We start from the raw sequence: 121,896 nt of genomic DNA on the forward strand, positions 1-121,896 counted from the left end.
TAATATTTTGCCTTCACTCTGAGGCAGCTGTTTCTCCATCCATCTTAATATGTAGCCAATGGTTTCACCGGGATAGAAGCCCTGTGTTGTTTTATCCAACCATCGACCCCTACCTCCACCTCAAACTGAATCTTTCAGTCTTTATTCCCTAACAGGTAGTGGGCGTCTAATTTAGCTGTAAATGGGTTTAGATAACAGTTAAAGGGAACCTTGTGCATGTGTATGAAACACTGTGGGCCTTGGCACAGCGTTGCCATTTTTGCATCTTGTTTAGACATTAGCAGCATTTGACTGGGCGGTCGCCAAATAGTGAATAACTAATATGCAAAACAAGCTTTTTTTTTAAGGTGTATGAGAATATGTGTGCTGCGAATGACACACTCCCAACTTCTCTCCACAACTTCCATCACGGTGCTCCTCCTGACCAAAGCAATACAGCGCGGCTGCAGTGAGTAGCAACAGGCCTGTATCTGTGTGAGCCGAGGGCTGCATGTTGCAGGAAAAAGAGCAGCTCAGTAAAAACCCTCCCTGGGTAAATAGAGGTTGAAAGGAATATACTTTCATTACCCAGAGTTCTGCACTGCAGCTCCTCTTCTCCAGACAGCTAGGCCAAAAGGTTAGGAAGGCCTGGTGGGGTGGCGGTAATTAGAGATCCAGGGCAACCCGCTTAAAGAAATCAATGTGTATCAGGAAGCAGGGCCAGAGAGGAAGGAGTTTTATTCTTAAACTGCCACAATTAAAATGTTATTTTACTTGTCTCCTCGTCGACGGCTTTGGATTAATCATCCAATTTGCCACAGCTGAAAATCTCATCAGACGTTTGAAGTCTTTACCCAGATTTGCTTGCGTTGCTCGTAGCGTCTTAAAAGGGTTGTTCAGAGGTTATGTTTGCTGTGTAGATTGTGCGATTCCTAGGAAGTGTGTACAGCTGTTGGGTTCAGACGGCTCTTTCTAAAGACTGCTCCTCATTTTTAAAAGCTTAACAGATGTTGAAAATGTGGGAGATCCCATACTTCATGGGGAATAATGATAGATTTTAGAACAGTTCTTATAGTGCTTGGAGTCCTGCCTCTCAAAACTGGAATCCAACAAACATGTCTGACGATGGGCAGGAAGATTTGGCGATATTTTTTTGGTCTACTTTTTACTGAAAAAATGGATGCAGTTATGGAGACGGCTTAAGCTCAGGCTGGATATGAGTGAGAAAATGATTCGCTGTAATTGTTGTGCTTCCTTCCTTCTTCAGTCAGCTTGCTTCCCAGTTGGCTATCGTTTAGTTCCACGTGTTCGTCTGTCCTCAGGGTTCCTCCACACAACATGAGATCACATCATAAATATTTGACATGTTTGATATGAAATCGGTTCGACCCTGACGTTCTTCCAAGATGATCGGATCACTCTTAACAATCACTTAACACCGCAGGAAAATCTGCCAAGATATTCTTCAGAACCGTCAAAAAATCTGGACTTTACTAAAGATCGTTGGGAGGGCGGCATCGGGCCGTTGTTGTATCTTAAGTTTTTAATAGACAGGAAACTTGATACGTTAAGCTCTGGGGGGTCAGTATGTAAACTGGAGTCTTGTGATTAAAGATGAAAGTAAAGGGACAAAGGGCAGGAAGATGTGTGAAGACAAACTCACTAAGTGTGTGTGTGTTTGGCCGTCTTCCAAGTTGCAACCTTAGCTTTACTGAGATTCCTGAGGCGATATGTGCTCCGGGATCAATTTGGGAATCAATAAGTGCAAACATCATTGACCTGTTCATTGCAGGTTTGAGTGTTTCTGTCCTGGAGCCAGGGAGCTACAAGGTGGCGTGTGATCAGCCGTCAATCCTCTCGTTGTCAAAAACCGGCATCTTTGATCACTCTTAAACGTAGAGTCTATATTTGGTACGGCAAAGCTGTCCTCCAATCTGTCTCGAGCCGCAGATCTGTAAGTGTAATTCCCCCTGCAAACACCCAGCTGTCCGACAGCACAGATGTGACTACAAAGCAGCCCCGGGAGCTGCCGTCCACAGCTGCGGAGAGAAGTTTAAAAAAGACGTGGTTCATCTGTCGACGCCTGGTTTCCAGCCAGAAGGGGCGTTCAGGTCCCACTCTCACTGGTTGTGAGAACAGTCTCACAGTTTCTTTTTTTTTTTTTAAATCTCTCTTTTTTTGTGCTAAAGCATCAGTCTTTCCCCTTAACGCTAATTAACTTGGATATTGATTCTGAGTTGGACAAGTGACACGGAAATTGAGGTTGAAGTGGGGAACCCTGAATTAATGAGGGCTCAGGCTTTGAATGTGATTTAAAAAGAGAAACGCGGAGACTTTTACACTCACACACACACACACTTTGGTAACTTCTTTTGTGGTCGTGCAGTCAAAGAAAATCAAATAATACAGCTGCATAAAAAAAAAGTTGAAGGTTTCAGCAACTGCTTTGGCTCTCTGTTTGAGATTCTTTTGGTTTTCTGTCGGATTGTTCCTGTTCCTCCTTGAGATCAAACGTGATTAACTTAGCTAATATGATGTCTTTGTCCTTGAAATGTTCTTTCTCAGTGATTGCCTTCACTCTATTCCCAATCTATTGCTCATTTTTAAATTAAAAACAACTTGATGTTGATACTGCCAGAATGTTTTCCTCCATAAATTTGGCAGCTGTGACTTCCAAATCATGTATAAAATAATGATGGTGATCAGTTAATGGGATTTTTTCCCTCCGAATAAGACAGACTATTTTGGATGATCCTGTCATTTTAAATGTACTTTTTCTTTTCCTGGGGTTGGATGTGATTTTTTCCTTCATTTGGTGCTGATATCAAGTCTAAATCCGGGCTCAGGGGCTCAGACACAGAACACCGGAGGGTCAACACAAATAAACGACTGCAGTGAAAAGACTGACACTCAATCTTCCTATTTTTTTTCTTCAGGATGCCAAACACAAGTGCGAGCACTAATTAGAGGCTGTGAGAAATCATTGAGGGGTGGGGTAGGCATTGTAACCCGAGGAGGAGCCGTTGTGTGGTGACGAGTTTCAGTCCCCGTGCTGGACAGGCCGAAGCCTGAGGGGGTTCAAAGAGTTCACTTCAGCTCGGCTGCTGTGTTCACATATGCTGAGAGTGCCTTCACTGTCATTAACAGCCCACAGCTGTGGCTTTATAAAGCCTTATCACAATCTGTAATCATTTCTCAGATAACACTTTGTGCGCTGCACTGCCTTGTATAGTTCTGGAAGTTTAATCCGTCTTGGCTTGGGGGCTTCTCGTTTCACCTCGTGCTATTTTTAAGCCAACTGGTTGTTTATGTTTTACCTGTTTTCTAGTAACTGCTGAGATAAGTTCAAATAGATTTCACCTGGTTTGACACATCTTAACACTGATCTGTTTCCTGTTGCTCAACCCTCCAACACATTAACACTATATCCTATTACCATACAGTTTAGAATATGCTTCTATATCTTCATGTGTCAGTAGATGATATAGAACAAGGGGTGGGCGACTGGCGGCCCGGGGGCCACATGCTGCCCCCATCAACCCTCAACCTGGCTCTCAGGTCAATTTGTACATATCAATTCATTGGAAACATGAAGAAAACATGACAAAATCTGCCATTAAATCATGAAAACCAGAAATATGTCCATAATAATATTTGAACAAGTTAAAATTGAGACATAATTGACTGTAATCGTTTTTTGTATTCTACAATTTGGCCCCCTGACAGTGAGAATTAAATGAATGTGGCCCTTGCTGTGACCAAAGTTACCCATCCCTGAAATAGAAGCATAGAACATGAACATTTTTAAAGAGGAGTTTTGAAGCCTAACAATGGCGGTCGCCATGTTGGAAATGCTTTCTCAAGCTACAGCCTAAACTCCTGAAGGTTTCAGGGTGAGCTGCATGTGTGAGTGCAAACAGACAAATGTTTCACTCTGACAATACCTGAGTTTCTCCTCCAGCCTCCTCGTATTTATTCTGCAGAATTCAGAGTGAGCTGATGTGAGAACGCAGCAGGATATAATCAGGAGAATTCACCTCGAGCGAGTGGGAGGGGGTGGTGACATTTATTCCCTGTGATCATTGCACAACCATTGACTGTCTGTATGCAACCAGTGTGATCTCGTTGCATGTAATTAAACGGCTGCATTATGTTTTCTGTTCTCCAGGATGTTCTTCTCCACTCTTTTTTTGATAGTGTGATTCAGTTGAACCATACATAGCATCGATATACAGTAAAGGCAAATATATTCATTATAGCGTCGTACAGCAGACTCTGTTGCTTTGGCCGCCACTTTCACGGTGGAAACAGGAACGAGGCCTCCTGCCACCTCAGCTGGCAAACAGCTAGAACACTTCCACCTGTCAGTCATCTCAGACACGCCCCTTATTATGCAAATGTATGAATAACCCTTAGCCTTAATACAACCAAAAAGGATGAGTTTTCACAGAATTCATGCGGGATGAATTCTGTTGATGAGGGTTTTAACCAGGCTGTAAACAATCCTGCTTTTAATATGGGCTCTTCCCCAGCTTTCTTAGCCTTAGCCTCAAGTGGACACTGGAGGAACTGCAGTTTTTAGCAAAAAATTGAAGATACTCTTTCCTTTTTGTTTGTGCGCCAGGACTTTAAAGGGCCCATATTATGCTTTTTCTGGTTTTATCTGCTCTTCAGTGTGTTTTCCAAGTGTCCTGTGCATGTTTAGGGACATCTATTTAGCAGTATCAGGTTGGGCCATCTGTCATGATGTGCAGATGTTTTGCTCTGCCTCTGCAGCAGGTGTCAACAGATGTCCCACCTGCACACTTGGCCAGGTTGACCTCATGCTTAGAGAGAGAGAGAGAGAGAGAGAGAGAGAGAGAGAGAGAGACCGACCACCCTTCAGTTAGCTGACCTCTGAGCTCCATTCTCCTGCTGGAAACGATCTGCCCCGCTAAAGTGTTCCTGTGCAGGTCATTAAAGCCCTGCCCCCTCCAGGGTCGCCGCTTGTCCAGCCCCCCTGCAGACGGTGGAGGGGGGGGGGGGGGGGGGGTGCATGAAAATGGAGCATGTCATAGCAGGGATCAATAAAGTAACATTATTAAGTCACAACTCAGCGAAACCAGCAGGTTCACTCTTTCAAGTGCTGGGACTGATTACATTTCTTGTGACCCCTGACCCCTTCACTTAAAGGGCTTTCACGGGTCATAATCGTCCACCTGTCGAAGACGAGGCTTGAAGTTTTCAGATGTTTTGAAAGTGAAGTCGACAGAAGGAGGAGCTCTGCGGTTCAGAAACAGATGCAGGGGTTATTAGTGTGATGTTTGCATTTTCTGTTTTACTCTCTCAAAACATGGAGAGGAAACAGCCTGTCAGAGAGCCCTGCCACTGTTTGTGTTAATCATCACATGTTTCAGGAAGTGTTCAGGCATGCTCACATGTCCTGTATAACCATCGGTGTAACCTTCTGGTAATGGATATCATCACATGCAGACAGACTTTCCCTTTTCCATCACATTTTTGCTCTAGTTAGACGGGAAGAACGACAGAAAACCTCAGCCCTTTAACACTAAAAACATCTTTTATAAAAGTGTTGGGAAACCCCCAGATTATTTTGAATTAACATTAAAGGTTAAATGTACTGAATGGACAGCACTTACTGTACATGGTGTCTTTACATTTTGTGTTTCTATGGCAGCATAATAGGACAGTAAGTCTCTGTGAGCCCCCTAGAGGCTTGGAGCCTAATTGCATCTGCACACTGCACATGTAAACACTACATATACTATATATGATGGCTGCACAGTCATAACCAAAGCAGCCAAAAGGGAAAGAGAGGGAGCACAGTTTGGCAATGGCAACATTGCGGTACCAAAATATGGCCAACATGTTTTTGCAATTAAGCCAGTGTGCAGGAGTTTGTCTGAATCTTTTGGGAATATAAAAAACAAGAAATCACCAAAACAATAAATGCCTTGGACTTCATTTTTTGTTGCCATGGTATCAAAATAGTTAATAATATTGTTTTATATCTTGTACAATCATGAATAAGTTGTGAAATTCTGATATCATCCCCAAATAACCCTAACTTTTCATACACAGCAGCCTACACGCACATGATATATAGATACAAATACCTAACATTGGATATTACTGAATATACATTATATTTCCTTCACAAGGACACAACATCGAGTCCAAGTGTCAATGTTTGTGTGGAATAATTGTGTATACTCTCATCACAATCATCAGGATTAGTCATTTAACAACCCCTGCAGGAGTCTGGGTGTCAATCCTGCTTCCTCCTCAGCCTGACACACAGGAGCACATGCCTGGCAGATTAAACCGCTACAGAAGGGTCCCACGCAGCCAAATTATATATGTATAATGGCATAAAAGATTCCCATGGCATGTTCCTGCTCTCTTCTCTCCCGGCCGACTGTAAACCCAAAAGGCAATAAATATCCTAAGCATGGGTCGGGGAATTTACTGCACCTGTAGTAACCACTACAGTGTCTTAATAAGCAGCAGATGTCCGGGGGTGATTGCATCGAGCCTGAAGCACATGCGTGGAAAAAAAGGGAATTCTTTGTTCGGTACAGTTTCATCACCTGACCAAAAAAAAACTGTTTTCAGCCCGGGTTCCTCTGGGCCTCTCATTTATTCTAAACAGCAAGGTAACGGGGCTGGAATTAAAAACAATTTGGATTTAGTGTCACGGTGACTCGGCTGTCGATTACCGGTCAGGAAATAGCTGTCGTGAACGGTTATACATGATGCATGAGGCTGCAGGGAGAACACAGTGTGGTATTGGACCAATCTGTAGCCCATAATGTGTGAAAATAACAATTTAGTCAATTTACAGCACAAACACAGCCCCCATGGCAGCGTAACCAATACTAATTTGATTCTTGCCTTGGCAGTGAGAGAATTCAAACACGTTTCTTGCGTGTTTAAATGGCATCAGGACTGATGGAAAGGCTAAAAAAAAATGGCATCACCTCTTTTAAAGAATCTCATCTGACCTCATATTGGAGGCAGGTAGACATGTTTTATTGCTTTCTCTGGGCTGAACGGCGGTGTGGCCTTAATATTCCCAGTCGTCTTGAGAAGAGAGGCAAAGTTATGTCTACTATATCATGCAGTCTGACCACCGGATAAACTCCAAAGCCGAGAGCCGATGTAGTGAGTAATGATATCATGTGAAGAAAGATGGATTTAGTGCAGCTAACAGGAGCCAGAATGAATGGTTCTCATTCCTCCCGCTCTGTTTTTTTTTTTTAATGAGAAACATGCAGCAGTCTGGATAAAGGGGGGCCGCTCTCGTTAGTTAATCTCCGCTCGGAGGCATCTAACATTCATTAATGCATCTGGGTATGCATGCACAAATGTCAGTGTGTGTGAAAGCATAGTCGTGTGTACATTTGAAAATGCACAGTGCTGCGTTACCCTTGTAATCCTATTATCATTTTTTGTTTTACGATAACAAGTTGTCATAGCAGTTCTATTAATAATTGTTTAATGCTCGTGTGCACGCGTCCATGTCTCTCTGCATGTGTGCACCACTTCTGTTCTGGCGGGGGGGAAAGGTTAATGTTTAACAGCATGAATGCTTCAGCCACCAACGTGTGAACAAAGCACAATGGCTGCACTGTATAGGCTCTTATTTATTCAGAGTCACTTCCTCCCTTAATAGTCGGCTCTACTTTCCTCACACAAGGAAAATAAGTAGGTCAAGGAAAAGTCATGTTTGAGGTAATTCACTCTGGGGGACCTGCTTCTCTGATCATTAGATGACATTGGTTAACCCCGAGAGTGAGGTCATTTTCAAGTCAGAGAGTTACGCCCAGAATCCGGCCCGGCATGGTAGCGTGTCTTTGCATTTTACTGTACTCCGAGGGTAAATGAGAGAGGGAGGACAATCAATGGGGGAGGTTGAAAAGGACGAAGCATGAAAAGACAGTATTGTTGATATAAAAAAGCTTCAGGGAGAAAAAAAGAAAAGAGTCTGGTTGATGACCTCGTGGATCTCACTCTAATCAAATATTGTTTTTTTCAGCAGACGTCCTCTGCACAGTTGAAGAGTTTCTGCTTTGATGCAAGTGAACAAAAGAGCCACAGCGTAGACTCCCTCCGATTGGTTCGTTCTTGATCTTCATGCATAAAGACCTGAACCGAGCAGGAATGCAAACACAATGTTCTCCCCCACCTTCTGCAATTACTTGTGATGAGTGTCTGAGGATTAAGACGGATATTTGCAGACTTTCTGGATTTAGTATGATTTCATCCGTGCAGATCTTTGGAATACCTTTTCATCAGGAACTAATGCTCTCATGTCAAGGCCTTTTTCTTTTTTTTCCCCACTCGTCCGTTTCCCCTTTCTCTGCATAAACAAGCTTCCTTTCACGTTTTCCCCTCAATGATAGTTTTAATAAAGAAGCATTCCTGTTATTGTATCCTGAAATTCTTCACAGAGACAATCTTAAAAGTCCATCTCCAGTCGTACAGGTAGATCTTTTGCTGTTTTCTGGCCTCTTCTATTAATACCATATGTACGCCTACATCTGGACCCATTCGTTAAAGAATCAAATTTTTTCACATAATTCATTACACACTTTATGAGCCCGTATGTAAGGAGCCCACAGTAATGGGGATGTAATTAAAAACACGTCATTGTGATGGAGGGCCGAGCTTTAATAGCATGAAAGCTATCGGCTTGTTTCCTCCTGAGCGTGCAGATGGATATAAAAACAGTCAATCAAACCTGCTGTGTTGCCGCTTCTTGCACAAAAGCTTAAGAGAGAGAGAGACATTTTAATCTCGTATTATAAAGACTTCTTGGCCGCAAACACTCAGGGTTACTTATTATGATATGAACGTGCCAAAACAATGACAAGATTGTCTTAACCCGGCTCATGGGGCCATGACCAAAGACGAGAGGAGTTTGCTGAAATAAATGAACGATTTATTACAAAATTAACCAAATTAATCAAAGATAACAATGGTTACGATATCTGTCTTCAACATAAGTAGAGAGTGTGTGTGGGTGTGTGTGTGCATGCTGTGTTAAAGAGCACACCAACACAAAGAAATGCAAAACTAAACACAATGGTGGAAACACTGTTCTGTTTAAAAGAGAAGGAGAGATAGAGAGAGAGCGAGTGTGGCACAGGAAGTTGGCTTTTTATATCCTTGGGGGAGCAATGTGCCCAGCAGAGTGGCATGTGCTGTTTTGGGCAGGTTGAAGACCAGTTGCACTGCAGTGTTTTGGATAATTGGCACAGGTTTGAGTGTGCATGCAGGAGAGCCTGCCAGTAAGGAGTTGTTGTAAAGTCAATGCATGATATCACAAGAGTCTGTACCAGGAGTTATGTTGCATATGACATACAACATATAAATGTCTTTTTTTTTCTCCTTTTGGCCTAAAGGGGTGCATGAATTAATTTGTAAAAAAGTCTGACTTGCAAGAAGAAGGAGGCCCTTTATGTTCTAAGACAGTTTGTACTTGAGGCCAAACTCTTCACACAGTAATGAAAGAGCCTCTTCATGGAGAAGTCATGCCCGGGCCTTGTTTTTCTTTGCATCTGGCACTCTGTCATTCAATCTGTTCCCACCTGGCTCCCCAACAAACCCAAATGAAAACATCAAAGCGATATCTGCAATCTGAAGTTATTGTTTTCTTAAAAAGTGTCATTGTTGGTCTATCCACTTAACTCCATTTGATGGAAAGCTGCAGTGGGGATGCCAAGAGAGAAAGTGGGGATGATATCAAGTTACATCTTGATAAGAATGCTGTTTGTTATTGGATTAGGGAAGGATTGTATGCCTTTCTATAAACTACAAAAAAGAAAACAAGTAAATTCAAAGTAAATTTACTGCTGCCAGAACACTTTGGGGAGGCTTAGTGGTTGATTTAATGTACCAGAAATTATTTGAATGTTCTGAAAAAAATCAGATTTTATTAAAAAAATTAATAAGTAAATGCTCGACTACTTTAAAGGGCCATGTGAAGTATTCATTGAGCATTAAAAAAAAACACTACCGCTACTGTGAGAAACTGCATTCCGAATTGTGTTGTTGATTTTGTCGCCCCCTGTGGACAAAGTGGTGCCTCTTATTTCTCTGCTAATAATGTCCTTTATACGTATACATCAGTCAAATGTACATCAATTGTTATTTCAGTGTGTTTCACAAGATATGAAACTCTAAACAAGAGCTTTAAACGAGCAGTATGTAACTCTGACACCTAGTGTTTAAAATGGGTACTGCAGTCCAAATTGTAAACATCATAGAGAGCTGTCCTCCCCCCCCCCCCCCCTCCTCTCTAGAGTGGATGCTCACACAGGTCACCATGTGGTGGACTCTGAAGCTTCAGTGTTTATCCAGCTCTGCATGGGTCTGTAAACCTTTCTGTGTTCTAACCTCTCCATTTTTCAAAAGCATCTCCAATATTGATCCTAGTTTGAGCACGTTTCTGCTCGTGCAGCTTATTAGAAACATGCAGAGGCTTTTTAGGTCGGGTACACTCACTTCTTTTTTTTGGGGGGGGGGGGCTTTTTGTGCCTTTAATTGAGAGATAGGACAGTGGATAGAGTGGGAAACCAGGGAGACTGGACTTCAACCCGGGCCACCCGCTTGAGACCACAGCCTCCATACATGGGGCGCACACCCTAACCACTGCGCCACCAGCGCCCCAACAATCAATTCTATCTGAACCACTTCTCTTGCACGCTTCCATCGCTGCAACACCTGTTGACCTGATAACTGCTCTCATATCTGGCAAACCGAGGGGCGTCCAAAACGGCCGTGTGGGGGTGCCTTAAAACCACCTACCTCTTCTGGTCCAAACAAATCCAGAGCATTCAGGAGCAGAATCTAAAGTTAGAAGGAGGACATACTGGCTGCTGCATTGTTGTCAGAGATGCCAGCACTTCAACATAGCATGTTTCCTTAATGTCTGATCAGATAGTAAGATACCTTTATCATCTCACTCAGTAGATATCTTACAGATTGGTATTTAATTTATTAAAGCAATTGTTCAAACAAGGCACAGCTTGATTGTTTGGAACTTTGGATTCCTCCAAATGTTAACTTGGTGGCATTGGTTCATCGAAAGAGCAATGTTTGTCATTTAAGGACTTAGGAGGGTCCTTTATCTTTTTTTTTATCGCATTCGGATAAAATAAAACAAAAATTTGAGCATCTCTGTCTTTTTCCCATCTGAAGTGGAGGAATGTAACCAGCCAATTGTCTGGTTATATAACACACTGGTAAATCCTCGTCTCAAAAGCCTTTTCTTCGATAACATTCAGAATCAAAACACAGACTGTTTGAACAATAAAGCATTCCTTTTTATAGCTTTGTTGCTTAGCCAAGTACATAAGCTAAGCAATCTAATGAGCTCAATTTGGAATAATACATGAGTCTGATCCTTTATTGTTTCCTTCCACACTTTAATGCAAGAACTATAACTCTATTCTGCAATACAAACATATGTCTTATTTATTTTTTGTCTGCGAGTGATGTTGTTTCCAATAAAAGCATCAGCCTATAATGCTCAGTAAATAAGCTAGCTACAGTACCTAGCTTCTCAAATCTGCCAGCAATGATTGATATTTTCATCCTGCGTTTGATTTTGTCATCCATTAAAAATTTTGGAATACATTGTGTCAAAAGTTTAGAAGAATTCTGAGCAGTATATCTGCATTGTAAACCATATTGTGCTAACCTTAGACTGTATAAAGACTGGACAGAGCAACATCCTACCTGGAGTGAAGCTAAAATATTAAGAGACGCCCCTACAGACTGGCTGCAGCATATATAAAGAGCGACTCTTGTAAACAGATGGGAAATAGGTTACACTATATATTCAAAATACAAGTCAAATATGTGTTTTTTCTCAGACCAGGTATAGTTATTGTAGTTTGCTATTGTCCTACTATAGAAACCCGAGGGATCTAGAGGTAAGTTAAATGTTTTCTTTGTTAGCAAAGAGGTGTGGCGTCAATTATATCGAAGTTCTTCCAGGCAATCCCAACTGCGCAGACTATGGCTCCAAATGCACAATATGTCAGCACCCTTCATAGGGTTGTTGTGGCCTCTTATTTGTACAATGGGGGGAGGTTGCGGTGTGCTGTCCATATGTCTACTCTATGGTATGAACGATGGTGTGAACGTAAAGGTTGACAGGCTTAGCAGCATTTGGGTGAACTGCCAGATTTCTTCGACTTGTTTCTGACTTTGAATAATCAGAAAATGTTTCCCTCACTTCAGTAACCACTCCTTTAGACAAATTAGTTATCCTTGGAACCATTGCGAGAAATTAAGCGTTGCTGTGGAACTTTTTGACAGTTTACAGGGTGGGCACAGGGCACGAACGTAACCTGTCTGTGTTTGTGTTTCTATTACAAGCTAACAACCTTTGAATGAATCACACTGCTGGGCATGAATCACATCCTTAAATCAAATTTATGGCAAAACAAAGACTAATCAAGCCCAAAATGTGTTTCAAATATAAATATGATATAAATTGCACTGGGGAAATGTTTACTCATCCGTTTAATGGACCGACAGACTTCCAGCAGTACGCTCCTCCTAATGAGCACATTAAACCCCTGCCGGTTCTTGTGACAGCTAGACATATTGGATCAGTGTATGAATACTGAATGATCTATAAATATAGATTGAGCTTTAAAAAGTTGAGAAAAGTCAGGGGATGGGATATATAGTGTAATCTGTGTGAAAATCAAAACATTTTCAAACAGCATGTAAATAGTAACACCAGCGTTAAATTATGTTGTTGTATTAGCTTCTGTTGTGTGAAACATTCCTTGTGGAAGTGTTGATTAATGCTACATATTAAATTTTAACACCTCTGCTATCATCTTTGTTGCACCATTTGGGACTCAAATGTCATTAGCATTTCATTCTCTTTTTGCTTTTCTCTAGAAATACTGTTCTTTTGCGTGACAAACAATGTTCTTTCCTCTCAAATATAGCTTCAGCATGTCAACATGGTGTGAAAACTTGTTTGTTTTTTCAGCAGGACAACTGTTTTTTTCATTTCAAAGTTAAAAGGAGGATTAAGCTAGTTTAGGTTTAAGATTGGAGGTTGCTAGCATGTTAACTAACACCATAAATTGATTTAAACAAGATGCTGAGATGCATACTTTGTCCTTGTGATAAAGACTACTTTCCTTCTTCAATCTGTGTTTGAGCTTTAGAGGCTACAGGCTAAACACTGTGTAGAAAATGAATTCTATTGCGTGAAGTTTCAAGTATTTTTTAGAGTATGTTGCAATCAGGGTGGGAAATTCACTTTCTGGCTTACTGGCAAAAGTGGCGAGTAGATGAAAAAATCCACCAGCCAAGCATATTTTTCTTCCTTGCTAAACATAATCTTTTGGAAGGTTGCCTGATTCCTTGTAAATTTCGCCTCACACGGGGCACCAGTAGTCCAGTGGTTAGTGAACCCAGTGAATGGAGGCATAGTCCTCTAAGAAGGTAGCCTGGGTTCAAATCTGACCTGTGGCTCTATTCCTGCATGTCATTCCCCACTCCCTCGCTCCACAATTTTCACCAATTAAAAAGAATAGTAATCTGTAAATCTGTAATACTAGCTTAACACTAAGGCTAGCTAGCAGCACACCAGTTGCAGCTGGTTAGCTGATGTCCTATTTAGTTAACAGTGGTGAGTGATGGCTTGTGTTCTTGTGTTTTAATTTGTGTCCATCAGTTTGTGTTTGAGTGTGCTTGTGCCAGCCCACCCACCCCTATGATACCCCGACATACAGACATGGCTCTTGGCAGGTGTTAATTAAGACCCAGGTTGCCATGGTTATTAAGATATTTTAAGCATGGAAATGTTCTAGCCTGTGCACTTATGTAGCTTATATATACTCATAAGTAGGGTAGGGTTAGTTATGTATCTTTTTTTTTTACCTGAAGTATTGAATCTACACTATAAGCTTGGCTTCGGGATGGTTGTGGGGCTCAGGTGGAATCTGAAGTCCTCTGCATTGAGCAAATGTTTCAGATTAATGGAGTTATGATGACAACACACATATATAACCAAGACCATAAGGCATGGTCCATGTGGACTTATTTTCTCAGGGAAGACTAATTTTCATGCTTGCAGGTTTTTGGGGAATTCTCACTACTCAGATTAGCTTGTTCACTTCATTGCTTTCAGACTGTCACAAGTTTCCTACCATCTTTAGGCTGACATTTCTTTTATACCTCCCTTATACATGCCTTGTGTTTTTAAGTGCAATGACCTGAATGGGGCTCATATACAGGTCCAAGTTCTTTTTCACTGGCCATAATGAGACTGCTTACCTCTTATGCAATTTATAAAATGCAATAATAAGATGAAAAAAATAATACAAATATCTTTAGATTTTCCTTATTGATGCTTAAAAAGGTTGTAAAAAGTCCATCAGAAAATGTACTGTTGGGACATAACGTTGAGTTAATATGTAAGCATGGGTAACAACCTTAATATTTATTAATTTATTATTATTTAGCTCAGCTGGGGATCAAACCCTCGACCTTCTGATTTCCTTTGAACTAATCAAACTTTTATAATTCACACAATCACGTTTTTTAAAACAATCTCTTTTTTGTTTTTTTAGGAGTACAAAATTCTAATCAGGAGAAGATCATAACAGTGTCTGGAGAGGGAATGGTCCAAAGCCCAGACTTCCCAAACACTTATCCCAGGAACACTGAGCTGGTCTGGAGACTTGTGGCAAACAGTAACATGAGGATCCAGCTCACCTTCGATGAGAGGTTTGGTCTGGAGGACCCTGAAGACGGCATATGCAAGTAAGCTGCACAATTACCAACCCTATCAAAGTAGATATCTGTTCATCATAAGTCTGGTTCTGCTCAAGGTTTCTGCCTCTTAAATAGTAAAGTAACTTTCCTAAATGTTCCTTAGTGCTGTGGATAAGGTTGGGTCTTTCTAAATAATATTAATAATAACAATATAATGCTATACTATATAAAATATCAAAGAGTATAGTCTATACCTGCTGTTTTTGTAATGTGTCTTGAGATAATATTTGTTATGAATTGGTCAAAGTGAGTATAATATATCTCCTTTAACTGTTATATAAAACTTTTTGAACTCCCCTTGCTCATGAGTTTGTTTTATATATTTGAACATCATTTTAACAGTGTCAAAAAAAAAGAAATCCCTGTAAAATGGTCTGCACGTCCCTGTTACTCTCCTGCTTCTTGTTTGTGCCCTCTAACTCATACACTGGCTTTCTGGGCCACTGTAATGTGTGCGAAAGGGATTATTTTTCTGTCAGGATGTTCTACTCTGACTTGACAAAGTGCCCGCCATCTGAAAAACTCTTAAAATAGTTCATAAATTAAATGTTGAGCGATAAGAAAAAGTAGTTCTTAATGGCCCAATGAAATATCTATTACACTTGATGAGGAATGATAACCTCCTTCAGCAGATAGCTGTAACTGACTTTCTATTAAGCGTTTCCTGCTCTCTTGGCCAGATCCCATCAAACAGGGGCTTCCCCTTGTTGGCAGGCCTGATGTGTGTTGGTCTGTGGTGAAGACATGGTCCTGTCTTGGGCTGTTATTCCATCTTTAAAGATTCAGAGTCACAGTGTTGCCATTTGTGAAATTGCCTTTGGTCTGGCATGGCAGCTTGTGAATATTGAAAACCCAACATCAGAGTGATTTGTTTCACCCAGGACACCATGATGACGTGGTTTAGACCGACGTGTTTTACTTGATGTGGTCGATATTTTTAGACGCTTACGTGATTGTTCAAAAGACACATGCCTCCCCCCTCTGACTGAAACACATGAATTGAAACACACACACACACACACACACACACACATATATATACAGTACATCTTCTCCTTTTATTGAGGAGCACACTTTCAATTACTGCTGGGGTTTGCTTCTGTTGCCTTTCAATTTAAAGAGGGATCCCGAGCTTCGACGATCGATTCATCCTCTGTGCATTATGCTCAGTGCCCTGCTGTCAATACATCACAACTGTCTGGTTAGCATGGAGGAGCCCAATAAATGGAAGGAGAGGAAGAGCTGGGGGAGGGTGACCTCCCTGGTCATTCCTGGAGAGCCCCCTAATGGATGACAAGGTGAATGACGGGTTTAAAACAGAACCGGCCTTATTCGATTCCTTTGCAGCAGTGCCAGGTTTGAACAAAAGATAAGAACCAGGGAGCCGGCATTCTGAGTTTCTCTGTCTGACCGGCAAAGCCAGGAGTTTAAATAATTATCAATGTGCCTCTTTAGACTCAGAAGAGAACAGCAATGTTACATGTTAAATCTGATTTTAAAGAATTTGACCCTCCTTAAATCCCCCTGCTGACACAGCATGGGTAAAAACTAACAACTTGAATTATCTAAATTGAGCAATGATTCAATTATTGTCAATTTATATCATAAATGCACAGACATATGAAGTGACGTTAGCTCTGGACTGCTTTAACAAATTATGTATGATGTGATACTGGAAGATAATGTGTTATTAAGATACATTTGAAACACTTAATTCATATTTTATAGTTCTTGATAAATGATTAAAGGCCTGATTGAGGTCTTTAAGGGATTCAGCCTACAGCATGCCAATATATAAATCTACTTTAAGTGAGAGACATGAAAGTAATAGATGTACCTTCTTACAAATTAATGGTTTCAGGAAAGAAGAGGATATGTCAGTGACTCAACCTGCTTCCCTTCCAGTGAAAGTATGATCAATCTCAGTTTTAAAAAAGATATTTGTGATTCTGACTCAGAGACTCGTCGCAGAGTCTTGTTAAAGATGTGTTTGTCTTGATTCAGCTGTCGAATCTCTTGCCATCCAAGGACTATTCTTGCACAATTTACTTCCTGCAGCCTGTCTTTGTCGGCTGTTGCCTCTGAGAAAAACAGAAAAACGGTCTGTTATTGCAAGTAATTCAAGTCCCCCCCCCCCCCCCCCCCCCCACTCTGAACACCTCTGTGGTGGGCCGGGTCGGGTGCACATTGACGAATGAGGTTAGTGTTGCTGTTGAAACCCTGTGAGGCGAAAGTTCCAGTGCGGGGCAGGGTGCAGATTGACATCCTTTGTGCCGTCCCGCCTTTAACAAGACTGCACTAGTCAGCGTCCTCGGGGAGAGGGGCGAGAGACAATAACAACATCCTTTTTTTTCTGGGGTCATGCAAGTCATCGCCACGTCTCTCACATTTTTTCGTTTCCCCCCAGCCCCAGAAGAAAAAAAAAACACCCCCACTGAGGCCTTACAGGTTTTGATTCAATCCCAAGATACACACTCTTGGCAGTGCATGGTAGACTGCTGAATGCAGCATGCAATCACAAGCAGAAGAAGACACACATTGACGTCTCTCTGCTTGTCATTACTCTCACCCTCTCCTTTATTCTCTCTCAAACACACACACTCTCTCTCTTTCTCTCTCTCTCTCTCTCTCTCTCTTTGTCCCACATACACACTCACATTGCCAGGCCTCTAGCCAGGTCTTGGTATCTACTTTATCTGTCATCGCTGCTTACAAATGCATTCACAATCTTTGACCTCCCTTCTGCTGGTATACCTTTCATACACAGCATTACTGATAGCTGCTCTTACCCTCTTGTCACTGCACAATGTGACGCAAATAAACACGGCTGTAATCTCCTGTCCACCGATTCACCACAGTGGCGGGGGTGGGGGGGGGGGAAGCAAACAACAGAGGGGGGAGAAGTGTTCGGCTCTGGTATAGGAAGCCTGCAGCGAGAAGTCTTTGCTGAGATGAGAGCGAGCGAGCAAGCGAGGCTGAGCAGTCGAGATGCTCATCAGATATTCTGTTTGTCTGTGGCGTGATGAAAAGCATTCTCGCCAAATCCACTGGAGGAGAAGCACGTTGTTGGAGAGGGATCGGTGTTGCAGCTGGTTGGCATGGCAGCGGAGTCGTGCTTGACGGCTCACAGACAGGGCTGCTCTCAGAAAAGCTTTATATTCCCCTTTTTCTTTTTCTTTTTAGACAAGATAACTACAAAAAACAGTGCTAGTGTTGCTAATCTGCATCGTGCCAGTGCTTCATACAAAGTGTCTGGTAATGTGAAAAGAAAAACACACATCCAGAGAAGGCTTTGTGATCATAAAACACTGTTGTGTGCAGAGGAGGTAATCCTCTATATGAGCCTCCTCTGGTGCTCTGATCCTGTTCAGTGTGACTGGACGTACAGTTCGGTATGTATGTCAGTGCGTTTGTAAATCGTAGAAACCGCTGTTCGACATGCTGTTTCCGAACACATGGTGATGTGTAATGATCAGGGCGCTCTGAATTATTGATGAGCCATCTGTCAAAGCTTTGGAGCCGTCTGAGGGCTGATTTTTCAGAGAAGGAAAGCTTCTCTTTTCTTTGCTGACCTCCGTCGAGAAGAGGCTTAAAGTGTTACTTTATCCTTTTCCAGAATCATTTCATACCACGCTGGTTTGCGTTTATATGAATGAATGTTTCATACTGCATGCAGTTGTCTTACATTTCTTCGCAGGCTTTTCCCTGTGTGTTTGTTTGTGCACATTATAAACTTCATGTCTGACTTTCCAAATCAAAGGCTGGAGAGTGAGTGAATGCATCGACCCCTCCTCCCCTCCCCTTCAGTTTATTTAACATCACAGAAAATCCATTTTTAGTCTCGCTCATGTCGCCCTATGTTGTTTTATTCAAACCAGCTTGAACTGAATCTGTCAGGCCTGTGCAAAATGTAAACAATGTCCCTGAAATCCAAATATCCGAATTGGCAGACCTGAATGAGAGGTTAGCATGCCTGTTGACGCAAATGGCAGAGTGATTAATCCCAGACTGTGAAGAGTCAGAGAAACAAGGCGGTATTGAACACACCGCAGCCACTGGTTAAACACACACACACACACACACACACACACACACACACACACACACACACACACACACACACACACACACACACACACACACACACACACAGGTATAAATAATGAAGGCTGAACTCCTGAACTGCATGTTTTAAGTGCTGAGGTTGGTTGATGTTAGCCTTGGCACACCAAAAAGGAGTCTGGAGCTCGGCCATATGCTCCTGCACTGCACACTGTTTACTGGGCTTATGTGTTGGCAGGGTGGCCGGTCGAGAGAGAGAGAGAGAGAGAGAGAGAGAGAGAGAGAGAGAGACTGTCATGTAATTACAGGGTCACAAAGTTTGCTCCCCACAACAAGGAGTTGTGCTTTTTTGTACTTTCCTCAGTTGTTATGTTTATTTTTATCTTCTCTCCTGAAATTCTTGAAAATGAATATTTGAACTGTTCATCTGTCATTTTCAAAATATATTTTAAGTTTGCATTGGATTTTCTCAGATATCCACATTTTTGTTTTCAGCCAGAAAAAGTTTCTGCAGTTTTCAGGGATGTTTTGTTTATAGCCAGAAAATACTGTTATTTAAACTCTTCTGGAGACCAATTACATGGCTTATTATGTCGATTTTCAAAGGAGAAGCAGACAATGAAAATGGAAACACTCAATATTATAATGGTTAAAGGAGCAATATTTAACTCTGACACCTGGTGTTTTAAATAGGTACTGCAATCCAAAATCTTAGCATTGTAGAGAGCTGTCTCTCTCTCCCCCCCCCCCCCCCCCCCCCCCTCCTCTCTAGAGTCCATGCTCACTCAGGTCACCATGTGGTGGACTCTGAAGCTTCAGTGTTTATCCAGCTCTGCATGGGTCTGTAAACCTTTCTGTGTTCTAACCTCTCTCCATTTTTCAAAAGCATCTCCAATATTGATCCTAGTTTGAGCACGTTTCTGCTCGTGGAGCTTATTAGAAACATGCAGAGGCTTTTCAGGTCGGGTACAATCACTTCTATCTGAACCACTTCTCTTGCCCGCTTCCATCGCTGCAACACCTGTTGACCTGATAACTGCTCTCATATCTGACAAACCGAGGGGCGTCCAAAACGGCCGTGTGGGGGTCGCCTTAAAACCGCCGACCTTCTCTGGTCCAAACAAATCCAGAGCATTCAGGAGCAGAATCTAAACTTAGTTCAATAGATATCTTACAGCTATCAAGAGATAAAATACATCATTTAAAACTTTCTGAAAAAGCTTCCAAATCCAGATCAGCAATCCCATTAATGTAATAAATCATAAAGTGAGTCAAAACTGAGCATTAAGAGAGCCCTGCAGCTCATCACTCTGCTCTGTACAGTTCAACAAGCTCCAGGTTTAATTAAAATAATATGTCAGAGATAACATGTAGCATCAGTGTAAAATGCCTGTCAGCGGGCTGCAGCTGCTTGTGTCGACCAACCTGAGATTTGTCCTCAATACACTCGCAGTTTATTTTTAATCATTTAATTCAGGCAGTAGATAACACTAGTCTGTCTGAGATATAACCCGCTATTAAAGATATTTATTTTCATTTTCAAAAAATGAGGTTAAATCTTTATTTCCCCGAGCAGCTTGATTGATATTAACTATCTCACCTTTAGAAGGGCAGCGCAGGAAGCAGCACCAGAGCAAACATTAGAGCTGCTGATAACAACATAACGGCCAAAAGAAAAGACCTCAGCTGACTCACAGGTGGTCTACAAACTTTAAAGCTTAGACATGTTATCTGCAGCTAGATGTGTTACCAAGTATTAGATACCTCCATTACTAATACTGCCAAAAAGGATGCAGTTTTGGTAGCTTGTTTTTTTAAAGATATGTTTTGGTCCATGTCTTGTCCTTATAGTTTGAACAGAAGAGAATGACAGGAACTGTTGGGAGCAGAGAGGGAGGAGTCGGATTCAAACCCAGGACAGCCATGAGGACTGTAGCGTCTGTACAGTGGGCGTACAATGTAAAGTTTAAAGTAACGGGAGTGGGAAACTTAAACGCCTCCCCAGTTCAGTTCAGACTTTTGAGACAGAAAGCAAGAAAAGGTCCTGAGATCTGTTAATAGATTTGAGTTCTGAAGAGGTCATGATGACTCTAAAGACTCTAAATCACACACATCTTCTTTTTATCACCGTCATTTAAACAACTGCTGTTCTGTGTACATCACTCCAGCAGCCACAATCTACACATCTGTCAGACCACCGACAAAAAAACAGATCTTTGTGATTCATGTTTTCATGGAGGGTCGACTGTTCTCTTCAGGTCATAATTATCCAACGAAAACGGTCCTGCTGCATCAGTAACAACCCAAATCCAGTGAAGATTGAATCCAAACACATTACATCCACAAAGATCCACAGATTGCTTCAAAATGTCCCCAGCTGTTCTCTGTTCTAATTCATGAACTCTGACCTTTTGATTGACCCCTCATATAACCAATGAGGACCTTCCATTCACTGGTCCTATGCTATTGAACCTGGGTTTATCCAATGTTCAGATTTCTCAGCTGGAAATGTATGCAAATCAGCACATATTTAATTAGATAATGCCTTATTTGCATATTTAAACATAAAATTTAAAAAAACTTAAAAAATATGAAAAATATTTGCCTTGATATAAGTAATAAACTGGAGAAGTTTCATGTTGATATCTGTGAGTTATTTTTTTTACCCTATTCACCTGTAGTGTCTCACCTTAAACCAATGAACGCCCAAGTAGAAACAGAATTTTCTTTCTCTCCCCTCCGTGGTCGCATTATTCACGATACAGATGTTGTCAGTGGAACAAAGGGTTAGCAACAGGGTCGGCGGTCTCGTCTCTTCGGAGAGTCAGGAGTGAATGAGGTCAGCTGACTTGAAGTTGTGAAGTTTAATGGGCCGATAATCATTTTTCAAATTAGCTCTGTTCATTACCATTTTAAGACTTAAAAAAATATATATTTCCTGAAACATAGTTGTGGAGTAAGTCCTCAGACACTTAAATCCTGTGATTTTCTTTTGTTCTCTGTCTCACTCCATCAGGTACGACTTTGTGGAGATAGAGGATCCGACTGAGAAGACCATCGCGGGTCGCTGGTGCGGCTCACAGTCGGCGCCGGCCGGTCACACTTCCAAAGGCAGTCAGCTCCGCATCCGCTTCATCTCTGACGAGTACTTCCCCTCTGCGCCGGGATTCTGCATCCGCTACTCCCTCCTGCCTGTGGTGCGTACAAACAAACAAACAAAACAACGGGTCATGTGTTTTAAAAAAATGATGCATTGTGATGAGTTCAGCTGTCTTTGCGTTTTTCTCTCTCCCCCCGTCTCAAACTTCAGGGAGTTCACACAGCAGAGGGACATGCCTCTTCATGTGAGCACAATTAAAATCATTTGCTTGCATAACACAGTGTTTTCATTTGCAATCATCCATTTCAGTTTATGTGTACCCGAGGATTTAAGCATTGTCGGGGAGAAATTATGCTTAAGCGCTTTGGAACATCTGGCACCTGTACTGTCATTTACTTTAGGATGAGACACACACACACACTTCTACAGCTCACACACACTTCTACAGCGCACACACACACTTCTACACGTCTGCAAAACGACAACAAAACCAGAGTTTTCCTTCCATGTTTCAGGAGGATTGTTTTTGGTAATAGACCCTGGAATAGGTCTATAATGCTAGAGAGCACACACCAACCAATATAACCTCACTAAGAATGGTTTGAAACTCTGTAATTTTCTCATTTTCTGGGGCTCGAACAGTTTCACCGTTTAAATAATCAAGCCGTTGTGTTCTCGATTTGTTCCATATAAAACCGTATATACCCTCTGAACCTGCGCTGTAACTACACATCCAGGACGATGGATCTACCAAACGAGGTGCCTCACGGTCACTGATGGTGTTCCCTTGACACTGAGATGGAGAAAATAAGTGGCTTCAGGTTCACAAAGAGGTCCTCTGACCCTCGTGGGGGTGGTGGGGGATCATTCAAGCCCCTGAAATGAAAGCAGGAATTAAGAGATAGAAGTGCTTTCTGTGAGGAAAATTGTCAAGCTGCCGTCGGTCGGTTTCATTTTCTGTTTCAGGATCTGTCATCCCAAACGGCGATTCAAAAGTAATATGCCTTTTTATGTCTTCTCAGTACCCCACTTCACAAAGACACTTTGACTCTATACTTAAAGCTGACAGCAGACAACACAACCCTTTCTCTGCTCTATCCTGGTATACTTCCTGTTATTTATCTTTTCCTGTGACACAGACTTTAATCACCAGTTCTACCCCTCGTCCAAACGTCTGTTTACCTTTAAATGCTTGGCAGATTATTCTATATGACTGCTTCTTGAGCGACAAACATGACTCAGTGCAGCTCTGAGGTTAAGGTCATGAGTGTGATATTTTTCTAATTGGGATGAACAATGTTTGCACTGAAAATCATGTGGAGGAGGCTGTTTTTGTAAACGTTTATTGCCACCTGGAGTCGTGTTTATAAGCAACAACCTCCACAGGTTGAAATGAGAATCTAATGAAAAATGAAATCTAGAGGTAACATAAACAGCGTTAAAGTCTTTTCAGAGGGGCCGTCAGAAATGATCGACGGGTAAAACAAATGCAGAACCTTCAACCAGGAGGTTGGATATCGATTGCTGAAGAAAACCAAACGGTAATATTGACGTTAACGTCATGTTTGTAAAGTCACCTTCATATGCTCTTATCTGACACAACATAAATAACGTCTTGTAACAAACCTCAGGTGCCTAATGTCATCTACGCTGCTCACATCAGAGTGTTACATAACTAGAGTCCTTCTTAAAGGTCACATATTATGAATAATACACTTCACCATGTTTCTCAGTAGCCCCTCCCCCAGGTGGGTGACACTCCCACAGCTAGGTGTTTGTTCTGCCCTCTGAGTCTGCCTTCTCACTGTAAACAACAGGACATGGAAAGGGGGCGTGGTCAAACACAGCTCATGATCAGCGATGAGTTGAAGCATTTCTGCACCGGACAGATGCTCACATAACTTCTGTGAAAAAAAATCTCATAACAGACTTCTGTGTCTGGATACTTTGAACCGTCTTTGTCTTGATCCATCCTCTTCCAGTATTCTCTTTCGCTTCACTGAGACCACACACACACACACACACACACACACACACACACACACACACACAAAGGCCCAGAGATAAAGTGACGAGATGACTGCCATGTTTGAACCTGTCATGTTTGACTTCTGTTCTCTTGCTTTAAGTAAACAGCTCAGCCGGTCTTCACTCTGACGAGCACACACGTGCCCCAGAGGTCGCTGATGGAATTTTTTCATTCTCTCTGTAACGTTTTCTTTGTTGTATTTCAAGTGTCTTTGCTACTTTAACACCGAGTCAATCGTTTCCTGTTAGAGTGTCGTAACAGCGTAAAACAGAGTGACCCGATGTTTTAACCTCCAATGCCCCCGTTTCTGTTTTCCTCTCTGTCACTTGCAAAGGCATGGACGAGTGACGAGGAGGGGGGCTCTACAGGGCGCTGTAGCTGACTGTTCTCACTCAGCAGAGCTCGTTAGCTTGTTGTACAAAGTGGAAATAACGATTCATTAATATTATCTACACCTGTGATTGAAATGATGAGCTTCGACTTGTGTCAACACCGGAAAAAATGTATTCAGCTCACCGCAATCCGTTTATTGACGAGTCTTTGAGTGTTGGGAATTGAGTCAATTAAGTGCACATTTTTTATTTGATTTAACCAGGAAAGAAAATGTAGTACCGGCGTCCTGTAGACTGTTCACCACAGACTTAAAAAGGTCAGCATATCGATACGTTCTCCCATCAAAACTTCCAAATATATATTACGGCCGCCACCATGTTTGTTTTGCTGATGCGTCACTTGGCTGAGGCCGCGCCTGCGCAGGAAGTCTGCAGCTGTCAGAAAACCGGGGTGAAGTTTATACATGTCACAGGATCCCGTTTTCTTTCAGAGTTCTCCAGGTAGCAAAATCAGGTTTCGGAAATCAGGATGTGTTTACATGCACGATTACAAAAATGAGATACTTGAAAAGCTCGATCAAAACTCAAGTTCATGTTACAACACACAAGGGGAAACTAAAATTCACAGAGCAAGTCATTTTTAACAGATGCAGTGTGGACAGTGCACGTCGAGTCGTGCTCGATGAGACATGATATCTAACCCTCAGTCCTTGTAAACTTTATTCTCACATTTTTCCTCAACTTTAAAACATACTTTTTGTTAGCAGAGCATCCCAGTGTGCACGCTGAGCATCAAAGCTGTGTTTCTACTTTCAGAAATGAAAGTGGAAAGTCAGTCATGATGTGTTCTAGCCCCCGGTGGTAACACTTATGTATTTTGTTGAGTTATTGAGGTGATTGAAAAAGTCAATCTCAAGACATTCAGTGAATTGTGAGTGTGAGGCCTTGCTCTATCTAATGGAGAAGGATTAATCCAATAAGACACAATTACAAGAAGTGAATCGATCCCAGGATGCCTTAAGGGGAGGGAAGCGTTTCCTAAACATCCATTTTTCTACGCAAACTTACCGTTGATTTTTATTCCTGCAGCCGTCTGTGTGAGATAAGAGTCTGCACATTTATCATAGAAATGATTAGATTGTTCATAATAAACAAAGCATGACAAATAAAGGAGATTAAAGGTTAGATGTGTGTGTGACTAAAATCTCATCGTCAATCAGAAATAAAAACAGGTGTCAGCAAAGATCAGGATAAAGATACTAAAAAAGGATGATTTACATAAAAGCCTTTTTTTATAAAAGTGTTTTTTTATGAGTCTAAAACTTTCAAAAATGTTGGTGTTTTATATTTCATGAAAGTTGAAAGTTTTAAAAACAAAATCTGTGGCTGTGTTGGAATTGAAAAGTCACATTGAATTATGTTGCAGTTAAATAAACTGTTCTGCAGCTGAGACGTCTGCCGCAGACTTTGTGATGGAACATGAAGCCAAGTTTATCTTTCATAAAGTCATTCTGGAAAGTGTGGAAACCATGAAGGGGGCTGGGGGAGTTTGGGAAGGAAGCTATGGCCTCCGCACGTTCACTCGGTCTTCCCTTTGAACTTTTCCTCTGACAGAGGAGCAGCACGCTGGAACAGCAGCGCTCTGTTTCCTCTGTGGTCGACCAGCAGCCCGGTGGAACCTCGTGCCATGCAGGGGCCGGCACTTTAGTTTATATTTAAACAAGCAATGATTCCTCCACACCACTTCCACGCAAAGGAAAAGGAGGGGAGGGGAGGGGGAGGAGGGGGAGAAAATAAGAGCGGGTCTGTAATTCACAGGAAGAGATTTGAGGATGAGTGGAAGGGCCGAGGCGAAGAGGTTGTTAAAACATAGAAGAGAAGGAGTCCGTTGAAGGGAGTGGGGGAGAGTCGAGGGGTTCAGAAGAGCAAACAAAACATACATCATTGTCTCTGTTAGGGAGCTATTCCTAATTAAACCCCTCAGCTCGTTAGATATGAACACCGCTCCTCCATCTTTGTTTATTTTGTACCGATTAAATAAAGTGCGACTCCCTCAGAAAATGAAAAAAAGAAGGGGATACGAGAGCGGGAGTAAGGAATGAAATGCTCGTTAAAGCAGATGGTTAGACCGTGCAGGAGGTTTTTACTGCTGGCATGATGAAACTGAGGTCTGTTTTTACACCGACCTAAATTGCAGTGTGTGGCGTGTAGTGAGAGAAACAAACACTATACATTCACGCACAGAAGTCCTCGTTGTGTACTGAGGAGCTTGCGTGCAAAGGAAGTGGTTTTGCAGCTCCACGTTGAAGCAAAGATATTGTGTTTTTTTTTTTTTTTTCTCGGAGCTCTCCCAGGATATGCTATTTCAGAATTCTCATCTCAACACAGTTAGCTGAACCTGTCATTTCACTTACCAGAAATAAGAGCGTGCTGTGGTTTGCGCTGTGGAAGAACAAAGAGCTGGAAACGAGGTAATCACAGCTTGAAAAACGAGGTTTCTCTAAAAGGGCATGAGGCGTCAGAGAGAGAGAGAGCGATAAGAGGGACGTCACAAGCTCGCACTTTGATTCAGATCATCAAGAAGAACCAAAATGGTTTGAATCTTATAATTTTCCAAACATGCAATCATATCAGAAGATTTGTACACTGCATCCCTGTGTTAAACTCCCCCCTGCTGCCTGTGTATATATGCATCTGATTATATCATTATGTTCACAATTGCATCTCTTTTGTAACCCTGGTTCAACCACTTAGTCTCTATTTTCTACACCGAGCATTCCTCGGCCTGCTGACTCGGCATTTTTTTTAATTAAAGACTGACAAAATTGAAGCTGACAGAGAACTCTGTTCATCAAGGCAGCTCAAAAGCAATAACTCTGGTTGACTTCAATACTTTAAAGTTGAATTCTGAAATGCACTTTGGTCTAAAGGTTGAATAGTAAACATTGCATCAGGTCATGTCGGGATAATTTGAGCCTGTTAGGTGCAGACATATGCAGGAAAATTTAAAATTTTGACTGAGATAGATTTCCTCATGTTCTGTTTGATACTTTTTTAATACTCAATGGACTTGAGCTTGTAGATTTCTTTTCTAGTCTTCTGACTTCTCAAAGCGCTTTGACACCGCAGGTCACACCTACACATTCACACCCTGATGGTACAGGCCATTCATACACATTTATGCACCGCTGACAAAGCAGCAGGAGCAACTTGGGGTTAAGTGTCTTGCCCAACGTCACATGGGCTGCATGAGCTGGGGATCGAACCCCCTGACCTTCAGGTTGAGAGACAACCAACTCTACCACTGATCCACAGCCGCTCCAGCCATTGCCTTTATTAGTAGATAGAATCCCAGTCCACCTCTCTTGTGAATACCAGCTTTTAGGAGACAATCAAATTACTGCAGATGTTTTGTATTCCTCAAGTGTCCTGATGTCAAATATATCAATGCAAAGAAAATACCTGCAACTGGTCCTGGACTGACCTGGTGCCCTACAGCTGGATTGAAACTTGTGCCTGAATCCAAACAGTGCAAAGTATGATGCCCACACATATATACTCATGCACTGCTGCATTTGTTTATTTCTGCAATTTAGTTGCCTAACAATGATCTGACAGTGCAGCTTTTAAGACACTGTGCTGAGCTGTTTTTTTTTTTCGAGTTTACTTCAAAACAGCAGAGAAAAGGAGCACACTCAAACAGTAATAAATCTTCAGGTGCACAACCACAAAAAGACTACAAGAAAACAGAAAAGTCAGCACACTCAATGTCCTTTTAAAGCTCATATTATCTGAGTGGAGCAGCAGCGTACGGATCAACAGCGCAAAGCCTTCATCAGCGTTCTGAAGCTGATCAGGTTGATGTGCTGACTTCGCTGTTTTCTTGACTTTACTTCAAACAGTGTGACTCAAACTGAGCATGATGTTGGCATTGGTGCTGTTAAAGGTTAAGTGAACAACAGTGTTTTTTTACTCAAATCACTGAATCACTGCAGCATGAAAAACAATATATAGCCTCCTAAGTGCTAAGAGTTACTCCTTGTGACAAAACTCTAAGAAAATTCTTAGAATCAAGACATTTTATAAGAATTTTATTTTAAAGTCAGGACAAGATTCACAAAACTGTTTAGCCCTTAAGAGAGCTCCTCAGGTGTAAAACCGTGAGGAGGACTTTCAACAGGAAACAAGAGTTTCTCAAGCTGAGGAGAAAACAGAGAAAAAGTTCTGCAAACACAACATGAAGAATATTATTGACTCATAGTAGGGCGGGACAGACACAAATTATTTGTGCAGACAATTCAATCCATCTGTGACTTTTTTCTGTGCAAAGTGAGACATGCACGTTGAGTTTCTTTACAGGTGCATCCAATCACTAATTAAATCTCTTTATATAACTATCAGCATGTGCAGAAGCTGCTGCGTCTGCATTAATCACTCCAAGGCTAAAAATCCTTCTTAGGATTTTTGAAGCAAAGTTAGGCGCTCTCTGAGAATTGTGAATACGGGCCGTGGAGTTTAAACTTCATTCAGAGGCCGGTAAGCATCTCGTTACAAACTACCATAAGTACAATGTTCTTCCTGGTGCAAAGCTAAGTTAACTTCTTTGAAAACAAGGCATCTGTGTGATACTTGACATACTGTACACGGCCAACATGCCGGTTAGAGGTTGGTGGTCTATTTACGTTCTTTTGTTCTTGAAATTCTTAAATGGGAGCTCTCATCTGCTACTTAAAGCTCTATTCACACCATCCCGACGTGTCTCTGACAGATTGCTCGGCGTTCTCTATCTGAAGCTGAGCTCCACAGAGCGCCGGTAATTGGGGGAGTGTTGCACCATCGACATTCACAAGCTGTTAATGGCTTCCAGTCTGCGCTGTTAGCTACTGCCAGAGCTTCGAATAATAGGACTCTCAGCTGTCTGGAAATTCAGTTCAGGGAAGGGACTGCTCAGTTTCCTCTTATTTTTTTACTCCTACGACGTTATAACAGCAGCCATTTCTCCACAAATATTCCCATCCAGTTTGCGTCTATTTATCCCAGTGGGTGCCAAATAAACCAAAGATATGATAAGTGGTTATGAAGGCGGCCTCATTAGAATGAGTCAAATCTGTGGCACGAGCACAGCTGCTCATCAGCTGGGTTTTTTAAGCCTGTGGTGCAGCCATGTAAACCACTGGCATCTTACTTTAAAAACCTATACCAACAGGCCTGTAGATGCTGGAATAACACAGAATCAAATCTTCTATTTGTTTTCTGCACCTAATATTCAGTATGCAAATGCTCGTTTGATTTAAACCACTTAATGGCTTTTCAGTGCCGTGAAAACTGCCGTGAGTTTTTTAGTATGAGTTGTAAATAACAAGCAGATCCTAAATCCTCCTGTGGAAAGTTCTCCGGCCTCTGACTAAAGGGAACGTTTATTCTTCCAGAAGCCCCCCATTCCTCACTGGCTTTCTCTCTAAATCACCCCGATAAGTCATCAAAGAGAAGATACTGGTTCCTGGAAACCATCTCTTTTTTTTTTTTTTTTCTGCTTCTGCAAAAAGCTTAAAGACCCAGCTGCCAGCAACCGATGTTTTCAATGCTCCACAAGCTGCATTCTTTTTTGTAACTGTCACAACGTTGTCTTCTACCTGTCAGTCACGTAAGATTAGAGGGACCGGCGAGCTGACATGTTGGACAAACGCGGCGTCACAGGACTGAAAGGTTTAACAGATTAGCCTCTTCTCTCGTTGGGACGGCCGACACCCCGGGTATCAATCTTTAGTCTGAGACTGCACGCTGCAGCCTGCAGGCCCGGGGAAAGTGGGAACAAAAAATACATTGCCGCCTGCACGAGTTAAAGGGACAAGCACTGTGATGCAAAGTGGGAGATCACAGCGTTGAAATAAAGTGCTGTCATTCACATTTACCTCTGAGCTGCTGTGCATTCAACACATTCATATAGTGTCATTTTGAAACTTGTATTCAAGTTACAGTTCAACTCACTTTTTCAGCTGGTTTTAGGGTTTTAAATCAAAGACTTCTCTTCCTCACATCACAAACCCTGACACATAGATGCTTTCATTGGGCCTCTGTTGGCTTGGATAGTCCTGGATTCTGATTCACACAACTTAAATCCAAACCACTGTGGCATTTAATGAACATGAACCCAATTTCTAGCCATGACATCAAATGTGCCATGGAGTAAAAATCCCCTTCTTTTTATAGCTTAAGATTTATTTTAACTTTGTAGAATTAAAACACATGTCCTCACTGCTGACAAAGTCGTAACTAACCCTACATCAAACTCCCAAACTCTTAAATCAGAGAAAGGGTCTGACCTTAAAACATCGTGGGGCAGATGAGGTTTTGAGCTGGTTTTGGGTGTGGGGGCGACAGAAAGCAGGACCCTAACATCTAATACCTTATCCTGTTTCAACTGAAAACTGTGACTAAATGACCTCTCTTTTATCCTGTCTGCTTTGTTCTCCTGCAGAGCGAATCAGAACCCGAGGTCCCCGCGGCTCTCCCTTCATCCCAGCAGGGTATCGAGGAGCTGTCAGACGCTGTTGCAGGACTTGGCTCCGTGGAGGAGGTCATGAAGTACCTGGAGCCGGAGCGATGGCAGGTGGACATGGACGAGTTGTACAAACCTACATGGCATGTGCTGGGGAAGTCCTTCGTCCTCAATAAGAAAGCCAAAGGTAGGACATTGGGTTCGGGTTAGGGTAGGACATTTTCACAAATCCAGTAGTTTGAGGAGTCATGCATGATAACATTTAATCTGTAAGAATAAATTGGATGATTTGTGCCTTTGAAGTATTGGAGTAACTTTTGACAGGTCGTGATTCTGATCATGATCCTCTCTGTCTCTTTTGAGGAGGAGCCGATCTCAATCTGTTGCGGGAGGAAGTTCGGATGTACAGCTGCACTCCCCGTAATTTTTCTGCACCCTTGCGTGAAGAGCTGAAGAGGACAGATGCCATTTTCTGGCCGAGCTGCCTCCTGGTGAAGCGCTGTGGTGGGAACTGTGCCTGCTGCTCTCACCACTGCTACGACTGCCAGTGTGTTCCCACCAGGATCACAAAGAAATACCACGAGGTAAAAAACATCCTGCTAGTTAAGAGTCAGACATATAGGGAGGTTAGATTATAACATCAGTGATTGTGAACTGTACTACATTATTTCCAACTAATAATAACAAACTAAAAGACCTTTTTTTTTAATTTATTTGGCATGAAAATGAAATTGGGCCTCACATTAAAATCTATTTATTTTGAGAACCCAGTGTTTGGTAAATGTTTCACAAATTGAACAAATTAGCTGCTACAGCGTATCTGGAACAACAAGGAATGTGTTAATTTACCTGTCGCCTAGTCTTTCCTCTGAGAAAACAGAGAAAATATCACACTGTAGTAATACATAATTACAAATAGGGGGGCGCAGGAAAGCCCATAGTGCTTATTTTGCGCGCCCCATGTACAGAGTCCTTCAAAGGACATAGGATCTGAACGGGTTGACTGCCGGATCTTAAAGTGGACATATTATGAAAAATCCTCTTCTACAGTGTTTTTGAACATATATGTGTGTAACCTGAGAGTCTACTGACACACAAAGTGGGAAATACATCCATCCAGTCCTTTGTTTGTGGTCTGCATAAGTCTTACAACACAAAGAAAAATGCTCTGTTTCAAATGTGCTCTCCTTGTGATGTCACAGTGGGATTCTGGTAAAAAGAAAATCCCCTCACCTTCCCTGGTTTCTCACCCATGGAGAAACCAGGGAACAAAACTTTTGCACAGGTCCGCCATTTTTATTCTCGCTAGCGAAGGAGGGATGTCTATCAGGAAATCTTGGGGGGGGGGGGGGGGGGTCTCATTGAATTTAAAGAGACACACACACACCAAAACGGAGCGTTCTGAGAGCGCTGGTTTATACAGGGTCACAAACCTCCTCTGGTGCTTGATTCATGTTATATTTTGACCAAAGCACAGCACAGATGTTTCATTTAGACCACAGGGGGCTGTTTGAAAAGGTGGAGAAGGGGGGATAATATGTCCTCTTTAAGTAGCCTTTACCTGAAAGACGGGCCAGGTCCGCTCAGGTGCATCGGAAACCCCGCCCTACAGCGACCTGAAGGCAAACACACAGACAGAAGGGACAAAGCACCACAGCAGGCCCTGCTGGCGGGAGGGTCGCCACATGTCAGTAGCAAACTCTGCATGAAATTAGGTAGAATGCTATTATTACATGTTTCAAGCTAACCCCCTTGTTTGTGATGGGTCAGTATGATTCATGTCCTTTTGCATGTTTCACTTGGACTATGTGCGTCTACCTGTGAACTACAGCTTCCTGCTTTTTTTGACAGGTGCTACTGCTCAAACACAGAAGCGGCAGCAGAGGCCTGCAGAAGTCGTTGACCGACGTGCCCTTGGAGCACCACGAGGAGTGCGCCTGCGTGTGTAAAGACGACTCGGACTGACCTCGAACATGTGTGATAGCTGCCACTGGAGCAACACAGGACGTTAAGAAAATGAACCTCCGCCGCCGCTGTTGCAGAGCTCTGCGTCTCATCTGTTTTTCCACCGGGAGTTAACAAGATTCTCCCTTTTATCCTGTTGTCCTTTTGCTAAGTGGATTAAGCAGAGCAGACTGGAATCTAATAAATCTCCTGAATGGATTTGACTGCTGATGTGGAATACCAATCGTGTTTTCTGTGGGTGAATTTAAAAGTGAAGCAGCTCTGGACTGTTACCTGTGAGGTCAGGAGAAGACTATATTCTCCAGCTGCTCTGAGATAAGAACACTGGGGCGGCTTTTTCTTCTTCTTGAGGTCTTTTATTTTTTTAAAGTTCAGCTGGCGTGGGCTGATACTGTCATAGAAAATGGGAGCTTCTTTGTTCAAGTACTTTTTTTATGTCTATAAATGAGCTGGCTGCAGCTTGCCTTACTCCCCCAGCCCCTCTATTATTACCATCAAGGCGCAAAAAAGGTGCTTATCCACGAGCCGTATTCCTTTGCTCCCCTCATTGTTGTCGCCACAGATTTAATCTGAAGCACAGTCTTAGCCTCACTGAAAAGCCTTTCTAATAAGATTGTTCTGTGTAAATATGTCTTTTACATCGCTTTTCTATACTGTCGTGCCTTTTCTACCAAAGACTCTCTCTCGAGGAGGAGATCAGGGTTGCACACAGAATCAGTTTCTTTCAACCCATCTTTGCATCATCACTTCAGCCTTCTTTAAGAATGCCTAGCGTTAAGCACGTCTTACTGCGTTTGAGATTGTTTGTGTTAAATATTTATTTGCTAAAAGAAAGGGAAAGTTAGGTCCGAACGTCTTCTTTGCTCCATGTGTCACTGTACAGTAGTTTTAGAGTTTTTCATTGTTAGTCATTTTTACATCGTCATGGATAATGGATGTGTTTTTTTTCATTTTCTGTATGCCAAAGTTATTTATCTTTACTTTTTGCAATAATTGTTTGTGTATTTCTTTTTTTTTTCTGAAAGTCAAAAATAAATTCTTCCATTTCTTACTGCAGGTGAATTACTCTGAGCAGGTAAACAGTGAACGAACTCAACCCACATAGTAGAGAGGGTGGTCTAAAAAAACAAAAAACAGTGCTTTTTCCAAAGTGAACTTCTGGCCGTGCAGAACTAAACCGTCGACTGCTACATGCTCATGTCGGGAGAATACATCTCACATGGACGTAAAAGGAAAAAATCACAAGCTTTACATTCAAATGCAAGTGGGAAGGATATAAAGGTTGTTTGCATGTGATAGTTTATTGTCATTTATAAATCAGATTTTTCTTTGAAGACAAAAAAACCCTTTTGACTGAATGAAAGATTTTAATTTGAACCAAAAATTTAAATAAGATATTAAAAAAACAAATACAAACAAAAAGTAACAGTGTCCAAAAAGGAGTAGGCAGAAGTAAAACATATAAATCCCTACCCTTACCTCACGTTTTGTCTATTAATTCATATATTATTCCATTCATAGCAGCATAGATAGCATCCATCTAACCTAATTATTATCTTATGTGCACAGTTTGGGCAGAACGTTTTATTGTGGCCGTTAGCGTGGTGTCATCTGCAAAGAAACATTTTTCAAGACACAAATTATTCCAAAAGGAGCAAGCGATCTGCCCAACTGTAACTCATGAAGGACTCTGTAGTGTTAAATTCATCTTAAATCCTCTCCTTAAAGCTCCTCTGAGGAGCTTTTGTATTCTGTCGATGATTTTAACACCCCCTGTGGACAAAGTCGTGCGCCTTATCTCGTCTCTCTCTCTCTCTCTCTCTCTCTCTCTCTCTCTCTCTCTCTCTCTCTCTCTCTCTCTCTCTCTCTCTCTCTCTCTCTATTGAGTCTGTAAGATGAACATGTGTGAGACGAAGAGAAACAGGAGACGCCGTTGGAACTATGTACTTGGGATTTTATACTTGAGTTTTGTTTTTTCCACATGTAAAATTACAAGCAGAGCTTAAAAGCCCAAACACTTATCACTTCTCCCTGAAGCCTCATCCGTTTTTCAGCCTTCCTGTGAACTCCTTATCAGACACGGAGCTGCACTGCTGTTCCCTCTCCCTGTTGGCCATCAGGTCACTCAGGAGGAGGTTCTCATTTGTCCGTCTCACGCTGCTGTCCTAGCCAATTATTCTGATCTAATGTGCATCCTGGCAGGCATATGTGGTGACGCCAGATGCTCCTGCAAAAAACCCGCCAGCTCCCGGTGTGGGTTTTTATAATATTAAACAGACTGCCTCTCTCGGTCGGTGCAGAGGAAAACCTCACTACTCTGGCACAAGATGTGACACAGCATGGGCAGTTGGTCTAAGTGTTTGTGTTTGAGTGGGTGTGTGTGGACTTGTGCGACTACAATCCAGCACTTGACGCTTCCACCCTTTACCCACATGCCCCACTTGCTCATTGCTCCTTCACTGTGAAACCAAAGCTTCAGTCAGAGTAGACCACAGCATCATGGGGCAATTTATGTGGCCTTACTTAATGCAATAAACTTATTTTGTCTCCAAGGAGAAACAGACTCTCACACCGAACCCAACTCAGAAGATTTGCTTTGATTGGCATGAATGGGAACAGCTTCTGATCAGACAAAGAAGAGAGTACAGCGAACACTGGAGTGCCTTTCCCAAGGTAGTGCAGACACTACATCAGTGGTTGCTAGGCACCGCAAGTGTTACCAAATAAGCACAGGCCCCTAAGACACTTGCTCTGACCGAGAGCTGAGGCATAATGACAGCCTCTCTCTGCCTCCTCCTTAAATGAATCATTTCTAGAGAAGTCACAGCGGACTCAGCTGAGACCTCTCCTCCTACAAAGACTCACATAATAAAATCACTGCACGAACCTCTTCTGAATTACAGGTTTGACCCTTTCTCTGCATAACCGAATAACTAAATAAAAGGAGCCTCCTACACTTAAAAACACATCATACTAAATGGTGCATGTGCTTTCACAGATGTTGGATTTGTCCCTGAATTTCTCTGTCAATGAAAAGTGTGGAGGCTGTTTTAACATCGTTCTTTGACAGTCATCGTAGTCCATTTAGATTTATGAGATTTTATGATGCAAGTGCAACAACATGCACAAAGCAGGAGGTCCTGGCCAAACGCACTGTGTGGGTGCTGTAGGTTCATATGGACAGAAGTGAAAAGGTTGGGGGCCAATCAGTATCAAATGATTGTGAGGTGATTAAAAGTTACTCTTTGCATGAAGCTTCACTTGTCAAATGTACCTCTGAAACCAAGAGGGAAGCATGATAGATCTAAATCTTGAAAGACACTTCTTAATAAGGAAACTTTATTACTGTTTGGAAGGTGCCACAATGGCTTGATGTAAAAAACACTGCACCAAAAACATGCATTATATGTACAACTAATAACTGCAAGTCTATCAAGACCACAGCACTCTGGTGCAGCACGTTTCAAGTCAGAGTATGAAGCTATCAAAATGTGCAAATCGATCAGGTCTGCAGCAGATTGGCATGTTTAGACATTGTAACCCATGTGCAGCAAACCAAAATGATTTATTGTTTGTTTGGTATCAAGAAAAAGTTCCAACACAAAAAAAAAAATGATCACAAGAAGACACGAGGAAACACTAAGAAGAAAGTAACACATGGAGGATGACGTGATGAACTGACACAGTAAATATACTGTTGAACGCATTATGCAGTATGTACTCCATACTATGTTCGACAGTAGTATGTTATATGACTGCCAGTCGTTGTTTGTTTTTTTGCAGTATTCAAGGTCTGGGTAATGCAGACGTAAACAACAGTCCAGCTGACGTCAAATATCGCTACAGTGAAGCATCCAGACAAGACATGGGGATAGAAAAATGCACGCAGAGGGAAATTCAGAAAGACGAGAAAGGAAAAGATAAAAACTTTCCGTTCGTCGTTACACTGCTACAAAAATAGGAACAAGAAAATGTAGCTAAACAAGGATACATCTCACATTGAACCTGAGCCAGAGTTTTAATTTCTATTTTGGTACAAAACAAACAGTCCACTTGTCGTTGCACTGCTACAGAAATAGGGCCCTAAACGGGAAAGGTTGTTCTGTCCCCTCACACTGATCCCCTGTGATACTTGAAATGCTTTTAGTCGGGTTATTCTAAGAAATGGTTGGATGTTTTTGGAATAAGCTAGTATTCTTTTGGCTTAGCAAAACGTCTGGAAACTGGGATACAACTAGCCTTTCTCTGCAAAACAAGGCCTACTGATCGCAACAGCTCAACAAGTCTTCAAGTTTGAATGGTTACCTTGAAGCCTAAATATGACCAAGTAGTGGTAAAAACCAGTAGTTCCTTTTTTTATGCGTCTGTTTTTGTGTTTATGACAAAACGTATGTTGATAAGTTGAAGGCCAGGTTAGCGGTCTTCCTCTGTTTCATTTCTCAAAGCTCAGCTGAGCTAACTGGCTGGTGGCTGTAGCTACACTCAGAATCAGTGGTGATTATGGAGTCTGTTGGGGCCCTAGACAAACATTTACAGGGGGCCCCTCATACCAGCGTTTGTCCCCATTATATTATAAATAATCTGACACCAACACTTTTTTTTAGGCAAGGTTATGTTATAAAAGTGTCTCCACCCCATATATTTTCAGGGCTATAGACAAGCATCATTCAGTCATATATGAATGAGTGCTATCCGATGGGGCCATTTAGGGGGCTTTCTACTGTCATTGCAAACTTTGCAAATTTAGTTTATCAGCCCTTGGGGGGCGCCTACTGGCCTGGGGCCCCCAAGCTGTTACCTGCGTTGCCTGTTGACAAGCAGCGCCCCTGCTCAGCATATGGACGGTTGAGTGGAATTGATCTAAAACACATTACCTATAAGCCAACCAGAAGAGTTTTTACATAATGTTCAGTTTAAGTTAAAGCCCTCCCAGCAGTCTGTCTGCATTCTGTCTTTAATTCAGTTACATAATGTTGTCTGAGTCTTCACTGGTTTTTGACAGGGAACTGGTAAAAGGACCTAAGGATGGTATCCTCCTTTAAATTCAAGCTTGTGTGTGTGCTCACTTGACTCCACTTCTGCTTGTTTTGCAGAATATAAAAATATAAACTCCATCTGCCACACGTCGCTCTTCCCAGGGGCTTAAACCCCCACTGGCCCTGTTTCAAATCTCAACCAGCAGCACTTTAGCTGAGGCAGAAGTGGTGTTTTATTCTCCACCAATCTCCGCCATTTCACGTCACTGCAAGATATTCCTAGACAATACTTTTGACAAGTGTATATGCTCTATCTGGCAAACATTAATCCCTGTCGACCTTCTCAGAAAACAAATGTTTTATTTCCAACACACCCAACAATCAAGGTGTGTTTTGACATTTCTATGTATTATCTGTCCTCCTAGTGGTTTCCCCTTTAAGTGGCTTTCAAGTGCTGTTAGCAGACCCTCGGTAAAAGCTGGGGTTGCATCTCGCTGGAAGCACATATTCAGCAGTGTCTGTATTTAGAATGCTAATGATGCCAGCGAGTCATTTAAGGAACCATAAAGCACAGATAGAGATGCTTTCTTGTCCCAGAATGTGACAGGAAAATGAAGAACTGCTTTTTTAAAATGTCAAAGTATCCCTGAAAAGATACTCGAAATAACATATTCAGTATGAAAGTTCATCATCGTGCTGCAGGAAAATGAAAGCATATGAGATCCAGTGAAAGAAAGTGTTCTTCCATTGTCCTATTTTCTATCAAGTTATTGTGTACACAAGCTGAAAACTTGCAAGATTCACTGCAGCCTTAGCAGAGCTCTCACGTTTGCAACCATCCATCACCTTTTACTGGCAACTGACTGTAAATTTTCGACATGCAGCCTGGGAATCGATCTCAACTTGTGGTCATTTATAACCATGCTGGCTCTTTGAGCACCGACCGATGGGGGGAAAATATGGTAGCCCTGTCCAGATGACATCTGCAGCATCCTTAATTGGTTCCCCTGTATAAACGGATGGAAAGGCCAAATTGACGGGTGCATGTTATGTTTTGATAATTATAGGGTGCTGCAGTAGCGGTTTCGGGAGAACGGGCTGTTGTTGCTGGGAATGTAAGGTCTTCGACTCTGGTGTAGTATTAATCATGGAACAGGAAATCATTTAGAGAGCGGCCCTGCACAATGGAGCTCCATGTTAAATATACTGTAAGTTGAATCATTTGACAGATGTCTCCTATTTCAGCCTTCATCTCCTCATTACATCGAACGTGCAACCACTCCACCATACCACAACAAAATGAAAGGTTTTAACGTCGACTCAGAACTCTACAACACACTTAGTCCTTAAACAGTCAGCCATAAATCAAGCGCATACATGTACAGTATAAACACACTTTTACCAAACTGAGAAACCACAGGCGGGAAGTAGAGTAATATACCTGAATGTACTCAAAGTATGAGAAAGTGTAACATAACACAACATCTTTAAGATCCCAACCAAAGTCAGTCCATGTGAGATGTACTTGTGCAAACCTCAATTGTTTCCATAGACCAAATATAAAAAGTGAACCAAGCCAACGGGTCCTGATCATTTATAATAAGTGCCTTAAACTTTCATTATTCTAAAGACCAGTGGACGACTAAACCACTAAAATGAGCCTACGTCTCTCTTAGTATAATATCTAAATTGATATTGTCCAAATGATGTTATGGTCTTTACTGAGATTTGTTTGGGAAATGATGGTCAAATTCAGAACTGTATTAAACATGGACGTCACCTAATGACGTCAGACATTGGTTTCTGAAGAGGCGTGATGAAGCCGAGCAATGGCAGTCACCAGGTTATAAATGTTATCGACATCTAATTTTGAATCAATCAATAGAAACAGGAAACAATTCAGATTTAAGGCAGGTTCTTAATCCTCCTGGCAAACAGCTACAACGCGCCCGCCTGTCAATCACGCCCCTAATAATGCAAATGCATGCATACATTTTCAGCTTAATACAATCAACCCCCAACCAAGCTTTTTTATCTGATGTTAAAATCTGCATTTCTTGTCCATTTAACATGGATAATACTGGTTTGCATGCAGTTTGTGCACAACTCTTTTGTATTTATATATTAAACAACACATAATGCCAGGCAGTTTAATTAGAAAATGGTTGTACTGTAGGGTGTGCTAACCCTCGACAGACAAGTCATGCCCATGGCTACTTAAAAACAGCCATTCTAAAAAGACAACATAAGTTATAATATCACAATCACCATAGTATACAGATGCACCATGCTAATGAATGATGCGCTATGGTTAGCGTTTGCTTGGTTCATTTTATTTTTTCTAAATATGGTAACTCATGGCCCCCAAAAATCGGCAAAACATCAACTCGAGCCTTTGTAACTGTAGGCTACAAACCAATGGCTGATGTCACAGTGGCAACATTGGCTTTACACAGTCTAATATTGCACGGTGTGACTTTCAAATGTTTAGCAAATACCATGAGACACATGAGTGGCCTCTTTTGTCCCCCGAGCACATCTGAGTCAGTATGTGAGCCACATCATGTGTCATAGTAAAACTCCTACAGGACACACACACACAACATGGTGGCAGTGCTGTAGATATACAGAGGGTCCAGCACTGATGAGCTCTGACAAGCCTCTGAAAGCTGACGCCATTACTCACAAACACACTACCCTGCCGACGGCCTTACGAGAAATGCATCCTTAGTAGAGAGCGAGGTCAGAAGCCACTGATTCCTGTGTCATCCTGTTAATTGGCAGTGAGTTTTGTTAACCCTGGAGCCACACTTTGTGGGTGTCTAATGGGGAATTCAAACTAAGCAGAAAGCAGCTGTCTCTTTTTTTAAAAAGTGTGCTGTTGTATTATACTGAAGGGCAAAAATACACAGAAATATTGCGCTTAATTCCAGGGAATAGAATACCTTTTTATCCCCAATTTCTCTGAGTAAAACTAAAACTGCTTGAGCTCCAAGCCAAAACAGTCCAACTGAATGTAAAAGGAGAAACATGAATTGGTTAAAGAGTACAAGATAACTAAAATTCTGAAGGCCTTTGGTGATGAAAAGGGGCTCAGTAGAGTTAAAGCCTTTGCACACTGAGTCAGTTTTTTGTTATCTGTAATCCAAACAAAAACGTTGCACACTGAGTTCACTGCGTTTATTTTTCTATTAATTGCAAAAACGTGCAGTGATCGAGCAGTGAAAATTATTTAGCGGTTATTTCACTCCTCGAAAAAAAAACAACTGTGTCTGTCCACATGAGAACAAGACAAGATCGAGAGTAGAGTTTCACCTGTGAATAAAGACAAGTTTTTGTCTTGTTGATAAGGAGCTGCAGAATTATCCCAGTTGCTTCAAGGTGTATTTCAGGATGTCAGTGGTCCAGTTTGATACGTTGCTCTCTATACTGGAACCACACATTAAAAAGAACACCACCAATTTCTAAGCAAAGGATCACCCGCAATTCACACATACTCCGTGCACGCCGCGGTCCATCAGCGCCACGGTTTTGTTCTGTCGGACGGCTCGCGCCCATTCACACTGGATCCGTTTCTGGGACGTCAGCGCAGCGGAGCGCACCCATGACACATCGCAGGAGAACTACAAGATCCCGCGGGAATAAAAAGAAAAACATGCAAACAACATGTTGCCTTGTCTTTCTGAGGATGCATTATTGTTAATTCGGTTCCTGTTTTGACGTAATGTTGATAAAGTGATGAAAAATACGATCGCTAGTCCGTATATTGTGTTTTATTTTGAAATTGACCGGATGCTCTGTGCGTTTCCTTGTCTGACTTCCTGTCCGGGCTGTCATATCCTGTCCAGCTTGACGCGAAGTTGCAGCGTACTCCGGCGAAAATAGACTCGCTGCGTATTTGAAACGGAGCAGAGCGCAGTGGTGTCGGTGGCTCGCGCCGGAGACGGACCGCAGCGCGCGCTGTGTGAACACAATGATTGACTAGAGTGAAGGCTAAGTACAACGTAGTGCGCTGCGCTGACGGACCGCGGCGTGCACGGAGTATGTGTGAATTGGGCTTTATGAACAGCGGCTGACAGTTTGAGGTAGGGACGGTATAGACACACACAAAAAGAGATGGATGCCAACAAACGCAGAAAATCAAACCTGACTCTGAATAACTGAAATTTAACAGGAGATCTTCATGTCTGGTTATTCAGCTGAATCAACCATGCCTGAACCACAGTAGATGTTTTAAATGTCATAAGCAGAAAATGTGCAGGTGTAACTAACAAGATCATTTTCTTTCATGAAGAAGTATCAGTTCCAGGACAATCCATTTGCATGCTTCCTCATTGACATGGCTTGCTCGGTATAGCTTATGAAGCTTCCTCGCATCTAATGTTGTTAGTTACAGCTGTGGTTTTCTTGGTGAGACAGATTATCTTCAATAACACCTGCTGTTTATCCCGCATTGATTAAGGTAACTCCCTTATCTTTGCTCGCCATCTCAAGTCCATCCAAACATCATCGTCTCCAGATCTCTGCAGCTCGCATCATCTCCAGGACCCCCTCCATTAATCACATCACTCCAGCAGCTTCATTGGCTCCCGGGTAAACATCCCATTGATCCTCTGTACCTCTCTGAACTCCTGCACATCAACACACTCACCAATACTCTTCTTCTTCTATTCAAGTTCCTGAACCACCCACTCGCCTAACCACCATGGGGTCCAGAAACTTCAGCCGCTCTGCCCCCCCCCCCCCCCCCGCCTCTGGAACTCCCTCCAACCAGAAATCCATTATATTGACTCTCCATCTTTAAAATCCCGTCTCAAAACACATTTTACGGCATTCTCTGTTTAATCATTATTCATCGTGTCTCACCAATACGGCTCCTCGCTGATTGGCTGCTGCTGCTTTGACTAAATGGAGTCTAGAGGTATAAATCTGAATATGTCAGGGAAGGTGACTGATTATTTGCAGGTACAGTGGTGACACATGCATGTCCAATATGACCCTAGAGGCGGTAAAGGTCACATGATCTCCCAGGGGTCTGTAGGTAATCATTAAGTTGGAGCTCCCCCATTGGCTGCTATGGGACCATCACTACTCTGACCGATATACCAGCAGACTCTGCCTGACCCGTCATGACATACAGGGATGTATATGTGTTTGGATCACATGTTTTGTGTTACCACACTCCCCAAAGTGGCTCGATTGCATTGCTTATATTGATTTAGTGTACAGCAATCAAAAACAGGACCCTCTGATTAGGCTTTTTTATAAAACAATACAATTAAGATGTTTTAGATGTTTATGAGAGACACTTGGATCTTGGAATTCATAAAACACAAAGGACAGCTGAAATGTGCAAGCTGATTTGATTCAGTTTGATTTTAGTTTCCACTTTTGAATCACTTGATTTATTTTGTCCATTTTAGATGAAACATTTATATCTTCTCATGAAATCATTTTCTTACCCGCCCTGTGAACCAACATTCTTCTTCATCTTCTTCACTGAATATTACTAATTCAACTCAACATTTTACTTTCCTTTTAACACAGCAAGAGATGTTGCAATTAGAAACAGTTCCTCTAAATATAACAATGTGTGTTTTTCCTTTTGTCGAGTAAATTTTCAAGCCAAAGTTTTCTCTCTCGGGGATTTGTCACTTCAGAGAACTTTGCAGATAGCAGCAGAGATTAGTCCAGCTAATCCTTTTAATGCTTTGTAATATCCGTTTAAAGATCTCATGCTTGAATCAGCATCTTGTGGTGTTCTGCACTTTTTGATGCTGTCTTTTCCTCCTTAAACTCTAGAAATCCTCCCAGGTTTGCATGCACAGGCAGTGCAGTAAATGTAACCCCACCTGGTAATGTGTAGTTTACATAGTGAACCATGTCATCCTTTCACCTACAGAAGGAAACATAAAGCCGCATTAGAAGCACTTCAACATAGCATGTTTCCTTAAAGTCTGATGATATAGTAAAGTCCTTTTATGATTTAATTCAGTAGATATCTTGCAGATTGGACCTTTAATTTTTGGGAGCTAACGTGATAAATATACTAGGGTTACAGTCTGAATTGCACTGAAAGAGCTGAGCATGTGTGCAGCAGGCTGAGGAGACTGTGACCATCAGTGAATGATTTTCTTTCCAACAAGCCCGGACTTGCCCCGCTGCCTCACTTTTAGTCACACGCACAAATGGGCCGAGTCAAACGCTGAACGCATCCTGTTTTCTTTTCCTGACACTGTTTGAAACGAGGGTCACAGACCACATGTGAGGAACAACACAGGTCCCAGTCAGCAGTCCTCTAAATGTCCCATTCATGTCTAGGAACCACTGAGGCAGTTCTCTTTAAAATCCACTCGACTGATGTGGTCACGGGAGGAGGAAAAAAGAAACACAACAGCCGGGGTCAGTTTACACTCGAGCGGTGAAGGTGTACAAATTTAGGAATCTGGCCTCGTCTGATGACATGGGGCGTCTTCTTCCCTCTAGACTTTCCAGTCATTCAGCTTCTGGAAAATCGCTTATAATTAAACAAGGTACCAGTGAACACCCCACATCAGCGCATTCAGTGCTGATAGCATCAGCGCAGCACTAATCTGAAGCAAATGTTTTCTTAACTTAAACCAGTGGAGCACACAGCACTAACCCAAAGTTACAGGCATTCCTTTAAATATCCTGTTTTATGTAATGAGACGCACACCAAGGAAGGCTCCCTGAATAAGTCAGCCTTTTCTGTGTTTCCACTCCTCGCTAACAACGTGGACAAGTATTTCAAATTAAGTCCAGAGTGAAGCTAAAACAAACTCTCCCATCACATAGGCCTTATAAACATAGAGCGGCTGGCCTCCTTTTAAGGAAGAAGGGACAATGTTTGAACATAACCCCGTTTCTGAAACATTATGGTGGGCAGCATTTACCTTGAAGGGAGGCCAAAGACTACATTCAGTAAGATGCCAAGCGTTTGTCTCTGCCCCTAAACCTCTGCCGGCCTCTTTTATTGTTTCTTTCTTTTTTACATTTTCAAGCTCGACTTGTACTCTTAAAGAGGAAACAGGTGATATAGTAGTGAGAGGGGAATGTAGAAAACACACTTAAGACTGTCGCCTCCACTTATCTGTATTGAGTGGCATTACTGTGATAAACAAATGTATACATTTCACAGTATAAGCACATTCAGTGACACTCAGTTCAGGACCACAGGACTCACTAATATATTGCACCACATGAACAGGGGTGTGTCCAAGACTTTTAGGACTGGGGTGGCCCAACGAGTGCACTGACTTGCGCTGGGTTGGCCTGAAGTTTGTATGCACACACATGAATAAAGAGGGTTTATTTCCCCCCTTCTGTCTGCACCAATCACATCGACTTTGAGTAACACAAGATAACAGCAACATGTACATCTTCTAAGCGTCATTCTTCAAGGACTCAAAACAATATGTTCGTCCAAAGTCACAATTTAAAGTCTTTTAAAAATTGCACACAAAAAAAAATCTGCATACTGAAAACTATGAGCTGCCTGTTGCAACTGAGCCTGAATAATGGATTTTAACACATGTCCCACCTCTGGAAAGGCAAAGAACCAATAATTGTCAATGATTTTTGGGATGGCACCTGGGGTGGCCAAGAAGATTTCAAGGGGGGCCCATGCCACCCAACCCCTCTGGACACGCCCCTGCACATGAATTATTCATTGTCTTTTTAGCTCAATATCTTATAAAATAGAAAAAGCCTTCGCACATCTACTTCACCAAACAGATGCGTAGGAGAGCAATGTGTCAATCAAGAACTTAAGAGATAAACTCCCGCACACTGTCTAACTTGCAAACAAACATTTATTGGCAATGTTTTGGTACTAGACCTTCATCAGGCAATCTGAAGAAGAGGAGCGTGGCTTTTAGGGAGCAGTGCCTCTCTGTCTCTCCTTTACCCTGTCTCCAAACATTGAAGGAGTCAGAGTTGCTCTTATGGACTGGGAACACTGGGCCCAGGTGTTTTCAATCCATGATAACCCAGCCACACCTACCAGCACCCGAGAGCCAGGAACCCACAGCAAGCACAGCCTACAACTAGCAGGGTGGTCACAATGTGAGATGGCAAAAGAGATTCTCTGTCAATATCATACTCAACAATTCTACTTCAATCAGCTTGATACAAAGTACAGAACTTATATGTCCTTGTTATCTAGCAGGACTCCATATCACTTTTAGTTGTATTTTATTTTTTTGTTGTGTTCTGTATGTCCAGATATCTTGGGAGCAATTTGGCCCCGAACATGGTTTGCCCCTTTCCAAAATCCATTATCGGGGAGTGTCTGCAGACAATTACTAAAACAATGGCCAACACTTTCAGCAGCAGTCTCAGCTGCATTTGATGAGGAAAAAAGTGTTAAGTCAAACAATAGATGAGTCCCAGTTCAGGGACTGGATCCTTAACAGTCTGCTATTCAAGGCTGTGGACATCAAAACAGGTCAATAAGGCAAAGTACCCTTCATTGTTCCAACTTGGAGCATACAGTAATGACTGCATTCAATCATTTTAGTATTTAAGTGTCTAGCTTCTAGTGGAAAGTAGAAGTGAAATCAGAACATTTATTATTAATCTCTATAAAATGATATCGGCATATGATCACACTGTCTCAGGCGAGGCACAACATTTATGCCTTGCAGCTTTCTGGTTTCTGTATTCAGCTCATTTGTTGTCATTGACTTTTCGATTATGAGCAAGCTTTGGTTGAAAGCAGGAAAACAGCCAGCGAGTGGAGCAAGAGGCAGAATGCATTAGCTGAAAAGCTAGCCTGGACACATCAGTTAGCCAATGGTCAAATGGGGGGCAAAGGATAAACCATTAAAAAACCACAATCCCTTTGAAGACACAGTTCTGATGTGATAGCTTTCCAAGATCTTCAAAAAGCTGAATTAAAAATGTGACATGAATTGAATCATGGTAGACACCCCGCAAAATCCTTCAGGTAACCACAGCTGAAGATGCAACCGCGTGCAGAAGATATCTGCGAGCTCGGCTCCCCTGACGGCTGCTTACAGGAACACAGCTGCTGATCAAAGTCAAGGGGACCCCTCAGGACCAGACCGGGTATTAGTGACTGAAAAAGCTACCAAAGAACATAAACTAGTTGGGGAAAATGTAAGCAGGAAGAAAAAAAAAAGTACTGAGTGTGACAGGTTGTCGGACAAATGTATTGTATTGCATTCATCCTTATGCTAGGATGCTATGATGAGAATATTTGTCTTTATATCATTGCTATCTGAAGCTCAACCCTGAACATACTGGAGAACAGAAAACATAATGCAGCAGATTCATTACATGCACGGAGATCAGACCGGCGCGTGCAGACAGTCTATGGTCGTGCATTGATCACAGAGAATAAATGTCACTACCCCCTCCCACTCACTCAGGGTGAATTCTCCTGATTATATCCTGCTGTGTTCTCACATCAGCTCACTCTGACTCTGAGGTGCGGGCAGGAGAATCTCTGGATAGAGTCAGAGTTAAAAGCTTAGCTGTTTGCGTTCAGGCATCAGGAGCTTTTCAGGAGTTATGTACAAGTGTGAACAAGGCTTAGCATTCAGTGAACTGCACGGTGTGTTACATATTTCAATGTTCTGAAGACGTCTCTGACGTCTGACTCAGATAAGATCAAACGTTCTCATTTAAAATCGTTACAGAATTATTAAAAAAACGCTGCAAAACCTGTCCAAAAAAATAACCGAGCTGCTCTTTGTCTGAGAAAACATCAAAGCCTCCAGCCTCCCCCGGGTGTTGGCTTGCAAAGATTAAAGTGTTAGCATGATAGGACTTGAGCATCTCAGTGGTTTAACAAAAGTAAAACATTTAAGTAAACTTTTCACAAACAGGAAAACTGTTGGCAGTGTGGCTGTGTAATTTTCATATGTAATCATTTAACAACTGTGTGGTTAATTAATGCCATAAAAGTTCAGTCCAGCAATCTGTTCAAGTAAACAAACAAAACTAGTTTTCCTGTTTTTGTAGCAGCCGCTTTCTTTGCTCTCCAAACCACCAAATGAAAACATGTAACAAAGAATAAAGATCATCATGAAGCTCTGGTTAATGGCACGGAAAGTAAAAGAGGTTTTCTGCAAAGTAGGAGTCTTTTATTTTTTATTTTTGTTTGTGATCAATTCACTGTTTAGATCAATAACAGGCAAGGCAAGTTTATTTATCTCGCACATTTCAGCGGTCAGGCAATTCAAATTATAAGTCAAAAATATCCTGACAAAGGGAATAAGAAACACATTGAATGAGGGAATTTAAAAATCGTTAAAATCACTAAAATCAAAGAGAAGGGGGCGCCGGTAGCCTAGTGGCTAGTGCATGCAGCCCATATACAGAGCTTACATACCGCTAAGGGGGCGGCCAAGGTTCTAACCTGAGTCCATCCTGCTAACTGGATGTTTTTGTTATTTCTGAGACGCCGACAACAACCCTCTTCCTACTCCCACATGTACCTTGCCGTTTGGAGGATGAAACAGGACCTTGCTGTACAGATAGGGCAGTTTTTGAAGCAATTTAGCCATTTAGAATGACGTCTTATAGTGGTCCACTTCCTTGTTTGAGCCCAGTTGCGTTCATAACACCCACGGACCATAAGCGAGTACACATGGATTATGCCCGAGAACACGTCTTCGAGAGGACTCAGGACCTGTTCCCGAGTACAGTACGCTTGTGTACACACTGATCACATGAACTGCACTTTGGGGTCATGTGTACTCAGATCCGGGCCCGGGTCCCTCATGTCGATGTCACCCTTACCCTACAATTTTTCTGGGAGATTATTCCAGATACAAAGAGAACAAGACAACTTTGGAATTGGAAATCAAAGTCTAGGCCTGTACTGTAAATCGACTGTTCATAAAACAAGCACGACTTCACTTTCCATCCAACTATGTTTTTCACCCTGCTTGCACACTGTTAATGCACGGCACTGCACGAAGCTGACGGGGCATAGAGGCTGTTTTCATCCGACATTCAGTGTGCCAACTAGCTGCAGCTTAAATGAGGCGGTTTTTATTGGCTCCTCGCTTGCTTGGCTCGCGGAGAGTTTAGCTTGAGCAGGCATAACCCGCGGCGTCTTAAATAGCTTGTGAGGTCCCGTCTTTGCTTTCAACTACGGCGAGTGAGTCACTTTTTAATTATTATAACCACCAAACAATTATTTACATTCCATCTAACTGATAAAAAAGCTTCACCTCCACATGTGTTTTGAGGTTTTTTATAACACAACATGATGCACGAGGTGCTACTAGCTCCCCTGAGTAATAGATCTGCTGGAAATTACAGTGGCTAGAGTGATGGGATTCTGCATTTAATAGGGGCCTAGGCTTAGCTCATTTACAAGTTAATGCATCTGTGGTAGGAGCTTGTATTTAATGAGGAAATAACTTTAGGGTAGTGTAAGTCAGATGCTTTATGTGTACAAGATGTTAACGGTGCATTTGCCATGCAGCCCTTTCATCTCACAACACTTAACGTGCAGAAAGCCCTGAAGAAGGAAAAAAAACCTTGTAGACATATCCAGTGTGAAATTGCCCACAGGCAAAGAACCTGAAATCTTTTCACCTCGTCAATGCATGACACATGGGTCTATCTGACGAACATCGCTGAACAAGGCAGATAAAGTCTAGATACTTTTTGTTGATATCTAAGATGGGAAAAGATGATATATGCACTCAAAGGTCTGTTTGGCGAGGTTGGCATCGTAGTTCTGTCAGCCTTTATCATGCAAACTGATCCTGAATTGTTTGAACATAAAAAAGTTTTACTCTCCTTATTATAGAAGTGCTGGAGGTTTCATGTCACTTTAAATCAATAGATTCATCTTAAGTAACAAAGATAAAATAATGAAATACAAAACTAAAATATATAACTGCTTGTTTTTTGGTTTGCACATTTCTACACATTAAGATGTATCATGTATGAGAAGTTTGAGGTGAAATTCGGCTTGGCATTTTTTGGTATTGAGAGAATACACACATGCACAAACATGATCCTGTGGACATGCATTAATGGAGAGATGTCAAAGTGAAGGGCTGCACACAGGGGGTGCCCTTGAGCTGTTGACGGTTTGCTCAAGGGCATCGCATCAGCAGCCAGCTCAGTTTCCATACTGTGGACCTTAGCATGATGTGAATCAGCAACTCTCTGGTTCCCAACCCAAGTCCCTATACGAGCTGAGCTACTGCCGCCCCAGCAGCTCGGTCAGGATTGGTGACTAAAGAGTCCATTAAAAGTCAAGATAATCTGAAATCATCTTAAACTTTACAAACAATTTATAGTTTCAGATTGTCATTTTAGTTCTTACATCAAGTTCAGTCTTTTAGTTTTTGTAACATTTTACAACAACAAAAATAAAAAAAATGAATTATCAAACATAAATAGAAAGGTGGAGGGGGTGCTTTGCAGATTAAAATTTGAATTATTGTTCGCTTGCAGAGCCTCAGCATCAGCAAAACCAATCAATCAATCACTATTTGTATAGCACCAATTCATAAAAAATGTCATCTCGCGACGCTTTACAAAAATGCAGGTTAAAGACCTTACTCATTGTTATGTTACAAAAGAAAAATGGGAGATGGGATAAGATGCAGGAAGGATTTCTTCTTTTGTATTCCTCACGTTTCTGTTGACCACACTTCCTTGCCGCTGATGTGGAGGTCGGATCAGGCCATCTGTGTTTTTCGGGGCAACGCAGTCCTATGGTGGTGGCTGGGCGTCAGGGACGTCGGGTGGTAGATCACCTCGCTGAGGGTTGGGGGAGCTCCGTCTACTCGAGAGCCCGGCTTCTGCTGCCGGGACAAGGCCTCCAGGGCCATGCAGAGCTGCGCTTTTTAACTCCTATTGCAGAACATTGAGTGCAGCAGTTTTATTGTTTATCAGCCGACATATATCATCCATAATTAGCTGCTTTTTAACTATTTTTATTACATGCAGTATGCCAGCTATTACTGTTGTACATTTAAGTGTTATATGTAATAATGATGCGATGATTGTGCCAAACATTAACATTTATACTGTTCACTTGGACTCGAATGTAAACACGTGGTACAAGAAGGCCTGCTACACATCCCAGCCAAACCACATATTTTCTGAATGACTTTAACAATGATGTTGTAGGATATGGATATAAAGGCTTTTATTACTTACTTCCTTGTAAACGTCAAACAGCCATAAATACAAGTGTCAGTTTGAGATGTAGCCACATCCAGGAACAATGACATTAATGGTAAACACATAGAGGGATTATTCACTCTAAGGAAACTGCTATGCTGTCCAAGTCTTTTTACATCTAGCGTTTCTGTATTGTACATTTATTAGCCTGGATATCGGATTTTGACTCAGCTGTACCCCTAACTGTTTGCCTGCCTGGTTTATATCCTTGTATTTTTCATTGTAAATAAAGACTGCTGTTTCTGAACTGAGTTGTGCTATACTGGGTTTATTTCACCTTGGAACTGTGAAGGGAGACACTGAGTTTGCTGCCATGGTGGTACTGTATTTAAACCAGGGATAAATACTTTTTCCTGTCAAAGACATTTTATTTGACAAATGTCTATCCATGGATCTTGATGTTCATTTTAAAGTTGATTTTAAACTGTTTTCTCTTAATAAAAAGTGTGTACTACGCCTGAGCATGGTCCTAAATAAAGCCTCTGAAATGTTGAAAAATGGTGTACCACAAGGCTCAATATTGGGTCCCCGAACATTTTCATACAAATTGTAGAACAAGTGTTGCTCAGTTTGCGATCTTCTTTTGTTTTTTTCTTTGTTCATTTGGTTAGAAATACACTCTGCAACAGGATAGCTACTTTATAGTCGCATGTACAAAGAGTACAATTTGAATTTCTTTCCCAGAACTACTTACAACTAATGGTATAAACATCCGCGTAATTTAAATATATACTTTTGTCTCTTTCCGCCTGTTTTCAGACAATTCAAAAATATGTAGGAATGTTTTTGTCCATTGATTATTTTCTGTGCCAAATTTTAAAATCCATATTTTTTTATGTGACTTCATGAATAATGAAACAACCATGGCATGCTGAAGCAGTAGGAAAAATATCAAAATAAATTGAAACAAATAAAGAACGACCACCATACACCACTTCACAAACAGGAAAAATTATACAACCATTATATAGTGCTCACAAAAAATTGAAAATAAACGACACTGCCCTCTTCAACAAGAACAGATTCCAGTTTTTAAACTGTCAGAGAAAAAGTGAAATACATTTTAATATCATGGTGCTTTATAAATCTGATTATGATAGGGTTTTCTGCCTTCAAGGGAAAATAAAGTTTCCTACCCTGCTGTCAAAACATGAACCTGAAAACTGATGCAAGAAATTGTTTTCTGAGATAACCTAATAAATAAGAGTCTGTGATTGGGCCAGGGGGGACTGTGGGGAGACAGAGCTGTGAGTGAGTAGTCAAAGAGAACTTATAGAAACTCTGCAGAGGAGAAGAATAACAGGGCTCATTCGCCTGCAAAGGGACCAGTCCTTGATAGAGCTTTACTCAGGTCAGTCAGACAGTAAAATAAATATATGAGGCGCTTAATAACTACAGTAAAATTTTGCTTAAACACTTAGCTTAGCCTCCAGTATTTATAAGCAGTACAATACAATTAAGTGCATGACTGTAATACACTACAATGAAAGAGGATGTATGTGTTTAACATAACCCCTCCTGGGGGCACCTCTAAATGAAGGCTGCACAAAAAGGTGATGAATGAATTTTAGTGTACAAATGTCCTCAATGAGAAGTTATATTTCTTCAAATTCACAATAAAAACCGAAACAATGGTTTAAAGTCATTTTCAACTACATTGTATTGTGCAATAAAGAATGTGTTGAATGTAGCTCTGGTGAACGTTCAGTCAGGAACGCTATATCCTGCACGACCATTTTATTATCTATTCTCATATTGTGTTACATCGCTTCTCCGCGCATGATCACTCCTTTCTTCGTAATCATCAGCTGGTCACATCTATCCAATAGCCGCTCCAATACTATTTGTATTGTATTACTAAAAACAAGTACATAAAGCAATGTATCATCATAACAACACACAGTAGCCTTGATCCAGGTGCATGCTTTCTCTCTTTTGTTTGATGGTATTTGGCATCACTGCAGGGTTAGCAACACCTTGATTAGGCATTTGCATTTGTAGATCTAGCAAATTAAAGGCAATCACTTATCCTCTTTGTGAATTTTATATTTGCCCTGTCATAGCCAACAGGATCAGAGACATTGCCCTTTTCTCTGTTGTAAATCTACTGTTGTTTGTTTTATTGTTTCACTTGTCTGTAGTCAAAGGAGCATCCTGCATGTGGTGAAACTACACGCTGATGATAGAGCAGAGTTGATATAAAAATGGACCCTGTGGGCGGAAGTATGCAGACACTGGTGGTCTGCCACTGCTGGCACACACTCGCTGTGTTTCCACTGGAGATGCCAAATGGTTGGAGGATGTGCCAAGAGAGAGATGGATCAAGGCGACGGGCCGCGGTATTCCCAGGTCTCTGATCACAGAAGGTAACTCTGCAGGGAAACCTGGGAAAATCCGGAGATGGGAACACTCTGTGCAGAGCTTCGGCTCGGCTGTGCTGCAAACCTCTGCGGTGCATTTTCATTTAGATCAAAGGGCCCAACCCCAATTCCAAGCATGCAAACACAGTGAAACATCTGCAGCAGAATCCATGATATTTCCCCTGAGGATTTTCTGACTACACATATTAAAACAAACTCCTCTGTGCTGTCTGCCACACCCCTGACCACTGGAGCTCTGACCACTCTGTGTGTCCACATCTGTGACAGTTTGAGTGGAAAATAACTAAGAATGGCTTTCTTATCGTGAGAAAATGAGCACTTAGATTTTGAGTGTGTGTGTGTGTGTGTTTGTTTTAGCTCCACTTTTCTAAAACATTTGTATAGTTTTGATTCTTGAATTTTATTGTACTTTTATTCCCCTTAGCTCTTAATTTGTTTCTGGTTAATGCATAAACAAACAAGAGAAAATGATGGAAAGAGTCGGCAATACATCACATTTTAGAACCACAAAAGATTCAAAAACTGCATCTCAATAGTTATTTCAAAGTAATGGCAAACTGGAGAATAAGTCATATTTTACAGTAAGAGGCATAAACATGTGTTTCTCATGCACAAGTGGTAATTCTTCCACATACTTTAGGGGTAATATCATAACGCTTCTAACTGTCAAATTATAAACCAGACAGTGAAACCACCAAATCTGAACACAAAACATCTGCAATTATCTCACCCTCCTGGCAAATTTCATTCCTTATATAATCACAAAAAAGATGATTAAACCAGAAATTAAGAATAAATCATTTTTAATAGACATTTCTGCTGTGTGTAACTTTGTTAAATACACAGTTTTAACCGCCGTCTGTTTACAAGACTGAGGAGTCTGTGATGGTTTGAAGGATAAAGTGCTTAAAGCTCCTGGGGGGAACTGGTGTTGTGTCGATTTGGCGCCCCCTGTGGACAAAGCTGCATGATTTAAATCTTTGCTGAGTTTGTCCTGTTTATGTGTGAGCTGAGAAAGAGTCTCATCATTATTTTTTTTAATGTCTAAAATGCATACCTTTACAGAAATAACCAATCTCCTCTGTCATGCACTTGTTTGCTTTTATAGGTCATAAAGAAGCATCAGTATAATCTTCAGTATCAGCTTTAAACTCTCAGTTGCAGGAGCAATCTAGTACCAGTTTTGCAGAAATGAATAGTGCGTGTTTATGTTTATGAGTCTGCAGCTCCAGTCTGAGACTACAAAACCGGTTGCTAGGCAACCACATTTGCCAGCGTTACTGTCACTGAAGTCTGTAGAGCTCGACGGTCCAACACTGTGGGTTTCAACATGGAGGCCTTCCAAACACGAGTCAGACATTTCATCTAAAACACCCTCAGTCAAACATGTGTCAATGTCTGCACATTTAAAAAGCCATTAAGCACACACACACACACACACACACACACACACACACACACACACACACACACACACACACACAGACACACACACACACACACACACACACAGACACACACAGACACACACACACAGACACACACACACACACACACACACACACACACACACACACACACACACACACACACACATATTATAGGAAGCTATTGCATTGTCTTTTGTACATCAGCTTTATATAATAGAAAAATAAAGGCAGAAGTACTTCTGTGTGTTCAGTTCTGACACACACACACGGTTTCAGAGGCTGTGGAATAATTGCGAATAAAGTTAATGAAAAGAAAGAGTAGAGACAAAAATGCCCTTGGTGGCACTTACACAAAAGTTTTTGACTCGACTCCAAAACACAAGAAGAAGAAAAAAAAGAAACTGTAGAAGAACAACAACAGAACAAATGAAAGTTCAGTGGAACACAAAGTGAAACTGAAATGAAAAACTTCTGAACACAACTTCGGTAACACTCCTGTGAGCTATACAGACCCAGACAATGTATAATAGAGACTATATAATATTCAGAGAAGATGCTGTCTTCATATAAATAAAGAAAAGGAGTCACAGAGACAGTTTAAAGTCAGACTGACACTGAAGGAAGGAAGGAACACAGACTCAGGCTGTTTCACTTCACTAGCAAGGACCAGGCCACAACCATATGTGTTTTGTATATTTATGAATGATGAGACAGATTAATGTACGTTAAGGTTGTGATCATGATGGAAGAGGATGTTGTCAGTTTGCTGGTCCTGAAGGACTGACTGCAGGGCCGAGGGAGACTCAGGAAGGGGGTTCCATCTCAGGCATAATTCGGCCGGAGCTAGTTGCGGCCCAGACTGTGCCTAGACGAAGGAGATGAAGGGATGAGGAAGAAGGAGCCGTGTGTTTGTTAAAGCATGTTTTCTCTGACGGCTGTGGTTCAGATGGTAGTCGGTTGTCTCTCAACCGGAAGTTCAGGGGTTTGATCCCGAGCTCCTGCAGCCTCATGCAGATTATCTAATACTAAAGGACACTTTACACAGCAGCTTCTACCATCAGTGTGTGAATGTGTAGGTGTGACCTGCGGTGTAAAAGCACCTAAAAAAAGAATCTGTATTTCACCTGCACAGCACCAAACTATAAAAACACTTATATAAAAAAAATAATAAAAAAAATCAATCTGGTGAACTCCTCAAGAACCGAATATTTCCCACAGGAATTATTTCACAAATACAGAACTTTAAGTGAATGAATGTTGTCATTGTCATTCAACAGGTGGCTTAGAGGGCAACTACAGCTGCATTATAACATCTCTCCCACATGCTGCATGTATTAATAAACACCTGCTTTGCTATCCAGTTCACCGTGTTAACTTTCAAAGTGATGGCATGTCAGTCTTTTGTTCACATGCTGTTTACCCGGCCTGCAAGTGTTCTAAAAAAAGTATGTTATTGATGGATTAAATATGAATTTAAAAAAAGTTCCCTCTCTTTATTGCATGTTTGTCTTTAATTGACAGCATGAATCAAAAGCCAGGCAGTAACAGAGGGAGAGAAAGAGGAGAAATAACTGGATTGACGACACTGTATGCCCAATATTTAACATATAATCAATACTTTTTTACACTTATTTCTTCTACTAAGGCAGCTGAGAGAGGGAGGACAAGGTGAACAGGTGCCGTTTGTTGAAGTGTTGCTGTGTACCTATTTGTTTTATATGTGTGCACCTCTGTTTGTCTGCAAATATTAGAATCAGTGATAGACTGAAAAGCTGTTCAGGTTGTCCTCATTTTTCCTCCAACAAGTGCAGAAATATTCCTCAGCTCGGCCGTGACTCTGTGGGAGTCGGTGTCAGTATGGCTTTATGGAAACACAGTCAAACTTCTACGTTCATTTAAAAAAGAATAACAACTTCTTCTTGCAGAGTAAGCACAAGACGTTCCTGTGCTTAGTGGATATTGCCTACTTCCATATGAAAAAACAAAATTATAACAAATAAGAAAGAGGCTATGCTTGAAATTAAGAGAGAAGTGTAATTAGGTGAAGTTCCACAAATGGCCAGTTTCTGAGTGCGTGCTGTGATGCCAGATGCATGCGGACATAATGACTCTCCTCTGTGTGCAGTAGTAATGACTGAGGTGAAGAGCGTAAACAAGTCCTGTGGTGTGCTGACAAAGACTAACGACAGACTCCCAGTCCTCCCTGTAACCATCCTTCTTTGTCTGTGCATGCGTCCAGCTAGACCCGCGGTGCACACAGTGATAGTGTCTCATGCTGCAGCTTCTGATTTCTTGTCCTGTCTGGAGATAGAGGAAGAAGCAGGGGGGGGGGGGGGGACACGGAGGAAAAGGATGCTCTAATTACCTAATTGGCCTCCGTCTCACACAGGTGCTTTCCCAGCGCCAAGCCAGATGGAGGGTCTTCATCTTTGTCTTCCTCCTGCGGTCATTTGACATTTCTCTTTTCTTTTTTCTTTCCCTGCTTTCAAATGAGCCATTCAGAAACTTCATCAACAGGTTCCATTTTTTCTGTCGATGACTTCTTCCTCAAAATGAAGCTGAACCTTGTTGGACAGCTGATAGTATTTTGATAGATCATAGATGTAGCACCTTGGTTTGGATGGAGTTTCAACATATGATAAAGCTATTGCTTATTAACTTTATTTAAACTTTATTTAAAATTCAACCTGGACCCCTGAATGGTTGCAGACATGTTAAAGCTGAACTTATTCTTCTCATTTCATCCAAATGGACACTGAGAGATGTTACCCTGACGCTCACTGAAACACACCAATTAATAGCCACACTGACACTAAGACCACTAGCTCGCCCGTCTGTCTGTTGAGAATAAACGAGGTGTATCAAAGAGTAATAGCAGATGAGACTTGTTTTCCCTCGCCTTTTTCCTTTTCCCCCGCCCGGACCCTGTGACACTCGGTGATAAATAATAGAACTTAAATGCAGCCCGAGGCGGCCGAGAACACAGCGGCTCCCTAAGAAATCAAGGCTCAGATCAAAGGATGTGCTGTGGAAATCTATGCACCGGGAGAAGTAATGACCGTGTGCTCGGGTTGTGCATGTGTGTGTGTGTGTGTGGGTGTTTGTTTATCTCAAAACTGTAAAAGTGAGAGATAGATGAAGACAAGAGAAAGCGACAGACACCAGAGTTTATCTGGCAGAGTGTAGGTGTACTTAAGTCAGAGTTGTATTGGTGTTTTCAGCTTGTTAACATATTCATCTTCTCATGGGGGAGTTTGTTTGTGTTGGTGCTATAAGGCGTATGATGTTGGTTTCTCTTCCGTTTGGTTTCATTGTCCGACGCTGTCACTTTTGTTGAAATGAGATGATATATTTTTGAATTATGAGATCAGAGCAATGGAAGGTGTAACCAAACAAGTGCTGTCGTTAAGCATGCTCACACATAAATACACATTTACTCTCACTGAACTGACGAGACGAGTGAAAAACTTTGTCAATTAAGTTTGCAGTAAGAACATCGTTTTTGACTTGGCATGCTAATGACAGCTGCGTTTTGCATTTTCATGTGGACGAAGATGTTTAGCGTGTGTGGACAGGAATATTTTTTTAAATGTAAGAGGACGACCTAAATACCCGCCTACGTTTGGACTAGGCCTAACATTCACAAATTCAAACCATGAGTAAAACTTTACATTAGTCAAAGAAGATGATTCTACACTCAAGGCTCCCTGTGGCTGTACTTACGAGCAGTGATGCCTTGAGCTAAGGGCTATCGTAGCATGCTAACATGTTCATAACGACAACAGTAATGCTGATGCTTATCAGGTCAATTTAAGCATTGCATGCTGTCAGATCAATTTGAGTTTTGCTTTCAGTGTTTGAAATAAATCCAGGCGTCATCAACGATTGCAGATCAGATCAGGGATGTTAAGATAGGATCTTTATATGACTCACACTACAGAATAATCTGGGCGGATGATCGGTTTCCGAGCAGCCTTGAGTCAGGAACGACCCCGCGATTCTCAGGAAGGAATCGGAAAGCGGACTTGAATATCCTGCAGTGTGACCAGGCTGAAGCTTCACAGGAAAACACTGGATTTTCTAAACTCAGAGTTTAAGGTCATGTTTGCTGTCATGATCAGAGAGGACCACAGGAAGAGAAGCAGCTGGACTCACTCCTGTTCCTAACTGCCACTCCTGACTCTCCTCCTCGTCGTTTGCAGTTTGTCTGGATTTCAGTTTATTTCTCCACTTGAGTGGGAGGTTGATGTTTTTTGTTTTTTTACCTCACAGGTTTCAGGCCTTAGGTGGGCTTGCCAAGGTACAGACTGCACTGAGTCATCCCGGTGCTAAGCAGACAAACAGGATGGTATAAAACATGTGCAAGGATATCGGTGAGTGGGAGGTTCTTCAGCTTGTGACTCATGCAGCATTGACTGACAGCTGCAAGTTTAAGCCTCTTTTAAAGCAAATCTTAGCTTTACCTGAGCCTAAAGCAGATAAAATAATCTTAACATTGTTACCTGTAAACTGGTCAGTTGATTCTACTCGGACATCAGACTTTACATTTATTAATTAGAAGTTTTCAAGGACTGAGGAGTGAGACATTTGAATCACCAGAGCTGTTTATGGAGGATTCAGGATGGATGATGAAGCAGAGTAAAAAATGCCAATTCAGAATGAATGTCAGCCAAATGTAAGTGCAGTAGGAGTTCAGAGAAAGTGTCCTGCAATATGCAATAATAAATTCCTCTGGAAGATTCCTTTTGTAGTACCAGCTTTAAAAGGAATATTTCAAAGAGCACGTTGGGTGCCACAAACTTCACAAAATGCTGATTCAGGGTGCTAAATCAAATATGCACGATTGATCAAATCGATATCAAATGCCATGTCAGTCGTCTTTTAAGCAACCGGTTTTGATTGGATGTTGAGAAGGACTCCTCAGAAGAACGTTTCTGCTGTTCTATAAAATGTTCCAATCCGATGACCTGAGCTCCTGCAAGAACTACACAAGAGTTCTGTTTTATCAAAGTAATGAGAAAACAGATATGAGCAGCACTTCAAGTTGTACTTCAGCCAAAAGCAGCAAGAAGAAGAAGAAGCAACCATGGCAACCACTCGCAGGCTGAGTCCATCCTGCTAGCTTAGGCGGCAACAACGACCCTCTTCCTACTTCCAGGATGAAATGGGCCCGTTCTGTGCGGATATGAGGGTTTTTGAAGCGTTAGAATTTTATCATATAGCGCTCCACTTCCTTGTTTGAGCGTGGATGCGTTCACATCTCCCATGGACAGTTCTCGAGTACACATGAAACGTTCCATAGACCTCTTCAAGAGGACTCGGGCACAGTACGGTACGTTTGTGTTCACACTGAAGTAATTAAGGCTGAACTGGATCAAGCGTACTCTGATCCAGACGTGGTTCCCTAGTAATGAAACCACCCTAATGCTAAGTATCATTTAACTCAGAACTCAGATCTCGGTGCTGGAAATGACGCCACACCAGAGTTGATCCTGTTCCAGTAGTGAGTTGGCAGCAAGTCGGACAAGCAACCTGGACGTCTCCAGGAGTACCTACATTTTTTTTAGCTAATACCTGCTGATAATAACACACTACAGGACAGTTTGCGTGTGCAAAATAACACAAAAATATGTCATCAGAAATAACTCACACGATAGTGATTCTTCAACTTTTTATATGATGTACCAGGATGCATTGCTTCCTGAAACACTGTCAGAAATCTGCTAATTGTATCCTCATTCATCACTACATTTTTATTGGCTGTCGCATTAAGTTTCCAGTTTGAAAAGTCACAGACGAGAAATCCACGCTGGGATAGTCCATACTTTCTTGAACACCAACAACATCACTGGACGATACCTGAAAACTTTTTTTTGCAGCTGTGAACATCTGCAACAACTTCAGAGACATCTACTACTACAGTACATCCTTAACTACGATTGATGATCAACAAAATGAATCCCTTTAACAATAACAACATGTCTTCTTCCCTGCTTAATGTCTTTAAAATTGAGTGTTAGAAATGTGTTAACTATAGATTAGACTCCTGTTGCTTGGACTTCCTGCTTCCCGTAGAGATCCATCCAATAACTTTGATTCATTTTTGATTTTTTTTTAACAGCCTCCTCGATTTGAGAGAGACAGAAAGGGCTTAAAACTGTCAAGAGAGGGGAAGTTAAATCCCTCAAATCATCTCCGCAGCCTCACAGAAAATGTTCGGTTAATCATTTAGTGTTTTTTGGCAGGGCCCGGTTTGTTTGGAATTAATAAACAGGGAGCTCTGCGAAATTATCTGTGAGACAAGATGTTTTTAAGGTGAGTATTTTCCCAAACATCAAGAAGGAGGGATGTTCAGGATTTTGCTTGCAGAGAAAATTACATTATTCATCTCCTGCCCCTCCTCATTTCATTTTTTGATCGTTTTAAGAGGTTTAGATGTGAATTCTGCTAATTTATTTGCAATCTAATCTTTGGCAACATTTAGTGTTTATAGTCGATATAGATGCGCTTACTTTAGCTGCAGAGTGTAATGAATATAAAGGAATTTAATTTGGCACAACACAGTGCAAGAGATCTAACCCCGCTAATCCTCAGTCACATGAGGTCAGAAGAACAACAGAAGGAAAATTAAAATGAGGACCACAGAAGAGAATAAATAAAAGTAGTGATTTTGTATGAGTATGGAATATCATTTTTTGACCTCTGGGTAAAAATCTCAAGACGCATATTGCACAGAGAGTTGTCCTGATGTCGATCAGTGTACGCCCGGCTGCTAAAGTTTCATTTATAGATAGGCTACAAGATTAAACCTGAGCCCGTCACACTTACTGAAACACAGTCCAAGAAGCAGATAACAGCTCTAATAGCTTCTTCTTCTCTTTCTTCAGATGAGTTTTATGGTGCTGAGCATCCATAATCGTTACCCCAATAACTGGATTTAAACAGTTTTACAGAGCAAAATATCTACATAGACTTGTCTTCATGACTACATGACTTCTCCTGTTTTATAACCACAAACCATTGTCTGGGTTTGAAATAGAAAGTGTACTTTATTTTAAGTTTAGCACCTTCATTTGCATCTAGAGCAAGGTCAAATGTCTGTTTCTACGGCCTCTTGTGCATCTTTCTTTGTCATTACAGTTTCTAAATTCAACACTTGCACTAGCTGGTAAGTGGACGTTATTTTTTAATTTCCTGCCCTTACTTGCATCTAAAGCGGGTTCAGATGTCTGTTTCTGCAGCTTAGTGTGCATCTTTTTCTGCAATTCAGGTTCAAATTTCAAGACAATTAGTTTCATTTCATTCATTTCAAATGATCACATGAAAGAGTGGTGCTCAAAATAATAATGATATCAACCCTTAAAGGCAGGGTTGGTCATTTTCTTAAACTAGCATGATTTTGAATGTAGCATTCCCTCAGTGCTCCGTCTGCACCCACCCCCTCCCCTCTGAGCTCCCTCAAAAGCCACGCCCCCTCACTGACATGCACGAGCGCCGTTGCTCCAGAGGCAGAGTTCAGCTCAGCTCGCAAGAGGTAGAGAGCGAGCTGGGAGACAGGGAGGCTTGTGATTGGTTCATCAGATTGGTACCTCGTGGTAGACATTGGTCAAAGGTTTTACAGACTTACAACCTGATACAGATGACAGATTTTCTTTGTTCCTTTTTCAGAGAACATGAGTTATTAATGTCTGTCAGGACCTAAAGACAATTTCATGGAGGATTGTGTGACAACATGAAACCTGCTCACAGAGATAGCTTCTTACTGCTTAGTGGCTTCATTTACATGTGATTAAATGAGCCATTATCAAATTAGTCTAACAGTAGGATGTGCACTGTATGGGGTTAATAGAGATTACAGTGATGATGCCAACATACAAGTGTTCCTCTTTGATAGCAGAATGTTGAAGTCCTCTTTTTTTTAAAGCAGTGATGGTGATGCCTGATGTTGCAGACATAGAATTACATAAAGACCTTATATGCTTTGTGCAAAGTATCCTTACATATCCTGGTCTGTTTCTGCACAGGTATGTATCACAGTTGTGTCAGGTCCTGTATGCATATGAAGGTTTATTGATATTTAATGTTCCCTGTGAGTTTAGGCATGACACTCATGCTTTAACTGTGCATCTTATGGATGTCTGTGAGGGTATTCTATGTTGAGTTTCTCTTTATGCTAGTATGCCACTAATGTATTTTTCTACATTTATTTTGTACCTGATTAGGAAATGATGAAGTTCAGCTGTGTGGGGTCACATGTATGTCTTTGTTTAATTAAGATGACGACTCACAAACACACTCTCAAGTCTAAGGCTTGAAGCGTCATTTATTTAATAAATCCTTCATCGGAGCTCCTCGGTGTGCAGATCCTTTTTGCTTCTTGTTGCCTGATGTTGCACCAGTTCTCCCAGTGACAAGTGCAGCCTGGTGAGATTTGCGGCCCAAGGTGGAGTCGCTGATGAAGAAGGAAACACTGCCATCTAGTGGAGAAATGTAGATTTTTTTTCCTCTCAGCCATTTTGTTCTGAATGAATTGATCACCAAAATGTCAAAAAGCCTGCCTTTAACTCTGCCGTTGTAAATCGCTACTGGCAAAGCATCTGGTTTCATTTTTTCATTTTCAGCCCTTTTGTCAACATTCATCGTCTCGGACCGCCTCCACACGGGTGTTTGATTTCCGTTCTGTGATGTTTGTGTTCTTCGGTTGCAGCAGCTGACTTCACATTACATCTAAAAGAAGGGTTGGCTGTTTTTCCTGTTTTTCCAGGTCATTCAATGTTGGACTCAGTACACGACTTCACCCGCTGTGCAGCTGACCTCTCGCTCTCCCAGCAGGGCCTTCCAGTCTGAAAGTGCCGTGTGTAAGCTGAGGGCTGGGAGGGGTTTTGATGTGGTGAACTGGACCGTGGATGCCATGGGGAAGCGGCTCACTGCTAGAAATGTCCGTCTCAGCAGGTTTTCTTGACAAAAAAAAAAAACAGCAACAGTCAAAGATTCTTCATCTTTGGAAATCATTTTTTCATGATTCCAAAGTAGTTTATTTTATGTCATACATCTTTTGTTATAACATCGAGTTTTTCTTGCAGCCTTCATAACAAGGGACGGTTGCTTTGTCAATAAGTGCATCAATAACCAGTCAGATGAATCCCCCCCCCCCCCCCCCCCCTGTATTTATTTATTTATTCATGATGAAATAAGCCAAAGCTGATGACAGATAAAAGCATAAAAGTTCAGATATGAGATGTAAAGACAAACAGTGAGTAGTGTCACCACTGTCCTTCACATCAGTGGTGATTCTAGACTCTGTTGGGGCCCTAGACAAAAACCAATTGGGGGGCCCTGCAACCAGAGTTCATCACCATTATTAGTCTGCTAGCCAACACTTACTCCTCGTCCTCTTTTTTTCCTGTGACTTTTTTCTCTCCTATAGACGGATAACTCCTCTTCATTCTTCTTTGTTGACTTCAAATGTGAACTTTGGTTTCCTCAGCAATAATGCTGCAACGCTTAGCAGGCCAAAGAAGAGTGAGAGATGTCAGATGAGGAACCCCCTTATGGAGGATTTCCAACTGCCATTGCAGCATTTTAAACTTTTGGGCCACTTCTTTGGTTTAAGTCTGTAAGGGGGCGCTGGTGGCATAGTGGTTAGTGCGCACGCTTCATGTATGGAGGTTGTGGTCCTCCAGGCGGACGGCCCAGGTTCGGGTCCGATCTGCATGTCATCCCACTCTCTCTCTCCCTGATGTTCGACTCTATCCAGTAAGGCAGGAAAAGCCCCACAAAAAAGAGGCTGTAAGTAATGTCTGTTATGAGAAATCTTTGCTACAAAAGTCAGTGAAAGTTTAAATTATGAAAAAAGATAAAGAGTCCATCATGAGGCATTCAGTGATTGTGCTCGATGTTTAATCCATCACATTTCTGATTTTGTTTTCAGAAGACACTTTGTTTCTTTCTGCTGACAGGAACAATATTATTACTCACTGCTAGGTGGGGCTGTTTCTGCTGTAAATGTCCAATGAGGAAATCGTGAGACAGACTGTGGATTATTTTAGATTCCTTCGGCCGAGGTTGGACGACAGCGACAGAACACACATGGCTGACAAACCTTTCATGTTACCAGTCTTTGCTTTTATTCTGTTAGCAGGTACAGCCTACAGATTCCTTTCTATTTGGATACTCTCCTAATAGGCTAGAAAGAAGACATTACCTTCACTTGAATCTGTCAGACACCAACAGACACTCGGCTCCTCTCCTGACACACATCTGCTGCTATGAGGCGTCTTAAACATCTGTATTACAGCCACACTGACCTAAAGAAGAGTTACCCTACAATGGGAGACAGATTGAAAATAATATATCCACAAACGTACCAGGATGAATGAATTCATGAAACCTCGTACTAACTTTCACATTCAGTAAAAAGCAGTATGAATGTGTGCAGAGTGTATGTAACTGATATGAGAAAGTATGATTGCAAGAAATAAACCAGACAGAAAGAGCAGAAGTCATATTGTCCTGAATAATTTGCAGAAACAGTCTCAGCACATTCTTTATGTTTTAGGCGCCTCGTGTTTAGAGGATTGCATATGAGATGCTTTAAAAATAGCGTTATTAGCAGTCATCAGTTCCTGCCAAGCTCATGGAGACAGACGTTGAAATGTGACCCTGGCGCTTGCTGCGAGTACTTTTGAAATCCCAGTTGCATAGCAACGCATCTCCATCTGCAGTTAGGCTTCTCCCCACCCAAGAAACAACTGTCACTTTTGCTTTACAGGCAGTTTTTTTCTTTTATATATACTATGAAACTTTTTCCAGAGAAATACATAAACACCATTCTGTTTGAAGGGAGTATTTTTCTACACTCTTAAAAAGACTGTGGAGTTTTTAAATGTCTTTATACTGCAAGATTGGGTGGAATCACATGCATTCTTGAATTTCCAATGAATTATTATTATTATTATGATAAGCAATAAAGACGCTCTGATCTGTCAAAGTTAAGGCATATCTGTATGAATGAATGAATGAAACCTTTATTGCTCCTTGCACTGAGACTGTAAAAACAAAAGCCGTTGAAACCACATCGATCAATCATTAATCATTATTTGTATAGCGCCAATTCATAAGACAACGCTTTACAAAAGAGCATCTGGATAATATGCAGGAAGGATTTCTCCTTTGTATTCCTCGCCTTCCTGTTGTTCACACTTCCTTGCCTCTGAGGTGGAGATCCTGAACTATGATTGGCTGTTTGCATTGTCAGGGTTTTCAACGTAGCCCATTTCATTTGGTTAGTAATTTGAATTGTTGACTTTGGACATGGGGTGTCCAGTGGGGGTGTGCATTTTGAATATTTGTTTTGGTCCATTTCTTTGTTCTGTCACATTTTGCACCATCTGAGGTCCAAACTGCACATTTTTTTTATCTGATCGGTTGAATTTCTTTTTAAATTTGGGCCTTCATTCTTCATGAGGAGTTGGTGGAGGGTGCTGAGGCTTTCATTAGTGTGAATGTGTTCGTCCTAACACTTCCAGTAAGCCCTGCAGAAGTCCGTAGCCCAGCCAGTGGTTCAGCCCCCGAAGTCCAAAAAGTCTGACTACAGTGGACCATCGTTCTGATTTTAAGCCATTATTTCCTGCATACAGAAGTTCCAAGGTAAAGAGTTATTGTTATATAATATCACTTCAGGTCCATCAGGTGCTGTATGTAAATGTTAAAATGTCTCTCAGTCGAGTAAAAGGCTGACTTAAATTAACCTGGTGCTTCTGACCCTCACAGCTCTGATTCAGTGCACAGTATGCTGGAAAAATAATGCAAATGAAGGTGGAGAAACAGTTAACAAATTCCAACTTCAGCTGCACAATCAAAATGAAATAAAAGAAAGTTTCCTTTTCCAATACACCTCATAAAACAAGCTGCATTAAACACCTCACGCATCAGCAATTTTGAGGCTATAATTATTCAATCCCATAAAACAACATGTCAGAAGCTGTACATAATTGTTGATGTAAATCTATTAAATTCAGTGACTCATATGCTAAGTGCTGGCCAAGTAGTGGTACAGAAGAATAAATTATTTCAGGTGTAAAATAATGCATTCAGCAGGTATCACACACATACAATGTACACACGCACACACATACGCACACACACACACCCCTGTGTTTGTACATGACGAGGTTCTCCAAATCCACATTCTGAGGCTCCACTTTGGCTTTCCTCTTCTTGCCACACCTCACAGAACGGTGCATTTACGCTGACACACCTCGACACTTTCTCCCCCGGTGCTCATCAGTTTCCTCGGCCACGCCTGGATGATTATCTAGATCCTTGAACGCCGTGCGGCTGCAGTCTTTTGTATTTCAGCTGACAAACTCCAGGGCCTGTGTCGCTCGCTCCACTGAGTCTGTGTTGGGTTTAGTCTCAGAGGTGTTGACTGAACAAAAACCCCTTTAAGGATGTTTAAGAGACTACAGTACGACCTCTCGTTGTGCTCAGTCGAAGCAGCTGTCACTGTCTTGATTGTGCAGAAAAAACTGAATGAAGATGAGGTTAACAGTAACAGTCTGCCAGTGCAAAGGGAAAGTGATGAACATGCAAGAGGCAGGAGGGTCAAAATGTCACAATACAGATAATCAATCAATCACTGTTTACGCTCAGAACAAAATGGCAAACAGTGCAGTTGCCATATTATGTTACATAACGTTCCTGGCCTCTACTGGCTTGGTTTGGAGGAGAGGATGGAGGACACATGCCTGAGGGTAATGTTGGGGGTGTGGCTTGATCAGGTGAGGCAGTTCATGGAGGGATGCAGAGTTAAAAAAAAAAACATGGTCCGTCCTTATTGAAGGCAATAACAACAACACATTTTATTTCACACTTTGTTATGTGCAAACTTGACATTCTTTTGTTTTCTTTGTTCCTCAGCTAGTGATCTGCTGCACCTGTGGGCTGTCTACAAAAGCCTGAGTCAGGCTCCTCCCCTTTCTCTCTCAAGCCACTGCCAGGACAAGAAGCACGGCCCCAGCTACCATTTCCCCCTTCCTCTGAGTTTCTGTTAACCTTTATAGAAATAAAGATTATATTTGCTGATGACACGTTTTTGACTCCTTTATGTTGCTTCCCCTGAGCCAGGGTCGTAACAACTTAAATACTCACCATCACCTCTTCAAGAAACCAAAACACACATTTCATTTATTGTTGCATCAGTAAATTGTAGCCTGCTTCAAGATATAAACCCCTTGTTCTTAAAATGATATGAAACTCTTATATTACTGATGTAAGTGGGCCCAGTGACCTTAACTGTTATGCCAGTTCTGTTGTGAAGAGTAAAGCCATTCCAGGTCCTGCACAAAGTCAGGATGCCAGATTAGAAAGAAGGAAAGGAAGGCAATGGCTCGGGCACTTGACCCCAACAAGAACTTGTTAACAAACTTATTTCAGTCAGCTCCAAAGGCTGACGGGAGCCAGGCAGAGGCTCTGTGCAGCGAAGAGTGCTCCTGATCTATTTTAATGTTGTTACAAGGATCATTGTTTCAAGATTTTTATTTTTATTTTACTTTTTTAAATATTAAAAGGATTCACAACAAACATGAAGCAGATTGTACAACTTAAACAAACTTAAATATTTAATTTAGGATGCTAAATATTCAGTTTAGTAAAGTGAAGTAAAGATTTTAGGGTTTTTATTGGTCACATGCTCATACAAGATGTGCAGCGATTACAATGAGACTACTGTCAACTGGTAAGTTAAATACACAAGCTGGCTCACTTTTTTAAATTTAAGTTCACAATTTAAGTCCTGTTGCATAAACTATTCTGTCCTAAAGAGGTCAGAAGACATTCTGAATGTGAACTATCTGAGATTATTCAGACAACACGGCATTGTTCCTGTGCTTTCATCTTTAATATCTGCAGAGACTCAGAGGCCAAGTTTTGCTTTAATCCTGGGACACTGTCGGCCCTGAGGTAGGACGGAGGAATGTAAGAGGGCACAATCCAGTTTTCAACAACCTGGATTGAATTACGTTATAATTTTTTGGGTGCGATCCAGCTTCAAGTGCTCCACTTCCCTTGCAGCCAGTGAGAGAGAGAGAGAGAGAAAGAGCAGCTTCAGATTCTAATATGCGTTATTGCTGAGTGCTGCCTTTTTTTGAAGGAGGGCAGGTCTGTACACTTGGCCGGAGAACATGGTGTCTCTCTATTTTTATCTCTTGGCCAACAGAAGGCTTCCTGGATGGAAAAACTGCAGAGCAAACAAGTTGCTGCAATTACCGAGGCTAGCCATGCAGAAAATCTTTTTGACAATAATGCAAATTATAACTCCTTTGACTTTTTTTTTTTCAAGCAGATGGAGCACCTGGAATGAACGTTGTAGAGATGTGTGAAGGTAGAGAGGTAGACCTGGCTATAAGGCTCACATCTGGCACTTACATTTAACCTTGGACACTTGTTTAATGAAAAAAGTTAGGGAGACTTTTGAGGAACTTAAACGCACAGTGTAATTTTTCATGAATGTCTAAATGGTCTCTCTAAAGTTCAAAGTGATCTTTATTGTACATTTTTGCAGTACATTCTGAACATAAAGGGGAAAATTCTTCAAAACCTCCTGGGCGTCCAGGGGAAAACAACCTATCTCAAACACCTGGTGCAGAGAGGGTAATAATATATAAATACAAAAATGCAAAAATACAAATACAAAAAAGTGACAATATGCAAAAAGTTGTTCAGGGAGAGAGACAGGGACAACCAAGAACAGATTAGCAGCTCTTTGTCAGCACAAATAAAATACAGAAAAATAAATTAAATTAAGTAGAAAAAACACAGATAAAATAAAAAAAAACATTTTTAAATAGCTATCCATCCATCCATCTTTTTTTTAAGTTTCTATCATAGAAATATCTGTACAGCCTGCTAGAGCAACAGTAATACTCTGGCGCCCTCTAGTGGAAAGTAACAGAAATTACACACTCGTGAAAATGCTGAATGACAATGGGTGAAAGCACCTTATAGAGGGTTTATAGTTATATATCGTTTGTAATGATGTGCCTACATTACGTAATAATGATAATACACATCAACAAATAGCATTTACAATTAATCTATACAAATCCAGGCATGTAAACGAATTAAAATATTGTATAAAAATCACACATCTTCTGTAGTACAGCATAAAAATTCGAAATAACTTAACTGTATGAAAAATATATTTATTATTATTAAATCAGAGAAAAAACAATCAAGAAAGACAAAACAGGAGGGGTGTGAGGGGTCTGGAGGAAATAAATTAAAATAAATAAATACAATTATTGTTTTTGTCAGTTTCTTATATGTGAGGTTTAGATTTTCAATAGTGGATAAATATATTTTAATTAAACCTTAAAAGTTGGGTAATTTTCGGAGACAATCATTTTATTTTTGAAAGCATCCTGTCCATGCACCGCCCACTTCCGGATACAAACCCTAGCACGCATGCGCGCAGTCGAATTTAGCGGCGGGGAATCGAGACGACAACAACAAACTTTTTTTCCGCTGCAGGTTGAGAGTCTCACCGAGGAGTAACATTTCAAACAGACAACCTGAGGATGGTTGAAGGTCCAGGATGTACTCTGAACGGAGAGAAGATCCGAGCTAAAGTCCAGAAAGGACAGAAGGTGAAAGAGCTGAGGGGCAGCTTGATCATGTCCGCGGTATGTTAATGTTTCCTCATGTTTACTCATGTTTACTCATGTTTACTCATGTTTACTCATGTTTACTCATGTTCAGTGAGTGACTTTGAGCTGGAGAAACAAATGCATTTTGCTTCTGCATGTTAATATTTGTATTTGTTTTACTGGCAGAAGAAAGAGGGGTCTGCCCTGCAGCGCTTTCACGGTCAGTACACCGGGGTGGAAACTCTGGGCAAAGAGCTCTTCATGTACTTTGGTCCAAGAGCTCTGAGGTAATGAACACTGCACCATCATAGACTTTTTATACTCATTTATAATATCAGTTTTTTATTATAATATTGTACCTCCAGGCCAAGGACGTGCAGAGGATTTTAGAGGAGCGGGGCTACAAATTTAAAAAAGAGCATCTTGAAACTGTTAAAGGAGCAATATGTAAATCTGATCAGAAGCTTTTAAAATGCTCCTAATTCAGTTAGTAATTAGTGAATTAAAGGCAGGGTTGGTCATTTTTGAAAACCTAGCATTATTTTGAAAGTAGCATCCCCCCCCCCACCTCCAGAAGTGGACCTCAGCTCATCTCTTTGAGTGTGGGCTAGTGCAGTGATTCTCAAAGTGGGACCCCCAGGGGTCCGCGAACCATAGCTTGGGGCTCCGCAGAATAATTTACAAACAATTGTTAAAGTTGTATCTACAAACTGGGACCTCTTGCACCAATAAAATCAGTTACTTTGTCCAGTACTCCCGCCCACTTTAGCTTTGTGCCATAAGCTCAATCCTGATATGATCGTGACATGTCCGTCACTTCATACTGCGCACCTCGGAGCCAACGTTTCTCAAAGTTTCTCAAATGAATTACATGGAAAGTATGAATGTATGTAACCTAATTCTATCATTGCAAAGTACTACATAGTACATTATTACATAGTATTAATAAATGCTTATCAACATTATGATAATGAGGGGGGGGGGGGGTCCTCATCAAAATGTCTCATCTGAAAGGGGTCCATGGTCTAAAAAGGTTTGAGAACCTCTGGGCTAGAGCACGCAAGAGGTAGAGAGCGAGCAGGGAGGCGTGTGATTGGTTCATCAGGTTGGTACCTCGTGGCAGACATTGGTTGTTTTTACAGACTTACAAACTGATACAGATGATGGATTCTCTTTGTTCCTTTTTCAGAGAACATGAGTTATTAATGTCTGTCAGGACCTAAAGACAATTTACACCAGAATCTAAAAAAGTGGATCTGGAGGAAATTGCCAACCCTGCCTTTAAGCCAATGCCAATAAAATAAGATAAATAGTACCACATTACCCGAAACAACCTCAACACACGAGTGCAGCTCTTGATTGACACGCTTACTGTAGTCTGAGTGGAGATTTCCACTGCAGCCTGTGAACTATTCTAACGGCGCCTCCGACTTCAAGGCCACATTCCTGTGTCCTTTTGTTGTCGAGCCTCGTACAGATTGCGGCACGCTGTCTTTAAATGGAATTTTTCTTTCCTCCTGTCTTTCATGCCTCTTTGTCAGAGTCCACTTTGGTATGAATGGATCAATGCGTATAAACCCCGCAGTGAGGAAGGAGAGGACCGGCTCCGCGCCAGTGCTGGAAATACACCTGACTAACGACACTGTGTGCTTCTTTGACAGCACTGTGGAAATAAGGTAACGGGGACGCCAAGCAGAGCCTGGATAGATTGAGGTGACAGGAGTTCACCTTGGGGGGGGGGGGGGGGGGGTATGTGAGTCTCATTCAGCGAGTGTGTCCTACATTAACACGGTGGCAATTGTTGCATGAAAAAACACAGTCGACGTTCGTCCTGTTCATTGACTGCAAGGTCCCGGCGTTGCTGTTCAGGAGCCAGACAGACATTAATTTCCCTCTGTCTGAAAAATCTCACCCACGCTGCCCTGTCCCACAACAAACAAACTGGAAAAAGAATAAACGAAAAGAAACAATTTTTTGAAATCCCCAAGAATGCACCAGTTGACCTTGTGGCGCACGGTAACAGCAAGCCATATATATTTCTCAGACAACTGTGTGCTTGCTTGCAGGTTAACGGAGGACTGCGAGCAAAGGGTGAAGGCTATGGAGCGTCTGGACGTCTGCTCGCCCAAGTTCAGCTTCTTGCGCTCTGAGGAGGCGGTGCGGCGCCAGAGAAGCAGGATGCTGTGCGACGTTCTCCTGGATCAGGCCGTCATGCCGGGAGTCGGCAACATCATTAAAAACGAAGCCCTGTTTGACTCAGGCCTCCATCCGGCCGTGAAGGTATGGAGAAAGATGATAGATTGTGTTCAGCGGAGGAACAAAGGCGGGGGGGGGGAGAGAGTGGGTAAAAAATGCAAGACAACTCCCGCAGAAAAAGTCGAAGCCCCTTTGTATTATTGAGCGGGGGGGGGGGGGAAGAGACAAAGACAAACAAGCGCACTGCAGCACAGCTAGCCTCCCTCTCTGTGCGCTTTTTGGAAAAAAAATTCATTCACTGTTATGATTGTTTTTCGTCTAGATCGGGGAAATCGCATCACAGGAAAATGGGGAAAACCCGACGCTCCACATAGCTCTTAAGGAACATTTGTCATTAAACAAACCGCTGAAGAAAAAGCGTGATTTCTTTTTTTTTAAAGTGACCTATCCACTGCCAGTGAGAAACACTTTGCAGAATGAATACTTCTATTACTCAACTATTACCAGAGGCTCTTTAGAGGGAAGTGTCAGACGGGCTCTCACAATATATCGCACTGAACCCCCCGAACATTAATCTGGGACTTCTGGCTCTTTCTTCTGCTGAATCTTTATGAGCTTCTCCTCAGATTATCGAGCCCCTGAAAGGTATCCTGAAAGAGCTACAAGTGTTTGTGTGCTTTCCATCCTTCTCATTCAAACCGTGCTCGCTGGAGTCAGGGGGCCCCCCTCGCTTCCTCGGCTGCTGCATCATTTTAAATCTCGTTCCTCATTCGTGTCTGGTGCTTTTTTTTTTTTTTTTGGGATATGCTTTTATCATTGATTGTGCAGCAGCGCCCTTCGTCTCTCTTGTTTTGAAATGAAAAGCTATACAAATAAGGTTTTTATTCACTCTCCGTTTTCAAAGGTTCAGCAGCTGAAAGAGGAGCAGATTCATCACTTGGTGAAGATGACGCGTGATTTCACTCTCCTGTTTTACAAGGTTTGTATGTCAACAGTAAACAGTGTTGATCTGAAGTTGTTTTGGAGCTAGTCTTTGATCAGGATTTCAATATTTAGACAGATACTACTGCGTTTGCATGTGTGCTTTTTAGGTATTTAGCCAAAGCTCCGTTTAGTCTGACTCATGATGGATTAATTAAAAAAAAACATCCTGCTGTGCATGCTGGGTAAAAAGCCAAAGCACTGCTGCCTGGAGGAAAGACAAAAACAAACACCCCTGTCCACACATGATAGACGGAGTAAAAAGAGTTGGGTGTTTTTTCTTCTTCTCTTTATCCTGATCCTTTCATTCACTCTCGTCTCGATCAGTGTCGGAGATCTGGCTCGGCGCTCTACAAACATTACAAAGTCTACAAGCGTCCCCAGTGTGGCCAGTGCTCTGATGTCATCACAGTCTGTCGTCTTGGAGACAACGGGAGGATGACTTACTTCTGCGAGCGCTGTCAGAAGGCTGATCCCAGCGGGGTTGAAATCAGGTGTGTGTGTGTGTGTGTGTGTGTGGACACTGCGGTGGCGCTGGTGCTGCACAGAAATGTAACATATTATACATTTTTAGACAAACTGAAGCAAGATAAATAAGAAAAACAGATATTATTCCATGCCCCTTTTAGTAAAAAGGATAGATTAATAGCAATGAAGGATATCAGGGGTCCCCATGCGTCCTGGAAAACAGTCGTGGATATCACATGGAAAATAAGAGAAAAAAGCTAAATGTCCTGAAAAATCTTAACATTCTCCTAATTTCCCATCAGAATAGACGACATTGTCACTTGAAAGGGTTAAATTATGTTCAAGATCAAATAAAACAGTGACGGTCGTTTATAGACAGAAGTATGAAGAATAAGGAAGGAAGACTTCTTTGAATGTTTCTTTTGTTTTCTTTCATACTGAACACTTTGCCTCATGAATATCTGACTTTAATAAAGACTGCTGAATCTGTTGAATCTGACTTCCACAGAGAGGAACATGTCGGTGCACGGGCACGATGCGTTCCTGTCCTAACAGCTGAACTGTCACTGAAAATGGAAAATAAATCTCCAGGGAGGAGTGGGGAATCCTGAACGGGTTGGCTAAACGACAATCAGCTTACATATTCAATCAAACAGTGTTTGAAAAAGAGGAGGACGAAGTTTACACTCAAACCTGCTTCACATCTGCACTCCTGAAAATATTGAGATGATTTCAGGAGGACTGCTCCAGAGATTCTCCTGACCTGGTTGTTCACATATGCTCCTCACAGCGGGAGACTATCCCTGTCTGACAGGAGGGTGGGTGGGTCTTTATATCAATGCTATGTGTAGTCCAACAGCATCACAATCTGAACTAAAGAGCGGAGAAGAACATACTGGAGAACAGGAAACATGCAGCAGCAGGTTCATTACATGTATGGAGGTCAGAGCGGTCTATGCACCGTGCAGCAGTCACAGGATAGAAACGTCACCACCCCCTCCTATTGGCCCCAGGTGAATTCTCCTGATAATATCCTGCTGTGTTCTCACATCAGCGCACTCTGACTTTCTATAGGAAACAATACTAGAGGTCTGTCAGGAGAAACTCTGGATGAAGTCAGAGTGAAAAATGTGTCTCTCTGCGTTCACACATACAGCTCTTCTGGCAGGAGTTTTTCTTCAGGAGTTTTCTGCAAGTGTGTTGACATTGTGATTATTTTTAACTACATGTAGCATTGATGTAAAGGCAAATATTCTCATTATAGCGTCTTATAGCGGACTCTGTGTCTTCATCCGCTACTCCCACATCTTTCTTTTTATGTCATGGGATAGTCTCCCGCTGTGAGGAGCATGTGTGAACAGCCGGGTCGGGAGAATCTCCGGAGCAGTCCTCCTGAAACGATCTAGATAATCTCAGGAGTGCATTATGTGACAGCTTTATTTCTTTATTCATTGTAGCCGATAAAATGTTCCAGTTTCCTGCGTCGTGGGCCTTTAATTCTTCTGATTTACATTTAACACCATAACACAACAAAGTCAAGCCGAGTGTCACTTTTCAACACCTAGTCTTTGCAGGAAGTTCTAAATCCTTTTCAGATAATATGCTCACATTTCGAGAGGCCATCTTTGCAGGCAGATGGGCTTGGCAGGGAGTGGGAAGTGTTATGAAGGGGGGGGGGGGGGGGGGAATTAATGCGCATATAAGGCTGTGTTTGCCAGCCAGGGCACAGGCTCAACACCTCCTGGGTTGTGTTTGAGCAGAGCTTTGCGAAGGGGTTACAGCCTAAAGCCCTTACAACACATTACACAGCTGATAAAGCAATCTGCGAGGGGAAAGTTTCCTGAAAGCTGCTGCTGCTACTTTCCTCGCAGATTTGCATTCTTGTCAAACACAGTCAAGCTTCATGTCGGAGCGCTGACATGTATGCTCGCAGCAATTACAGGAAACGCTCATCCTCTGCTTGAACTGCAAATGTTTGTGTGCTTTAAGTTTTCCTCTGCATGTATTTTTCTTTAAGCCGGTTACAATGAAAGCTGCTGAATAATTTATTTTTATCGCTCATTTTGAAAGTTGCGGCTCCGAGCACTAATTGCTTGTTATAGAAGTAATCAAGGACATTTATATTATGCACACATTGTAAATACTTTTGGAAGTAGTTCTTGGCTCAAGCATTAACTGTGAATTTATGAAAACGGAGGGATAATTTATGGGTTCTTGCATGTTATAGAGTAATTATCCAAAAATATCCAAATATACACTCTGCTGCCTGTTTAGTTGGTAGACCTGGTTGCAAAACACCAACTTTACCTTCTGAAGGGTATAATGATCTGCCTTTTAAAGGGCGGGGCTGTTAATCGAGTTTCAATTGTGGTTACGATTTTGTCTCCCAATAAGATGATCAAGATCAAGGCCAGTTTGTTTTTTTTATCTAAGGATCACCACCCTGCATGCTGCGTTTCGCTCGTTTTGTCCATACGGTCAAAAACCGTTTACCTCATATCTCGATATTGTTTAGCTGAATGGCGATACTCGATATATATGGATATGTATTTTATTAAGAGTGAAAACACATTGAAAAATAAACTACCTGTTTGTGAATTTAAAAAGTAATATTACAAAATAAAAATGTTCCTTAAATACAATAAAAGAGAGAGAGAGGAGGAGCAGACAGTCAGTCATCATCAGTGAGATGAGGAAGGTGACCTGGCACCTCTGTAACGTTATTTTAATGAAACATAAACTATATCCATATCGTCTTACCCTATATCTTGTTTGAAAATATATCGATATATCTTAAAAACTCGATATATTTCCCAGCCCTGTGCAGAGTCTGCATCACCTGAGTCAAGTAGCCTCTTGATCATAATGACCTCTGCCTACCTGACAGTGACACTACTGCCTCAAGTGGTGAAAATATTAACCACACCATCAAATATGGGTCAATATCAATCAAATTAATTGTGATTATGATTTTTGCCGTAATCAATCAGCCCTCGTCTTCAGAGCAGTTTTCACACATGCACAAAACTCCTGAACCTCAGTGTTATTTCTACACACCTTTATTTCCCCCTCACTACACATGTTTTATTCATTAGCACAGCTGTTTTTAGCATCACAGGCTCATTAGGATCACTGATGTCACTCTCGTTTGTCCCTCAAACCAGTAAGCTTCCAGTCAGAAACAGCCTGATTGGCTGGGCCTACAGTGACAGGACCAATGACAGCGTGGCGAAGAAGGAGGAAGAGGACTGGGCCTGTCAGCTCTGCACGCTCATCAACCAGCCGGCGTCGAAAGCCTGTGATGCCTGCCTCACTCCCAGACCTGAGGGTGAGTGAGAGTTTTATTTTTTGTTTCACAGTCACTGCATTTAATGGGGCGTCACAATGTCCTTGTTAGCAGGAGATGAAATAAAAGGAGCTGTAGTTTTGGCTGAATAACTCCCTTGTATTGTTTGCAATTGATGTGCGAGTACTTCTGAGCAAGGCACCAAAGACGAGGCTGCTGGAGTGACACTGCACTCGAGCAGATTGCCTCAGTAGTCGTGTGTGTGTGTGTGTGTGTGTGATATTGCTGTGTGAGTAATGAGCGAGAATGTCAGTTCTTCCCTGACATTTGTGAGACGCATTAAAGCAGCAGTGAGGAAGTGTTTAAGAGAAATGGCCGTGCTATCTCTGTGTTGCAGACACCAAAGCACAGCTGTATGATGTGCTCGGTATTGTTGTCTTCAGAGCTCTTTTCTGTTATTCACATTTCAAATACATCATGTCTTCTATTTAAGTGATAGTCTATGTAACAGCTGTTTGAAAATATATATTGAACAGAGGTTTCCCCATGGCTAAGCTTTCTAAGTACGGGTAAATAACGGACTATCATCTGACACTTTGGCATCAGTTCCTGCAGCTGGTTCTTAACCCTGTGAAAACTGCACTTCAGCATGTGGCCGCAGTTTTGATGCCTATAAAAGTCTATTATAATCACTTTCACCATTAATTGTGTCATTCAGGGACAGACGTTCTCAAGTCGTCTAGCCTCAGGACCCACCACTGACTCCTCAACGAGGAAATCGTGACCAAAATTTCAGATATTTTTCAACCAATCAATTTTATTAAGTGAAAATTTGTGCTGTAGACGGTACAAAACATGTGATGGAGGCAAAAAACTGAACAAATCAAACATGTTAAGAGTGCTTCGTAGACTTTTAAGCAACAAAACCTCCTTATTTATTTGACACAGGCATCAGTAAAATCCCTAATTTTGAAAAATCCCTCTGCCCGAAACGATTAATTTCAACTGCTGCCTCTTTTAGGCCCGCCTCCCAACATGCCCACTGTCCTCTGATTTGCTAGCTCTGTAGGTTCGCCCGATCGCTGGGGGAACCTGGGGAAGCTACATGCGAAACTCGTTGTTCGCTCACAATAAAATACAGCCAAGTTATTTTCAGTGTGCCACGGATTATTGATTTATTTTTAATTATAATATTGACTTTGACTAACAGCTTTGGGGTTCACTGTCTTGCACAAATAGACATCATTGAAATTTTGAGTAACTGAAGAATAATATTTATTCACTGTTCCCTCTTAATGGGCCGCAGTAACTCAGTTTGTAGGGACCTGAAGTTTGGAGTCTGAGGGTTGTAGGTTCAAGTCCCGGTGTGGACCAAATCTAGAAATTGTTCTGGTAGCTGGAGAGGTGAGGTTCACTTCCTGAGCACTGCCGAGATGCCCTTGCCCATCTCTTAATCAATTCATTCTTTGTGCATGTCTCAAAAACAAGAATGTAAAACAGAATTTCCCCTGACTCCTATTTCATTTTATTTGGGGGGCTCAGTCCTTTGGATTTTGCATAAGCTCTCTATCTGATGAGAGAACACAGCACAGCAGTCTGATTCTTACTGGTACATTTTAGATGGCGAGCTAACCACTCAAAGCTGACAACAAGCTGCTTTTCTTGAGAGCGGCCTCTTCATGAGAACAAGCTGCAGCTGCTGAACATGAAATCACTCTGTCTCTCTCTCTCTCTCTGACTCCATCTCCACAGCCCGCAAAGACGACATTAGCGCTGAAGCATCACCCTTCACTGCTGATTTGATTAAATACCCTTGCATCGCCTTCACCAAGCCGCGAGAGGAGCTCAAAGTCAACTGGAGGTCCGCGCTGGGGACCACCACCCTCGTTTTCTCCGACGTGAGCAAGAAGCCAAAGCCTGCGAGCTCCCCTCTGTCCCCGGCCGTTGGCAGTCATTTGAATTCCTTGGCGACAGAGCGAGGTTTATATAAATACAACTGCCAGGGGACAACAAACCCCAATTACGCCTCTGGTGGCTGGCAGAAGCAAAGTGCCGAGCGCTCCAGAAGGGAATCGCCGGCCTCCTACAGTCACCCATCCAAGAAAATGAGAATTGATCACGGCCCCTTTCCCAGTAACAATGCTCAAAATGGAACCCCCAGCTCACGGTGAGTGAATCTCTCGCGCAGCTTTTCATGAATAACTTTATAACAAGAGAAGTTTTTTGCAGCTTCAGGGAGATAAAAAAAAAAAAAAAGCATGTAGTTGTGGAATTTTTAATGCAGCGCTGATGAAGAGCCAAAGCATCACTGTCCGTTTGCTCCCTAATAAGGGTTGATGTGACAGGTGTGCTTGTGTCTTATTTTCATTTCATTCCAAACTAATAGGACTTGTTTCTTCACTCCTGTCAGTACAAGCAGAACAGAAGCGACAGGCCGCGACTCGTCCGTCTCTCACAGTCCCGGCGCTCCTTGTTGTGCATCCCATCGGCGGCCGGCTGTCCTCAGGACGGTCCACAAGGACGGGGACAACAAGGGCCGGACGTTCTACTCCTGCTCGCTCCCCAGGGAGACCAAGTGCGACTTCTTCGAGGTGAAAATGAGAAGCAGCTCGTAGCCTAGGAGCATCTCTTCACTTTAAATGTTTTCTGCACTTTTTTAAAGTATCCTAAAAACTTTCAGCATCACGATTCAGAGGCTGAAATAAAAGTTGACAGCTGAGTTAAAGAAAGTATTTTCTCTCTGTTTTTGCAGTGGGCTGACACGCACTTTCCCTTTTGTCACCATGGGAAACGCTGTTTAATGAGGACCGTTCTGAAACTAGGACCCAACAACGGCCGGAATTTCTACACCTGCAGCTTTCAAAAGGGTAAACAGTGTGACTTCTTCCAGTGGGTGGAGAACGGGCCGGGGATATCCATCCTCCCTGGTTGTTAATCTGGAACATTTGTACTAATGGAGCTGACAGCTCGTCATTACATCACAGAGAACATGTCATCAACTGTATGTTTACATGTGGTCTCCTCAGTAAAATGTTTTAAAGATTCTGATGAATAAAGATTTTAAAGCAGCAGTGAGTGGAAACAGGATTTTATTTATGAATTAAAATGAGAATTATGAACATAAATAATCACAGGAATTGTCATCGAGGGTAGAAAAAGGGAATGCAAATCACGCAGCGTTTAAAAGCAGTCTACGGATTTGAGGAGCGGTGTGTCGGACTCGGAGTCGGACACCATGAAGTGGAACTGGTTGAAGCCGCCGACTTTGTTGCAGGCTGCACCTGAGAAGATCAAAGAGAAGAAGAGCGCACATAAAAACTCTTTTAAAACGTGATCCGTGTATAGATCAGTCTTTAGCATGCTTCTTAGTCTGATCACGTGTTCCTGAAGTCTTCATTACATCATGATCTCATCTTTAAAACAAGTTAAAGCAAGCAGTGTGAAAGTGACAACCAGGCATTTTTATTAAAGGGTAAATAACTTTTTATGCTTTGATTCAGCCTGTCAAACTATTTAAAATTTGAATCACAATTGATCACATTTTTAATAGCATGTAGGAAATGTCATTTTGTCACTTTTAAAAATAAAAGTTGTCTGGCTTTTATTTTGAATTTTTGTTCTGTCTTTAGCTGGGAGTACTTTACTTGCTGTGTGCTTTTATTTTGAAATAAAGTAAGGCTCTTCCTGTAGAGTGAAGGTTAGGACGTGAAGTTAAGCACAGAAACAGGAAGTGGTTAGGGATCCCAAAGTGAGGTCAAACAGCTCAAAGGAACGGTAACAAAGGTCAATGTGTGATGTCATAAGGTCAATGTGTGATGTCATAAGGTGGATATTACTGTCTGACAGTTTGTTAAAGTGGAATGAGACATTCAAAGATGCAGCAGTGTCCTTTTACATCACTGAGACTACAGGGAGACACTGAGGACGTAGCGTTTTTTTTACGGGCAGAAAAGCACAGCACTTCAGTCCTGTCTCCATGACAACAGTCTGTTGACAACGGCTGCTGTATGACCGACATTGCTCCGTGACAATACAGGGAATATACATTTGGAAAAGAGCACAGATGACGTCTTCAGCGGCTTTCTGAAAAGATTAAAGATTTTCAACTTAGACGCTTAGAGCAGTCGCACAAAAAAGGCAAAGTGCTTTTAAAGAATATGCTGGATGCTGTGCAATTTGTCCGGGTGGCCGCCATGCTGCTCCTCCTCTTTGAAAACTGTTGACGCTGGCACTCAGAAAAAAAACGCTAGGTGGACACGGGGCCTAAAGGGACAAAATGGCACACGATTCTTCACAATTAAAAAATGTGAATGCATTCATTTCAGACCTTAATTAATGGTGATTGACTAGATAATGCTGACAACCCTAGTTTTGATTATAACTGTTATCTTCAAGGTGATGTGTGGAGTGAGTTTTCTTTTCAGGAAGGAAGCTTAGGATGCACACAATGTATGATGCATTTTAGGTAAGATGAATGTAAACGCATTTGTTTTTATGCATCCACAAGAAAAACTCCACAGGGCACTTTTCATGAGTTTTCTGAAGGAAGCGGAGGAAATGGCTTTCCACTTTTGCTGCCACACTTATTTTAAACTTTGTAGCTGTTGTCAGGAGAACAAAGTGTGCACACAGTGGAACAGATTGTGCTTCAGTTCTTCTGCAGACAGGATGTCAAACTTCAGATCAAAAGACGGTTTAATACGAATTTAAAGGAACTTGGAGCCTAACTGTTTGGGCAAAAGTGAGAATAAAAACTGTGAAAATGTACCTCTTATTTACATAAATCTCAGTTCTTGGAATTTCAAATATCTCCACAATACACCACATCTAACTTTAAAGTTCAACTGTTTTATGATGCTATTATAGCATTGCTAATCAAGACACATTGTTTTATTATATATAAACGATGTTTACTGAAAGTTTAGATTGTTTTCTGACAACATTTCATGTTAAACAATTGTTTTCAGCTTCAAAAATGCAGATCATGAATTAGCATGTGTAAACCTCGTAATACTCCAACAATGATAATTTAAAAAGATGCACAAAGTTGTTTAAAGGTGACATATCCGCCTCCTCTTTAACCAGTTTAAATAAGTCTCACAGATCTTCAAAACATGTGTGTGAAGTTTCTTGTTCTAAATCCACTCTGATCTTGTATTTGATCATGTCTATAAACCCCTCTATTTCAGCCCTGCTCAGAACAGGCTGTTTCTGGGCCTGTACCTTTAAATATGTAAATGAGCTGGGTCTGACCACGCCCCCTCTCTGGAAGCGCTCAGTGACTCAGGCTTTCTCGCTCCATGTCCTATTGTTTACAGTGAGAAGACAGACTCAGAGGGCAGAACAAACACCTAGCTGTGGGAGTGTCACCCACCTGGGGGAGGGGCTACTGCCCTTTGTGATGTCATGAAGGGAAAATCTCCAAACGTGTTTGAGCACACATTTTCTGAAAAGTGGAGCAGGCAGAAGATTGAGAGGATGGACTTTTCTCATGATTGGGGGGTTTGTAGACAGAATAGGGACACATGTTAGTGTTAGAGAAACATGCTAACTTTTTTTGTTTTTGCATTATATGTGACGCTTAAGGTAAAAAAAAGCATTTTTCATCTTTCACATGGATATCATTTACTTGCTCAGGAGCACGTGCAGTGGATTCTCTCCTAACTGCTTTGAACACTTTCTCCACAATGTTCACATTTTAGCATTGATAGATTTCAGGGAAATAAGCGCACAGAGTTTGTAAGCTAACACATTCAAAGCCTGCCCTGAGCCTTGCCAATGAGTGTGCATTTACTCGTCTGCTGCTCAAAAGATGTGTTTGTGTCACTGGGTGTGTCATAGCACCTTTGGCAGCAGCTGAACAGTCCGTCACTGAGAAGCCACACACTCACCATAATGGCCCGTTGTGTTAGCACAGATGATGGCTCCAAAGAACTCTGAGTAATGCCTCTTGATTCTGGAAATGGCCGTCTTGCAGGCTGCCGAGGGATCTGCCCCGGTCCTCATCAGCTCCACGGCCAAGTAACTGTTGGCAGGAAAAACACGCAGCACACATGAGGCAAACTAACGAGGGCTGTCAGGGCCACCAACCAGGAGGATGATGGGGGATGTGCTCGCAGTTATGGCGTGGGATAAATCTGATGCAAACAAACCTGATGCCGAGAAACGCTGATTAAATAGGACTTAAAAATAGCAGCTTTCACAGCTTCACTCCGCCGCGCACAAGAGGTGTACGCCGGCTTTTTCAATTAGCGATGTCCTTGCTGCAGATGAAGTTGCTCTACACCACAAATCTTTTCAGGCCACACATCACATTATACCTCAGTCAATCAGTCAGTTAAATCAGCTCATTATGAGTCGTTTAGGTCAAGTGTGACAACTCTGAGTGTCACTTTAACAAAGACACTATTTCAGAGTCTACTCATTTTTCTTAAATCATGAATCCAACCTTTTTTTTTTGCTAACAATCCTTCTATGTAGTAACTCACACTGCTAAGGGTTCAAGTATGCTAGCTCTTGAGCGGCGCGTATGAGTAGACAACCTGCTGCGTCGTGAACATTAATGTTCCTGGAGTCAGCCTCTAGTGGACACTCGACTAACTGCAGGATTTTGCACTTCTGCATTGGCTTCATTTTTCAAGACTGTTGGGCCCTTTCTGAGTATCCACAGTTCAGTAGGCAGTACTATTCAGAAGGAGTTTCAGTATACTGAACTCTCGTGGTCATTTAGGGGTCATTTTTTGGGTCCACCTCAGTATACTGAACATTTCAGTATGGATACTAACTTCCGGGTTTCATGCAGTGTGGATCGGATGCGTCCTTTCAGGAAATGAATTGTATTCTAACTCCCACAATGCTGTGCGAAATTAAACGTAAATCGTCACTTCACGTGCGCCTCCAAATCAAAACAAACGAGCGTGGATTAATTTAATCTTAATTTAAAGTCCCGACTGAAATCACTACTTTAAATTAACAACAGAAAATATAACAAATATCTGCATTATTATAAAACCTTTCCCCCTCTATTTAAATAATGATTTAACTATTTAAATGTGTCTTTATTGGTTTATTTTATATTCTGTATATTACTGTCTTTCATTTGTTCTTTTCTTTATGTTCTGTATGTTATTTAGTTATTTAATCTGTCTTTTACTTGATTTACATTGTGATATTGTTTTGTGTTTACCTGACTGTATATGAGCATTACTCTTCTTGAATAAAGCTAAACAAAAACAAAAACAAAAAACGGGTGAATGCGGCCGGTTCAGGAAACGTAAATGACACCACTTCCTTACTGAATGAATCAGACGAAGTAGGCACAAATATCTGCCTACTGGACAGTAGGTACTAAACAGTATACAGCAGATAGTAGGTACTAAACAGTATACAGCAGATAGTAGGTACTAAACAGTATACAGCAGATAGTAGGTACTAAACAGTAAACAGCAGATAGTAGGTACTAAACAGTATACAGCAGATAGTAGGTACTAAACAATATACAGCAGATAGTAGGTACTAAACAGTATACAGCAGATAGTAGGTACTAAACAGTATACAGCAGATAGTAGGTACTAAACAGTATACAGCAGATAGTAGGTACTAAACAATATACAGCAGATAGTAGGTACTAAACAGTATACAGCAGATAGTAGGTACTAAACAATATACAGCAGATAGTAGGTACTAAACAATATACAGCAGATAGTAGGTACTAAACAGTATACAGCAGATAGTAGGTACTAAACAGTATACAGCAGATAGTAGGTACTAAACAGTATACAGCAGATAGTAGGTACTAAACAGTATACAGCAGATAGTAGGTACTAAACAGTATACAGCAGATAGTAGGTACTAAACAGTAAACAGCAGATAGTAGGTACTAAACAGTATACAGCTGATAGTAGGTACTGACTACTGACAGATTGAAGAGGTACTTGGCAATTCGGATGCAGCCCTGGTTGCCGCTTGATGGGACCTTCTGGGGATTTCTTAGCTTTTGAAGCATGACATCTAATGGGCACTTTAAGGTACTGCAGTTTATCGCACTTTACATTAGCTTCATTTTCAACACTAGAGGTCGCAGCTTTTAGGAAATGTACATCTGAGGTTAGTATTGTTCTTATGAAACTTGAGGCTGTTATTAGATCGACTACTTTGATAGTTGTTGTGGCGTTTGACGTCAATAGGAGAACTTGTAAACACACAGTTGGATGTTAAAGAAGCCAGACTGCGAGGAAAAACATGGTCAAAGGGTGAATGAATTACAAACACTTTTCAGCCCACTGGTAGAGAGGACCTCTTGAAAAACTGCAACCCTCAATAGTTTCCAGGAAGTGAGTCAAAAAGCTATGATTGAAATAGACAGCCCTGAGGTGTGCTGGTGTCTGACTGTGAATGTAAAGCTGAGTGCAAACAACAACAAAAAAGGCATCATTTGTCCTCACAGCAGACTACCGTTGAAATATATATATATATATACACCCCATGAAAAAATAACTCTTCAGAGACTGCCACATTTCCACAGCCTGGAAACAAACAGCAGCTAAAGTGAAATCTCACCGCGTCTCTGGAATGGTACAAATGACAGTTTTGGGGCAACGCAGTCACGCCTCCACTCTTTACAATAGCACTGTTGCACTTCTAGCGAGAGGTTCACTCAAGAAAATTGGCTGTTTAAAAACTAGATGTGTCACAGATGTCAATATTCTCTGAAACGGGGAAAAAAAAAAAAAAAGCCATGTAACAGTCCTATTAGTCAAAGAAAAACGTGTCTGAGAAATAATCCACTGGTCGGGTGTAGGAGAGAATAATAATGCAACACGTCTGTTTGAGAAGTCCTGATGGAGGAATATTTATCATCTTTCTTTTCAGAGATAAATCTTAATATGCAGCTTTAACAATTCTTCACTTTCTTATTTTGAAAATGTCTGACTGTTGGCTTTGAAATGCTCTTCTCTTTCATTCAGGGCTGCAGTGCGGTAGCTCAAGGTAATGACACAGACGTGGTATTTTTACTTTAAATCAAGTCTTTCTCATGAAAGGACAGTGGGGTGAGTTACCTTGGCAGAAAGCGCATCATGACGTCTCCGTCTCCTGTAGCAGCGGCACCGCCCACTGAGCTGTCAGCGTAGCCCCCGGCTCCGACGATGGGAGAGTCCCCAACACGACTGCAGGACAGGAGTATGAGCAGGGGCGTCAACATTAAACTAAAGCCACATCTAAAAGTAACCCTAACCCCGAAGGATACCAACGTCCGAGCTGTAACCTTCATTTCAATGTGATCTTGTTTTCATCCATATTGATGATTCAACAAACTGAAACTTGTCAAACTCGCCAAAAACAAAATCCTGCACCCAAATCTTAGCGCCTAAAACAGATGTTGTTCTATTAATTAGCTCTCCTCTGATTTACTCACAGAAACTAAATCAAACTGTGGAAACAGCTTCAAAACAAAAAGCTGCTGAAGTCTGATATGGTGCTGATTTTTACACTAATTTGCTTTATTCATTGTGTGACTATGGTTTATAATGCATCCTTAATGAGTTTTGCACTGGGACCACAGACTGTAAATATTAATGTTTGAAGCCTGAGTGACATCACCAGTCTGTTCCTGCAGGGGGCACTGGAGTCTCATCAATGGCGGTCTCCATGTTGGAAATGCTGTCTCAGTCTAACTTTCAGTCAACCTAACGACAGGCTGAGAGCTGGAGCTGAGGCGGGTTTTAAACCTCCTGACAAACCGTTACACCGCGCCCACCTGTCAAGCTGGTCAGCTACACGCCTTATTGTGAATAACTCTTATCCTTCATCAAATCAAAACTGATGAGTCATCAAAACATTCACCCCCCGTACAGTGTGTGTCCATCAAGACATGAGCTAATCACACCTATTTGGATTTTTGAACCAGGCTGTAAACATGTTCATCTCTGCTGTTTTGAATGGGTGTGTATGTGACTTCCTGTGATTCTGCAGCCAGCCTCTAGTGGACACTTGAAGATCTGCAGCATTTTGCACTTAACATTGGCTTAATTTTTTTAACATAAAAGGAATGGCTGGGACAAGTGCCGCGATTCCACATCTGGAGGGGAAAAGTTTAACGATTTTAACTTTTATGCGCCTCCAAAAACTGCTTCAAAAAATGCAGCAGCAGAGAACAGCGCCCAGCAAGCGCGCTGTAGCATAAGAAAACAATGGTTTTGCTGGCGACGCCTTTCTATGTGATCGGGTCTTTGCTATTAAAAAAAAACAGGACGCAAAGATTTTTTTACACAAATTTTCCCAAAGACCTAGATTGAACTTCCGTGCTCAAAATTATGAATGCTTCTTTTTTTTTTGCTTGTTTCCAACGTAGTCCACGTACCCGGGAACTTTGTGCGTCAGTCCGTTGGTTGATGTTCCAACAGCGATGTGGCCGTTTTGGTCCAGAGCAATCATCCCTGTGTTAAAGACAAAAAGAAGAAGTTATATTAAAAGTCACCTAGAGGAAGTGCTGGCGCTGCCCGGGTTATTTGTGAGGATTATTATGAAGCTACTCCAGGCTCCCTGATCAGTACATGAATCTACGACTTTAATAGAGTGAGAGTTTGGAAATCCAGCAGAAACAAACCGTCCTGTCTCTGCTCCTTTCTGTAAGGTCACGTTGATAAACCTCCTCTCACCTCGCGTCTAGTCTCCATAAAGCGTCAAAATACTTAAGTCTACAAAATGCCCGAGGACGGATGATGGTACCCTCAGTATTAACAGACAATAGAACCTACCGATGGTGTCATGGGAGCGCGTATTGGCGTGCTGCAGCCTCTTGCTCTGGCGCAGCATCGCTCTGGGCTTGTAGGGTCCGCACGATGTGGAAGGATCTGGAAACATGTTCTTTAAAAAAAAAAAAAAAAGGAGAGAAGAAGAAAATCTGAGCTGTTTGGATGATGCCCGTTCACTTTTTACCAACACTCTCACCCTCGCCTGAGCTCGTACAACTTTTTCTAACACTTCAGAGTCATGTGACCTTTAAACTTCCTGGTGCACTCTTTACGCTCCGCTCGACTCATGAGGTCATCAAAATGTCTACATGTACAGAAAAATGGGAAAGTTTTATCAGTGTTTCTTTAAGTTCAACATCTTTGTCTTGTTTTTTTTTCTTCCTCTAAGCTGCTGGAGCTGCACACTTTCTGCTGGGATTAATAAACGACCATTTATAAACTTCCTCTTTCTAATCAAACACAAGCATATGGTGGATTGCGAGCGTTTGCCTTGACTTTGCTGCGACGTCAAGAAATAAAAGTAAGCACTCTCGACACCGAGTGAGCGAGAATAATAAACCTGAGAGTAATTATCAGGAGGGAGTCTTGTTGTGTTTGGATCTCCTGCTGCAGACACAGCTCGTCCTTCAGCTCTCACATAGCATGTTTTTATTGAGACTGACACAGCTGACTGTACCCGACTCTTCCTTTGTCTCGCTTCCTTCAGGCTCGTATGAGGGACTGAATGTAGCCAGCTTGACCTGCAGCATGCCGCAGAAAGTTAATTCTACTCTTTGGATGTAACCAATAAAGAAACATGGTTAACACTTTCAATACAGGTTCAAAATATTCACCATTAACTAGCTATAATTCATGATTAACTACTTCCTTTATTACTTCCAATAAGCAGTAATTAGGATGAAATTAAGGGGAAACTCTTAGGGCAGTTTCAAATAAGGCACCATTGTTTTGTACCGCGCCCAAGCACGATTGCTCCCCCCTCCCTGTCCCCCCCCGCTGACCTGCGTTCACATTAGCAACATCATTCCATTACCGAGTATGTAAACTTATCGATGCAGCAGGTGGCAGTATGCACATAGTTGGTTTGGAAATCCTCCAAAAAGAAAAAAAAAAAAAGAAAAAAAGTAACCACTCACAAACTGAGCATAGACAGAGTCCATGCTGCTCTCTGTGGATGTGTTGGTCATTTCTGAGACGCCGACAACGACCCTCTTCCTACTTCCACAGCTACCGTGCGGCTCAGAGGAGGAAACGGGCCTGGGCTGCGCGGATACAACGCTTTTTTGAAGCAACAGGAACCGTTTAGAATGATGTCATGTAGCGGTTCACTTCCTCGTTTGAGCACGGTTCTGCACGGTTCACATCATCCGCGGACCGTACTCGAGTACACATGAATCACGCCTGAGAACACCTCTTCAAGCGGACTCGGGCACGGTATCCAGGGTACGGTACATGCTAACAAGCAGCTAGTTAATGGTGAATATTGTGACCTTAATCTAAAGTGTTATTTTCAAACTGGTATCAAACAGAAGTCACATGGTGTTACTCTGACATCATACTGAATGTTAAAACAAAGGGAGTTCAGTTCTTCATATAGAGAGGATCTGTATCAGCACGTTCTTCTTAAAGGACTTCAATAACGACATCAATAAAAAAAAAAACATCAACGAGTCTGCTTCATGAAAGTGCCCGTTCATTATTCATGAAGCAGACTTTCTTCTACTCTATGAAGGGGAAGGGAAAACCTTCAAAAACATTCAGACACTCTTTAGTTATGAAGCATTCAGTCGGAGTTGCTCTGGTGTCACATGAAATCTGAACGACACAGACGACACTTCCTCATGGATTATACAAAACATACTGAAGTATTTAATGTCTGACTGTGTGAAGAACACGACCGTTATACCGTTTTCCATTTTCTGGCCTTTTCATGCTTTTATTTTGAAAGACAGGACAGTGTTTAGAGTCAGAATCCAGGGAGAGAGAGAGTGGGGAACGACCTGTCGGAAATGACAAATAGGTCGAATTCCAACCCGGGTCACCCTCTGTGGAGGACTTGATCCTCTGTGCATGGGGTGCCCAAACTAACTTTTGTACTTTTTAAGGTTTATTTTTTTTAGCTTTTCATGCTTTTACTTTTAGAGACAGGACAGTGGATTGAGTCAGAATCCAGAGAGAGAGAGAGTTGAGAATGACATGCGGCAAACGAGCTAGAGAGAGTCAAACCCGGTCCGGTCTCTCGAGGACTTAAGGAGGGTGCATGGGGTGCATGGGGTGCGTGAACTAACCGCTAGCCTCAATTTTTTAGGAATGATTTTTTGGCTTTTCATGCTTTTATTTTTTAGAGATATTAAAGAATCCATGGAGAGAGAGAGCAAGAGAGAGAAAGATAGAAAGTGTGGAACAACATGCAGGAAATGAGCCAGAGGTTGGAGTCAAACCCGGGTCCGGTCTCTCGAGGACTTAAGGAGGGTGCATGGGGTGTGCACTAACTGCTAGTCTGAATTTTTTAGGATTTATTTTTTGGCTTTTCATGTATTTATTTTTAGAGATATTACAGAATCCAGTAGAGAGAGAGAGAGAGAGAGAGAGAGAGAGAGAGAGAGAGAGAGAGAGAGAGAGAGTGTGTGGAACAACATGCAGGAAATGAGCCAGAGGTCGGAGTCAAACCTGGGTCCTGTCTCTCGAGGACTTAGGCCTCTTAGGAGTTAGCCTAGCAGTTAGAGAGCGGCAGACGCCTGCACATGGGCTACCCCTTCAATATTTCACAAAACTTCAGAACTCTCCGGGATAAAACTTGATAAAGATATCTCATTTCCTGAAATAATCTCAAACGTTTCTTCTTCTAGGGATGATAACAGCAGACAGAAACATGATGGTCTCTGTCCTGAGGTATCGCTGGATAGAATTAAATCAATAAAGCCCTGCTTACTCCCTCTGCAACAACACAGACGTCTGAAAAGGAAGAAGAGGAAACGTCAGTGAGGAGATGTTTGAGGTGTTATTGGAGAAGTGAATGTGTTACTTTTAAAGAATAAGTCAGAGCGGAGCTGAAGGGCTCCGGCAGCAGGAGCGGACTTTTGATGAACTGCGTTAGTATGCCTGTCAATTTCCCTGCTTAATATCAATCTTTTAGACGCAGCACGCCTGTAGCCAACACAAGTGAGGAAAACACACACTCCAACACACACACACACACACACACACAAACACACACCTTTCGATAATTAGGTTGGCAGTTGCCCTTCAGCCACTGTGAGAAAATATTCATGGATTTGTTGGTAGTCAGGTCTTCTGCGGTGAAGCCCATGTTTTCAGCAAACACAGACGCTGTGAGGAGAGAAGGGATACTTTCAGGTCAAGCTCCACTCCCCTCAGCCGTGCTGACCTTGGGTTATAAACAAAAAAACAAAAAAACAAAAAAAGGGGCCGCAAAAACAAATAAAGCGATGGCGGGACGATGTCTCATCTTGTCACTCTGCGCCTGTTAGCATGACGCTCCAGTTAAAGCCAATATTTATGATGAACTGCTTTTCGCTTTAAAAATAAATCTGTCTAACAATTTCATACAAGACAAAATATTTGATTTAGAAGATGCCGATCAGATTGGAATTAAACATCGACATATCGGCCTTCACTTTCCTTCACACACCTCTCAGAGGGATCTCCTCGTTCTCTACTCATCTGCTGCTCTCATACAAACACTAAAATAACACTCTCATATACGTTTCCTCTCTGTGCACCTGTCTGTTATACAATCACTCTGTTTATATTTAGAGCATTTTATGTAGTTCTAACCCATGCAATCATCACTGACCTCTGATGTTAGCGATACAGAGATTGAAGCTTGTTTGAGTGTTGCAAAAAAAAAAAAACACACATAACTGTAAATGTTTGAAATGTTTAAGGCTAAATATGACAAGTGCCTGATGAGGATGATGACTCATGCAAACTCAAGTAACAAAAGGTCTCCTTAGAACAGGATTTATTCTTTTTATATCAAACGTATCACACAGGAGGTAGAGTCAGATCTCTGTTGTTGTGTGAACTGAATGTTCTGTACGCTGCTGGATTTCACAACAAGACGAGCATTTCCAAAAAACTGCACTTTTTATTTCTTGGTCTTGTAATCCACTCATACCTGACTCTCCGACCAGCAGCGTGTGCTCGGTGTGCTCCATCACAGCTCGCGCTACTCCGATGGCGTTCTTGATTCTTCTCAGATCTCCCACTGAACCCACCTCCATCGTGTCCCTGAGCAGAGCGGAGGAGAACAACAGAAAACAAAACAATAGCTACAGGTTTAAAGGAGAGAGAAGCTCTGTTCTAAAGAAACCTGTGGAGGAGCACAGAGAGAGATGTGAACAACACAGGGCTCACCCTCTTTAAGTTCACTGACTTTATGGTGTTTTAAGAGGAAGGAAAAAGAAAACCTCAAGGATACACACACGTGCTCAGCCCTGTGATTGACAGGCGACCAGTCCAGGGTGTAACCCCGCCTCTTGCCCAGGGAATCTGAACAGGAATAGCGGTATAGATAAAGGAGGGACGGATGTACAAACTGCAACAACAGCTGCATGCATCTGTGCCCACACCCATGATGAAGCAAATCAGACAAATGTGACGATGTGGTAAAGATTGTTGATATTTTTCAGTGGCTCCTTTCCTGCATATCATTTCCCAATCTCAGCACAATGTTTAGTTTTAAGTTTGAGACTGGACTGTGATTTGTAAAGTAGCTTTAAAGGCTGTATTCTATGTCAGCGATGTCACCGCTTGGATTATCGAAAAAATGTCAAATACTCCCACACACACACAAAATGACTGAATGGCTGGACTTTCTTAAACTGTGCAGGTGTTTCAGTTCTCCTGCTTAGTCTAAGTGTGCCGATGTAGCGACTGTCTTACTAATGCAGCTGTATTGGATCGTGTGTGGGAGTTTCCACTCTCCTCAATGTATTCACGACTGTGTAACAAAATAAAAAACTGACCTACAGAACGGAAAAATAAAACCGTCCATAGGGGAACAACAAACAACTTGTCCGCCATTATACGCTGACATTTGCCTCTCATAACAACTTCTGATGCGCCCAAATGTTTGTAACTCGGGGTATTAATAACATGTTACCTTTCAGAGTCTAATGAGAGTCTTAATTAGTGCTTCATTAAAGGCAGGCCGGCTGGAACAGGTCAGCCCCCGTTATAGCTGCAAATGTTGCAGATGCAAAGACAGCGGCAGGGAAAATGATGTGATAGTCACACAATGTGTTGACAAGCTCAGGTGCTTAATGAGAGAGGTCAATGTCGAGGTCATTTTCAGGAACATAGAAATGATTTATATACTCATTAAATTCTGATTTCACATTGTTTGTTAAAAGTCATTTGGAGCTTATATTTTCTAAATCTCAGTGAATCAACTTTGAGAGGATTGCAGGTGGATCATTTATCTCGACGGTGCTAAAAAAATACAAGTGGGCCTTTGCTTTTCTCACACAGCTGTTAAAATAGCAATGGAAAAAAAAGACACATAACACCTCTAAAAGTCTAATATTCAGGAGTGCTGATAGCCTGGCTGTTATGATGCGTGCTGCATGTCATCCCCCGCTCTCTCCTCCCAACATTTCCTCTCTCTAAAGGCAAAAAGCCCCCAAAAAAAGTCCAATAATCTGCACACCTTTCAGGGTTTTTGGAATGCTGCATTACAATTTTTTTTCCATGCATCCATCGCTTTTCCTGTTTGGGGTCGCGGCGGGGCTGGACCCTGGATTGATAGCCAGCCAATCACAGGGGCTGACATATAGAGACAGCCACACTCACCAGTTAACCTAACGAGCATGTTGGAGCTATTTCATTGTTGTTAGAATTAGTTTGGGTATTTAGTTCACTAATATTTGGGTGTTGTTGTTTATTGAATTATTCTACACATTTTGTTTATTTAGTAATATTTTCTTTTGCTAGTTATTTGTTTTATTTATTTCGTTTTGCATTAGTATTTTTGTTAGGTATTTGGGTAACACTGTGGGCACCAGAGGTTATTTAGGTAAGAGGCAGGTGGAGGACCAGCATGCACCTGGGTGAGCCTTTGGTTTTATACCAGTGCAAGAGAAGCAGCAGGAGCCACGATTTTCTTAGTTCTTTTGTTTGCTTTCTTTTGAACCAAATAAACCACCAAAAAAACACAGATCTTCTGCCTGCGTACATCACATCCCCCATGGTGCATCAGTGGTCATTTGATTATGTTTGATATTAGTTTATTTAGATTTTTTTGTTTTTGGACAAATAGCCACTACGAGCATGTGTTTGGACTGTGGGAGGAAGCCGGAGTACCAGGAGAGAACCCACACATGCACAGGGAGAACATGCAGACTCCACACAGAGAGGCTCCTGTCAGACGGGGATTCAAACCAGGAACCTCCTCACAGAGAGACTCCTGTCAGACGGGGATTCAAACCAGGAACCTCCACACAGAGAGGCTCCTGTCAGACGGGGATTCAAACCAGGAACCTCCACACAGAGAGACTCCTGTCAGACGGGGATTCAAACCAGGAACCTCCACACAGAGAGGCTCCTGTCAGACGGGGATTCAAACCAGGAACCTCCACACAGAGAGGCTCCTGTCAGACGGGGATTCAAACCAGGAACCTCCACACAGAGAGGCTCCTGTCAGACGGGGATTCAAACCTCCTCGCTGTGAGGGGACAGCGTTAACTAACTCTGTTTATCAAGTCAAACTCAACTATTAACAGAAACACAGTTCATGTCCATGGCTTACCCGTTCATGATCATCGCGTCCAGTGTTGTCTCTCCGGACTCGTCTGGACTCCCACCGTAACCCACGCTGCCATCGCACTGCTCGCTCTCACAGCGGGCGCAGCCTTTCTCCACCGCGTCCAACACGGAGCCTCCGGACTGCAGGACACTCCACGCTGCATTCAAACAGATCACAGATCAACATTCAATATGCCAGACACTGATTTGAAAAACAAACACTGCAGCCGGGGCACGAGTCTCCCATCCTTGACTTAGTCCGATCATTTTAAGACTTTTGAGTTCAGGCAAAATTTGGCATCTTGACCTCGTGTTGGTTGACGCAGAGAAAAGGTCACTTAAGTGCTGAAAGGCTCCAGATTTGACTGAAGAACGATGCTCTGCCAGGGTGAGAAACAAAGTTTGATATCCTATTTCACAACTGTTTCGACTGCACTTTTAACGCAAGGCAAGTTTACTTGATACAGCCACAAGGCGATTCAAAGTGCTTCACACCAGACATATGAAGCATCAAGACAGAGAGGAACAGAAACATTTTAAACTTTAAATTGAAAAAAGCACTAAAACAGAAAATCACAGAGAAGAATAAAATAAACAAGATCCAAAAGAAATGCAGAATTATGACAGTAAGCAAAAATTAGACAATAAAAATGTGTTGTCAAGAACTGTGTTGGGTCTGTTGATTTTCATTCAGCTGTGGCTCAGTGGGTAGAGTCGTCATCTCTCAAGCAGAAGGTCAGGGGTTCAATCCCCAGCTCCGACAACCACTTGTCTTGCTCCCACTGAGCAACCTGCAGGCTGCAGGAGCTGGGGATCGAACCCCCGACCTCCTGGTTGGAACCTCCCACTGAGGCACAGAATCAGATGCTCTGAAGTCGCTGACCTCAGACTCTTACTGTGCCCCGGATTGTCAAATGATTTAACACAAGCATACTGATTTTGAAATCTAGAGGACGCTTTGGTTTTTAGTGTTTTATCTCAAATCCATCTGTATGTTCAAAATATTCAAAATAGTCTTCTTGATCTTTTCGAAAAACACTGAACAACAAGAATCCCTCAGCTCATCCGCGTTTCTTTGGCAGCCGGTGAATCTTTGCACTAATTAATCCCATCCTCATTTGCATATCAGGGCAGATGGGTTAAAGGTCGAGCTGATGTCCACTGTGATGTCATCCAACACAAGAGAAGCTGGGAGCTGACGAGCATTTGGTCACTGATCCCCCTCCGAGTGCCCGTGGGGGATCAAAAATACCAACTGCTGGCACCGAGTCTAAACTCTCAGACCTCTGCGCCCCGCGTTCAGCAGGATGCTAAATCCTCCTCTCATCACTTCTCCTTGATCCATCCTAAAATACCGTCCGTTCCACCATCTTTGCTAAGTGCTCTTGTCTCGGGATATAATTCTTTTTTTTTTGTACTTGAAACTCAGCATTACATTTTTTCACTGAGGTAAAAGCAGCAGACTGGAAGAGGAGATTAGAGCGCTATTGTCAGCTGCTTCTGTAAGCCCCCCCAGAGGAGACCAGATCTGCATGGGCGAGAGACCCGCAGAACAGATAGCCGTGCACATCTTTCATTTTTCAGAGCCACCTCAGGGAAGAAGACGTGATGTATATGTGATAAATTAAAGCGTATATACATCCATCAATGGGTGAGATGTTTAAGTGAACTTCAGGTTTGATGTGTTACTTGAGAAACGTTTCTATCTTCTTTTTTTTTTTCCATTAAGGTTTTTCATCTGGTGGAAATCCACTTGACAGATTAGTCCCGAGCACTGCTGAAATATTTTCAGTTTCAATTCGATACATGTATCATCCTGAAGGAAATCAAATGGAGTGGAGGCAGAGCCGGGGCGGAGGCGGCGGCCATGAAAGCTTATAGCAGGCTCTTGCAATATTCCTCCATCCATCTACAACTGGGGATGGGTTCACTAACACACCAGTACAGTTAAGCTGTGGAGTCGGGTTTCAAGTATGCGACGTAAAATAATACTTTGATCAGAGAGCGAGAGGGGAAGAAAAAAGGTAGTAACAGATCGTATCAGGTGACGCTCCATCACAAAAAACACAAACTCTCTCTGACCATCAGTGTCCCTTTAAGGTGGGAAAGTGTGGATATGTCTTTATCCTGTGGTAAGAAGGAGGAGGAGGAGGAGGAGGAGGAGGAGGAGGAGGAGAAGAAGAAGAAGAAGAAGAAGAAGAAGAAGAAGAAGAAGAAGAAGAAGAAGAAGAAGAAGAAGAAGAAGAAGAAGAAGAAGAAGAAGAAGAGGAGGAGGAGGAGGAGGAGGAGGAGGAGGAGGAGGAGGAGGAGAAGAAGAGGAAGGAGGAGGAGGAGGAGGAGAAAGAAGAAGAAGGAGGAGGAGGAGAAGAAGGAGGAGGAGGAGAAGAAGAAGAAGGAGGGGGAGGAGGAGAAGGAGAAGAAGAAGAAGGAGGAGGAGGAGGAGAAGAAGGAGGAGAAGAAGGAGGAGGAGGAGAAGAAGGAGGAGGAGAAGAAGGAGAAGAAGGAGGAGGAGGAGGAAGAGGAGAAGAAGAAGAAGAAGGAGGAGGAGGAAGAGGAGAAGAAGAAGGAGGAGGAGGAAGAGGAGAAGGAGAAGAAGAAGAAGAAGAAGAAGAAGGAGGAGGAGGAGGAGAAAGAAGAAGAAGGAGGAGGGGGAGGAGAAGGAGGAGAGAAGGAGGAGGAGGAGAAGAAGGAGGAGAAGAAGGAGGAGGAGGAGAAGAAGGAGGAGGAGAAGGAGGAGGAGGAGAAGAAGGAGAAGAAGGAGGAGGAGGAGGAAGAGGAGAAGAAGGAGGAGGAGGAAGAGGAGAAGGAGCAGAAGAAGAAGAAATACCTTTACCTATACCGTTAGTTTGCGCCCGTGTACGGACGCTGTAGTTCTCAAAACACCCGTGTTTGAATCTCACCTCTCTCTCTCTCTCTCTCTCTCTCTCTCTCTCTCTCTCTCTCTCTCTCTCTCTCTCTCTCTCTCTCTCTCTCTCTCTCTGAAATAAATCTTCAGTCGTTTGTATTTTGGCCCGTGCATTAAATCCTGAAGGTTTTTTGCAGACATTTAATTTACAAAACATATGACAGACTGAGATTTGAGAGCCGGCCGTATAAACGGTTCACATATTTAAATCATAAATCACTGCAGCACTTTTTAAATGATCAAAATGCTGCAGAAGCCAATTCATGTTTCTGTCAATCAGCTGTTTGTTCCAGCTCTAAATATTCCTTCTTTTGCCTTTTTTGGAGAGGACAGCTGAAGAGAGACAGGAAGTGCTGGGAGCAGAGAGTGGGGGGGGGGGGATAGAAGGGCCAAGGTCGGACTCGAACCCACGACCACTGCGACGAGGACTACAGCCTCCACACAACACACACAACCGCTAGGCTATGATCTACATTCATTACACACTTCACAAAACATCCATCGGGTACATCTGGTAGATTTCAGACCGTCAGCAGGAAGAAGACACTCGACCTCTGCTCCTCTTTCAGGACATCACCACCCTCTCGCCCTGTGGTGCTTCCTCTGCTGTTTGATATCACTGTAGTCTTATAAATAGTTTAAATGCACTTCTGAGACTGAGACAGTATAACCAACATGTAAACTACTCTCACACCTCTTTATGGAAATATTTTGACACCATTAAGACTGCAACATCTCATTTTACAGTGGGCCCGCCATTTATCAGCCCTGATGTGGTCAAAACACCTTTAGAACGTCTGAAGAAGTGGGTCTTCATTTACCCGCCTCACGTCCAGCAGAGGATGAACGTCCTCTGCTGTTAACAGTGACATTCAATCAATCAAACTTTATTTATAAAGCACCTTTCAGACAAATTCAATTGCAGTTCAAAGTGCTTTACAAGAGTGCGGAAAAGTTAGTGACGAAAAAGTAGTTTATAAAATCACAGAGAGACTAATGCACACCGATAAGAATTAAAAAATACAATAAAAAATCAGTTAGTACGTTAGCCAATTAGAGACAGAGTCAGAAGGTCATCCCTTCATCGTCCTAGGAACTAAATGCAGCAAACTACTGCAAATTATCTGAATCAGAGGAGATTATAATAAATGCCTCACTTCCTCATATCTAAATGTGTCATGTTTAGAGTTTTGTGTTTAAAGTTTTTTCTGTTTTCCAGAAGCACCTAACACACTTTATTTCATGTAGTTTTTATTTACTTATTTCTCCTCTACATTAAGCACAGTGAGCAACAGGTCACCCCCCTTTATGTATTGGAGTCATATTTAAACCAGGAGCATCTATACTGTACTTTGACTCATGACGTCATGTACTGTGTCCACCTCTGAAAAACTAAAAAAAAACTGATTTTTGGGGTGATATGTGTTTTTAACATTACATCATAAATCAGTTGTTTGTTCCTGCAGGTTTTCACTTGACTCCTCACTGAGAGAAACTTTAGCATGAACTCAAAGTCTAATGGAGAAGAAGTAGTGTAACTGTTCCTGCAGGATGTCTTACCTGCAGCTGTCGCATCCTTGAACGGCCAGGTGTTGATAACGAGAGGTGGAGATGTTTGTCCAAGAGGAAACAGAAAGGTTAAAGAAGAAATCAGCAGCGATGAAAACAACATGTTGCCCAGCCAGCAGAACGATGCATGGACATGAGAGCACCCAGAGGACGGCTCACAGTCAGTCCCTGTTCATGTGTGTGTGGTGACGCAGTCAGGAGGGTAAAGGGTTAAACCTCTACAGACTGTTACTGTATCATAAGTTATTAAAGAGGCTTAAACGTAGTTAAAAGATACACTTGGGTCAAACACAACGTTACGTCCTGACTTCCTTGTTGTATCACATGCTTGGTGGGCGGGGTCTCTCTTAAAGGGACAGTACAGAGCAGAGAGAGCCGTAAAGCATAGTGTGGCTGTCTAAACGCTTCCATCCATACAATAGAAGAATGGTTCCCAAAGCGGGGGTCGGGACCCCCTGGGAGGTCGCGAGATGCCTCCCAAAAACAAAAACAAATTGCAAATGACTTAAAATTACATATTTAACCCATTATTGTAAAATTACATACAAAAACGTTGTTCGATTTTAAATGAATCCATAGTCCTTAAGTGAGATTTGTGCTGAAATGAAAGTGAAAATTTGAGTTTGCACATGACAGTAACAATGTAGGTATCTGTTTTGCTCTTTGTAAATAAGAATTCACACAGACACACTGAAATAATATCATTATTTTAAGGCTGCTGTGTTTTTTTTTGTGTTGTTCTATTGTCAGTGTTTGATCAGCCTATTAGTGCGTGCTGCTGTGTGCAACTTTATGCTTTAACCACCTCCAGGGACAGAGGGGGGTCCCCGGACTCTTATTTTGGGGGTCTCAGGATGAAACGTTTGGGAACCCCTGCGCTAGACGACTTTTAAAAAACTTTATAAAAAGAGTTAAATACGGTGGCCCTGAAGGTCAACTTTGCAAATATTTCAAGATTGTGGAAAAAAACATTTCACTACATGCAAAAGTATTTCATGAAACACAAAAACGTTTTCAGGGACAGTGAAATGTATTTCAGTTGCTGCAATTTTTTTATACCAACTGCGAAATATATTTAACAAACCGGAAAGGGAAGGACTTTACTACTTGTTTGTGATTGGACAAACAAGTAGTTTGTCCTCAGCAACAGTCATACGTCATTTCTTGTCCATGTAGGCATTTTGTTTACATTGTTTTCAGGGCCACCGTAGTTAAAAACAAAATCAGGCTGATGAATAAAGTAGTGGTCGTGTATATAAGACCTGCTGCTGTAACCTAGGCAACCAAAAACTCTTTGGGGTTCTGACAATAGGAACCTTTACATCTGTATTTTATTTCATTTTACAGATGATTTAGCTCTGACCCTCCTTTACCTGGCTCTGTGTTTCCTGGATGGGCGGAGCTTCAGAGCAATTAAAGGGCAGCCGGCTCACCTGCTGCAAACTCTGTGGGAACCATGGAGCTGGCTGACTTCATGTGGACGCCTCATCACTGCTGATAGCTCTTGAACTGGGTTCTTAAATATATAAGTCTCCTTTGTTAAAGTGACATTTAAATAGCTCATGCTTTATTTACTCCACTGATTTACTCAGCTTTGGTTTCGTTAGACCTTTAATCCTGGATATGCATTTCTTTGAATGCTGAGAATGAACTTTTCTTTTGATGATGATGATGTCTGGATTTATTTTCTGTAGATACTCTTTTGCCTTTGTTGCTATGGAAACCACTTGAAACTAAAGAAAACTAAACGATTGGACTGGAACGCCACATCTGTGCTCCTCTGTCTGTATCAACAAACCACTGAGTTGGAAACAATCCTTGATCTGGTGTTCTCTGATAGTTATAGTATTCCTTATTATCCAAAATTATTATTTAAGTGGCCAACAGCATATTGAAATAGAACAGCTCCATTGTCTCAGGTGTGTAACAGCGAGGCCGATCTAATCTAGGACATGTCTACATTGTCTACAATAACTTTAGACCAAAAACATCATCGTATGACTGATCCAGGTCCATACAAAGAAATATAAAAAAATTAAAAATAAAACAGTGATAGAAACATTTAATAGTGTAATCTACTTCCTGAAGAAGATGCAAGCCAATGCATGACGGTGTATTTCAAGCATCTTTTCATATTTTATAAACCATCCCGGGTGCCGTGGACCTGGGTCATTTATGTCATATTCTCTTGTGTTTTTGGTTTTCCTCCTCTTCTTTCACCCAAATAAGTGTTTCCATTAGGCTGAGGCCATTAGCAACATTGTGGTGTTCTCACTAATATGCTAACATGTGTCATTTTTAGCTGAGAAGCCAGGCTATATTATTGCACTATTATGCTAAATGTTAGCATCTAATAGTAGCATTATGTAACATTAGTTTCTAGCAGTCACCAGTAGCAGCTCTGACCAGATGACCAAATGAGTTAGGAAGAATTAAGTAATTTCAAACAGCATCAGCCATTCTGACATTTCACCACAGGGATCACAGCAGGTTTAATGTGGGGCAGTTACAAGGCCCTGCTATGCTAGCTCATCAGTGTTGCTTAATGGGACTCTTAAAGATTCAGGGCCGTCATTAACAAAATGAGTGTCACCTTTGCATTTTCCTGCTGTAGAAGTCAAAAAGCTTCTCTCAGACAGAGTCATGCACTTTAATTTAATTCATGTTTACCTTTATCAGGGCATGTTTTGTGGTACAAGTGACTGACATGCTGAAAAGTCCCCCCTTCCTCCGTGGTGAGTTTGTATTTCCAACATTTTTTCCACCAGAGAGCTGAATGAGCACTTATCTAAGAAGAGTGGGTGACTGCAGCACATTTTCTTTACTGGTAGTAACATCCAGTCCATCATACAGGTGTGCAGGCTGGACCTTTGTAACCTGACAGTTTCCTCTGCTTGCTCTTATTATTCACACCAGAGTGCTCAGACTCGAGCACTTCAGGGCAACATGCTGATGCCTCCTCTGTGCTGTTGGCAGCGTTGGACCATGGTGACTTTTCCAGAGGGGTTCATTCACTGCGGCGATGCCGGGAAACCGCCGTATGTATTTTGCTGTTTATGCTTTTAGTAGATGTCTTGGCTCAGGGCGTTTTGTTTGTGCTTGGCAAATGTTAGCAAGCTGACTAAGCTGCCCCTTATTGCAGGATGTCTTCAAGTCTGGTTACAGCTTTCCTGCTCTGTGCTTGATACAGAATCAGTTTGTTAAAATGCATGAGTTTGTTGCAGAGCTGCTTCTGCAGATTTGCTTGTTGTCGGTGTCATAAAGCACCTTCTGTTTTTCTCTTCTCACAAGATTCTGCATTTTATTTGGTTTCTGTTTGGCAGATGGGCCAAACAACCTTGTAGCGGATTTGACAAGATTTAATTTTGGGAATGTGATTCTGACCCTGTGGGCGCCACAACCTTAAAGCTGTTGATGTTAGTTGCATTTAAAAAAAAAAGAAATCACATTTGAATATATTTTTCAAACTGCTTAGAATTAGAAAATATGTTTTGTAAAAGTGTTTTTTTTTTTTAAAGCTTAACTAATTGTTAAGTACGTGTGGGTATGTTAGGTTGTGAGAGCTAGAATTGAGGGGTTTTGCTCCGGGATGCCCGAGTGAAATGTCCAGCCTTCCCGAGGTGTGGTGGGACTAATTGAATGACTCATCGGTGAAGGACAGTTCCTACTTGACAACCCCGATGTCCTCGCTCTTGCTGCCCATCGGTCTACACAGTTGAGTTGTTGGGGCCAAGAGGTCAGTAGGTAGCCTCAGCATTGTCACATGTACAGAGCCTGGGTCTGTTGAAGGGGGCAATGCTGTTTTAGTTACAGAGCAGACAACAGGCCATAAGGTATAGGTGATGTAATGTATCAGTAGGATATAGGGGAATGATTGGAGCAAGTGGCTTATCCTTTCATGAGGGCAAAGGTATCTTGTGTTTATTTCAAACTTATTTGGCTACTTTTGTTGCATGTTTTTCCTTTAATGAAGATGACTGATGATTTCTTGTTGCTTGATCATCCAAGAGCGGTCGACATGCAGACTGGGCTCTCGAACGACAGAGGCCTTTTGTTGCATGGATTGTGTGAAGTTTTCACAGGGAGCCAAACTGAACTGCAATATTCAGGCAATTGCTAGACGTGTTTCGCTGAACGGACGTTGAAAAAAGGTTACATCAAAGAGTGATGAAAGCTGAAAGTCCAAATCGTTATGTCCCAATTTAGAGGCTGGATCCTCCAAAGGATGAGCTTCACAAAGGTTGTTCTCTCAGAAGATCTGAAGCCGAGGCCTGCACCTCTGTGGAAAGAAAAAGAGATGGTCTAGCCAGAGACCAGACGTAATTGTACATTCAGGCAGACGCCCGCGCAGACAACTCTCAAAGATACGAAATCAAATCAAGTGAATCACCAGACAGAGGGTTTCAAACAGAGCAGCGGTGTAAAAATGTGAAGTTCCTGATTATTTAACAGCACACATTATGACATCTCACAGGAAAAAATAAAGAATAAATGTTAAATACGGCAAAACTCTGAAAAAAAAAAAAAAGTTTAACCAGGAAAACCTTGAGATTAAGAATCTCATTTTCAAGAGTGTCCTGTCCAAGAAGGGCAGCAGCAAACAAGTTACAGAGATAAAACACAGAGTAATTACAAACACAGATCAACATGTCCTGAGTCACAGAGAAGTCATTCATCAAAGCATCTACAGCCAGGAGCATCGTCCTCCAACACCTTCAACATTTTAAAAAAGATTTAAAGAGACCATCTCTCCTCCACACACAGATCATCAGGCTGCAGGATCTGTATACCTGTAACTCCTTTTCCCCATTTCAAGACGCACTTTGGGAACAGATAACAAGAACAAGCTGTGTGACTGCGTCCGGAGCAAAGACTGAAGCTACCAGCACTTTTCACATGAACACAGTTACACAGGTATGAGGGAAGCAAGTTAAGAAAAGCCTCATAAATAAGGACATGCCAATGATTTTTATAGACAATGCAGGCCAGCCGACTCGATCATACAGAGTACAATGATGAGTCAGGGCCCTCAGATTAGCTATGGATCTGAACGCACCATGATATACAAAGATTTAAGGCACAGAGAAGATGTATGCATTGTATAAAACATCACTTTAATGGATCAAGGGCGTGCAAGGAGCAGCAACAAGTCGTTTTTCTGCAGATGATGCTCTGACGCAAACAGTAAAAAATAATAGAAAAAGTTAATGACATTCAAAATGTTTTTTGGAGCACCTCAATAAACAGTTTGCTAGAATAATGTCAAAGTCCACAACACACATTTTCTCTGATTCAGTCAAAGTTTAAGACGCTGCCTCAGATGCAGAGAAAAAAAAAGAGATGACCCATTTGTAATGCGATGTACTGTAACCCAAATGTTTCATGATTGATTATCCTATTTGTCTGTATGCTATAAATAAGGAGCAGACGATCGATACAGAAGCCTAGATAAGTGTAATGGCCTCACAGATCCTTCTGTTTTTCTGTGTTCATCACATCGTGCCAGATAAGTTTGAGTCTTGAACTGTCTGAACTGTGTAAACACTACTTATTGTCTACGCTGTTTATACAAATTAATTGTATGACTGGAGTGTCACAGTTTTCTCTTAGCTGCTGCTTCAGGGGCGGCAGTCGTCTACTAACCTGGAGGTCGAGGGTTCGATCCCCAGCTCCTGCAGCTACATGTCCGATGTGTCCTTGGGCAAGACACGTAACCCCAAGTTGCCCTTGCTGCTTCGTCTGCGTCATATGAATCGTATGAATGGGATTAGTTACTGCTGCTGGACTCTTCACTCAGCAGGCTCCTCCATCAGTGTGTGAGTGTGTAGGTGTGACCTGCAGAGTAAAAGTGCTTTGAGTAGTCAGAAGACGAGAAAATAAATATACAAGCTCAAATCCATTTACCATTTATCATTTGTTCAAAGACAGCGTTTCAGTCTTTTCAGGAATTATGAATTAAACATTTAGAGTAAGTGGTTTGTTTTTGGATTACAAGTCAAACATCAAACTTAAATTTCCTTCGAGAATAGTTTTGGAATAAAGTGATCAGTTACACGTCACATGGGGCAGCTGGAGGGCAGTGGTTTAACATTTCACAACATTACAAATTTGCATCTTCTTTTCACAGCTCAGTCTTAAACAGTGTATTTTGTCTTTTCTCCCAGCATGCTTTGCAAATAAAATCTGCTCCAAAACAAGGTTCCTCTTCTAATGCACAACTCAAGTTTTTCATAATCGTCTCAGCAGCAGAAATCAACATTAATGGAAAACGTTTTCTAGAGAGAACATCCCTGATGTCGTCATAGATATTAAAACAGAAGATGTGACCTGCGGGGTAAAAGCTCCAAGCAAGCTCAAGTTCATTTAACATTTACCATGTCATCAATCATATGAGCATATCAGTCTATTCAGTCCTTTCCTTATTTCCTTCCATTCCCCTCCTGATAGGAAGCAGCTGATTGGGACTGAGTGAAGGAAACGGTGCTGGGGGTGAAAAGTTTTGGCTTACTCTCCAAGTCGTACCATATGGCACTGCCTTGACACGACACGCCTCCTGCTGGGTCTGGAATTTGTCTTTCAAGTTCTTGGAATAACACATCCCTGCAGAGGAGGCAAAGTGTCCCTCAGAACAGACGACTTAATAGAATGGGATACTCTCATTTCATACCAAACAAGAACAAAGCGGAGGCCGGGCACGGAAACTAACAATGTAGTCTAACCTTGAGACGTGGACGCCAGCAGCGTGCCCTCTTTTACATTATTCATATGAAAAATACAATTTTCACTTATATTTTATTCATTGGTTTTTCCTTAAACAATGGGAAGTCATATAGTGATTTTTTTTTTTTTTTTTGGCATGGAGGTCTGACGCAGGAAAGAAAATGGATGACGAGGAAATGGAGTGTTATTTCTTTCAGCAATGTTATGGATAAAAATTAAAGAAGAGCAGCTAAGAGAAGAGCTTTTAAATAATGACTTCATCCATCTTTGATGTTCCTTAAACGTTAACCTTTTATGACAGCCATAGAGGGCAAACACGATGTCAGAATGTGTAGATATTCAATCCACTGCTCTGCTGTATAAAATACCTGATGGACAAATCTCTGCATACAGAGAGACGGCTACTGGTCCAATATACAGGAGGGGAATGAAGTCATAGCCTGAGAGAAATAAGACTGTTGATACATCAATACAATTGTGAATGCAAAATAATTACAAATAAATACTCTAATATCACCACATTTTCATTTTGTGCAATTCCATACATCTGAATCTTCATCTGTTTCTAGGAGAACTCCAAGCACAATATCTACAGATTTGGTGTTTTGAGGAGCAGAGAGAATCTCTCCCATGATTCCCCGCCAGCCTCGACGTCATCTCTTGTTATTGTTTTGATTGAGAGCCCCCTGGTGGCGGAATTTAGATACTGTGCGTTTAAAACACAGTATTAAGAACATATTTAAGTAAAAATAAGACGTTAAAACACAAAAGATTTGAAATCTAAGCATGACAACATTTGAACATTCTGCCCTAACGTGCAAAATACTGGGAGGAGAAAATGTAAACAAGTTAAGTTAGTACACGCATTGTGATTTACCAAACCTGGCAAGAATTGCAGTGATTGTGACGGTGTCTGAATTTAACACCTTTGAAAAGAACGTGCTAACCCAGGAGACCAGTGTTACACACAACAGACTGCTGTTATTGAAGTTAGGAGGAGACATGGGCACAATCAAAGAAGGCATAAAGATCGCGTTTTCCCCCACAAGTGTTTACATGTTTCAAATGACATTTTAATTTGATTCAATATTCTAATCGTTAAGGAAGAGAAACACCATGATTAAACTACAGGCTATTGTTGCCATATATCCAAACAAAACTGAACATTCACAGCCTCTGCATTCTATAGAATTTCAACATTGATATTTATGGCGTCCTATTTCCCTCTTTTTGCTAACATTATATTTTAAACTGGGGATTTCCTTTTTCTCGGGTCTACAGCCCGCTGCTGCTACGCTGTAGGATCCTTGAATTGGGGGACCTCACCACTGCTTGTACCCCCGTCTTCGATACCTCTTTCCAGGGCATTTTAAGTCCGATCAGACACAGCACTGACCAGCTGCTGTCTGGTGCGCAACAACGGCCCGAGTGTAGAGCGCGCCATGCCACGGAGGACACAGCTCGCACAATGTATGACAATTCATTCTTAAGACTAAGGGAAGAAAAGAGAGGCCCTGTTTAATGCCAAATTTAATATTTTCTTATAACCCAAATTTTCTTTGTAATATTCAGATTTATCTCCTACAACTACAAAGTATTGTGCGTTTATTTGCCTCTCCCACTAATACCTATTTTGCGCTTGCAGTCGTCCTGCTTTCTGTCCAAACTATCCGTGATGTAAACCCACAATTTAGTACTCTTTAATTGGGAGCTTAGTAAATCTGGCCCTTAGTGTCTGGGTTGCCTTAAAATGTTAAGTTACCTGAACTTAAAAAAGATAAGTTGAGATAAAGTTGTGATTATTCCAAAGAAATAAAATGTTCTATAGTCAAATAAACTTGACATCAAGTCAGTTGTACTTAAATCTTTAAGTTCACAAAACTTTTGAACACAACTCAGTTCCTGTGAAATTATCTAGTTGAAGCAAAATGCTCTTTCAATTTCTTTTGACTTGAAATCCAAAGTGAAAATACTTAATCCATCTAAAATATTGAGTCAAATAAATTAATCAATTTAAATTGAATATATATATTTATATTTTAGTCAACTTAAATCAGTTCAGCATATACATTTTTAGTGATTCTCTTTGCTTTTGTGGAAACTTTCAACTTCCTTTCAAACACAAATTTTTAAAAAAAGGTATAATTTCTACAGGTTATTTGTTTTATCATAGAAACCAACCAACTTTAGTTCTTCAACCTTTGATAGCTGATCAGATCAAAAAGCACATCTAAACATTTACACATGCTTTTACCACTTGTTTGTAAAAACATTTCCACCCAAGAATGTGCAAAAAAAAAAAATCAGTTGTCCTTCTTTTGCTACATTTATCATTTATCGGTCACTTTTCTCAGTATTTTCAGATGCAATAAACGTATAAAATCAGGTAATTTACACATTTAATGAGGTGATCTTACTGTGGTAACACAAACATTTCAGAAAAGATCTGTGAGACAATGTTCAAATATTTCTTGGAAGCTTTCAGAAAACTCCTGACCTCACGGCTTTACAAAGAAGTCTTTTTCTCAGTCCATGGACGCTTGAAGGGGGCAGTGGTCACCACCAATATTCAATAGGTTCTTCTGTATGACTTAAAATGTATACTGTACTTCCTTTTGGTAGTCAATGTTAATTGCATACAGCAGACCCATGAGCATAGCTACCATATGCTACCAATAGTCATGCTGCTTGATCTGATGTTCCAGGACGACCTCATCTTCTATCACCAGGAGGATGCTGATGTTCATATGCTTTGTTATGCCGTCCTCAGTGTCTGTAGATTTACAAAAGACAGGAAAAAATAGATATAGCTGTAAATTGTTTGTAATACTCTGAGAACATTTTTAGCCGACAGATCCCCCTATAATCCTTCACTCTGTGAGTGAACTGAGCACAGACACAAAATATGGCAGCGCCCAGTAAGACCTCAGGGTTTCTCTCTTCCTGCAACCCTAGCCCTGTGGTAACACTTAGGGGAGTTTACAGTCAGCTGAATCAGCACATTGAAAACTTGACATAACATTGTGACAAAGTGGGTGAGAAGCTCTTCTCTTAATCACCACTTGTCACTTAAGTCTTTATTTAATATCAAATCACATCATTAATTACAGTTGTGTATTTAAGTTTAATTTATTTTTGCTTGTGTAACATTGCAGCACTTACTACTATCCCGGGTTTGTTTGTGTTAGCAATAAGTTACAGTTCACATCAAAACATAAATTAACTTAAAGCGATCAATCATTTTTATTTAGTTTCTGGAACTGCGAAGTATCTTTGATTGTCTTATCCATACTTACCTCTGTTTGTTCTTGTGTTCAGTTTCCCATGTGGTTCCATGCAGCTAAAAGGGGATAGCCCAGCACTTCCTGGGTATTTATCAGATTGATGATGTCATCGCTGACATCACTGGAGCAGACCATTTTGAAGGGGTTTTATTTCTGAGAAATGTTTTCTTTCTAAAAATTTCTTTCATGTTTGAGTTACTGGTAGAATGTAATTTAATTATTTAAAGTTAATTGAGTTGAGTAAATGATCTGAGGTTAATTTAAGGGTTTATGTAGATTTCTTTGCTTTAAGACAAAAGTGTAAACCCACTACTTGAGTTGTGCTGCACCCAGCTGCGGCCATTTTGTTAATGGGGCCATCTATAAAGCCAGGAGACGTGTGCTCTCACATGAGGAGAGGTGAGGATGTCCTGCCTTTAACATGTTTCTTAGTCTGATTTAATCATGAAGTAAGTTGCCTTATTTACATTGAACTTTTGTTGTTTTGTTAAGTTAACACATGTTGGTTTAATCACTGTAAAATACTCACCTCTTGGAGAATCTTCATCTGCTGAGTTGCCTTTCTACAACCTTCCTTGACAGTTGTGCGAACTACTTCACAAACATTGAGCTTGACATTTCTTTCCATGTATCTAGTGATGTGGAAAATTCCAAGCTTTGTGTTGAGTTTTATGTTCTCATTCACATAAATATACATGATGTAATGTATAGTTTGACTTACAGTGTTCATGTGTATATGTTTTATGCAACGTTTATTTTGTATGCACTTGAAGAACAGTGTACATGTTGAGATCTTATTTTGTTATTCATGACGTGACTTCCTGTTGTGATGCGTTATTTTTTTTTTTTTTGGTGATCTACGTTACATTAAGAAGAGAGAGCGGGAGATTGGTTGTTGTGTTCCATGGCTGCTGATAAAAATGCTATTCCAGTTAGCTGTGAAGAAGGAATGAATAAAAGGTGACGTGACACTAAAGTGTGATTCTTGGTAACATGGCTGACGAAGCAGCCGACCCACCAGTTGAAGCAGTCAACCCAACACTTTGGTCTGTAGGGACTCAAACTTTTTCTGACAAAGTCCAATCAATCAATATGAACACTAGTGTAACAATTTGTAAGTGTGGAGCTGCTGTTTTTTTTTTTTTTTTTTCCCCAGATGCAGGCAGATCCCAGTCTCTCCTCCTCCAGTGGTTCAAACTGGAGTATTGTTGTTGCTGATAAAATGGTTATCCTGTTTTGATCAGAGTTATCAAACTGTCCTGCTACTTCTGGTCATCTCAGTAAGTTCCTCTCATCTCTGACTCACTGTTTGCTATCTGTCAGGGGCCTGTATCAGAAAGAAGGTTCAACAAATTCTATATATTTGAAACATCTTCTATACTTGAGTACGTCCTGATTTATCTGGCAAAATATTCCTAAATCATCAGACCAGTCTTCGCTGACTGTTTCCCACAATGCAAAGCGCCAGGTCAAAGATTGACAAGACGGACAGCTATGGTACCAGAGAAAATAAACATACGGTTTCAAGAGGGGTAAGCCTCCCATGTGGGAGGGGCCAGCCACCTAGCAGGCCCACAAAACCCTCTAGCAAAAAGCTAATTTGTTATTTACGTGGACTTGAAGGCCATACTGAACCCATCTGAGCTAAGATGACACAAATGTGCTAAAAAATGACTTTTATATTAAAATGCAAAACATTGAAGTTAATGGAACCATTCTTGGGGCCTTGCTTGAATCTGGCAGTGATTAGACACTGGTACACAGGAAGATTGTACCACCCAACATGGTCAGCAGCAGTGACACCATCCTTATCTGTTGTGTTCATGGAGATGAGAAGCCTTATCCAACAGCTGACATCTACATTAAGGTATAAAGGTCAAAATTACCTTTTGAACATTGGGGTTGCTGATAATCTACCTTTTGATGCTATTCCAGAAAGAGACCTACCAGTTCTTTTTGATTTGCTGGAGCCATAACAAAGCAGGCAGTGTAACGCTGTGGTAAACAGAATGCAGGCCATGCAATCCAATGAGCTCCTTTTTCAATGAGGAGTTGGAGACCACACCTGGGAAGTCTCGGAAAACCCGCAGACAGAGAAGGCACAAGAAATTCCAAAAGACAGTGACGACACCACCAACCAGCACTGAGCTGGAGTTGCCACTAGTGTTTCAAGTTCCAGGTAATATAAGTGATATGCAGAAAACTGAGCCGTCTTTGGTCTCTCTTTTCCAGAAAGCGAAGGAGGAGGAGTCAGAAGCTGAGTTGGACATCATAAGTGATGAGAATATCCTGCAAAATGGCATCCTCTATTGTCAACAACAATCAACGTTGCAGCTCGTGGTTCCCCAAGCAGCTAGAAATGCCATACTTGCCTTGGGGCACTCAGTTCCCTGGGCTGGCCACCTGGGCCCACAAAACCACAGCTCTCATTAAAAACCATTTCCACTGGCCTGGCCTGCGCAGACATGTTGCTCAGGTTTGTGAAAGTTGCCCTCAGTGCCAAATAACATCTGCTAAAACACACCCCAGAGCTCCACTTCAAACACTACCCATTATTGTGTTAGGAATCAGTAAGGTTCTTCTTCATCCGTATCTGTCTGTTTTGTTAAGTACTTTGGACTGGTTTTCATGGGGAGAATAGAGAATGGGTTTAAGCTTTGTTTACTGGTTTGTCCGATAGTCTTGAACACACCTTTCCTGAGGTGCGCTCAGAGCTGTGCCCTGTTGCTTTAAATGACGTAATACGACAGGTGAAGTGGCAGCTGATGGAGGACCCGTATGGACGCCAACTTCGACACTGTCGGACCTAACAGATGACCCACTCCCATGAACTTGTTTTAGAAACCAGCTGGCTAGCTTGTAACAATTGGCACCCCATTTGAGTGCCTTGGGATGGACATTTTTGGTCCTGTAGAGAGAACCATAGCAGGGAACCATTATATGCTGGTTATAACAGACTATGCCACCCAGTATCCAGAAGTCTTTCCACTAAAATCCATAAAGGCAAAAGTAGTTGATCTCTGTTTGGTACAATACTTTTGAAGGGTGGGTGGACCTGATGCTTTCCCTGGGGATCATCGAGTGGTGTAACCCAGTGATGCACATGCCAAAGAAGGATGGAAGAATAAGGTTCTGCGTTGATTTCAGGTACCTTCTGAACATTTATTATCATCTTATTAACATTTAGTGACAAGTGTGAAAGCCTTTTGTCTTGTTTATTGCTACATTGTTGTTTTTCTTTTGGGGTTTTATTGAGACTTTATTTTTGTGTATTATTGGGATTTTTACATTGTGTGAAGCACTTTTTGGCGTTGCTGTTAAGTGCTTTGTAAACAAACTATGATTTCTAATGGGTAAAAGAGAGACTGAGGAATAGAAACAGTTGTTCAAAGGCCTGTTGGAAGAGATTGTGTAATGATTGTTGTTGTCTTTTCTTCTGTGTAAGGATACCCTGAGTCTTTGGGACCTTCACTATCTGGTCATGATTCACTGTTGGCCCGTTCTGGTCGCTCATGACTTTGAACTCACCACAGAGTGCTGCTCTGCCTCCATGGTGGCGTATGTATTAGTGTTTTTAAACATACTACAGCTGTGACTTATACAGAGAAATGGGACTCAAATAATGAAATATCTGTTTCACAGCCAAGACAAAAGCTGCATGAAGATGATTACACTGACCAAACAAGACTACTATCAGGTATTTTTACAAATGCTTTTAAAGAACTGTGATATGTGATTTTCACGAGGCTGTCCTGAACTCAACATCAAGCTTTTATGATTTTTCAGATCAACTCACTGTAAATACGATTTCTGCCCTCGATGACTGTTTGTTACTCTCTGGATGTGTCTTCAGTCTCCTGTCTCGTCCAGACAAAAATAAACAAGGAAAACATCAACACTTATGTGGTAAGTGGATCTAAACAAGGAAAACATCAACACTTAGTGGTAAGTGGATCTTGCATGAATGAATATTTCTGCACATTTAAGTAACATATTTTACTCCTTCAGATTTCACACACCAAGACGCCACAGTGCCAACATGCTCTTCTTCAGTTGACTCGAAACATCACTTCAAACGGGAGCTTCTTGTTGTGCCGATCTTGTTTTTACTACATTCCTGTTTAATAACTACTCAAGAATGTGATTCGAGTTTCAATATACTAAGCCATCTTTTTTTTTTGTCTATTGTTTGTTATGTTTTGAGAGCCTTTTATTTTTTCTGCCGTCGGATGCTTCACAGAGGGTTTGCCTGAGAACTTTATTTGGATGCCTTTCCATGTTTTTTTCCATTTTCTAAAATATTTGTATTGTTATTTTGACTTGGTTGACTTTTCTTTGATTCCCAGACTTAGCAGACTTCTTCACAAACACATGTTTGATGAGGCTGAGAAGTTTGCCTACCCTAACCTGTTTTAATTGTGTTCTTTTTAAGGAGGATAATTATGATTCCAAAGGGGTGGAGAATCTGAAGTCCCTGGTTTCCCACCACCGTCAGCTCCTGGACCTGCGCAAGAAACAGGACTGCAGACTTTCACGTTCAGTCTTTAAGGTGTGTCTTCTGTGGAAAAACCCATTTTACAATATACAAGTGTATAAGAGATGTTACAGGTGAACTCATGATAAGATACGATATTCATATCTATTTCTAACCGTAAAGTACTGATGGTGTAATGTTTAACCTTATAAAGCAAATGGACTGTAAAAAAAGGTTCAGGTGACATTTGTCCCCAATTAACTTTGTTAACTCTGGACACCTTGGTTGCCAAAATGTACACACAAAATCTGCAATAAAATGATCAATATTTGCTTTTGTATTTTGCTGTTTTTGAGCTTCTTGTTGTGCAGATCTTGTTTTTACTTTCATTGCCTGCTCAAAAACTAATCAAGAATGTGCTTCAGAGGCTTTGCCCGAGAACAGGTACTTAACTTTATTTGGATGCATTTCTGTGTTTCCTCAATTTTGTAAAATATTTCTATTAATATTTTGTGTTCAAACTATATTATAAAATGCCCATTGTTTCACAAAGGCTCATCTTCTCTCTCCAGATGCACTCATAAAACATTTAACCGGTTTCCACCGGTGGCGCTGCTCTGTAGTGACCCCGGCTGCCTCGTGCTAAGAACCCAAAGTATTTATATACTATATTATCGTTTGATGTGAAGAATGATGTTGATGGTTTTTTATAACTGCAGCACAGGTGAAGAGCCAAAGACAAATTTCTCACTTTGTGAGACAATAAAGTTAATTTTAATCTTGATCTTAAAACCATCCCGTGACCACTTCTGCTCCCTGCACTGTGATATTGTTTGTTCTGTTAAACTACTTAATTTTTTTTTTAAGCATTTTATTCTGTTTGTTTAGAAGTATTTTTAAAATAAAGAAATTCTGTTAAATGTAGAAAATGATGCCAGTTTTCATTAATTCTATGATTATTGTCTTTGGTGGTTAAACTGTATAAGGAGCAACCGCTGAAATCTGCATGAATAAAAAAAATTGCAATAAATTCTGACTATAGCGATGTGATTGTTGCAAATCCTTTCATTGGGATAACAATGTCATGGAAGCAGCCCTATAGCCTACCCTGACCTTTATTTTAATTTTGTTCTTTTTAAGGAGGATTATGATTCCAAAGACGTGGAGAATCTCAAGTCCCCGGAAGAAATTCAACTGCAGACTTTCACTTTAAGTCTTTGAGAAGGTGTGTCTTTCATGAAAAACCCATTTTATGATATACAAGTGTACGATGAGGATGAGGGCCATGTTAAGTTATTATTGTTTTCAAAATTTCGAGATTAAACTTGTAAATTCCCTATAATAGAGTTGTAAATTTACAAGAAGAAAACAAAATGTTAGTTTACAAGTTTTACTTTAAGACAGAGATAATGCTTTGTGGTGTATCCATGAATTAAACGGAATGTGAATATTTTTCCTTTTAGGCTGTAATCATTCTAATTGAACTGACTTTGACAGGGAAGTGTACGGAGTGTGGAGTTCTTCATGCTGATCGAGTGGAGAGCGGTATCCTGACTTGTGATGAGCTTCCTCTAGAGTATATCAAGGTAAGACAACACCACCAACCCTTGTGCCCTCCTCAAATGTTTTTATATTTTTCTGCTGTGTTAGTTAAAGTTAAAGAACTTTTGACTTGCTCAAAACATTCAATTATTTTCAGGATTGTAACCCTTTAAAATGCAAGGTTATTATTAGTTGAATGGTGAGTAGAGTCTTTGATATGTCAAAGACTAGCAACAAAATGTATTTGATTGCATTAGTCTTTTTTTTTTTTTTTTTTTATGGACACCTTCATGGCCAAAATGTACACAAAACCAGCAATAAAATGATAAATATTTGCTTTTGTGGTTTTCTGCACTTTTATGGCTTTTGACGGCAGGAAAGAGGGAAAAGGCTCTCTGGTCAGAAATAATAATAAATAGCAGTTGCGCCTTCTGTTGCACTTACAATAGATGTATGGACCACCTGTCTCTGTGAGCAAGGTGGGTTCGACAGAGCTCGCCATTTTTAAGTTAATACGAGTCACTTTTCAAAGTTGGAAACCTTTCATGTAGTTGAGGTGACATAAACATATAGTATTGAGTTAACACAACATTTTCGTGGACTTGAAGTAAAACTAACTAACAGGTCTCAGATCAGCCAGCTAAGAAGGCTGGGAGTCTCACCTGATTGGTTGGAAAGTTCACTCTCACTGTCAATCAAACACATCCAAAGTGTTCAGTGGTAAAAAAACAACACAATGTTGGCTGTTGATCAAGGCTGGATCCGCTAGCCATTAAGCTAGCATTAGTCTCGATGCTAACAGGTGTATTGAAAAATGGCTAGTCCTGTCCAATTAGCATTAGCTGCGATGCTGACAAGATAAATGTAAAATGTCATATGCCAATGCTAATCAGTTAGCTTTTGTGTTGTGAAAAATGTAGTATTTAATCAGGCTTTTTGTGATCTGTAAGAGCAAAAGTTTGACACCATGAAGGGTGAAAGTAGCTTAGCCACAGTATGTATTTAAATGAGTAAGGAATAGTTTCATGAAAGTTTTTTTCCTCTTGTTAATTTCACTCTCTTGTGGAGTCTCTCACACAGAACTTCAGAGTTTCATAGTACAGTTATTACAGTAAAGTGTCCTATGTTGTCTAATCAATAAAAAGCTGGACAGCAAATTGATAAAGAAAATCTTTAATCTTTTTTGTAGTACAACAGAGCTAATGGAAAATTGTGAATAAAAACAGATGTTATTTTAATACTTGGTGTTAAATGCTTAATTTGAGATGAAGCCTGTGTTGATGCTGATGTGCATGTTTATCTTTATAGGGGTGGTGTGACCTGTCTGTAGGTCAGATTTTGGTAAAAGAGCATCCACCATAGAACTGTGAGCAGCTAACTGGATAGTGAGCCCAACCTTCGAGACCTCGAGTGGGATTAAGACTGTTTCTAAGGAAGAACTTCCTTCGCTTCTTAGAGCAGAAGCACAGATGAAACAGAAACACACACCTGGATTGAGCCCCAATGAAAAAGACTGGGCTTACACACTTCAAATGTTTGTTTTATTTCATGTGCACACTTTATTAAATTAGTTGTTAATTGCATATTGTAATCTTGTCCTGCAATATTTGTGTTCCTTACATACAAAGTTAGAAAATGTATTCCTGTGTGCGTCTCTTGACTGGTATTCAGACCTTGGGCTCCAGGAGTCCTAGTCTTCTGATGTTTGTCCACCTTCAACACTTTATTTACAGTAACGTGGATTAACATAACGTAATATGGTAGCTATGACACACCAAATGTTATAATCTTGTTAACCATTAACGTTAAAGATAACTTGTATTTTTAGTGGCTTTTTTTTTTTCACTGTTTGAGTGGAAGTTCAATAGACCTCCTTTCTGTTTCTGCGTTTACTTGAAAGTTAGACTCTGTTCCCACTGAGCTGTTAAGTCCATAATAAAGTATTTAGTAACCTTAATATGCAATATAGGCATTAATATGAAGTCATATTAATGTCAATAAACATCTTATGAAACTAATTTATAGTTTAATTCACACACTGATGGTATGTAAAGTGTCAGTACATTTCTAATAAGAGCCTATAAGTGTCTTATAAGACAATGTGTTAATTATGCCTATATTAACACTTATCTAGTCTTATTTGTTTTAATAAGGATCTAATAAGGTCTTATAAATGACTTATTACCTGTTATTAATGCTTATTACAAGGACCTTAATATAAAGTGTTACCGTGTTAAGTGCTTATGATGTGAATGTGTGGGGTGGGCTAACGTTCATGTTTTATACCAAAAATCAAATAGTGTTATATTCTAGTAGTTATTCAGTTTAGGAGAATGAAAATGAATAACTTAATAAAACACATGATCTTATCAGCATCCATCCTAGAATCGCCATTATTAAACACAACCATCATCATCTTCATGAAGGTCATAGGTGTTCATGACAAGCTGAGTCTTTAACCTTTTCTTAAAGGTGCAAAGGGACTCGTTCCACCACCGGGGGATGACAGAAGAGTCTAGCTAGAGACTTAGGACCCTGTTGTGAAGGTTGGATCAGCAGCACACACAGCAACAGTACGGCAGCGGTCTTTGACTCAACATCCAGTGTTTCCATGGTAACGATAAACATGTCTGTCATGGTGGCTGCCGTGACTTGAGTAAAGTCCCCTTTACAACTATAAAATGTTCAACCTTACTTGAGGTATTTGAATTTTGGACGATGGATTGCCTTGTTTAGCAAGATTTTGGTGGTCTGCAGGAAAACCGCAAAAAAAATCACAAATCGACTCAGTGTGCAGCTGAATGAGAATGCTTCTGACACACACAAAAAAACCCGCATTTAGAGATCTATGGGTGTTTAAAATGATCTATTTACCAACTTCAACCTAAACCTGAAGTACTTCTAGTTATCCAAACTTTCCATTATCAACGGACATTTAAAATATATAGATAATTATTCCTCTTTTCTTTGTGCTTTCACTGAATCAAGATTCATAAGTTTAAGCTTCAAGAGAAATACAGTCAAATATCAGACACTCAACACCATTGGACCATTTTAAGTCCGTTAGAGAGATGGACTTTTGAGTTTCTTAAATCACAAAGCTGTTTGAAGTTTTTGTTTTCCACGGATGAATGCGGCGCCGTGCTAGCCTTCAAACTGAAGATTTTCTTCAACAGTTTTTTTTGCAGTTTCATTGGGGAACAAAGGTACACTGTGTCAGCAAACAAAACCAGCATGATGCGAGTTCAAACACAGAAACATTCTGTCATTTATTATTCATCCTGATATTGAACCTAAACTTCTCCATGGGCCTGTTGCAGACATTTTTAAAAAGAACAGCTCATGACTGCGTTTACTTTGGGGACAACCTTCTCAGTGAAACTTTTTATCCATTCACATTTTATTTTTTACAGAGTCAGCATTTTTGAGTTCATCCTCTGAACACAGAAATAAACGCTTTGTTCCTTGTTATCTTGAATGCCAGCAATGTCAATTAGCTCCTTTTTTTTTTGTACAGATGGTTCGACGGTCCGTCCAACGACTTGACTTTGTAACTCAGTTGCAAACAGAGAAGTTCAGACGGTCGGATCGACAGGTCTGCTGAAAGACGGATTGAAGGCCATAAAGAGGGTGAACTGGCAGCTAGGTGAGCTGCGATACCAGCTGTCAGCCACAAGAACAAGAAGAAGGGACTCGGCTAACGGCTGGCACAGAAAGAAAAACTCCACTGAACAGATCCGTCTTCAGAGGAAAAAAAAAAACTAACCTATCAAACCGCGTGAGTTGATGAAGTACTCCCAGCAGAAAAGTTTAGTCATTAAGTCACAAAGAACTGGGAGAGTTATTCATGTTTTTTTTTTTCTTTAAAGCGTAGTCAAGGAATCCCTCTCACTTAGCTAATTGCTAATTTATTTACACACCTTCTGTGCTGTTCATGTCTCGTGCATTACACAGCTGTTTGGAGGAGCTTTGAACTTCCTGTCATTGGGAGAATCTCGATTATGTAAGTGAACATTTCATTAAGTTATTTACAGTTTAGCAGTTTGAATTAGAGGTCGCTAAAGAAAACATTTTCACACACACAGAGGAGATTCTTGTAAAAGTAGAAGTACTGTTGTGTGCGAGCATGTCTCTATGAAGCACTAAAACCTGTATTTCTATTTTAGCACTTTGATGCTTCCCACTCTGGTGGTACTGCAGGTCGTTGTCAAGAATTAAAGCGCCCCCTGGCTGGCTCGCCGGTAGAGCAGCGGACGCTGGATTTTCATTATGCTCATGATTTCAGGAGGCTTTTAAGTTTGGGTAGAGAAATGTGAAAGTAGGAGGAATTTACAGATTCTGTGATGTATGTTCATAACTCTATACACAAACTGTCCTCAGAGGAACATTTGGTCCCTGTAACTGTTTGAAGATAAAATAATACCCAAGATGTTATGGTGGGGGGTAGATGGTAGATCTTTAGCTCCAAACAGTGTTCAGGGACACAGTTTTTTCCTATGAATACATTTTGTATATTTAGTTCCGAAAGTATAGCATAGAATTGTTTCACTTCTCCAACTTTCAAATTTCAGCCCTAAATCTTTATAGTGCACCTTTAAGATAAGGCAGGCGTTTCAGGACGATTAAAACCCGACAAACAGACTGAAAAACTGTTTCGACCAGAGAGCTGTAAACTGAATTTAACACTGCAAAACAATGATTGTGTAATCTGTATCTGTACCCCAGCAGAATGTGAGTGACAGTGCAATGTGTTTTTAGAATCTCTTATTTTTATTTTATTTATAACGCTTTATGAAGGTTTCTTTGCACTGACCTAATTTTGTTGTACATGTACAAAGACAAATACATATATTCTATTCTATTCTACAAAAGCCCACACTGCAATATTTTCTCAAAGAGTGTGTTTACCTGGACTTCAGTAGCTATCCTGGGTCATGAGCCTCATCCCCGGTTTTGATCATATTCAGGATGTGGTGTTTACATGCACACAGAGAAAACTTGTTATTTTCTGTATTATCCCTGTATACATGATAAATGCTGCTTTCCTGGTTTCTGAGGACTACATCCTTTTTTTTTTTTACAGGCGTCTGTGTTTTAAACAACTTGGGGTTAAGTGTCATGCCCAAGGACACATCAGCGATGTGGCTACAGGAACTGGACCCCCGACCTTCTGCTTGAGAGACGAGCAACTCTACCACTGATCCACAGCAGCCCACTTCCTTTCCGATAAAAAGGTAGCAAAATCGGGATACTTAAAAAAAAGCTGGATACCCAAGTCCCTGTAAATGCAATCAATGTGAGATCACTTTTGTCAATTTATTGTCTTATACAGAGTTTTACCTACTATGCACATGTGTAAAAAAAAAGTTGTAATTCAATAACAAGACCTCATTAAAGCCGTTCCATTGTTAAAACCATTCTCTTTTTGTAACATCCCGCCATGTCAGCTCTTGAGATCCTGTTAGCAAATCTGCATAGTCAGTCATCCGTCTCCATGGCGGCTCCAGGAGCTTAGATACAGCTGCATTATTTGTGATTGAATGTTCGAGGCTCCTGCAAAACTGGGATTTGAGGCCATTCAGTGTTGGCTTTTTCATTTAGCTGAACAGACTGTCAGACATGCAGGATTAAAAGCAAATCCATGCATGCACTTTGGAACTAACAGTCAGACTTCTAACAAGCAGGGAGGCAGTGCCCAGTTAGATGTCATGTGCACTGTGCTGCTGCAGCTCCGGGGGGAAAATCGAAAAGGCTTCATAGCAAAGAATAGTGTGGAACATCTCCCGGTTTGTTGTCCTGATCCCGGCCTGTCTGTGGGAGGATGAATGCTCGGGAGAAACTAAGAACCTGCTGTGCGTTCCGTCTTCTTTTAGAAAAATTCAATACTGAAGGAATAAAAGAGACATTTTATGTGTGTGCAGCAGGCAAAGTGTACTCCGCTTTCAAGTTTGATTCAAGGTAAAGCTAACATGAGGATTTTCAAACTTTACTTTCTGTTATACCTGTGTTTCCTGAGCTGCAAAAACCATGATCTCCTACTTTTATGAAGTCTAGGGTTGTGATGATACCGGCTCTTTAAACATGAATAATATTTGATTTGAACTAGAAGTATATCAAACAGTGAAGGGTCTTGGGTATCCAATATTGTTCAATTTTTTTTTTTAATTACAAGAAAGAGCATGCACACTTCTCTCAGGTCTGCCCCTCTCCCCCTCCTGCAGGACTAACCATTGGTCCTGGGAGGACAGGGCCTTCTCCAGTACTGCTCCCACCCTCTGACTAGTGTTGTAGCACTCAAGTTTGGTCTCATGACCGGTCTCCAGACCACTTGTTAAAGTTCTCGGTCTTGTCTTTGAACTGAAAACATTTTGACTCGGTCATGCCTAGATCTCAGACTGGGAGGACTCCAGGTTTTAAAACAGGACTGGTGAAGACCACCATTGATTTGTTATTTCTACTTTTCCAAGACATGACTGTGATTAGCAGGAAATCTTGAACAAACAATATCTTCAATTATTTTGTAGTTTGA

At 41.4% G+C, this 121,896-nt stretch overlaps 3 protein-coding genes and 1 long non-coding RNA gene across 6 annotated transcripts in view; 3 read left to right on the top strand and 1 right to left on the bottom strand.

Annotated features, from left to right (window-relative positions):
• pdgfc (platelet derived growth factor c) overlaps positions 1-33,834 on the top strand; it is a 55,447-nt gene extending 21,613 nt beyond the window's left edge. Inside the window, exons 2-6 of one of the 2 annotated variants that reach the window (XM_020645090.3) lie at positions 14,592-14,784; positions 21,875-22,055; positions 30,798-31,005; positions 31,182-31,402; positions 32,670-33,834. In XM_020645090.3, the coding sequence (XP_020500746.1) occupies positions 14,592-14,784; positions 21,875-22,055; positions 30,798-31,005; positions 31,182-31,402; positions 32,670-32,783 (917 nt within the window). In that variant the 3' untranslated portion in view covers positions 32,784-33,834. The remainder of the gene's footprint in view (positions 1-14,591; positions 14,785-21,874; positions 22,056-30,797; positions 31,006-31,181; positions 31,403-32,669) is intronic. The other variant, XM_020645091.3, reaches the window with a different exon arrangement.
• A 36,413-nt stretch (positions 33,835-70,247) lies between these two features.
• On the top strand, positions 70,248-80,422 carry neil3 (nei-like DNA glycosylase 3). Of its 2 annotated transcripts, none has more exons than XM_020645086.3 (10): positions 70,248-70,456; positions 70,607-70,707; positions 71,962-72,096; positions 72,487-72,700; positions 73,521-73,595; positions 73,925-74,091; positions 77,230-77,393; positions 79,104-79,518; positions 79,762-79,942; positions 80,104-80,422. In XM_020645086.3, the coding sequence occupies exons 1-10, from the start codon at positions 70,352-70,354 to the stop codon at positions 80,284-80,286; spliced, it is 1,740 nt and encodes a 579-aa protein (XP_020500742.2). In that variant the 5' UTR covers positions 70,248-70,351; the 3' UTR covers positions 80,287-80,422. The 2 variants fall into 2 exon arrangements, with proteins under 2 accessions (XP_020500742.2, XP_065814867.1); XM_065958795.1 differs by having other exon boundaries at positions 70,610-70,707.
• A 1-nt stretch (position 80,423) lies between these two features.
• On the bottom strand, positions 80,424-99,687 carry aga (aspartylglucosaminidase). The gene is made up of 9 exons (XM_020645087.3): positions 99,339-99,687; positions 94,878-95,031; positions 92,247-92,359; positions 91,323-91,435; positions 88,109-88,217; positions 87,712-87,787; positions 86,411-86,518; positions 83,243-83,376; positions 80,424-80,632 (listed from the first exon to the last, which is right to left on the bottom strand). Exons 1-9 carry the CDS (start codon positions 99,448-99,450, stop codon positions 80,532-80,534), a joined length of 1,020 nt encoding a protein of 339 aa, XP_020500743.2. The 5' UTR covers positions 99,451-99,687; the 3' UTR covers positions 80,424-80,531.
• Positions 99,688-110,773: 11,086 nt separating this feature from the next.
• LOC114920895 (uncharacterized) lies at positions 110,774-113,239 on the top strand. Its single transcript, XR_010666901.1, has 4 exons — positions 110,774-112,498; positions 112,797-112,909; positions 112,994-113,048; positions 113,138-113,239. It is a non-coding gene; the product is annotated as an uncharacterized lncRNA (long non-coding RNA).
• The last annotated feature ends 8,657 nt before the right edge of the window (positions 113,240-121,896 follow it).

Source organism: Labrus bergylta, chromosome 9, assembly GCF_963930695.1.
Source record: "Labrus bergylta chromosome 9, fLabBer1.1, whole genome shotgun sequence".
Taxonomy (NCBI): domain Eukaryota; kingdom Metazoa; phylum Chordata; class Actinopteri; order Labriformes; family Labridae; genus Labrus; species Labrus bergylta.

What these genes read in the sequence shown, in the direction of transcription:
- aga (XM_020645087.3), bottom strand. Translation starts at nt 99,450, where the DNA reads ATGTTGTTTTCATCGCTGCTGATTTCTTCTTTAACCTTTCTGTTTCCT. An exon ending in CTGACGCACAAAGTTCCCGG is followed by an intron (nt 86,519 to 87,711) that starts GTACGTGGACTA and finishes CCTGTCCTGCAG; the next exon opens with TCGTGTTGGGGACTCTCCCA. An exon ending in TAACACAACGGGCCATTATG is followed by an intron (nt 80,633 to 83,242) that starts GTGAGTGTGTGG and finishes TGATCTTCTCAG; the next exon opens with GTGCAGCCTGCAACAAAGTC.
- neil3 (XM_020645086.3), top strand. Translation starts at nt 70,352, where the DNA reads ATGGTTGAAGGTCCAGGATGTACTCTGAACGGAGAGAAGATCCGAGCT. An exon ending in GCAGCTTGATCATGTCCGCG is followed by an intron (nt 70,457 to 70,606) that starts GTATGTTAATGT and finishes TTTTACTGGCAG; the next exon opens with AAGAAAGAGGGGTCTGCCCT. An exon ending in TTTGGTCCAAGAGCTCTGAG is followed by an intron (nt 70,708 to 71,961) that starts GTAATGAACACT and finishes CCTCTTTGTCAG; the next exon opens with AGTCCACTTTGGTATGAATG.